At 41.9% G+C, this 144,179-nt stretch overlaps 3 protein-coding genes and 1 pseudogene across 3 annotated transcripts; 3 read left to right on the top strand and 1 right to left on the bottom strand.

Annotated features, from left to right (window-relative positions):
- Positions 1–35,796: 35,796 nt before the first annotated feature.
- On the bottom strand, positions 35,797–91,742 carry LOC115790798 (ATP-binding cassette sub-family G member 4-like). Its single transcript, XM_030744745.1, has 14 exons — positions 91,487–91,742; positions 59,720–59,837; positions 59,404–59,536; positions 59,176–59,226; positions 58,126–58,271; positions 56,862–56,985; positions 56,428–56,542; positions 56,177–56,316; positions 45,171–45,269; positions 44,869–45,037; positions 44,658–44,758; positions 40,013–40,171; positions 39,806–39,924; positions 35,797–36,591 (listed from the first exon to the last, which is right to left on the bottom strand). The coding sequence occupies exons 1-14, from the start codon at positions 91,740–91,742 to the stop codon at positions 36,366–36,368; spliced, it is 1,956 nt and encodes a 651-aa protein (XP_030600605.1). The 3' UTR covers positions 35,797–36,365.
- A 28,549-nt stretch (positions 91,743–120,291) lies between these two features.
- LOC115790038 (uncharacterized protein K02A2.6-like) lies at positions 120,292–124,364 on the top strand (annotated as a pseudogene).
- Positions 124,365–126,532: 2,168 nt separating this feature from the next.
- LOC115789983 (transcobalamin-1-like) lies at positions 126,533–128,808 on the top strand. The gene is made up of 4 exons (XM_030743604.1): positions 126,533–126,622; positions 126,720–126,861; positions 128,459–128,595; positions 128,699–128,808. Exons 1-4 carry the CDS (start codon positions 126,553–126,555, stop codon positions 128,758–128,760), a joined length of 411 nt encoding a protein of 136 aa, XP_030599464.1. The 5' UTR covers positions 126,533–126,552; the 3' UTR covers positions 128,761–128,808.
- A 3,825-nt stretch (positions 128,809–132,633) lies between these two features.
- Positions 132,634–133,600, top strand: LOC115790040 (uncharacterized). The gene is made up of 2 exons (XM_030743685.1): positions 132,634–132,668; positions 132,775–133,600. The coding sequence occupies exon 2, from the start codon at positions 132,815–132,817 to the stop codon at positions 133,598–133,600; it is 786 nt and encodes a 261-aa protein (XP_030599545.1). The 5' UTR covers positions 132,634–132,668; positions 132,775–132,814.
- Positions 133,601–144,179: the final 10,579 nt, after the last annotated feature.

The raw sequence follows: 144,179 nt of genomic DNA on the forward strand, positions 1-144,179 counted from the left end.
TAATTTTACCAGTAGGTGTAGTAGAGTTATAGAAAACCAACAGACCCAAACATTCATGAGATGCATGCTCCTGAGTCTGTGTAACTGAATAATTAATTGAAAGGGGTGTGTTCAAAAAAATAGCAGTATAGAGTCCAATCAGTGAGGTCATTCAATTCTGTGAAAAACAGGTGTCAATCAGGTGCCCTTATTTATGGATGAGGCCAACACATGTTGTACATGCATTTCTCATTGAAAACCTGAGAAAAATGGGCCGTTCCAGACATTGTTTAAAAGAAACAGCGTTCTTTGATTAAAATGTATGAGGCTAATCTGCCAACAAGAAGCCCCCATAAAGTCCCACTGTTAAAAAAAAAAAAAAAGGCACGTGCTGAAGAGGTGGCAGTTTGCCAAACTGCCACCTCTTCAGCACGTGCCTTTTTTTTTTTTAACAGGAAATGCCCTTGAAATGGGTGTTTCAACAAGACAAGACCCCAAACACACCAGTAAGCGAGCAGCATCTTGGTTCCAGACCAACAAAATTAAAGTTATGGAGTGGTCAGCCCAATCCCCGGACCTTAATCCAATAGAAAACTTGTGGAATGACATAAAAATGCTGTTTCTGATGCAAAACCAAGAAATGCAGAGGAATTGTGGAAAGTTGTCAAATCATCCTGGGCTGGAATACCTGTACACAAGTGCCAGAAGTTGGTCGACTCCATGCAACACAGATGTGAAGGAGTTCTCAGAAACAGTGATTATGGTGCTAAATATTAGTTCAGTGATTAACAGGAATGCTAATTCCTAAAGATTTTTCAGTTCATAAAGGGAAAATTTGAGTTTATAAAAAAAAAATGCTGACACTGCTATTTTTTTGAACAGCCCAAAAATAATTTTTCTTAATTTCCTGTAAAGTAATTGGAACACACTTGTGACATCACCAAAAAACGCTTAGGTTGTTGTAAAGAGACAGTATCCTTTTTTTTTTTTTTTTTTTTTTTTTTTTTTTTTTTTTTAGCCTGTCATGTCTGGCATCTTTCACAATCGGAATGATGATCCGAATGCACTGATGTACCAAACATATTTGCTTTGACAAGAACAGCTCTATATGTTTCCTATAGGCTCTTCTTGTTAATGTTTGCAATTTTATTTTTATTTATTTATCTTTTTATTTAGTTATTCATGCCAAGTCTGACAGGCAACAAGGAAGGGGCAAGAACAAGAGGTGGGGGGGAGAAAAGGGGGGGGGGGAGAAAGGAAGAAAGGAGATAGAAAAAAAATAAAAAAAATAAATAAAAAAAATAAAAGGGGTTGATATACTCACACACACACACACACACACACACACATCCATACACACACCCATATGCACCTACATATACACACACACACAAACACACACACACAAGTTTATTGTTTGTAGTAATGTGTGTGTATGCGCCTTTGTCATGCAATGTATTCGATAATGAGGGCGAGAAACTGCAACCATGCCCCCCGCGATCCAGAGGTAGATAGGGAAGGACCCAGGGGACCCAGGCCATCCACAGCACAGGAGCTCAGAAGACTTGGGGCCACACATCCCGATGGCAACCGCGTACACTCCCCAGAAGAGGAAGGAGGGAGGCTACAGACGGAACCCCCACAATCCAGGGGCTAGAGTCCAGAGAGCCAGAGACGACGGGCAGCCCACCCCCCCCGGCAGGCCGGCACCCCCCAGCACGAGCCAGGCATGCGGCCCCCGAGGCCCCAAGCGCCCGAGAGCAGCCCGACACCCGGCAGAGCCCCCCCACGCGCCAAAGAGGCCCAAGCCACCCCCAGGTCACGGCCGCCAAGGGAGCAGGCCAAAAACCATGCCGAGACATCCGGCCACACATCCCGGGGCCCACGGGCACCCACACCCCAGGGGCGGCAGTGACGACCAGTGGGGAGCAGCGTGGAGCGGTAGGGAGGGGTAACTCCCACCCTCCGTGTCCCACCGGTGCCAAGGCTTGGCAAGCCACCAACCCAGGCCCAGCTGTCCACACACACACACTCTCACAAGCACGCACGTACACACACACACACACGTACCAGTCATTCCCTCATGTACACACACGCACATACACACGCACGCACATTCGCATGCACCAGTCACACACTCATGCATACGCACATGTAACATACATGGACACCTAATGTGGGAGAGCGGGTACCAGCACCAAGCCAGCGGCAACCCAGGGAAGCAGCCAACCCAGCCCCGAACAATGAGCCAGTCCCCATCCCAGGCGGGGTGCATGGAACCGGGGTGTGAGAAGGCCCGCCCGCCCCCTCCTCCCACTCAGCGTGTTGGGGGGGTGATGTGAATGTATGTACTGAGAAGAATGTGTATGGCTGTGTGAAAACTACAGTGCTTTAAAATTGGAGGGACAGATGTAATATGAGCACTGAATAACAGCGCCCATCCACACCGTCCCCCCAAGGCCCTCAATGTCTAAAATGTAAATAAAATTGAGGTGCAGGCAGCAGTGAACAGACAAGTGGGGCCACCTCAGCAGTGCCACCCACTAACCACTGTGTGACACACCTGCCCCCCAAGGCCCTATATGTACTATGATGTGTTGTGAGCTGTATAATGCAATTAAAAAAGGAGGAGTGGGACATCACGCAGCACAGCGAGCAGAGCCGAGGTGATGGCCCTACTCACTGCAGCACGAGCCCCCCACCCCCGAGAACCTATGTGTGCATAATGTGATGTTAAACTGAGTGGGAGGAGGGGAGGGGCCAGGATAAATATGACCGGGAGGCAGAGGACTACCCCCCGGAGGAAGAGAGCCAGCTAGCTACTGGCTCACTAGGCACCCCAGTTCCCTACACCCTCCCGCAGCCCAGGGAAGGCAGGTCCAGGGCCTGAAGTGACCGCACCCCCAGGACGCCACCGTACTCCAGGCCGGCACCCACTGCCCCCACTGCAAACAGGACACAACACACACCCCACATGCATACAAAGGACAACAAATATCGCACACACACACACACGCACGTACGCACACATACACACGCACGTACACACACGCACACACACACAGACACACACCCCCACATACATACTCACACATACACACACACGCACACAGTGGTCCTGAGTCAGAACCAACCGGCCCCGTGTGGGGCAACTGCTGCTCCCTCACCTGAGCGCCCCACCACCCCATGGGGGAGGGCACCCAGAATCCCGGAATGCCAGCCAGACACCCCGACACAGCCAACCCACCCCACACGGCGGCGCGCCCAAGGGGGCACAGACCCCTCCAGCGCAGGGAGGGGCCCAGCCAGGAAACGGGCAACCCCGGGCACCAGGGCCCCGACCCCCGCACCCCGGCCCCCACAGAGGAAGCCGGCCACCCGGACGGGGCCAGCACCGCCACCACGGGACCCCGAGCCCCACACCCCACGACCATAAGAGCACCATCCAAGTCCCCACCACCAACAACCAGGGCCCGGACACAGAAACCACAAAACGGTAGCCACCGCCTCCAGGCCAGAGCCATCAGACACCCAAGCCCCCCCGGCCCACCCCCAGCCACCTACCGGGTGCGCCATGAAACTAGACCACAGCTCGTCACCCCCATCATGCGATGGAGCTGATCAGTGGGGACCAGAGAGATTCAAATTTTGCCAGTTGATTTTTAGAGGTGGCAGACATTCTTTCCAGACTAATGTGGTCTAAAAGTAGATTCTTATAGTGAGTAACGCATAAATCATTTTTTGATTTCCAATTCATGAGGATAGTTTTCTTAGCGATGCATAAGGTAGTGAGAACTATGTGTGATATATTTGTTTCCATGTTTAATTCACTTAAATCACCTAGAATGCACAGTTTTGGTGATGTTGGGATATCGCAATTAAAACATGTGGATAATTCCTCACATATCCTCTGCCAGAACCTCTGAACAGGTGTACAAGACCAAACTGCATGCATATAGTTTTCAGTATGGTTGCCTGAACAGTGGGTGCATATATTTGTGTCTCTGAGGCCCATTTGGAACATCCTGTGTCCTGTATAATGTATTCTATGGAGAGTTTTGTATTGTATAAGTTGTAAATTCGGACTTTTAGTCATTTTGAAAGTGTTTAAACATATCTGTGTCCAGAAGTTTTCCTCTGGGTTAATGGAAAGATCTCGCTCCCATTTTGTAGTTGGGAGGGATATTGAATCATTAATTTTTAATAATAACTTATATATTTTTGATAGTAATTTAGGGGTATAAAGATTTAGAAATTCTGTTACCAGTAGAGAGAGACAGTATCCTGCCAGAACAATTTTCGTGAACAGGTGATGCCATGAATGAAGCACATTTTACAGAATAGTTTACAGTTCTTACCTTAAAGAAGCGCCTGTCTGTGGGCAGGCCAGGTACTGTCCAGATGGCCAGAACTGTGGAACACGTGGAAGAGGTACTCTGGCCAGGCTAAAATCCATCACAGCTCTCCCCTGGAACTTCTCTGGTGAAAAACGGGCACACTTTCCACACAGTAAACCGGGGACGCGGCACTCTGGCCTGGCTGAAATTCATCACAGCCGTCCCCTGGAGCTCCTGCAATGAACAGGGGCGCACTCTCCACACAGTAACGTGGGGAAGAGGAACCCTGCCTCAGCGAAAATTTGTTACAGCTGAGGCAGGAGCTGGAGCTTCTCCAGTGAAAAAAAGGGAAAATTCTCCACACAGTAACCCGGGGACAAGGCACACTGGCCTGTGTAATATGCTCCACAGCCCTCCCCTGGAGCTCCTCCAGTGAAATGGAAACTCTCCACACAGTAACTCTTGGAGGAGGAAATCTGGCCTTTGTTATATTCACCACAGCACTCATGGAGCTCCTCCAATGAGCAGGGATGCACACTCCACACAGTAACCCAGAGAAGAGGCACTCTAGCCTGGGTAACATTCACCAAATCACTCCCGTTGAGCTCCTCCAATGAACAGGAGCACACTCTCCACACAGAAACACAGGGAAGAGGCACTCTGGCCTAGCTAAAATTCATTTATCCCTCCTCTAGAGCTCCTCGGGGGAAAAAGGGGCACATTCTACACACAGTACCTTAGGGAAGAGGCATTCTGGCCTGGGCAATATTCACCACAGCACTCCCCTGGAGCACCTCCAGGGAGGCAGGGGCACATTCTCCACACAGTAACATGAGGAAGCAGCACTCTGGCCTAGCTAAAATTCATCGCAGCCCTTCACTGGAGCTCCTCCGGTGAAAAAGGGGCATATTCTCCACATAGTAACACATGGAAAAGGCACCCAGGCTTGGTCTCTGGAGCTTGAAAAAGGCGACTGGACTTCTTTTTGTTTCTTGAAGACGTTTCACCTCTCATCCGAAAGGCTTCTTCAGTTCTCAACCAAATGGTGGAGAGACCCAGGTATTTAAACCCCTGTGGGCATATGTGTCAGGCTTGTCAGAGAAGAATTTTCTCCAAGCATGACATCTCAGTATACTTCAAACCAAGTCACACCCTAAGACAAAAACTGGTTCATCCCAAGGACAAACCCGCCAAACACAAGATCAGCGATGTAGTGTATGCTGTTCAGTGCAGTGAAGAGTGCTCGGACCTCTACATTGGTGAAACCAAACAGCCTCTTTACAAACGAATGGCACAACATAGAAGAGCCACCTCGACAGGACAAGATTCAGCAGTACATCTGCATCTGAAGGAAAAAGGGCACTCTTTTGAGGATGCCAATGTTCACATTTTGGACAGGGAAAACAGATGGTTTGAAAGAGGAGTGAAAGAAGCCATCTATGTCCACTGTGAACAACCATCATTGAACAGAGGAGGTGGATTACGTCACCAACTTTCCCCCGCTTACAGTGCTGTCCTGAGCTCCCTTCCCAGACGTCTCAACCCCCATTCACACCTTTGTTCCAGTGACCTCAATAGGCCACAGGAAACAATGGAGCGGAGTCCTAAATTGGTTTCAACTGAAACCACTGATTAAATATGACCCACGCCCCCCTTCACACCTGGGCACATGTGTTCACGCACATGATCAATAGAGGGTCATAACCACCTCCAGGGGACTACGCCCACAGGGGTTTAAATACCTGGGTCTCTCCACCATTTGGTTGAGAACTGAAGAAGCCTTTCGGATGAGAGGTGAAACGTCTTCAAGAAACAAAAAGAAGTCCAGTCGCCTTTTTCAAGCTCCAGAGACTACTATGACCTGGATGACTGAGAATCTACACAGAGGTAATGACACGCGGTTTTCTTGTTTAAAATGATAGGAGATTGAAGGAGAATCATGGGGAAACATGATTGGAAGCAGTTTGAATGGAGTTTGTGGAGTTATTCATGAAATGACAAAAGTGTGCTTCTCTCAGCGAGAAAAGCTCAAAACTGAAATAACAGGTACAGCGCTTGGAAAACGGTAATGACACAGGGTTTTCTTGTTTAAAATGATAGGAGATTGAAGGAGAATCATGGGGAAACATGATTGGAAGCAGTTTGAATGGAGTTTGTGGAGTTATTCATGAAATGACAAAAATTGTGTTTCTCTCAGCGAGAAAAGCTCAAAACTGAAATAACAGGTACAGCGCTTGGAAAATGGTAATGACACGCGGTTTTCTTGTTTAAAATGACAGGAGACTGAAGGAGAATCATGGGGAAACATGATTGGAAGCAGTTTGAATGGAGTTTGTGAAGTTATTCATGAAATGATGAAAGTGTGCTTCTCTCAGCGAGAAAAGCTCAAAACTGAAATAACAGGCACAGCGCTTGGAAAACGGTAATGACACGCGGTTTTCTTGTTTAAAATGATAGGAGACTGAAGGAGAATCATGGGGAAACATGATTGGAAGCAGTTTGAATGGAGTTTGTGGAGTTATTCATGAAATGACAAAAGTGTGTTTCTCTTAGCGAGACAAGCTCAAAACTCACATAAACAGCTCCTGCGGTTGCAAAATGGTAATGACAAGCGGTTTTCTTGTTTAAAATGACAGGAGACTGAAGGAGAATCATGGGGAAACATGATTGGAAGCAGTTTGAATGGAGTTTGTGGAGTTATTCATGAAATGACAAAAGTGTGTTTCTCTCAGCGAGAAAAGCTCAAAACTCACATAAACAGGTCCTGCGGTTGCAAAATGGTAATGACAAGCGGTTTTCTTGTTTAAAATGACAGGAGACTGAAGGAGAATCATGGGGAAACATGATTGGAAGCAGTTTGAATGGAGTTTGTGAAGTTATTCATTAAAATGACAAAAGCGTGCTTCTCTCAGCGAGAAAAGCTCAAAACTGAAATAACAGGTACAGCGCTTGGAAAACGGTAATGACACGGGGTTTTCTTGTTTAAAATGATAGGAGATTGAAGGAGAATCATGGGGAAACATGATTGGAAGCAGTTTGAAAGGAGTTTGTGAAGTTATTCATGAAATGATGAAAGTGTGCTTCTCTCTGCGAGAAAAGCTCAAAACTGAAATAAAAGGCACAGCTCTTGGAAAACGGTAATGACACGGGGCATTCTTGGTTAAAATGATAGGAGATTGAAGGAGAATCATGGGGAAACATGATTAGAAGCAGTTTGAATGGAGTTTGTGAAGTTATTCATGAAATGACAAAAGTGTGTTTCTCTCAGCGAGAAAAGCTCAAAAATGAAATAACAGGTACAGCGCTTGGAAAACGGTAATGACACGGGGTTTTCTTGTTTAAAATGATAGGAGATTGAAGGAGAATCATGGGGAACATGATTGGAAGCAGTTTGAATGGAGTTTGTGGAGTTATTCATGAAATGACAAAGTGTGTTTCTCGTAGCGAGACAAGCTCAAAACTCACATAAACAGCTACTGCGGTTGCAAAATGGTAATGACAAGCGGTTTTCTTGTTTAAAATGACAGGAGACTGAAGGAGAATCATGGGGAAACATGATTGGAAGCAGTTTGAATGGAGTTTGTGGAGTTATTCATGAAATGACAAAAGTGTGTTTCTCTTAGCGAGACAAGCTCAAAACTCACATAAAAAGCTCCTGCGGTTGCAAAATGGTAATGACAAGCGGTTTTCTTGTTTGAAATGACAGGAGACTGAAGGAGAATCATGGGGAAACATGATTGGAAGCAGTTTGAATGGAGTTTGTGAAGTTATTCATTAAAATGACAAAAGCGTGCTTCTCTCAGCGAGAAAAGCTCAAAACTGAAATAACAGGTACAGCGCTTGGAAAACGGTAATGACACGGGGTTTTCTTGTTTAAAATGATAGGAGATTGAAGGAGAATCATGGGGAAACATGATTGGAAGCAGTTTGAATGGAGTTTGTGAAGTTATTCATGAAATGATGAAAGTGTGCTTCTCTCTGCGAGAAAAGCTCAAAACTGAAATAACAGGCACAGCTCTTGGAAAACGGTAATGACACGGGGCATTCTTGTTTAAAATGATAGGAGATTGAAGGAGAATCATGGGGAAACATGATTGGAAGCAGTTTGAATGGAGTTTGTGGAGTTATTCATGAAATGACAAAAGTGTGTTTCTCTCAGCGAGAAAAGCTCAAAACTGAAATAACAGGTACAGCGCTTGGAAAACGGTAATGACACGGGGTTTTCTTGTTTAAAATGATAGGAGATTGAAGGAGAATCATGGTGAAACATGACTGGAAGCAGTTTGAATGGAGTTTGTGGAGTTATTCATGAAAATGATGAAAGTGTGCTTCTCTCAGCGAGAAAAGCTCAAAACTGAAATAAAAGGCACAGCTCTTGGAAAACGGTAATGACACGGGGCATTCTTGTTTAAAATGATAGGAGATTGAAGGAGAATCATGGGGAAACATGATTGGAAGCAGTTTGAATGGAGTTTGTGAAGTTATTCATGAAATGATGAAAGTGTGCTTCTCTCAGCGAGAAAAGCTCAAAACTGAAATAACAGGCACAGCGCTTGGAAAACGGTAATGACACGCGGTTTTCTTGTTTAAAATGATAGGAGATTGAAGGAGAATCATGGGGAAACATGATTGGAAGCAGTTTGAATGGAGTTTGTGAAGTTATTCATTAAAATGACAAAAGCGTGCATCTCTTAGCGAGAAAAGCTCAAAACTGAAATAACAGGCACAGCGCTTGGAAAACGGTTAATGACACGGGGTTTTCTTGTTTAAATTGATAGGAGATTGAAGGAGAATCATGGGGAAACATGATTGGAAGCAGTTTGAATGGAGTTTGTGGAGTTATTCATGAAATGACAAAAGTGTGTTTCTCTCAGCGAGAAAAGCTCAAAACTGAAATAACAGGTACAGCGCTTGGAAAACGGTAATGACACGGGGTTTTCTTGTTTAAAATGATAGGAGATTGAAGGAGAATCATAGGGAAACATGATTGGAAGCAGTTTGAATGGAGTTTGTGGAGTTATTCATGAAATGACAAAAGTGTGTTTCTCTCAGCGAGAAAAGCTCAAAACTGAAATAACAGGTACAGCGCTTGGAAAATGGTAATGACACGCGGTTTCTTGTTTAAAATGACAGGAGACTGAAGGAGAATCATGGGGAAACATGATTGGAAGCAGTTTGAATGGAGTTTGTGGAGTTATTCATGAAATGACAAAAACGTGCTTCTCTCAGCGAGAAAAGCTCAAAACTGAAATAACAGGTACAGCGTTTTGAAAACGGTAATGACACGCGGTTTTCTTGTTTAAAATGATAGGAGATTGAAGGAGAATCATGGTGAAAAATGACTGGAAGCAGTTTGAATGGAGTTTGTGAAGTTATTCATGAAATGACAAAAGTGTGCTTCTCTCAGCGAGAAAAGCTCAAAAATCACAAACACAGCTACTGCGCTTGGAGAATGGTAATGACACGCAGTTTTCTTGTTTAAAATGATAGGAGATTGAAGGAGAATCATGGGGAAACATGATTGGAAGCAGTTTGAATGGAGTTTGTGAAGTTATTCATGAAATGACAAAAGTGTGCTTCTCTCAGCGAGAAAAGCTCAAAAATCACAAACACAGCTACTGCGCTTGGAGAATGGTAATGACAAGCGGTTTTCTTGTTTAAAATGATAGGAGATTGAAGGAGAATCATGGCGAAACATGATTGGAAGCAGTTTGAATGGAGTTTGTGAAGTTATTCATGAAATGATGAAAGTGTGCTTCTCTCAGCGAGAAAAGCTCAAAACTGAAATTAAAGCCGCAAGCGGCGATGAGCGGGCCCTCGCACCCGGCGCGCGTCGACCCCTGGCGCGCTCCAGCCAAGCCGCGCGTCGACCCGTGGCACGCTCCAGCCGAACCGCGCTCGGAGGTTCTCGCAGACGAGAGAGTAGCTGGCTCACCCGGCTGCTGACGGCTCAGCAGGCTAGCCGTACTTCGCGTCGATCGTCTCCCGCTCCCACTAGGTGGCGTCGGTGAGTGCCCACTAATTAATATGTCACAATGCTCTATGTAATGCCTGCAGCCATCAATGAAACTGTAATGACCATAGGATGATGAGTATCAGTGTCCTACTGATTTCCTGTTGCCACTAGGTGGCGTTATGAGTGTGAAACAAAGCTGATAGAGGGGTGTGTCCAGTCTCCCTTACCCTCCCATTAAGCCTGTGAAGTTTGAGGCACATCGGACAATGTATGTCAGAGATGTAACAATTTGGTGCACTGTGGTATATGAGTAAAATCCCACATTTAGAGGGTTGCTACGGCAACAGCGTTCAATATTCTACAAAACCATGAATATCTTTTGATGGGCTACTTGTGTAGATGATCTGGAGCCATTTTGGTGTGACTGGATGAAAAGCTGTAGTAGAAGATGATTCAAATAGCAGGCCTGAAAAATGTGAGAAATGCTGCAAAAATGAAACCTTAATTAGAACATGTCAGGCTTCCTGTTGGATTTCGGCTATCGGTCCAAGAGACTTTTTTGTACGTCTTAGGATGTTACTTCAGCATGCACGATTTCAGGTACACAGACCAAGCACTGCCCTGGGGCTGATGTTTAGAACCTATCTGGGCCTGAAATGGAAAAAAAGTCCAAATTCAGAGGGTTGCTACGGCAACACCGTTCAATATTCTACAAAATCATGAATATCTTTTGATGGGCTACTTGTGTGGATGATCTGGAGCCATTTTGGTCTCACTGGGTCAAATGCCCTAGGAGGAGTTGAGGCAAAAAGGCCTGGAAAAGGCGAAAAATGCTGCAAAAATGACACTTTAAAGTGAACGTGGCTGACTTCCTGTTGTGTTTCGGCTATCGGTCCAAGAGACTTTTTTGTAGATGTTAGCATTTTACATCAGCAGGCACATTTTCAGGTACATAGAGAAAGCACAGCCCAGGGGCTGATGTTTAGAATCTCTGTGAATTTGAAATTGAAAAAAGTCCAAATTCAGAGGGTTGCCATGGCAACACCGTTCAATATTCTACAAAACCCTGAATAACTTTTGATGGGCTACTTGTGTAGATGATCTGGAGCCAATTTGGTGTCACTGGGTGAAATGCCCTAGGACAAGTTCGTTCAAATAGCAGGCGTGGAAATCGCAAAAATTGACACCTTCAATTGAAGATGGCCGACTTCCTGTAGGGTTTGGGGTATGGGTCCAAGAGACTTTTTTGTACGTCTTAGTATGTTACACGAGCATGTACATTTTCATACATGTAGAGAAAACGTAGCTCCGGGGCTACTCAAAAAACTTGCTATTTTAAGATATTCCGAGCTGCCACTAGGCGGCGCTCTAACGTTTATGGACTTTATGCATATGAGTGTGTTCAGGGCAGCATGCTTATCACACCACTGAAGTTTGAGCCAGATTGGGCAAGTTGGCTTTGAGTTACAGCCATTTTTGTGTTCATGGCGAATCATCGAACTTTGCCGTCCCATAAGGGTCACGCCCTTTTGTCAAAAACTCACAGTTTTGAAAACACAGTAAGTCCAACTTCTTAAGGCTTTCCAGGTGAAATTTGAGATGGTTCTGCTAAACCACCTTGGAGCTGGACCTCCAAGTGTAAAATATGACATTTCCTGTTCCCACTAGGTGGCGCTGCGACTGATATTAAATATTGTCATATGTATGTGTTCAGGGGGGCACCCTCATCCTACTGGAGAAGTTTGATGCACATTGGATCATGTAGGTATGAATGAGAGGCAATCAAATTTTCATGGCGAATGATCAAAGGTCAAAGGGGCATAAGGACCCCTCCCCCTTGGCAAAAACTCACCATTTTCGAGATTTAGATTCCCCTGGGGGTGTAGGTTAGACAAACCAAATATGAAGATGATAACGTCTAAAACCTCTGAGTTATTAGAGAAAGTGTGAGGGCTGCAAATCGCCAAATTTGCATAATTAATTCAAAATGGCGGACTTCCTGTTGGGTTTAGGGCATGGCTCCAAGAGGATTTTTTGTGCGCGTGGACATGATATACATGTGTATGAAGTTTCATTCATGTACGTGAAACACAGCGGTGGGGCTCCAGTTTAGGGGGCGCTAGCGAGCCATTTGGGCGCGCCCTTGCCCGAGCCCATTAAAATACTTAAATTTTCACCGGGTGTGATGCATGTGCAAAGTTTCATGAGTTTTTGAATATGATAAAGCCCCCAAAAAGCCAATTCATTTGCCTGAATAATAATAAAAATAATAATAATAAAAATAATTAAAGCCGCAAGCGGCGATGAGCGGGCCCTCGCACCCGGCGCGCGTCGACCCCTGGCGCGCTCCAGCCAAGCCGCGCGTCGACCCGTGGCACGCTCCAGCCGAACCGCGCTCGGAGGTTCTCGCAGACGAGAGAGTAGCTGGCTCACCCGGCTGCTGACAGCTCAGCAGGCTAGCCGTACTTCGCGTCGATCTTCTCCCGCTTCCACTAGGTGGCGTCGGTGAGTGCCCACTAATTAATATGTCACAATGCTCTATGTAATGCCTGCAGCCATCAATGAAACTGTAATGACCATAGGATGATGAGTATCAGTGTCCTACTGATTTCCTGTTGCCACTAGGTGGCGTTATGAGTGTGAAACAAAGCTGATAGAGGGGTGTGTCCAGTCTCCCTTACCCTCCCATTAAGCCTGTGAAGTTTGAGGCACATCGGACAATGTATGTCAGAGATGTAACAATTTGGTGCACTGTGGTATATGAGTAAAATCCCACATTTAGAGGGTTGCTACGGCAACAGCGTTCAATATTCTACAAAACCATGAATATCTTTTGATGGGCTACTTGTGTAGATGATCTGGAGCCATTTTGGTGTGACTGGATGAAAAGCTGTAGTAGAAGATGATTCAAATAGCAGGCCTGAAAAATGTGAGAAATGCTGCAAAAATGACACCTTAATTAGAACATGTCAGGCTTCCTGTTGGATTTCGGCTATCGGTCCAAGAGACTTTTTTGTACGTCTTAGGATGTTACTTCAGCATGCACGATTTCAGGTACACAGACCAAGCACTGCCCTGGGGCTGATGTTTAGAACCTATCTGGGCCTGAAATGGAAAAAAAGTCCAAATTCAGAGGGTTGCTACGGCAACACCGTTCAATATTCTACAAAACCATGAATATCTTTTGATGGGCTACTTGTGTGGATGATCTGGAGCCATTTTGGTCTCACTGGGTCAAATGCTCTAGGAGGAGTTGAGGCAAAAAGGCCTGGAAAAGGCGAAAAATGCTGCAAAAATGACACTTTAAAGTGAACGTGGCTGACTTCCTGTTGTGTTTCGGCTATCGGTCCAAGAGACTTTTTTGTAGATGTTAGCATTTTACATCAGCAGGCACATTTTCAGGTACATAGAGAAAGCACAGCCCAGGGGCTGATGTTTAGAATCTCTGTGAATTTGAAATTGAAAAAAGTCCAAATTCAGAGGGTTGCCATGGCAACACCGTTCAATATTCTACAAAACCCTGAATAACTTTTGATGGGCTACTTGTGTAGATGATCTGGAGCCAATTTGGTGTCACTGGGTGAAATGCCCTAGGACAAGTTCGTTCAAATAGCAGGCGTGGAAATCGCAAAAATTGACACCTTCAATTGAAGAAGGCCGACTTCCTGTAGGGTTTGGGGTATGGGTCCAAGAGACTTTTTTGTACGTCTTAGTATGTTACATGAGCATGTACATTTTCATACATGTAGATAAAACGTAGCTCCGGGGCTACTCAAAAAACTTGCTATTTTAAGATATTCCGAGCTGCCACTAGGCGGCGCTCTAACGTTTATGGACTTTATGCATATGAGTGTGTTCAGGGCAGCATGCTTATCACACCACTGAAGTTTGAGCCAGATTGGGCAAGTTGGCTTTGAGTTACAGCCATTTTTGTGTTCATGGCGAATCATCGAACTTTGCCGTCCCATAAGGGTCACGCCCTTTTGCCAAAAACTCACAGTTTTGAAAACACAGTAAGTCCAACTTCTTAAGGCTTTCCAGGTGAAATTTGAGATGGTTCTGCTAAACCACCTTGGAGCTGGACCTCCAAGTGTAAAATATGACATTTCCTGTTCCCACTAGGTGGCGCTGCGACTGATATTAAATATTGTCATATGTATGTGTTCAGGGGGGCACCCTCATCCTACTGGAGAAGTTTGATGCACATTGGATCATGTAGGTATGAATGAGAGGCAATCCAAATTTCATGGCGAATGATCAAAGTTCAAAGGGGCATAAGGACCCCTCCCCCTTGGCAAAAACTCACCATTTTCGAGATTTAGATTCCCCTGGGGGTGTAGGTTAGACAAACCAAATATGAAGATGATAACGTCTAAAACCTCTGAGTTATTAGAAAAAGTGTGAGGGCTGCAAATCGCCAAATTTGCATAATTAATTCAAAATGGCGGACTTCCTGTTGGGTTTAGGGCATGGCTCCAAGAGGATTTTTTGTGCGCCTGGACATGATATACATGTGTATGAAGTTTCATTCATGTACGTGAAACACAGCGGTGGGGCTCCAGTTTAGGGGGCGCTAGCGAGCCATTTGGGCGCGCCCTTGCCCGAGCCCATTAAAATACTTAAATTTTCACCAGGTGTGACGCATGTGCAAAGTTTCATGAGTTTTTGAATATGATAAAGCCCCCAAAAAGCCAATTCATTTGCCTGAATAATAATAAAAATAAAAAAAATAATAATAAAAATAATAAACGAAGCAATTACAATAGGGCCTTCGCACAGTTCGTGCTCGGGCCCTAATAAAAATAATAAACGAAGCAATTACAATAGGGCCTTCGCACAGTTCGTGCTCGGGCCCTAATAACAGGCACAGCGCTTGGAGAATGGTAATGACACGGGGCATTCTTGTTTAAAATGATAGGAGATTGAAGGAGAATCATGGGGAAACATGATTGGAAGCAGTTTGAATGGAGTCTGTGAAGTTATTCATGAAATGACAAAAGTGTGCTTCTCTCAGCGAGAAAAGCTCAAAAATCACAAACACAGCTACTGCGCTTGGAGAATGGTAATGACACGCAGTTTTCTTGTTTAAAATGATAGGAGATTGAAGGAGAATCATGGGGAAACATGATTGGAAGCAGTTTGAATGGAGTTTGTGAAGTTATTCATGAAATGATGAAAGTGTGCTTCTCTCAGCGAGAAAAGCTCAAAACTGAAATAACAGGCACAGCGCTTGGAAAACGGTAATGACAAGCGGTTTTCTTGTTTAAAATGATAGGAGATTGAAGGAGAATCATGGGGAAACATGATTGGAAGCAGTTTGAATGGAGTTGGTGAAGTTATTCATGAAATGATGAAAGTGTGCTTCTCTCAGCGAGAAAAGCTCAAAACTGAAATAACAGGCACAGCGCTTGGAAAACTGTAATTACACGCGGTTTTCTTGTTTAAAATGATAGGAGATTGAAGGAGAATCATGGGGAAACATGATTGGGAGCAGTTTGAATGGAGTTTGTGAAGTTATTCATGAAATGACAAAAGTGTGCTTCTCTCAGCGAGAAAAGCTCAAAAATCACAAACACAGCTACTGCGCTTGGAGAATGGTAATGACACGCGGTTTTCTTGTTTAAAATGATAGGAGATTGAAGGAGAATCATGGCGAAACATGATTGGAAGCAGTTTGAATGGAGTCTGTGAAGTTATTCATGAAATGAAAGTGTGCTTCTCTCAGCGAGAAAAGCTCAAAAATCACAAACACAGCTACTGCGCCTGGAGAATGGTAATGACACGCGGTTTTCTTGTTTAAAATGGTAGGAGATTGAAGGAGAATCATGGGGAAACATGATTGGAAGCAGTTTGAATGGAATATGTGAAGTTATTCATGAAATTATGAAAGTGTGCTTCTCTCAGCGAGAAAAGCTCAAAACTGAAATAACAGGCACAGCGCTTGGAAAATGGTAATGACACGGGGCTTTCTTGTTTAAAATGATAGGAGATTGAAGGAGAATCATGGGGAAACATGATTGGAAGCAGTGTGAATGGAGTTTGTGAAGTTATTCATGAAATGATGAAAGTGTGCTTCTCTCAGCGAGAAAAGCTCAAAACTGAAATAAAAGGTACAGCGCTTGGAGAATGGTAATGACACGCGGTTTCTTGTTTAAAATGATAGGAGATTGAAGGAGAATCATGGGGAAACATGATTGGAAGCAGTTTGAATGGAGTCTGTGAAGTTATTCATGAAATGATGAAAGTGTGCTTCTCTCAGCGAGAAAAGCTCAAAACTGAAATAACAGGCACAGCGCTTGGAAAACGGTAATGACACGCGGTTTTCTTGTTTAAAATGATAGGAGATTGAAGGAGAATCATGGGGAAACATGATTGGAAGCAGTTTGAATGGAGTTGGTGAAGTTATTTATGAAATGATGAAAGTGTGCTTCTCTCAGCGAGAAAAGCTCAAAAATGACAAACACAGCTACTGCGCTTGGAGAATAATAATGACGCGGTTTTCTTGTATAAAATGATAGGAGATTGAAGGAGAATAATGGGGAAACATGATTGGAAGCAGTTTGAATGGAGTTTGTGAAGTTATTCATGAAATGATGAAAGTGTGCTTCTCTCAGCGAGAAAAGCTCAAAACTGAAATAACAGGCACAGCGCTTGGAAAACGGTAATGACACGCGGTTTTCTTGTTTAAAATGATAGAAAATTGAAGGAGAATCATGGGGAAACATGACTGGAAGCAGTTTGAATGAAGTTTGTGAAGTTATTCATGAAATGATGAAAGTGTGCTTCTCTCTGCGAGAAAAGCTCAAAAATCACATAAACAGCTACTGCGCTTGGAGAATGGTAATGACACGCGGTTTTCTTGTTTAACATGACAGGAGACTGAAGGAGAATCATGGGGAAACATGATTGGAAGCAGTTTGAATGGAGTTTGTGGAGTTATTCATGAAATGACAAAAGTGTGTTTCTCTCAGCGAGAAAAGCTCAAAACTGAAATAACATGTACAGCGCTTGGAGAATGGTAATGATAAGCGGTTTTCTTGTTTAAAATGATAGGCGATTGAAGGAGAATCATGGGGAAACATGATTGGAAGCAGTTTGAATGGAGTTTGTGGAGTTATTCATGAAATGACAAAAGTGTGTTTCTCTCAGCGAGAAAAGCTCAAAACTGAAATAAACAGCTACTGCGGTTGCAAAATGGTAATGACAAGCGGTTTTCTTGTTTAAAATGACAGGAGACTGAAGGAGAATCATGGGGAAACATGATTGTTAGCAGTTTGAATGGAGTTTGTGGAGTTATTCATGAAATGACAAAAGTGTGTTTCTCTCAGCGAGAAAAGCACAAAACTCACATAAACAGCTACTGCGGTTGCAAAACGGTAATGACACGGGGTTTTCTTGTTTAAAATGATAGGAGATTGAAGGAGAATCATGGGGAAACATGATTAGAAGCAGTTTGAATGGAGTTTGTGAAGTTATTCATGAAATGACAAAAGCGTGCTTCTCTCAGCGAGAAAAGCTCAAAACTGAAATAACAGGTACAGCGCTTGGAAAATGGTAATGACACGCGGTTTTCTTGTTTAAAATGACAGGAGACTGAAGGAGAATCATGGGGAAACCTCATTGGAAGCAGTTTGAATGGAGTTTGTGAAGTTATTCATGAAATGATGAAAGTGTGCTTCTCTCTGCGAGAAAAGCTCAAAACTGAAATAAAAGGCACAGCTCTTGGAAAACGGTAATGACACGGGGCATTCTTGTTTAAAATGATAGGAGATTGAAGGAGAATCATGGGGAAACATGATTGGAAACAGTTTGAATGGAGTCTGTGAAGTTATTCATGAAATGACAAAAGTGTGCTTCTCTCAGCGAGAAAAGCTCAAAAATCACAAACACAGCTACTGCGCTTGGAAAATGGTAATGACACGCAGTTTTCTTGTTTAAAATGATAGGAGATTGAAGGAGAATCATGGGGAAACATGATTGGAAGCAGTTTGAATGGAGTTTGTGAAGTTATTCCTGAAATGATGAAAGTGTGCTTCTCTCAGCGAGAAAAGCTCAAAACTGAAATAACAGGCACAGCGCTTGGAAAACGGTAATGACAAGCGGTTTTCTTGTTTAAAATGATAGGAGATTGAAGGAGAATCATGGGGAAACATGATTGGAAGCAGTTTGAATGGAGTTGGTGAAGTTATTCATGAAATGATGAAAGTGTGCTTCTCTCAGCGAGAAAAGCTCAAAACTGAAATAACAGGCACAGCGCTTGGAAAACTGTAATTACACGCGGTTTTCTTGTTTAAAATGATAGGAGATTGAAGGAGAATCATGGGGAAACATGATTGGGAGCAGTTTGAATGGAGTTTGTGAAGTTATTCATGAAATGATGAAAGTGTGCTTCTCTCAGCGAGAAAAGCTCAAAAATCACAAACACAGCTACTGCGCTTGGAGAATGGTAATGACACGCGGTTTTCTTGTTTAAAATGATAGGAGATTGAAGGAGAATCATGGGGAAACATGATTGGAAGCAGTTTGAATGGAGTTTGTGAAGTTATTCATGAAATGATGAAAGTGTGCTTCTCTCAGCGAGAAAAGCTCAAAACTGAAATAACAGGCACAGCGCTTGGAAAACGGTAATGACACAGGGCATTCTTGTTTAAAATGATAGGAGATTGAAGGAGAATCATGGGGAAACATGATTGGAAGCAGTTTGAATGGAGTTTGTGAAGTTATTCATGAAATGACAAAAGTGTGCTTCTCTCAGCGAGAAAAGCTCAAAACTGAAATAACAGGCACAGCGCTTGGAAAACTGTAATGACACGCGGTTTTCTTGTTTAAAATGATAGGAGATTGAAGGAGAATCATGGGGAAACATGATTGGAAGCAGTTTGAATGGAGTTTGTGAAGTTATTCATGAAATGATGAAAGTGTGCTTTTCTCAGCGAGAAAAGCTCAAAACTGAAATAACAGGCACAGCGCTTGGAAAACGGTAATGACACGGGGCTTTCTTGTTTAAAATGATAGGAGATTGAAGAAGAATCATGGGGAAACATGATTGGAAGCAGTTTGAATGGAGTTTGTGAGGTTATTCATGAAATGATGAAAGTGTGCTTCTCTCAGCGAGAAAAGCTCAAAAATCACAAACACAGCTACTGCGCTTGGAGAATGGTAATGACACGCAGTTTTCTTGTTTAAAATGATAGGAGATTGAAGGAGAATCATGGGGAAACATGATTGGAAGCAGTTTGAATGGAGTTTGTGAAGTTATTCATGAAATGACAAAAGTGTGCTTCTCTCAGCGAGAAAAGCTCAAAAATCACAAACACAGCTACTGCGCTTGGAGAATGGTAATGACACGCAGTTTTCTTGTTTAAAATGATAGGAGATTGAAGGAGAATCATGGCGAAACATGATTGGAAGCAGTTTGAATGGAGTCTGTGAAGTTATTCATGAAATGATGAAAGTGTGCTTCTCTCAGCGAGAAAAGCTCAAAAATCACAAACACAGCTACTGCGCTTGAAGAATGGTAATGACACGCGGTTTTCTTGTTTAAAATGGTAGGAGATTGAAGGAGAATCATGGGGAAACATGATTGGAAGCAGTTTGAATGGAGTTTGTGAAGTTATTCATGAAATGATGAAAGTGTGCTTCTCTCAGCGAGAAAAGCTCAAAACTGAAATAACAGGCACAGCGCTTGGAAAATGGTAATGACACGGGGCTTTCTTGTTTAAAATGATAGGAGATTGAAGGAGAATCATGGGGAAACATGATTGGAAGCAGTGTGAATGGAGTTTGTGAAGTTATTCATGAAATGATGAAAGTGTGCTTCTCTCAGCGAGAAAAGCTCAAAACTGAAATAACAGGTACAGCGCTTGGAGAATGGTAATGACACGCGGTTTCTTGTTTAAAATGATAGGAGATTGAAGGAGAATCATGGGGAAACATGATTGGAAGCAGTTTGAATGGAGTCTGTGAAGTTATTCATGAAATGATGAAAGTGTGCTTCTCTCAGCGAGAAAAGCTCAAAACTGAAATAACAGGCACAGCGCTTGGAAAACGGTAATGACACGCGGTTTTCTTGTTTAAAATGATAGGAGATTGAAGGAGAATCATGGGGAAACATGATTGGAAGCAGTTTGAATGGAGTTGGTGAAGTTATTTATGAAATGATGAAAGTGTGCTTCTCTCAGCGAGAAAAGCTCAAAAATGACAAACACAGCTACTGCGCTTGGAGAATAATAATGACGCGGTTTTCTTGTATAAAATGATAGGAGATTGAAGGAGAATCATGGGGAAACATGATTGGAAGCAGTTTGAATGGAGTTTGTGAAGTTATTCATGAAATGATGAAAGTGTGCTTCTCTCAGCGAGAAAAGCTCAAAACTGAAATAACAGGCACAGCGCTTGGAAAACGGTAATGACACGCGGTTTTCTTGTTTAACATGATAGAAAATTGAAGGAGAATCATGGGGAAACATGACTGGAAGCAGTTTGAATGAAGTTTGTGAAGTTATTCATGAAATGATGAAAGTGTGCTTCTCTCAGCGAGAAAAGCTCAAAAATCACATAAACAGCTACTGCGCTTGGACAATGGTAATGACACGCGGTTTTCTTGTTTAACATGACAGGAGACTGAAGGAGAATCATGGGGAAACATGATTGGAAGCAGTTTGAATGGAGTTTGTGGAGTTATTCATGAAATGATTAAAGTGTGTTTCTCTCAGCGAGAAAAGCTCAAAACTGAAATAACAGGTACAGCGCTTGGAGAATGGTAATGATAAGCGGTTTTCTTGTTTAAAATGATAGGCGATTGAAGGAGAATCATGGGGAAACATGATTGGAAGCAGTTTGAATGGAGTTTGTGGAGTTATTCATGAAATGACAAAAGTGTGTTTCTCTCAGCGAGAAAAGCTCAAAACTGAAATAAACAGCTCCTGCGGTTGGAAAATGGTAATGACAAGCGGTTTTCTTGTTTAAAATGACAGGAGACTGAAGGAGAATCATGGGGAAACATGATTGTAAGCAGTTTGAATGGAGTTTGTGGAGTTATTCATGAAATGACAAAAGTGTGTTTCTCTCAGCGAGAAAAGCACAAAACTCACATAAACAGCTACTGCGGTTGCAAAACGGTAATGACACGGGGTTTTCTTGTTTAAAATGATAGGAGATTGAAGGAGAATCATGGGGAAACATGATTGGAAGCAGTTTGAATGGAGTTTGTGAAGTTATTCATGAAATGACAAAAGCGTGCTTCTCTCAGCGAGAAAAGCTCAAAACTGAAATAACAGGTACAGCGCTTGGAAAATGGTAATGACACGCGGTTTTCTTGTTTAAAATGACAGGAGACTGAAGGAGAATCATGGGGAAACCTGATTGGAAGCAGTTTGAATGGAGTTTGTGAAGTTATTCATGAAATGATGAAAGTGTGCTTCTCTCTGCGAGAAAAGCTCAAAACTGAAATAAAAGGCACAGCTCTTGGAAAACGGTAATGACACGGGGCATTCTTGTTTAAAATGATAGGAGATTGAAGGAGAATCATGGGGAAACATGATTGGAAGCAGTTTGAATGGAGTTTGTGAAGTTATTCATGAAATGATGAAAGTGTGCTTTTCTCAGCGAGAAAAGCTCAAAACTGAAATAACAGGTACAGCGCTTGGAGAATGGTAATGACACGCGGTTTCTTGTTTAAAATGATAGGAGATTGAAGGAGAATCATGGGGAAACATGATTGGAAGCAGTTTGAATGGAGTTTGTGAAGTTATTCATGAAATGATGAAAGTGTGCTTCTCTCAGCGAGAAAAGCTCAAAAATCACAAACACAGCTACTGCGCTTGGAGAATGGTAATGACACGCAGTTTTCTTGTTTAAAATGATAGGAGATTGAAGGAGAATCATGGCGAAACATGATTGGAAGCAGTTTGAATGGAGTTTGTGAAGTTATTCATGAAATGACAAAAGCGTGCTTCTCTCAGCGAGAAAAGCTCAAAACTGAAATAACAGGCACAGCGCTTGGAAAATGGTAATGACAAGCGGTTTTCTTGTTTAAAATGACAGGAGACTGAAGGAGAATCATGGGGAAACATGATTGGAAGCAGTTTGAATGGAGTTTGTGGAGTTATTCATGAAATGACAAAAGTGTGCTTCTCTCAGCGAGAAAAGCTCAAAACTGAAATAACAGGCACAGCGCTTGGAAAATGGTAATGACATGGGGCATTCTTGTTTAAAATGATAGGAGATTGAAGGAGAATCATGGGGAAACATGATTGGAAGCAGTTTGAATGGAGTCTGTGAAGTTATTCATGAAATGATGAAAGTGTGCTTCTCTCAGCGAGAAAAGCTCAAAAATCACAAACACAGCTACTGCGCTTGGAGAATGGTAATGACACACGGTTTTCTTGTTTAAAATGATAGGAGATTGAAGGAGAATCATGGGGAAACATGATTGGAAGCAGTTTGAATGGAGTTTGTGAAGTTATTCATGAAATGACAAAAGTGTGCTTCTCTCAGCGAGAAAAGCTCAAAACTGAAATAACAGGTACAGCGCTTGGAGAATGGTAATGACACGCGGTTTCTTGTTTAAAATGATAGGAGATTGGAGGAGAATCATGGGGAAACATGATTGGAAGCAGTTTGAATGGAGTTTGTGGAGTTATTCATGAAATGACAGAAGTGTGTTTCTCTCAGCGAGAAAAGCTCAAAACTCACACAAACAGCTACTGCGGTTGCAAAATGGTAATGACAAGCGTTTTTCTTGTTTAAAATGACAGGAGACTGAAGGAGAATCATGGGGAAACATGATTGGAAGCAGTTTGAATGGAGTTTGTGAAGTTATTCATTAAATGACAAAAGCATGCTTCTCTCAGCGAGAAAAGCTCAAAACTGAAATAACAGGTACAGCGCTTGGAAAACGGTAATGACACGCGGTTTTCTTGTTTAAAATGATAGGAGATTGAAGGAGAATCATGGGGAAACATGATTGGAAGCAGTTTGAATGGAGTTTGTGAAGTTATTCATGAAATGATGAAAGTGTGCTTCTCTCAGCGAGAAAAGCTCAAAAATCACATAAACAGCTACTGCGCTTGGAGAATGGTAATGACACGGGGCATTCTTGTTTAAAATGATAGGAGATTGAAGGAGAATCATGGGGAAACATGATTGGAAGCAGTTTGAATGGAGTTTGTGGAGTTATTCATGAAATGACAAAAGCGTGCTTCTCTCAGCGAGAAAAGCTCAAAACTGAAATAACAGGTACAGCGCTTGGAAAACGGTAATGACACGGGGTTTTCTTGATTAAAATGATAGGAGATTGAAGGAGAATCATGGGGAAACATGATTGGAAGCAGTTTGAATGGAGTTTGTGGAGTTATTCATGAAATGACAAAAGTGTGTTTCTCTCAGCGAGAAAAGCTCAAAACTGAAATAACAGGCACAGCGCTTGGAAAATGGTAATGACATGGGGCATTCTTGTTTAAAATGATAGGAGATTGAAGGAGAATCATGGGGAAACATGATTGGAAGCAGTTTGAATGGAGTCTGTGAAGTTATTCATGAAATGATGAAAGTGTGCTTCTCTCAGCGAGAAAAGCTCAAAAATCACAAACACAGCTACTGCGCTTGGAGAATGGTAATGACACGCGGTTTTCTTGTTTAAAATGATAGGAGATTGAAGGAGAATCATGGGGAAACATGATTGGAAGCAGTTTGAATGGAGTTTGTGAAGTTATTCATGAAATGATGAAAGTGTGCTTCTCTCAGCGAGAAAAGCTAAAAATCACATAAACAGCTACTGCGCTTGGAGAATGGTAATGACACGGGGCATTCTTGTTTAAACAATTCTGGCAATTGTTAAAATTGGATTTTTATATGAAGAGGGGGGGGGGGGTGTCCTTTGTTTCCTCAAATTTGTATACTTGGAACTCTTTGACATAATGCTGTTTTTTGCTGTGTAAAACTATCTTTAAATTGAGAGTTAATGTTTCTAATTAATATTAAATTGTATCTTTGTAAGAGTGCATAAATTATGGAGTTGAATTTTAAAGCTATAGTACGCAATGATACAAGTGTCAAAGATCAACTCAATAAAGCTAGAATTCACTGTTTTGGTGATGAATAGACTCTCTTTTCCATGGTACATTGTATTTATTTAGTTTATTTTTATTCTCTGTCAGTCTGGGAAGAGTCAGATTAAATCGTTAAAAGAGTTAATTTATACTCTCAAAGTGTAAGAATTTTACACAATTCTGGTGTTATTTATTTAACTCCAATGACAAGCGTTAATTCAACACTGGGAATTTGGACCCAAATGATCACCGAGTTTGGTGTAAACTTTACTCTTAAAGTGTTAAATATACACTTCACAATTTGCTGTGTACAATACCACATAGTTGGTAGTTCAGAAGACCCCTATGTTTGTAAGAGCAAGGGAACAGTTTACCCACCTCCGGCAGAACTTCGACAGCATTCCGAGGGAGGCATAGGACATTGAGTCCGAATGGACCATGTTCTGAATCTCCATTGTTGAGGCTGCTGCTCAGAGCTGTGGCTGCAAGGTGGTTGGTGCCTGTCGTGGTGGTAACCCCCGAACCAGATGGTGGTCACCGGAGGTGAAGGGAGCCATCAAGCTGAAGAAAGAGTCCTATCAGGCTTGGTTAGTCTGTGGGACTTAAGAGGCAGCTGACAGGTATCGGTAGGCCAAGTGGACTGCAGCTCGAGCAGTGACCGAAGCAAAAACTCGGGTATGGGAGGAGTTCGGTGAGGCTATGGAAAAAGACTTTTGGACGGCATCGAAGCGATTCTGGCAAAACGGATCCAGGAGGAACAATGCGGTTTTCATCCTGGTCGTGGAACGCTGGACCAGCTCTTTATCCTCTCAAGGATATTCGAGTGTGCGTGGGAGTTTGCCCAACCAGTCTACATGTGCTTTGTGGACTTGGAGAAAGCATTCAACTGCATCCCTCTGCGTATCCTGTGGGAGGTCCTATGGGAGTATGGGGTGTCTGGCCCGTTGTTGCAGGCCATTCAGTCTCTGTACAACCGCAGTGAGAGCTTGGGTCCGTATAGCCGATAATAAGTCAGATTCGTTTCCTTTGGGTGTTGGACTCTGTCAGGGCTGCCCTTTGTCACTGATTCTGTTCTTAATTTTTATGGACAGAATTTGAAGAAGAAGGCTTCTTCCTTGGTGGCCTCAGAGTCTCATCTCTGCGCTTTACAGATGATGCGGTTCTGTTGCTTCATCAGGGGGTGGCCTCCAGCTCACAGTGGAACAGTTTGCAGCTGAGTGTGAAGCGGCCGGCATGAGAATCAGCACCTCTAAGTCTGAGACCATGGTCCTCAGCCGGAAAAGGGTGGAGTGCCCTCTCCAGCTCAGGAACGAGTTCTTACCCCATGTGGAGGAGTTCAAGTATCTCGGGGTCTTGTTCACGAGTGATGGGAGAAGGGAGCGGGAGATCGACAGACGGATCGGGGCTGCTTCTGCAGTGATGCGGACGCTGCCCCGGTCTGTCGTGGTGAAGAGGGAGCTTAGTGTAAAAGTGAAGCTCTTGATTTACCGGTCGATCTATGTTCCTACCCTCACCTACGGTCACGAGCTTTGGGTAGTGACTGAAAGAATAAGATCACGAATACAAGCGGCAGAAATGAGTTTCCTTTGAAGGGTGGCTGGCCTCTCCCTTAGAGATAAGGTGAGGAGTGCGGCCATCTGGGAGGGGCTCAGAGTGGAGCCGCTGCTCCTTCACACCGAAAGGAGCCAGTTGAGGTGGCTCGGGCATCTGATTAGGATGCCTCCTGGCCGCCTCTAGGGTCTTCCGGGCATGTCCCAACAGGAGGAGGCCCCGTGGTAGACCCAGGACATGCGGCCCCGGATAAGCGGAAGAGAATGGATGGATGGATGGATGGACCACATAGTTGGGTGTGTTGCTTTGCAACAATCTTGGCTTACCTCTTAAGTTCTGCTGTTGGTTGAAAACATCGGTATTATTCAGAAAGACAGATGTGTGGACCTCGAAATCCTGCCCAGTTTTACAATAATACTGCCTAAGGGAAGCATGTATAATATAAATAAAACTGGTCCACATAACCCTGTGGAACCCCATAATTAAACTTTGTGTGTGAAGAAGACTCCCCATATACATGAACAAATTGGAGTCTATTAGATAAATATGATTCAAACCACTGCTGTGCAGTACCTTTAATACCTATAGTATGCTCTGATCTCTGTAATAAAATGTTATGGTCAACAGTATCAAAAGCTACACTGAGGTCCAACAGGACAAGAACAGAGATCAGTCTACTGTTAAAGGCTGTAAGAAGATCATTTGTAACCTTCACTAATGCTGTTTCTGTACTGTGATGAATTCTGAAACCTGACTGAAACTCTTCAAATAAACCGTTCCTCTGCAGATGATCAGTTAGCTGTTTTACAACCACTCTTTATAGGAAGGTTTAAAGGAAGGTTGGAGATTGGCCTATAATTAGCTAAGACAGCTGGGTCAAGTGATGGCTTTTTAAGTAGCGGTTTAATTACAGCTGCCTTGAAGGCCTGTGGTACGTAGCCAACTAATAGAGAGAGATTCATCATTTTTAAGATTGAAGCATCAATAATTGGAAAGACTTCTTTGAACAGTCTAGTAGGAATGGGATCTAATAAACATGTTGCGGGTTTGGAGGAAGTAACTATTGAAGTTAACTCTAAAAGATCAATTGGAGCAAAAGAGTCCAAATCCCAGCAGTGCTGAAAGCAGCCGAACATGAAGATAAATCTTTGAGATGGTTATGAATAATTTTTTCTCTAATGTCTAAAATTTTATTTGTAAATAAATTCATGAAGTCACTACTAGTTAAAGTGAAAGGAATACAGAGCTCTGACTCTTTGTCAGCCTGGCTACAGTACTGAAAAGAAACCTGGGGTTATTCTTATTTTCTTCAATAAATGATGAATAGTAAGATGTCCTAGCTTTACGGAGGGCTTTTTTTTAATAGAGCAACCAACTTGTGCAACCAAATGAGCATCTTCTAACTTAGTGAGACGCCATTCCCTCTCCAGCATGGGTTATCTGCTTTAAGCTGTGTATTCATGAATTATACCATGGAGTCAGGCACTTCTGATTTGAAGCTTTCCTTTTCAGAGAAGCTACAGTATCCAAAGTTGTACGCAGTGAGGATGTAAAACTATTAACCAGATAATCTACCTCACTGGGAGCAGAGTTTAGGTAGCTGCTCTGCACTGTGTTGGCACATGGCACTGAAGAGCATAATAATGAATGAATTATATCCTTTAACTTAGTTACAGAACTTTCAGAAAGACTTCTACTGTAATAAAACTTACAGTATTCCCGACTGCTTTCGGGGAATACAGTTAATCTTCAGTTTCTATGCCATATGTCAGGACAAGATCCAGAGTATGATTAAAGTGGTGGGTGGGTTCCTTTACATTACATTTATTAATGTAAATGTAATGTAATTGAATCTTGGATGGCTCTAAACTTTCTGAATTTTAATGAAAAAAAAGTCAGAGGTGATTGATTTTGGCCCTGGTACCACTGGTAGATTTCCTCCCGTGGACCTGGGTCCATTATCACAATATGTAAAGCCGTCTGTCACAAATTTGGGTTTTATGATGGATGAGAGTTTTAAGTTCCAGGGCCAGATCAGTGCAGTGGTGAGATCTAGTTTCTTTCATTTGAGGTAACTGGTGAAGATAAAAAATATTTTATCAAAAAAACAATTTGAAGTAGTGATCCATGCCTTTATCACAACTAGGGCTGGATTACTGTAACGCTTTGTATGTTGGTGTTACGTAGTCCTCCCTATCTCATCTGAGATGCTGATGCACAGCTCTTGACGGGATCACGGAAGCGGGAGCATATAACTCCTGTTTTATCCTCACTGCACTGGCTGCCCGTCCATTTTCGAGTCCATTTTAAAATTATTTTATTGTTTTTAAGTCATTACTTGGCCTTGCCCCACCTTATCTCTCTGAGTTGCTGCACATACTCCTTCCTGTTCACTCAGATCAACTGACCAACTGCCCCTTGATGTGCCAAGGACACAGCAGAGGTTCAGAGGCAACAGAGCCTTTGCTGTGACAGCTACTAAACTCTGGAATTCATTGCCATTAGGCATTAAACAGGCCTTGTCATTGGCCAATTTTAAATCTGCTCTTAAGACCTATCTTTTTCATTTGGCCTTTGACTAGTATAAGTTTTGTTTTGATTTTATTTATTTATTTATTTAGGATAAACTGTGTTTTATTGTTATTTATTTTATTTTATCTATGTAATTTTTTTAAATTTACCTTTTTAAATTCTATCTTCTCTTGTCCTGATGCATTTTATGTACAGCACTTTGGTCAGTGGTTACTGTTTTTAAAATGCTTTATAAATAAACTTGGCTTGGCTACATTTACATCTTAGTAATCCGTTATTTCCTCTTTTCCTTTGCCAGTCTTTGTCTCTTGTGTTCTGTGTTTAGTTTACTTCCTGATCTTGTCCTGTTTGAATCTGCTCTTAAGACCTATTTTTTTCATTTGGCCTTCGACTAGTATGAGTTTTTTTTTTTATTCCAGCTGTGTCTCCACTGTTCCCGATCCTCACGTTATCCTGTTTCTGTATTTAAGTCCTCAGTTTGTCAGTTCTTTGTTGCATCCTTGTCATCCTTGCCAGCATTCCCTGCTGTTTGCTCATTGTATTTGAGTTTCTAGTAAGTTTTGTGTCTTTGTGCAACATGTGGATTGTAAAGAATAAGATTTCCATACCAGATTGGTTGAGACCCAGATTAACAATAACTGACTCGGGAGCTGTTGGGTTACAGGATGCTGGAGGAAAGTGTGCTACTGTTGGCTGAAGACAAAGGAAGAAGAGTGAGGGAAGGCATGTTAAGAGGCAGCAAGAGAGAATTCAGTTCAGTTCAGCTGAATTCAATTCACTTTTATTTATACAGCACCAATTCACAACAGTTGTCTCAAGGCACTTAAAGAAGGAAAGGTAGGAGTGTGGATGTGAGTGGTAAAGAGAGAGAGCTGGCTGATATGATGGAGAGAAGGAACGTAATATATTGTGTGTGAAGGAAACCAGGTGGAAGCAAGGACAGGAGCATTGGAGGTGGATTCAAGCTGTTCTAGCATGGTGTAGCGAGGATGCCAAATGAAGTAGCAGTAATCTTGAAGGAAGAGCATGTGAACAGTGTTGTGGAAGTGAAGAGAGGGTCAGGATCATGGATATGAAGCTGGAAATTAAATGGATAATGTTGAATGTTTTCAGTACCCCACAGGGTGGATGTCAGAAGAGAAAGAGGAATTCGAGATAAGTTGGATGAAGTGGTGGTGGTGGGGGATTGGTGATTGGAGCAGAATTCAATGGACACTGTTGGAATATTCATAGTAAATGCCACCTATATATCTTATGTACGTTTACTTCCCTTATAATGTTCCGTGTCATCATGAACTTTGTGTTCTGACTGTACACTGAATTACACTGATGAAGACTAAACAATGATATAAATGGAGACTTCGAGGTCACCCTGTTGTTGAAATTCTCTGTTTTCCACATTCTGTTTTGTAAATGATGTAATCAAGACTGATATGCTGTGACTATATGACAACTGTAACTTGAATTAGAAAGTGCCAGTATTTCATGCCATCTCACACGAGTATGGTATGCAGTTCTGACCCGGATTAATCTGTAAACTGTTTGGAAATGGCTTTATTAATTTTAATATTTGGACTCTTTATTCCGTTGTGTATGTCATTCCTGTTCGATGAAACGAACACGCAGAAACATAAAGGCTTAAACAGCAAACACACACACACTTATTATTTAAATTCCTTCAACACATAGGTGAAAGGAACAGAGGTGATGAGGAGGTTTTGGGTAGTTGTGTTAAGGAGAGAAATGTAGTAGGATAGATTTGCATAAAAAAGATAGGCTGTGGTGAACACATACTTTAAGAAGAGGGAGAAATACAGGGTGACTATAAGACTGGAGGAAAGTGCATACAAGTGGACTACATCTTATGCAGAAGGTGTCATCTAAAAGAGACAAGAAATTGCAAGGTGGTGTCAAAGGAGAATCTACAGCAGATAGTCATCTGTAGGGTGGCTTTGGAAACAAGAAGAGGAAGCCAGTGAAGCCAGAGGCAAGGATTAAATGGTGGAAGTTGAAGAATGTTGCTCTTTCCCCAGGAAGGGCTACCAGATGACTGGGAAAATACAACTGTTGTGCTGTGGGAAATTGCTAGGAAGGTGTTCAATGTATTTCCTGGACAGTGGAAAGAAGTCAAGGTAAATTGGGGGTGGAATGAGGTGCTGGAAAATATTCAAAGGAAGAGGTTGGCAAAGAAAAAGTGGGATATTCAGGAAGATGAAAAGGTTGACAGGAATATTGGGAGGCTAGGCATACAGCTGGATGTCAGGCTGGACACTATAGAAAGAGAAAATGACTTTTACTGATTGGTTAAACAGAGAGATCAAGTTGTAAAGGATGTGCAACAGGTTAGGGTGGCTAAGCATAGACGGAAATATAGTAATAAGTTAAGAGAGTGTATCGAAAACATAGGTGTACTTAGTAGATTATTAAGGAGGAAGTGAGGGTAGCTATGAGGAGGATGAAGACTGGAAAGGTGATTGGTCCAGATCACATGGAGGTATAGAGATGTCCAGGAGAGAGGGCAGTGGAGTTTTTGACATGATTGTTTGAGTCAGTCTTGGAGAGTGAGAGGCTACCTGAGGAATGGAGAAGAAGTGTATTGGTACAGATTTGATTTGATGAGCCATACCATAAAGTTCTGGGAAAGAGTTGTTGAAGCCAGGTTAAGAATAGAGGTGATGATCAGCGAGCAGTAGTATGGTTTCATGCCAAGGAAGCGCATCACAGATTCAATGTTTGCTTTGACAGTGTTGATCGAGAAGTATAGAGGTCAGAGACAGGTGGAAAAGAACCTAGATAACTGGAGGTATGCTCTGGAGAGAAGAGGAATGAAAGTCAATAGAACCAAGACAGAATACACTTATGTGAATGAAAGGGAGACAGGCGTAACAGTGAAGCTGCAAGGAGTAGATGTAGTGAACGTAAATACCAGAGCAATGGACAGTGCACAAGAAAGTTGAAGAAGAGTGCAGACAAAATAGAGTGGATGGACAGAAGGATAGCAGCAAGAGTGAGAGGGAAGGCTTAAAAGATGGGAGTGAGACCTGCTATGACATATAGTTTGGAGACAGTGGCACAGAGAAAAAGACAGAAGGCTGAGCTGGATGTGGCAGAGTTGAATACGTTAAGATTTTCATTGTGAGAAGGGACAAGATTAGAAATGAGTCAGAGAGACAACTCAGGTTGAGCAGTTTGGAGAGGTTTGGACATGTGCAGAGGCGGGACAATGGATTTATTGGACAAAGGATGTTGAATATGGAGCTACCAGGCAGGAGGAAAAGAGGATGACCTTATGACCTCAACACAAATCCCAAAACTCAAGCTAATTTCCCAAACTCCCAGACTTTCCTGTCAAAATCAAACAATCACTGCAAAAAAAGCAGTTACCTGTGTGCAAAATCAAACACTGTGGGCAAATCATACACAGCAAGTAATAAATCTATTCACAAAGACCATCTGTTAAACACTACATCAAATAATTTAAGGCACAGTAGCCAGGGCATGTAGTCAAAAGAAAATGTTTATTCCAAGTGTGTACAGGGAAACACTGCCATAGTTGGAGTGACATAACAGTACTGAATGTAGACAAAAAAAGAAATAAAAATTAAAAAAAAAGACATGAAAAGCACAACACTGTAGGACAGGCAACAGGGGAAAACCTTTGTGCTGAATCCAGCCTTCACAGGACTCTACACAACATCGTCACATTAGTGTTCCGTTGCCTCCCTGGCAGTCAAACACCTTTCACCTCCACATAGAGAAAAGCCCCTCTACTGGATTGAGGATGGGACTGTAAGGTGGCTGGAACACATTCATGTAGCGCTGGTTGTTTGTGAACCACTCATGTATCTGGACATCACGGTGACAGTTCACTTTGTCCCAAACTATGACATATACAGGAGGCACTGCTTGCTGATCCAGTTTTTCACGCGTAGTCATGTGATCCTGTAGACTACCCAGGAATGTGAGGAGATGTCCGGCCCCAGGTTAGCATGACGGTGGAGGACCCCCCCCAGTTACCAATGGCTGCACAGAGGGTGACATTGCCACTCCACTGGTCAGGGACTTCCACATGTTGTATGAAAACGGTGCTCCTGTCACTTGCATGTGGTCATTGTTCAATTATGGGGAAAGGGAAGTGCACTTACAAATATATTGTCATCCTGTGGATGGGCACATGGTGTACAATGGTTGCCTGTATCTTATCAGTGATGACTGGTCATGGTCGTCCTCGTCCTCTTCCTCCTTGTCCGCCACCTCTCACATGAGCTCTTCCTCCTCTGCCTCTCTGTACGTGTCTGTCCATTGTAGATGCACATGTGCCACTTGCACACTAAACTGACCTTTATCCTGCCCAGTTTGTCTGGTCACATCATTGGACGCGTGTTCAATTGTGAGTTACTGTGCGTAACAGCTGACAGAGGTGTTGGAGTTGTGTTTGCATTCTGCTGCCAGTGTTTACAGTTTTGCAACAATGTGTTCAGAGACTGTGACTGTGTTTAAGGTTCAGCAGCACAGGTGTGAAGTGTGTTTAATGACTGGAAATGTGTTTGCTTTTGCAAAAAAGATTGATTGAGTTGCAGCGGATGTGTCTAGTTCCTGAATTGTGTTTGCGGTAAGAGTGTGTGATTTGAGAAGTTTGTTTTGGCCTATGTGAATTTGGTTTAGAGAATGGGGTTTAGCATTTCAGAAATACTGTAACAGCTGTAAAATATCTCTAAATTGCACTCACAGCAGTGCAAACTGTAAGGTGTAAAGGAAAGGAAAAATAGAATAAAAAAGTGAACTATAAAATGGTGTCTCCAGATACATAAAGTCGTGAAAAACTAAGTACACCCCATGCTTTAGTAGCTTGTAAAACCATCTTTAGCAGCACTAAACTGAATGAATTGTTTTCTGTATGACTTTATCAGTCTCTCATATCACTGTAGATGAGTATTGCCCCCCTTTTCTTTGAAGCATGCTTTGCTTCATTGAGGCTTGTGGACATTTACTAATGTCCCACCACAGTATTTCAGTCAGATTGAGGTCTGCACTTTAACTGGGCCGTTGCACTACCACGATTATTTTATTTTCAGCCATTTTTCCATATGTGTTGCTGTACATTATAACCAAACATCTCCACTTTAGTCTTGTCCTTTCAAAGCTCATTGTTCCCCATGTCTTGTGGTTTCAGATGCAGCTTTGCCAACCTAAGCTGTACTGCCATGTTCTTTTTAGAGAGAAGAGGGTTCCTCCTGTCAATCTGTCCAAACAAACCATACTTATTGGGGTGGCTGTAGCTCAGTAGGTAGAGCAGGTCACCTACTGATCGGAAGGTCAGCGGTTCGAATCCTGGCTACTCCGGGCTACATGCCAATGTATCCTTGGGCAAGATACTTAACCCTAAGTTGCTCTCTGAGCGTTCTGTCGGAGTATGAATGCGTGTGAATGCTAGTTAATTAAAAAAGCACTTAGCTTAATTAATGATGGAAGTGCTTGTATGAATGGGAGTGCATGGGTGAATGCAAACAGGTTGTATAAGCGCTTTGAGTGCTCTGATTGAGTAGAAAAGCGCTATATAAGAACTAGTCCATTTACCATTTATTCAGTTTTATTCTGATTGTACTGTCATGAACTCCAATATTTAACATGCTAACTGAGGCCTGTAATTGTAGCTCTTGTTTTTGCTTTTTGTTTTGTTTTGTGCAATTTCCCTGAGCATTGTACTGTCTTGTCTTGGGGTGAATTGGGAGATTTGGCAACTATCTTGAATCTATCTTGGGCAGATTGGTGATTCCACTTGAAATGATCCTGTAGTTTATCTTGGGTAAACATTTCCTTGTGTTAATTAAGAATTTTTTTTCTTAATGTGGAATGATGGATCTCACATTGTTTGGAAATGGCTATATATCCCTTCTCAGATTGATGAGCAGCAGCAGATGACCAGTTAATCGAGAGCATTTGAATAGCAGCACCTTGCTGCTACTTAACCTTTTAATTCCTTTAGAAACAGAAAGAGTGTACATAGTTTTTCATACACTGCTTCTGTATTTCACCTTAGTGTTTGTTATATAAATACAGTGTGTAATATACCACGTCACTATTTATATTAAGTTGTATTTATATAATTTTAAACCTGCTAAGGCCATGATTTTTTTTTTAGGTCTTGACATGTTAAACCTTTTTCACATGACTGTAGCTTAAATTAGATGTGTCTTTGCATTATATTCACACAGTTTGTGAATAAAGCTCGCTGATATTAGCTTATATTGGCTCACACTCTCCTCCAGGTGTCTTTTTGGCTTCAAAAAAAGTGACATAGTGGCAGCCATTGTTGAAGCTTCAAAATGCAGAATCTTAAACCAGTGGGTGATATCACAGTGGCTATGTCCATCCACTGTCTTATAGCTTGGAATTTTGGTTGGATATTTCTACTTTTTTACTGTTGCATGTCCTTGCTTGTCCTTGGTACTTTTGCCTGCCACGTTTTGTATTTAGGATAACCTTTAGAACTCAAGTACAAACTGTAATAGTCATGAATGAAAGACTAGGTAAGAGTAATCTTTACAGGAAATATTTCTGGAATTTTTATGTTTTATTAATTACCCAATGCAACTGTCAGATCAGTATTGGAAGTTTACATATCTGTAGACAACTCATGGTTTAGGCTGTAAGAATATGTTTCAGCATGGAATGGATTAATAAACATACAAGTAGTCATAACACGCACACACACATGCACACACACACATGCACACACACACACACACACACACACACACACACACACACACACACACACACACACACACACACACACACACACACACACACACACACACACAAAGCAAAACCAAATAGCACAGTGTTAAAAAAAAAAAAAGACCATACTTGCAGTTACATTAGCTGTGTTTGGTTGCTCAGTGCTCAGTATGCTTGTAATGTGCAGTCCCAATGTCTACTCTTTTTTTTTTTTTCAAAACATGTAATTCAAATGTGAGATAGCACCAAACATGTCTGCGTGAGTGTGTTGTGTCCTTGTGGCATTACTGGATGTAGAGTGGACACAGAATAATGACAATACAGTAACTATGTAGCTTAAATACAATAATTGATACAATACATAGAATACTAAATATAATAAAGCATAGTGGAATGTGATTAAGGCTTAAATTTGTGATCTAAAACAGATTTAAATAGATTAAACATTTGATTATAATGTGGAAGTACAAAAAAAATCATATTTCTTTAGGCAATCATAGCAAAGCTTAATTTACAACTATCAATATTATAAAAGAGCTTTGACAGTGAATAGATTTTTCTATACAAGAAGTCAATGTTTTTAATCTAAATTCACTCTTTGTTATTCTTTCAGTGATATAAAGAGCCCACGATTGTTGTTGAAAGCTGGTCATTCATTTTCACTCTTTCAATGCACATTACAGAACACTTACTGTCCAGTGCAACTTTATATTTTTGGCTTTTTGTGTTTGCATTTCTTAGGGGGGGGGGGCAGTTTCCTGGACCAGGGACTTTACTCTGACAGAGTGGCAAAGCAGTATAGGATAAAAACAAAACAAACAAACAAAAAAAACAAATCAAAACAAAACAAAACAAACAAAAAAAAGTAAATTCTGCTAATGAGTCCCACCTGTTTTATTCTAAAACTTTGTTATAAAACATACAGTACATCTATAGCTGAATGTGGCTCAGTCCTCATCACTGCTGATGAGGCTTTGTGCACACTCATTAGTTCTTGATGAGGTAAAACAGCTGTTTGGTGGTTTAAAGGATGACTCGTCACTGCCCTGCACTGTCACCAGCTGGCAGGAGAACACAAACAGAATTTGTTCTGTCCATTTAGCAGCAACATGTAAAATGAAATAAAACAAATTCCCACATGATGTGATATGTTCTCTCTGCACAGGAAAGAGTCCAGGAATGACAGGAATGTGTTTTGGGAGATGACGTGAGGGGAATCTATCGCTCTGACTTGACCTTGTACCGGAGGACGAGGTAAGTGGCCAGTCGTAGGATGATGAAGAAACTTCCCAGGACAATAAAATCTACATAGAGCTTTGCATCTTCCACGTCTAGCAGCTGCAGAACTTCTTCAGGCTGTTGGAACTTACACACCTGCCCTGGACACTCCAGCTCTGAACGGTTCATCCCATAGATAGACAGGAGGACCCCTTCAAAGCCGTACCTGTGAGAAAGACAAAGTCCATAGAAAAAAAGGAGTCACAATACCTCAGGTGATCTAAATGTGATATAAATGTGTGGAAGGGACAAACCCAATGAATTTTGTGTTGCCAATTCAATGCTGTGCAAAGTGTAAAGATCCCAGAGAAGGACAGTGGCAGTTTGTGCTTTCACTCTGGTCTGCACCAGGAAGATTTGTGGTGGAAACGGTTTAAGATGATATGAGAGTGGTTTTCTGAACTATTTCTTTTTGTCCATATGTTGCCAGTGAACAAAATGAGTTATACACACCTGTCTTAAGTTAACATGAATGAATCAAAGCAACTAACTTAGCAAAACATTTCACATTTTTATTAAAAAACACAAAATATGACTGAATCTTCCAAGTTTTGGTGGCTGCTAATGAAATGAAACATGAATCATTTATTAATCAAAAAATTTCATCCATTTTGTAGGTGTATACCTTAACCCAATTATAGTGCCTTGAGGCTACTGTTTGTTGTGATTTGGTGCTATATAAATAAAATAAAATTGAATTGAATTGAATTGAATTGAACTGAATTGAATTCATGAGGTTTTGGACAATGACACTTTATTTTTTGATAAAGTCAGCATTTCAATTACATCGTAATTGCTTGATTTAATATCCATGTAGGGATATTTTTTTTTACCACTTTCATTTACTATCTATACTTCCCTTACTGCCATCAGAGGCCCATTTAATATTTTGTACTGTATGCTGGGTGGGTCTTTCCCACTGGTAACAACCTTACACATTGCATCATATGCTGGACGTGGCTTTCCCCGCCCATAGCAGTGGGGCATCTATCATTCCATACTATTCCACTGCCAGGGGACTCATTCATTATCTCAATATCTCAATACTTTACTTTCCCCATGGCTAATTACTGGCCTGTTACTAGGGGCCTCTGATGAGTCAGTGCTATTTTCATCTATTATCATTACATATATGGGAATATATATACTCTTGTTGTTCACCTATGTTATTTGTATTGTCACTATTTTTACATTTATTATTTATACTGAGACTATTTTATATTCTGTATGGTCTTCATACCAGTGCATGGAGTTATTATTCTTATGTTTTAGATACCATACACCACTTTTATGGCTTGTGCAAAGTAAGAGAGAGCCCCTTACACACACCGATGTATAGAGTGCTTTATGTTTTCTGGGTCACTGGGGGTGAGGGTAAGACCTGTTATGATATGTTGTATTTCAGCAGGGGTGGGGTGGCTGTAGCTCAGTAGGTAGAGCAAGTCACATAATGATTGGAAGGTCAGTGGTTCGATTCCTGGCTACTCCAGGCTGCATGCCAATGTATCCCTGGGCGAGACCCCAAGTTGCTCTCCGACGCAACCGTTGGAGTATGACTTAGGGGTGGGATTCGATTAAAAAAATTAATCTAATTAATTAGGAGCTTTGTAATTGATTAATCTCATTTAAATATTTAACATGATAAATATTAATTTAAGTTTGGTTGATGAATGAATCAATATACATAAGCTTAAACTTCAAAATTTTGTTTATTTTCCCACCAGTCTACTACACAGACCAACGAAGGGTGGAAATGCTCCTGTGATAAGCAAACTCCTGAAATTAAAGTTAAGCATCATAATTGGATAGTTTTATTCAACATTAATGTCTCACTTAATATAGTTGGAAATTAATAATTTGCTCAGCTGTATTCCTTGATGTTGTTATGCTTGTTTTAACAGCTTATTTTGAATTAAAGACTTAAAATTAAACCACAAAAAGGACAAAAAGTTCGTTCTCCATTTAACCAGCTGCTTTTACACACCTGAGGGCAGGTGACGCTGATATGAAGGCTAGCCGCTCACTTCCGGCCTTTGCGGTCTTTGTGGGCTGCGAAGGACGTGGGCCGGGTCCTTCGAACGATGCGGCCGCTGAATTTTGGACATCGTGCATCGATATAATCTGTATGCCTGGAACTCGTGCACTGAGAAACGTTCCGGGGCAAAGTGCGATTAAAATGCGTTAAAATTTTTAATTCGTTAATTTCCCCCTAATTAATTAATCGAAATTAACGCGTTAAAGTCCCACCCCTAGTATAAATGTTAGGTAATTAAAAGCACTTAGCTTAATTAATCATGGAAGTGCTTGTATGAATGGGTGTGCATGGGTAAATGTAAAACATGTTGTATAAGCGCTTTGAGTGCTCTGACTGAGTAGAAAAGCGCTATATAAAAACTAGTCCATTTACCATTTATCCGACAGGTGTGCTCCTAAATTGGAGTTCCGTAGGCCCCCACCCTCGTGCTCTTCTGGCTACGAGGGGAGAGAGATAAGACTTGGCCGAGTGGAGTAGTACTAACGATGTTATCCTAGCAGATGTTTGAGTAGAAATGTTCATCTTTTGTGACATCTGTCTGAACTGTCACAAACCATGAGATACCCCTATGATCTGTGGCTTTGAGCACGTGACTTAGGAGTGGGCGAAGCCTGGCTGAATAGATGATCAGGTGAGGATTAGGTTTCAAAGGGGTGACGATTCATGCAAAATAATTACGGACAGAGTGGGTTGGAGAAGAGTAATATGACTGTGATGTTGGGTACGGCCGGGGGCTCCTTTTTTGTTTTACTTCTTTCTTTTGCCTGTCCTATACTAACTGCTCAAGGCCACACTCCTAGGAGGCGCTTATTGCTGTCTTGCTCTGTATAACCCTGTGTGAAAAATAAATCCTTGAAACGAAACCTGCTCATCTCCAGTGGTTTTGTTGCAAATTGTGGTTTAATTTGGTCAGTTCTGAGTTGGAGCTAGGCCTTCCTGGGTTAAGGGAAAGGCCCAAAGGGGAAACCTGACCACAACCGACATCCACTGTGATGGTATAAAGCAGGGATCCTCAAATCCAGGCCTCGAGGTCCAGTGTCCTGCAGGTTTTAGATGTGTCCCGCAGGTTTTAGATGTGTCCCTGATCCAACACACATGATTCAAATGGCTGAATTACCTCCTTAGTATGCAGTCAAGTTCTCCAGAGTCCTGCTAAGGACTTCTATATTTGACTCAGATGTGTTGGATCAGGGACACATCTAAAACCTGCAGGACACCGGACCTCGAGGCCTGGATTTGCGGATCCCTGGTATATAGAGAGAAAAGCAATGTGTCATTCATCAAAAACTTCCGGATCTGACTGAATTTACAGTTGTGCCATGATGTTTCCCATAGAGCCACTCACCGTACATAGGAAACATAGGAGCTCCATTGCAGATACTTGGGGATTGTGTCAAAATTCACAAAGAATCCAGAGAACAGCAACACTGGGATAGCAGTAACAGGTCCTACAAATGTGGCTACCTGTTGGAAGATGCAGAGGACATAATTTGTCTTATATATGTTACATCATCCAGGAAAGCTTTTATTAAACAGTGTAAACATGCAGTACCTGTAGTGATGTGGAGGCAGCACCAACCAGTAGGCCAAGAGACTGTGCCACCAGGGCAGTGCAGGTGGACAGGGCTATGAATAGTAGGTAGCGGCTTGCCTCAGGAGGTTGCTCTGTCATCCAGTACACTATGCTGCAGTACATGATGGGGCAGATCACCTAAAATAATTATTAACTCTTGTTCAGTCAAGCAACAGCACTACCCAAACACATATGTTGGTGTAAACTGTGCTGAAGCTAAAATCCCATCCAAACACAGAGGCCTGATCTTCTATCCTAGCTGATCACAATAACTGAAGTACCAATCTTCCTGGGGTTTTTTACTGTGAATGCTGCAAAGCATTCACAGTATTGTTCTTGTACTCCAAAAACCTTCGGTCGCTAAAAACTCAAGCAGCGTTTGGGCTACAGACACCGTTCTGGTATCAAAACGTTCAGCCTGTTCTTGAGATTTATGCTATTATTTTTCTTTTTTGTAACCTTTATACTTTTTAAGATAATGAAGTTTTTATAATCTTCATTTTTGCCATTCAAAATGAATGGGGAAGTTTCAAATCCTTTTCAAATCCTTTCAGGCTTTAAAAGCTAATAACTTCAGCATACTTTCAGCTAGAAAAACCATTTAAGCTTTAAAATGAAGCCAAGCCTTTCAGCTATTCAGCTATTACTTGGTGTTTCAAAATCTTTACGGTATAAGCACAGTGAGCGTTTAAGTTTAAGGTGTTTTTTCAGCCGTTTCAGAGTTTATAATGGTTGTGTATTGCGTTTGCTAGAGTGGGAGCCTGATTAGTAGAGTGGGAGACTTCAAAACTTTCAGGTGGAAAATGTATTTTTAAACTGCCACTGTGTTCACACTCTTTGCGCTACAGCCATCATTTTATGCTCGAAAAGTAGAGCTGCTTCTCTACTTTCAAACAATGTGTCTCTAAACCCTGTCAAATGTACACTTTTTAAACTGTAAGCATTCAAACAGAGGGAGTACCTTCCAACTCCTTCATTAACCTCCATAGTAATTTCAGAGAGGTGATTTTCTCCAAAGCAGAAATGAGCACCTTTTTTAAACTGCTCCCACGGCCACACTTTTGAGCCCATGAAAATAAAACTTACACCACTGTTTAGAGCAGGTCCTTGTGACGCTCACAGTTCAAAAAATTATTTTGATAGGAGCTACGGTTTTTGATTTAGAAGCAGTTATTTGACAGGTGCGCCGAGGCAAATTTGACAGCGTGCATGCATCTCAGCAGGTAAGCAGTGCACCTGGCAGGTGTTTTCAATTGGCGCATTTACAAGCATTCAGCTTGGCAGAGCTCTCCAATATGTATGCATGCAAACCTCACTGCTTGTGTGATGCTACTGTTGGCTCAGAAGCAAACAGAGCAGTTTCAAGTCCCACTTTACTCCAAACTTCAAAAATTTTCCATTGAGCATTCATTCACCAGCTTAAACTCTTTCAGCCAGATTTAAGCTCTTTGGAGCATTTCCTGGCATTTCAGCTAGAGACACCATTTAGGCTTTAAAATGAAGCCAAGCCTTTCAGCTATTCAGCTGTTCAGCTATCCAGCTGTTCAGCAGTTCAGATATTCAGCAGTTCAGCTGTCCAGCAGTCCAGCTGTTCAGCTGTGCTTTGAAATAGAATAACTTCAGCATACATTCAGCTAGAGACACCATTTAAGCTTTAAAATAAAGCCAAGCCTTTCAGCTATCCAGCTGTTCAGCAGTTCAGCTATTCAGCAGTTCAGCTGTTGAAGCTCATTCAGCAAATAAAGTTTCAGCTCTTTGAAGCATTTCTTAGCATTTCAGCTGCAATCTTTCAGCTTGCAGCATTCACAGTGCATTTTCTTCTTCTTCTGTTTTTGTTTTTTGTGAATGGCATTTTTTTTGGAGCAACATGAAACATTTAACCTTTTCTTTAATAAATTCTTGTTCTTCAACATTGTAGGATTGGCCCTGGATGAGACAAAACATTATTTTACACTGTAATCACTTTGTAACAGAACATTTGGAGTAAGACATGAGCTGTTTAATTTGCACTTATAGTTGCTATTCACACAGTCACCATAATCTGCTTGACAAATTAAAAGTTAAAAGTCATATTTTCAGGCCATTCCAAACACTTAAATTTAACTTTATTTCAACCAGGTGCCAATAAACAATTCTCTCCCTAAAAGACCTCTTAATGGTACACAACCGGAGAGGTTAACATTGCGTTAAAAAGTGAAAGTTTAGCAGAAATCTATGTCAGGTCTAGCTGTTGTTCCACAAATGTGTGACTTTTATACATATGACTGACTTTTTATTTGTGATCAGATATCTACAAAATATTCACTCTAGCTACACAAATTAATAAACAGTCTTGTGAAAAACTAAGTACAGCCTTGATCAGAAGTGCTGGCAGTTTTCTGGAGGGATGAGACCAAAGTGGAAATGTTTGGCCATTGTGCACAGCAACACATTTGGTGAAATCCAAACACAGCATATTAGCACAAACATGTCATAGCAACTCCTCCAGTGGAGGAGTTCAAGTATCTCGGAGTCTTGTTCACGAGTGATGGGAGAAGGGAGCAGGAGATCGACAGATGGATCGGGGCTGCTTCTGCAGTGATGTGGACGCTGCACCGGTCTGTCGTGGTGAAGAGGGAGCTTAGTGTAAAAGTGAAGCTCTTGATTTACCGGTCGATCTATGTTCCTACCCTCACCTATGGTCACGAGCTTTGGGTAGTGACCGAAAGAATAAGATCGCGAATACAAGCGGCAGAAATTATTTTCCTTCAAAGGGTGGCTGGCCTCTCCCTTAGAGTAAGGTGAGGAGTGCGGCCATCCGAGAGAGGCTCAGAGTAGCGCCGCTGCTCCTCCACATCGAAAGGAGCCAGTTGAGGTGGCTCGGGCATCTGATTAGGATGCCTCCTGGCTGCCTCTTGGGTGAGGTGTTCCGGGCATGTCCCACCGGGAGGAGGCCCCGTGGTAGACCCAGGACACGCTGGAGAGATTATATCTCTCGGCTGGCCTGGGAATGCCTTGGGGTCCCCCCGGATGAGCTGGAGGAGGTGGCTGGGGAGAGGGAAGCCTGGGCTTCTCTGCTTAGGCTACTGCCCCCGCGACCCGGCCCCGGATAAGCGGAAGAGAATGGATGGATGGATGGATGGATGGATGGATGGATGGATGTCATAGCAACTGTCAAAACAGTGGTAGGTGATGGTTTAGGATTTTTTTTTAAGCAACAGGACCTGGACAATTTGTAGTCATTGAGTCAATCTCTGAATACCAAAACAGATGTGGGGCCATCTGCCCGAGACTGGATCAGTGATCCCAAGCACACCAGCAACTCCACAACAGAATGGCTGAAAAAGAAAATAAGCAAGGTATTTCAATGGCCCAGTCAAAGTCCTGTGCTCAACCTGATTGATATGTTGTGGGTTTACTTTGCTTTTCACAGGACTGTGATAGAGTCCTGTTTTGTTTTTGTTTGTTTTTTTTCTTGTTAGAGTATCTGGCAAATTTTAAATATTAAAAAATGTGTATATTCATATTTATAGATACATGAAATGATGTTGATACTGAGGCTAACTTAAATCAATTCAATTTTATTTAAATAGTACAAATGACAACAACGGTCACCTTAAAGTGTAGATTATACAGTCAAAACTTACTTTTCATACATGCTAATGGGGCATGGAAATAAAGTGGTTAGCAGTGCTGCCTCATAGCAAAAGGGTTCTGGATTGGAAGCTGTTGTTTGTCTGAGAAAATTGCAGAGGTGAAAGACTGTCCCTTTATTTTGCAAATAAATTTAGACACCTTTTTCTAGATTTCTTTTCAACAGTCAACAGCTAGAATTGGTTGTGGAGGAGAGGTCACCAGAGTGGTTCAGGGAGCAGTACTAGAGGACTGACTGGCACACATGCTGGGGCCAGACGATACACACACTGGGACTTCACAGCTGAAGCAGGGCTGAAGTGAGTTTTCTTCATTTGTTTTTTGCAGTTTACTGTGTTACACCCTGCTGTGCACGTTCCAGTGGAACATGCAATTTTTAGTTTATACAGTGTGTGTCTGTGGAGTGGCAAATAAAAGTTCATTGACTGTTAAATCTGGTCCCTGTCTGTGTCCATGCTGAACCCACATATAGTGACGAGCTCTGCTGCCAAATTCCAAAGTTGTATTTTCAAAATCTTTTCAATTATTTTTGTGCTGGGTGGGTTAATGAATGGAACAGATATTAAGTTTGTGCTGATTGGCAATGATCTTTGGAATCATCAATGATCAAAGGGGTAAAAAAAAAATAGCTTGTCAATCTAGGTGATATTTAACTTGTTTCCACTTTAATGCATATTAATGTATACACATTAGAGCTAAAAAAAAAAATCGGCCTTGCTACATGCTTGAATCTCCACATATAATGGACACTTGTGATATGGCCTGGCTGTGTGCCTTCTTTGAAATGAATGTGAGTGTGGGGAGAGGCTGCACTGATCTACCATTGTCAGAATATGAGAGACAACAATATTGTTGATAGACTAATCCAAAAAGTGCCATCATCTACGTAACATTGGAGTACAGTGCTGTGCAGCTAAGTAGATGTATTTCACTGTTTGTCAGCATTCAGGTCATTAGTGAATAAATTCCAACTGCAGCACTGCCAGCTCACCTGGAATGGGATATCAGCCATGGTCTTGGCTAGGTAGTAGGCTTTCAGGCTGTACCAGTAGTTCAGATGCTCCCTCAGGAACACAGACATCTCGAGAGGAACTGCCAGAAACCCAAAAAGTTTATATACATAAATCAATATAAAGCCATATATTATGAGATTTTTATAATAACAGGATGCAAGTCAGTAACCTCCTCTGGATTATACTCACAAGTCAACACAGTAGGCATGAGTGCTCCAAACATGAGGAAGAGCATAGAGAAGAACAGAAATCCAGTGTTGTTAAACACTTTGCTGGCATCATTGCCAATGTTGAGATAGAGCAAACCTATTAACACACCTATGCAGATGTGGGATATCAGTCTGAGGTGGGTCAACACCTGTGAACACAACGACAGCAGAAAAAGCAAACATCCAAGATTAAACTTGATTAAACTGCCTCCTCATTTTAGGCAAGAGCACGTCATACTGGTTCATGATGGCTGTAAGTTTTGACTAGATGTCGCCACCCACCTGGTCTCGACATACAGTTATGAAGGTTCTCTTGAAGAGGATGCAGAACTGTGTTAGTGTACTTGTGGCAAAAGTGTGGCTTTCTATGTGCCTGGCATCCTTGAAAAAATGGAAGAAATTATTATCATTGACTCAAAACAAAAGTATAGCACAACATTTTGCAGTCAAAGATAGATTAGCTGGAATTAACTGGGTAACAGATGCTTTTTCAGGGTTTCTGTTGTTGCCAGAATGTATGGATAATGGATATCTGGAAAACTTCCTATTTGTGCTATATACATTGTTTATGACTGTATCTAAATTGCCCCAAAAATAAAAAATTTTTTTCTGCCAGTCCTTATTTTTATACCATGTTGCTGGTCTCATTTTGGGTGATTTTCTGCTGCTTTGGTGCTGAGTTCAGGATGAAACACAATCATTGACTGGAGAGGTTAAAAAAAAGTTTGACCTTAATAAGGGTAAGGATGTTATGTATTTCTTGTCAACATGCAAATTTTTAAATTTTTATTATTAGGCCCGAGCCTCACGAAGTGATCGGCGAGGAGCCTATTGTATTCGCTCGCGCGAAAAACGAAGCGCGAAGCGCTCGACTTTGACAATGGACCCTCAAACAAGGTAGGTCAGGTCGAACGCTTCTCGAAAACGTATATATGGGGGTAAATGGAACAGGCAATAATTGAAATCGTTAGCATCATCAGCTAGCTTGCGCGACGAAAGTGGGTCAATGACGAGCGCGACGCGCTCGTCATTGACCATGGACCTCACGACAACGTTGGTCGTGTCGAGACGTTTCCGAAAACGTATATATGAAGGTGACTGGAATGGCGCATTATTGGAATCGTTGGCGTTCTCCATTATTATTAGGCCCGAGCCTCCCGAAGGGATCGGCGAGGAGCCTATTGTATTCGCTCGCGCGAAAAACGAAAAGGGGTCAAAGTCGAGCGCGAAGCGAAGCGCTCGACTTTGACAACGGACCCTCAAACAAGGTAGGTCAGGTCGAACGCAACGCGCTCGTCATTGACAATGGACCTCACGAAAACGTGGGTCGCGTCGAGACGTTTCCGAAAACGTATATATGAAGGTGACTGGGTTGGCGCATTATTGGAATCGTTAGAATTGTTCATTATTATTATTCTTATTCTTTCTGAGTAAACGATCGCTAATTTGACCCCCTGAACATATACGAAAAGTCACCAATTTTTCCATGCAAGCCAGGTCTGGTGAAACATTTTGTTTTTTTTTGGCGCCATTAAAAAACTCAAAATAGTGGCGAAACAGCGCCCCCTAGAATTTTGAAATTTTGCATTCCTATGGGAGGGCCGAAAAAACAGTTGCCCACAGAACCACCAAATTCTGGCCAGAAAAAGACCATATGAAGACTGACAAAAAATTACATTATGAAGTTGCCGCCTGACAAACAGGAAGTCGGCCATTGTGGATTGAACTTTGACCCTTGCCGAGTCACCATTTTTGCACACCTCGTATTTGAATCAACTTGTCCTAAGGCGTTTAACCAACCGACACCAAAATCACTCGGGATCACCTAGAGAAGTGGGGCATCAAAAGTTATTCGGGGTTTTATAGAATATTCAACGGTGTTACCATGGCAACCCCATAAATTTGGCCTTCGTTTTTGTCTCTCGCCGCAAATTTTTTTGTGCATTCGTTCGCACAATCTTTGGCCGATCAGCCTCAAAATTTAATAACTTGTTTACTGAACCAGCCTGAACCCACAATTAGGGAATCAAGTTTCTAGGTGCAATAGCGCCCCCTACAGAAGCAAACAAAAATTTGTATGGAGGTCCAGAATTTTCGTTTGTCTGAAACGCATGAAAATTTGTGTCAACATTCTTGACGTCATCCTGATCAAAAAAGCCAATCACACCCATGGTCTATTTTCTAACACGTTGCCATGGCGGAGCCCGAAATGCCCCATTTTATTCTAATGGGAAAAAGCGAAAAATCCCCCATACTAAAGTTTCTGCTTAGTTTGCCCGAAATACATGAAATTTGGTACACAGATTTCTGATGTCAGCCTGATCAAAAAAGTCAATCACACCTATGTCATATTTTGGACGCTGGTCCCATGACGATGCCAAAACTGCCCTATTTTATCCCTATGGGAAAAAATGTGAAATTTCTGCGATGGAAAAATGACCCTTGCTTTCTCAAAAATGCATACAAATGCCTGAAATTTGGTACACGCATTCTCCACATCTCCCTGAACATAAAACCTACAGGTCAAATTACTGTAATGTGTAAGGCGTTGCCATGGCGATGCCCAGAATATGGCATCTTTTTCCTTCAGTTAGCCAATTCATCCATTTCAAAATTTCACATGTAGCAGCCAAAAAAACGGCTAAAACTGGCACGGCTGGAAAAGCACGGTTCAAATCGGCACCAGCGCTTGGGCGGCGGCCGGCGAGGGCCTATTATCGCTGCTTGCAGCTTTAATTCTTATTCTTTCTGAGTAAACGATCGCTAATTTGACCCCCTGAACATATACGAAAAGTCACCAATTTTTCCATGCAAGCCAGGTCTGGTGAAACATTTTGGTTTTTTTTGGCGCCATTAAAAAACTCAAAAAAGTGGCGAAACAGTGCCCCCTAGAATTTTGAAATTTTGCATTCCTATGGGAGGGCCGAAAAAAAAGTTACCCACAGAACCACCAAATTCTGGCCAGAAAAAGACCGTCTGAAGACCAACTAAAAATTACATTATGAAGTTGCCGCCTGACAAACAGGAAGTCGGCCATTGTGGATTGAACTTTGACCTTTGCCGAGTCACCATTTTTGCACACCTCGTATTTGAATCAACTTGTCCTAAGGCGTTTAACCAACCGACACCAAAATCGCTCAGGATCACCTAGAGAAGTGGGGCATCAAAAGTTATTCGGGGTTTTATAGAATATTCAACGGTGTTGCCATGGCAACCCCATAAATTTGGCCTTTGTTTTTGTCTCTCGCCGCAAATTTCTTTGTGCATTCGTTCGCACAATCTTTGGCCGATCAGCCTCAAAATTTAATAACTTGTTTACTGAACCAGCCTGAACCCACAATTAGGGAATCAAGTTTCTAGGTGCAAAAGCGCCCCCTACAGAAGCAAACAAAAATTTGTATGGAGGTCCAGAATTTTAGTTTGTCTGAAATGCATGCAAATTTATGTCAACATTCCTGACATCATCCCGATCAAAAAAGCCAATCACACCCTTAGTCTATTTTCTACCACGTTGTCATGGCGAAGCCCGAAATGCCCCATTTTATCCCTATGGGGAAAAGCGAAATTTCTCCAATACAGAAGTTTCGCCTTAGTTTGCCCAAAATACATAAAATTTGATACACACATTCCTTATGTCAGCCTGATCAAAAAAGTCAATCACACCTATGTCATATTTTGGACGCTGTTCCCATGACGATGCCAAAACTGTCCCATTTTATCACTATGGGAAAAATTGTGAAATTTCTGCGATGGAAAAATGACCATATCTTTTTCAAAAATGCATACAAATGCCTGAAATTTGGTACACGCATTCTTCACATCTCCCTGAACATAAAACCTAGAGGTGAAAAAGATGTAATATGTAAGACGTTGCCATGGCAAAGTCCGGAAAATGGCATCTTTTTCCTTGAGTTAGCCAATTCATCCATTTCAAAATTTCACATGTAGCAGCCAAAAAAACGGCTAAAACTGGCACGGCCGGAAAAGCACGGTTCAAATCAGCACCAGCACTTGGGCGGCGGCCGGCGAGGGCCTATTATCGCTGCTTGCAGCTTTAATTGTGCTTGTTTTTGTGGACACAGCCTTCCATACTGTATTGTTTTTTTCTGTTTTGTGTGTTTATTTATTTATCTTTGGTTATTTGGTTTGGTTCTTCTCAAGTTGTTGTTATTGTTGTTGGAATAGCGTTGCTTCCCTGGGAACAATGACAACAACAACAACAACTTGAGAACTAGACTAGACATCACTTAACAAAACTGTCTCTACTAATTATAAGCCAATCTCCAACTATTTCTTTATTTCAAAAATTCTTGAAAGAGTAGTTGTAAAACAGCTAACTGATCATCTGCAGAGGAACGGTTTATTTGAAGAGTTTCAGTCAGGTTTCAGAATTCATCACAGTACAGAAACAGCATTAGTGAAGGTTACAAATGATCTTCTTACAGCCTCTGACAGTGGCCTCATCTCTGTTCTTGTCCTGCTAGACCTCAGTACAACGTTTAATACTGTTGACCTTAATATTTTATTACAGAGATTAGAGTATGCTATAGGTATTATAGCTATTCACACGATGCAAGCTTCCCCTAGGCAGCATTATTAGAAAGAATTCCATACATTGCTATGTAGTTGATATCCAGCAAGCCAGATGACACACATCAATTAGTTAAAATGCAGGAATTCCTTCAAGACATAATGGCCTGGATGACCTCTAATTTCCTGCTTTTAAATTCAGATCAAACTGAAGTTCTTGTGTTCTTGTGATCCCAGCTGACAAGGCAGTAAGGTGCAGGGTACACCCCGTTCAGGTCACCAGCCTGTTGCAGGGCTGACACAGACAAATATTCACACCTGTGGGCAATTTAGAGAGACCAATTAACCTAACCCCAGTAACTGCATGTCTTCAGATTGTGGGGGGGAAACCCATACAGACACAGGGAGAACATACATGAGTCCACACAGCAAGAGTCCCAGGCTAAGGTGGAATTGAACCCAGACTATCAGATAACTATTCTAACTGTGAGGCAGCAGTGCTAACCACCACACCACTATACTGCCCAGTAACACAAATATTTTTTACAGTGTTGAACTGTGTCTGTTTAAATTTGGTAAATAAACAAACATGATAAAACTCAGCCCTGCTGAACACTGGTACATTAATATTTACAAATAACATTTGTCCATGGAACAATAAAAAATTATACGAGAGAGCGTTGTGAACAAAAACCAAACAAAAACACCAAATGTCTTCTATTCCAAACAGCGAGAGGCCTGGGCCAAGCCAGAATTGAACCCAGACGTAGAAGGCATTTCACCTGTGAGGCAGAAGTGCTAACCATCATGCCACCATGCAGCTGCACATTCAGCCAGTCTGTTAAAACTGGTATAAACTAGATTTTTAGCAGGTGCAAAACTTGATGATATTAAGTTGTTTGAACTCAAACACATGATTACAATAAGATAGACCATCACAAAGTACAGTCTACTCAGCATTAACAAGTAATGTTCACATTCTAGGCAATTTTAAGTAATATGAACTCAATATTTTTAAGTGGAATCAAAATCTGTGTTTACAGTGTAGGATATGTCCTTCAGTACACATATTTAGCATATATATAGGACTACTTTTTTTTTACATTTGTGCAATATTTCTAAAATTAGAAACATCCTTTCTCAGAGTGATGCGGAAAAGCAAAATCATGCATTTATTACTTCTAGGCTGGACTATTGTAATGCTTTACTATCAGGAAGTCCTAAAAGCTTCCTGAAAAGCCTTCAGTTGATCTAAAATGCTGCAGCAAGAGTACTGACAGGGACTAGAAAGAGAGAGTGTATTTCTTCCATTTTGCTTTCTCTTTATTGGCTCCCTGTTAAATCCAGAATTTAATTTAAAATCCTCCTCAAACACAAGGCCTTGAGTAATCAGGCCCCATCTTATCTTAAAGACCTCATAGTACCGTATTACCCCAATAGAGCATTTTGCTCCCAGACTGCTGGCTTCCTCGTGGTTTCTAAGATACTTAAGAGTAGAATGGAAGGCAGAGTCCTGTCTTTTCCCTCTGTGTCTTTGTCACTTGCCTCATGTGTTTTTGTATTTAATTCTATTCCCAGTGTTGCGTCATGTCTGCATTCTTTGTCCCAGTGCCTACTTTTTTCCTGTTTTACTTTGTCAGTCTTTGTCTCTTGTGCTCTGTGTTTAGTTTTGCTTCTTGGTCTTGTCAGTTGTTGCTACCTGCAGCTGTGTTACCCACCTGTTACCTTTTCCCTCGTTAGTCCCAGTGTATATGTTTTTTTCCCTGGTCCCTTGTTGCGTCACACCCTCATGTTTAGTCTGTTTAAGTCACTGCATGCTATGACAGAGATAAGTGTCTTTACTCTCACACATGCTATCTTGGCTAGACCATGGTCTTAATCATACCTGTCAAGTCTCCCGTTTTGGCCGCAAAATTCCCATATTTTCCTTTCTGTCCCGCCATCATCCCATATTTTTATTTTCCCATATTTTTCCCGTATTTTCAGTTTTCAATTTTCAGTTTTTTTTAAAGCATTCCTGTGCCACTCCAAACTGAATTGTCACTAGGTTATCACTAGATTAGTGCCGACAGCAGGAACAACCCCATAAAAACAACTGGACCTCAGTTGGGCTCAGTGTTGCCAACTTAGCATTTTTTTTCCCCATAAAGCGACTAGCGACAGCAAAATTCTCCACTGTCACCATGTTTTGTGTACATAAAGCCTTCTTACTGCATCCCTTCATACACTTTGTAAGCGCTTTGAGTGCTCATATCTGAGTAGAAAAGCGCTATATAAGAACTAGTCCATTTACCATTTACCATTTACTTTAGCATCGCCCAGACCTCAATTCGACTCCATCCTCCAACCCCTGAACCTCACCTAAACACCGAGCCTGCCCACCTGCTCCCTCCGCTTCCATCCCCAGTCCTCGCTTCGGCCTTAATTCAATTCAAATCAATTCAATTTTATTTATATAGCGCCAAATCACAACAAACTGTCACCTCAAGGCGCTTTGTATTGTGGGTAAAGACCCTACAATAATACAGAGAAAACCCAACAGTCAAAACGACCCCCTATGAGCAGCACTTGGCGACAGTGGAAAGGAAAAACTCCCTTTTAACAGGAAGAAACCTCCTGCAGAACCAGGCTCAGGGAGGGGCAGTCATCTGCCGCGACCGGTTGGGCTGAGGGGAGAGAAAGACATGCTGTGGAAGAGAGCCAGAGATTAATATCAATTAATGATTAAATGCAGAGTGGAGTATAAACAAAGTAAATAAGGTGAATGAGAAGAAACAGTGCATTATGTGAACCCCCCAGCAGACTAGGCCTATAGCAGCATAACTAAGGGATGGTTCAGGGTTACCTGATCCAGCCCTAACTATAAGCTTTATCATAAAGGAAAGTTTTAAGCCTAATCAACGTTTGACACAGGCGACAGCGAGTTTTCTTATACAAGTTGGCAACAGTGGCCCAGATAAAGGAGGAGGGTTGCAGTCTCACCCCACAGTGTTTTCATTAAATTTTATATTCTAACATTAAACAATACGGGACAAAATTGATGTATGTAATATAGGTCTAGGCAAAGCTTTAAAGCTATTAAGTTATTTCATAAAGTTTATTTGTAGTTCTAAACATATTTATGGTGTTTTTTCTTCACTTTTTCTCTGTCCAAAGAGGATTTTCCTCTCTCCTGCAGCCTTGATTGCAACTACAGTGCATCCAAATAAACAGTTATGCAAATTAGGCGATGACATCATATAGTGACCTCTATTTTCAGCAGCAGAAAATTTCCCATATTTTTAAATACAAAAGTTGACAGGTACAGTCTTAATAAAGACCGTACCTGCTGCCAATATAAAAACCCTGGGATGGAATGTAGCCAACGGTACAGTGGCTTGCTAAGGTTACAATGAGTCTAGAGTTGTAGTTGCCCTTTCTACTTTCCCTCTGTCAGTTTGTCATTATTGATATAAATGGTGCCAGCATATGCTAGGCACACTGCTTCCTCCTGGCTCCTGCTGCAACTTTTGAAGTCTTTGCATGCTCTTGTAGGTCTTGTGTTTGTCACAGTCATGACCAAAAGTTTTGAGAATGACATAAATATTAATTTACACAAAGTTAGCTGCTTCAGTTTTTATGATGGCAAGTTACATATACTCTAAAATGTTATGAAGAGTGATCAGATAAATTGCAAATAATTATGAAGTCCCTCTTTCTCATGAAAATGAAGTACCCCCCCCCCCCCCCCACCAAAAAAAAAGAAAAAAAGATTTCCACTTCATTTCAGCACTGCCACAAAAAGTACCTACTGACATAATTTCAGCGATACTCTCATTAACACAGGTGACAGTGTTGACGGGGGTCAAGGCTAGAGATCACTCATGTCATGCTGATTGAGTTCGAATAGCAGATTGGATGCTTTAAAAGGAGGGTTGTTCTTGAAATCATTGTTCTTCTTCTTTTTTGGAATTGGTTACCCGCAAGGAAACATACAGTCTTCAAAGACAAAGTGATTCGGCTTTGGGACCGGGGCAACACCAGTGCAAACCTTGCTCAGGAATGGCAGGAATGGCAAGAGGCAGGTGTGAACACATCCTCTTGCACAGTGAAACAAAGAATCTTGAAGTTGCTTCTCAACCAAAGGAGTGAGCTTACTCACAATTTTGCCAAAGAACACAGCCATGAATAAAGAACAGTACCAAAACATCTTAAGAGAACAATTTCTTCCAACTGTCCAAGAACTGTTTGGTGAAGAACAATGCCTTTTCTGGCATGATGGAGCATACCATAAGGCAAAAGTGATAACTAAGTGCTTCAAGGAACAAAACACTGAAAATTTGGTTCATGGAAACTCCTCAGACCTTAATTGTAGTGAGAACTTGTGGGCAATCCTCAAGAGGCAGATTGATGAACAAAACCTAACAAATACTGACAATCTCCAAGCACTGATTATGCAAGAATGGGTTGCTATCAGTCAGAATTTGGCAGAAGTTGACTGACAGCATACCAAGGCTAATTGCAGAGGTCTTTAAAAGGAAGGACCAATACTGCAAATATTGACTCTCTGCATAAAATTGATGTACTGTAATTGTCAATAACAGCCTTGGAAACTTTCAAAATGCTTCTCATTATACTTCAGTATACCATAGAAACATTTGTCAAAAAAGATCTAAAAACAATGAAGCAGCAAACTTTGTAAAAATTGTTACTAAAAAATGTTAGATGAGTTCGAATCTCAGCGATCTAGACCTGAAGGTAAAGGTCAGAAGTCAAGTTCCACAAAAACTTTAAAATTTGCCATAACTTAAGAATAATGTAAACCAGGATGTCCAAATTCACACCATAGCTGCATCTACTAAAATCTGAGATGAATTCAAATATCAGTGACCTTGATGTTAATATAAAGGTCACAAGGTTAAATTTCACAAAAACTTTAACATTCCACAAAAACATTGCCAAAATTCACACCATAATGCTTAGCAGAAGCATCTATTTATGTGAATTTGAACATCCTAGGTGAGATCATTCTTCAATTATGGCCAATGATAATGTTTTTGTTCAAGTTTGCTGAGATTTGAATGAGCTTTTTTGAACTGAAAAATTTAGTAGATACACATATGATGTGAATTTGAACATCCTAGGTGAGATTGTTCTTCAGTTATGGCCAATGATAAAGTTTATGTGGAGCAGACACTGCTGTCTTTGGCTAGCTACATTGCCAAAGTTCATTGCAGCAGCTCAAAATGGTACTGAGTAGTTTGTATGATTTTGTCAGGCATGCTTACAAGCACATGGGGGGCTTGTAAGCATGTCTAACAAAATCGGAGCATGAGACAGCAATGAGACAGCGGATGTTGTCCTGGGGGATCTCCTCCCAGATCTGTCCCAGGCCATTACTGAGCTCCTGGATAGTCTGAGGCACAACCTGGCGGTGTTCGAAGGACCGAAATATAATGTCCCAACAGTGTTCTACTGGATTTAGGTCAGACGAGCGTGGGGGCCAATCAATAGCATCAATTGCTTGAACCTCCAGGAACTGCCTGCATACTCTTGCCACATAAGAATGGGCATCTTCATGTACCAGGAGACACCCAGGAACCACTGAACCAGTATAGGGTCTGACAATGGGTCAAAGGATTTCACCCTGATACATAATGACAGTCAGGGTGCTGTTGCCTAGCCTGTAGAGGTTTATGCATCCCTTCATGGATATGTCTCCCCACACCATCACTGACCCACCACCAAACCAGTCAGACTGAACAATGCTATAGGCAGTATAATATTTTCCACAGCTTCGCCACACTCTTTCACGTCTATCACATGTGCTCAGGGTAACCTGCTCTTATCATTGAAAAGCACAGAGCACCTGCCAATTCTGGTATTCTATGGCAAAAGCCAGTCAGGCTCCTTGGTGCTCCACTAGAGCGGAGGTCCCCGACCCTGGGACCATGGACAGGTACAATCCATGGGTCATTTGGTACTGGGCCGCACTGAAAGAATAAATAACTTACATTATTTCTGTTTTATTTATTATCTGAGTCTGAACAATGTTTTATCTTGAAAAATGGCCAGAGTCTCTCTCTCTTACATCTCTTCATGCATGTCAAGACGCTTGTCTCAGACACATGATATGTTACTGCTAAAATTAAACCCATAAGCTTCACTGGTTCCCATGCCTGTCTAACAAACTCGGTTGTATCTCTCAACCTCATGCACTAACTCAGTCTCCTTTCCCACCAAAAAGGCTGGGAAAGGAGCTTAGGTGGCACATGGTACCACACTGGAATTCACTGAGCTCGTGAGAGCAACCCATTTTTTCACAACTGTTTGTAGAAGCAGTCTGCATGCCTAGATGGTTGATTTTATACACTTGTGGCCATGAAAGTGATTACAGTGATTGGAACACCTGAATTCAGTGATTTGGAGTGCATGAATACTTTTGGCAATATAATGTATGACATGGTAATAAATCCATTAGAGGGTTACTTCAGCAACTTGAGCCTGGAAGTCTGCTAGCAACAAAATGTAACCTTTGAAGCAATGCATGACAAGTGAATCGCATATGTGGAGGCAACTATGGAACAGCAATTTGACTTGTGACACTTTCACCAAGTTCTGCTGCCAGGATTCTCACTATCACAATTCTACTTTGACAGCAATGCTTTAATGCAAACTTTAGCCACAACAATCCTTTCGTCCTTGCTGGACGCTGCTACTTTCAGTGTAAGTTTTTGGAACACACTTTTGGAACTCCAAAATCAGCATCTACTACATACCATGGGGTACATTGTTGCACAGATTGATGAGCCATTGCCATCACATTGATTCTTCTCTTCTAAAGCACACATTCCACCTTGGACTGCACCAAATAGCACTGGGTTCAGGTCTCCATATTCTCCTGATGCCACTTCAATGACTGAATCACATGCAAAAGCAGAGAGACGTCACAAGCATGAATTCACTGGAAATGCTTTTCTGTCATGCAGAGCACAGTGTAGGGAACACAGTAACTGTAAAGCAAACATACTGAAGTCTGCAGGGTTGTGGTAGGTAGGACAGTAGAGGCCGAGAGTCTTCAGATAGGGTATGAGGTAAGGGACTGTGCCTTTGTAGATGCATTGTCCCTGACTGAGGATGTAAAGCTGTGGAGGAACAACATTCAGTTTTTACAAGAAGAAAACTTGACAGAAGCTCACAGAACTGTAACTTTCTTTAAATGGCTGATGCATGTACTAAAAGATAAACGTAGCTATTGTGACATCACCCATTTGCTATCAAACACTTCTGGTTCCAATTACCAATGTAGTGGCAGCCAAAACATATACAGCGAGGCTTCAAAATGCAGAGTCTAGTAAGTCAGTGGGTGATGTCATGGTAGTTATGCCCATCTTTCATATACAGTCTATATTTCTGACCGTTGGGCTCCTTCCATTATTTCCTCATTTTTTGGTAGATGCACACCTTATCAAACATCTCAAACAGTTTGGCACTAGGCTGGTGAATGGTGCAGATGATGGTACGCCCGCCCTGTGCCAGAGAACGCATTAGGGACACCACCTGGTAGCATGACACACTGTCTAAGCCACTTTAAATAGAAAGACAAAATTAATGAACAGATGGAAAGGGAATTCAAGAGAAGGCAAACCACAATCATTCACTCTGTCAGGCAGACTTTTAGCTAAACATATTGGAGCTTGAGGACAATATTTTTCCATTAAGTGGAGTCTAACATATTTAAAATGTTGCAGAACACAGTACATTCAACTAGACAAGCCATTCACAAAGTCAAGAATGTTGCAGCCCACTTAACCGCCACGCCCCCTGCCCCCCCCCCCCCCCCCCCCCCCCCCCCCCCCCCCGGGCATCTGATAGTGCCGATCTGTGAAGTTTTCCTGGCCAGAAACCTGTGTTCATTCAAAATACAAGAGAAAGTGGCGGATTTCTTTCAAAATTTAAACCCCAAAACAGAAAACAAAAAAACAAAAAAAAAATCCCTGTTAAACAACACAGGCTGTTATGTAAAGTGCTAATTCCAATATGTGACCCACTTGCCACTGGAACACAAATTTCAATACAAGAGCAGAAAAATTTAGATCAAAGTAATGAATAATATCACAAACTAACCACCTCCTTCTACCAGTTTTAATTCCCCTTTTATATAAATAATTTACATAAATATGTAATTATTCATATTGTGGCTTTCCAAAGTGTGGGCCGTGGCCCCCTGCAGTACCTGATGGATGGCACCCACCAAGTTAACTGCTGAGACTGACTACATTGTTAGGTTAACTACGTCTAATATTTTGCTGAGTTACAGAGAATAGTTTTCTGCCTATACTGCAACAAAGAGATGATTTGTCAGAAATCTATGGTCCCCAAGCACCCAAATGTCTTTACTGGCCAGAGCACTATAATTAACTATATGTTCATTAGCCATAAGATTCATTCAAAATAGGAAGCCAGATGTGTGGTCTTGACCAGTTGACTGGCTTTGGGTTACCTAAAATTTCCACTTTTCCATCTCAAAGTATTCAAAATATTAATATTAAACTACACATTGATAATTAAACTTGCAGTACAACATTAGTGGAAAGTGGAAAAACATTTACTCCAGTCCTATCTGGGACTCACTGACTCTTTAGACCAGCAGTAAACTATCAACATTTGATTCAATGGATGCACATCTTGCATGAAATTGACAACACATCATTGCCTGTCTCTTCACCTGGTGGGCTCATCAAAGAACATCACTGGAGGATTGTTGACTAATTCGAGGGCAATGGCCAGACGCTTACACTGACCACCTGATAGTGAGCTGGTACGAGTGTGGGCACAGTCAAGGAGCCCTAAAGCGGTCAGAATCTCATTCACCTTGAGCAAAGAACAGGAAAGTGAAAGGTACATTGTTTATCAAACAGCAAATAAAAAAACAATTTTGCTTTATATTTGGATTTAAATGCCAGTTTGGGCAACAGGTAACCAAGAAAAAAACATGAAAATGCTAAGCAGGAATAAGATGTTACAAAATAGAATAAAATAAAAATATCCTGCTTGTGGATATTATGATTAAATCACAGATAATAACTGCAGATACAGTGGGTTGATTTTTTTTTCAATGAGAGTGAGTCACTTTTGCAGAGCTGATGGGAACTGCAGTGTTGGCGTTTCCTGAATACTATGGTTTTTATCATATTCTCTGATTTTTTTTATTTAAGGCATAATGTTAATTACAATATCTTCTATTAGCTTTGAAGAGATGCTAAAAATTTATTTCTTCATCAACCAGGTCACCACAATGCCCAATCTGTTAATTTTCCTTCCTTTTCTTAAGAAAATAAATGAGTACAGAAGTCTGCCACACAATCCACACATTTTTTTAAAATAACATGCTCTCCCAGTATTGCACAGTATTAATCGATTGTGCCTGCCTGGTTTTAATTACTTGTTTGGAACAAAAGCATGCACCAAAATGAGAATAAATTATGTATCATAAAAACACATTTATTCTCATAAGATAAAGTCTAAAACAACCACTGGTTTGAAATGCAATCTACAAAAAGCAATATCAGGTGAATGACATTCAAAAGAATCAAGTGCCTGGAACCAGGGCACATTTAATCCAAAACTGTTAGGTGTGTCAACTGAGTGAAGAGTGTCAACAGAAAGTGGGCAATTCTCCATATTAACTGTGACTGGCTGCAGTGTTTAAGGTCACAGTTTAGTATTACTTTTTTTCCCTGTGTATGTCAAATTGTTGTATAATTTGTTCTCTCACCAGTTGTTTCTTCACATCCATTGTTTCATCCAGCTTTAAGTTGGCTGAAACCTGCAGTAAAGAGAAAATATATTTCATAAACGGGTAATTATAAGCTACTGATCACCTGTGAAGTCTCAACTTATCAACTTAACAAAAAATAAACATTTTCAGATGCTATACTCACAGCAAAGTTTCAAAATAAAACTATGCTCAGAGGCTGAGTTTAAATTTTCAGAAACAGCTTACCATCATGGCCTCCCTGGCAGTGAGGTGTGGCAGCAGCATATCTTCCTGCATGATGTAGCAGGACATTTTCCTGAAGGTCCTCAGTTCCCTGGGTTTTCCATTTACCAGGATCTGACCCTTCATCCCTGCTTCCCTAAGCAGCATGAAGGACACATACCAAACATTTCAACTGGCTAGACAAATTCCTACACCCGTTATGCTGTACTGAGTAAAATACATTAGCTTTTGTTTGCATTACAAAGCCTTAATTTGTCTTATTTTAATGGTGAAGTAATTGATATCATTTTAACATAATTATAAGGGAGAATTTTCTTACCTGTACCCTGCTAGAATGTTCATTAAGGTGGACTTCCCTGCCCCTGAGGGCCCCATGATTCCAATAAGCTCCCTACTACAGAACCTTCCTGACAGGCACTTTAATAGGGCTTTGAAACCTGGAAATAAGTGACAGGGTTTTCATGGCAATAAACAACAACACTAGAATATTATTCCACAGGGACATACTTTATGCTAATAAAAATATTTATATTAACTGTAACAGATAGGCCTGAAAGGGTCACTTGGAAATTAAAAAAACGAGCCCATCCCTGATTTCTTTTTGGGCTTATGTTGATACCAAAACCAAATAAATCATTATGGCAGCAGCAAGACCCCAGTGACAAAAAGCATGACATAGATTAAGTCAGATACTGCATGAAATGTGGTGCTGGGGCAGAGGTGGCTTGCAAAGCGGTTTGTAGGTGCACAGGAACTGTGGCTAGAGTAACATGAATTCTGAGTCCTTTAAGAACTAGGCAAATGTCTTGAGCTAATACAACTAGGCAAGATATTGAATTTGAGGTTCAATACCCAAGTGACCTTCAAGTGATCATGACCTATGCTACCTCCAGAGCCACAGCACATTATACAGCACATCTCATCATGCTGGAACTTGTTCACATGGAACAATATGGATGCATACATCCATATTGTTCACAGTAAATTTGAATGGTAAACTCAGCAGGCAGATGGAATCAACACCTATAATACAAATAAGGGTGATACATAGATGCAGCACTGAAAGGTAAAGTGGTCAAATTCCCTCTGCACTTTGGGATGGTGTTTAAGCAGAAAACTACAGTGCAAACAAACAAGTAAGGCCCACTAGTGATGCAACGGGGACATGATCCCCTGCCAACTTCCCACTCCCAACTGTGTTCATTGGGGGTTAAATTTTCTGAGAGGTAGATACGTGCCGTTTCCACAACCCAATCTGGAGCCACAAACATACTGGTCCCTTATTTCAAAGCTGGTTCAGATTTGCACATCTAAGTTTAGGTGCATGTTATAATAAAAAAATCTGACATTCTTGTGCAAAAAAAGTAGTAAATATAGAAATCCAGCAAAATTTCCTCTGAGCAGATAGTAAAAAAACTGCCCCTTGCTTTTGACAGTGAATAGTTATATTACAGTACGCTGTACAGTATCAAATGTTGATACAGTCTAACATCATTAACACGGAGCACTCACTCTACATCAGTTTTCAACAAGACATTGTTTAGAACCTTTAAGGGGAGAAGTATCTTTGATATGCAGCAGAAATGCAGAAAACTACATCACAGAGCAAAATATACTGTTCAGTTGGGAGGAATGAGACACAGGTGCACACAATCCAGATAATGAAGAAGGAAGTAAAACTAGATATCAAACACAGGAGACAACTAACTGGCAAAGTAAAACAGGAAACAAGTAACATTAACTAAACTCAAACACAAAAGTAAACTTAACTTCAGGAAACTTTGGTTATTAGTGTAACCCTGGTTCTCTGAAAACCTTGCTTGGTATCTCATTTTGGCACCAGAATGACCACTATGTCTGTCTAAGCCAGACCAATCACTTCAAGGACATGGGATCTACTGACCCCTTTATAATAGCACCTGGCCCCACACCAGGCATTCTCAAAGTCGCAACTAGGACAGTACTGTGATACCTCACTCAGTTTTCAGAGAACTGGGGTTACATCAGTTTTCTGAAACTGAGAACTGATGTAACCCCCATCAGTACACCGACTGTTCTCTTTCAAACCTTGATTGGTATCTCTATGGGAGATTTAGTCCACTCCCTGATTGTATGCTCTGAAGCCTATGACTCCTTATCCCAGGCAGTTCAACAGCAAACCTACTCCAAAAGGCCACCATGCATTTAATAACCCACACTAAGTGTGCCACTAAGGGCACAGGTCACATCAAGGCAATAAAACCTAACAAATGTGTGTGGGGTTGCCCAACTAGCAACTGTGCAGATATCTCCCACAGAAAAAACCCTAATAAAGGCCCATAAGTGCAGGTGCACAGGAGGCTGCAGTCCCTGGCACTCATACCATCACAATAAACTCTATACCATCACAACAGACTGTACCACCCAGTGTGACAATTGCTACCAGGTCATAAATGGTAAATGGACTAGCTCTTACATAGCACTTTTCTACTCAGTCAGAGCACTCAAAGCGCTTACACAACATGTTTACATTTACCCATGCACTCACATTCATACAAGCACTTCCATGTTTATACTAAGCTAAGTGCTTTTAATTAACTGGCATTCACACACATTCATACTCCGACAGGATGGTCGGAGAGCAACTTGGGGTTAAGTATCTTGCCCAAGGATACATTGGCATGTAGCCTGGAGTAGCCAGGAATCGAACCGCTGACCTTCCGATCAGTAAGTGACCTGCTCTACCTACTGAGCTACAGTCATAAGCTGCCCTTTATGAGAGGAAGCCCAGGAGACAAAGAGCTGGTTGCTTTTCCTAAACCCCTTAGTCCTGTCTAGATAAATGCTTAATGCTTAGAGAGGACAACATGAATTAAGCTGCATCTGGCTACATCGACAAATGGCAGAGGGTGAAATGCTAATAGCTCCAGTGTGAGGAAGCTATAGGTATACTCCCTAACCATAGGCATGAAGCCAGGGTTAGGATGTCACTCACTATAGTTTGGGGGGAAACTCCAGACAGGAAGTATGGATAGATAAAAGATGCAATTCACTGGCTGTGAACGGGGGGGGAAACTGTTGGCCTTTACACAGCTTAGAGTGGAACTTGGAGAAACATTTTCCCCTCTCCGTTTCTTGGGAACAATAAATGAATCCCCAGAATGTCTCCGCAGACCCTGCCAGATGCCTAGTACTCAGGTGGGCAGGAAGTAGGACCCTTGAGTCTACATTACACACTCCAGCCACGAAGCCTGAACTGGCATGGTGTGACTTTGCGAGGAAAGCAGAGATCAAAAGTCTCACTCTGCTTCTTCCTCAGGTCGCTAGACTGCTGCATAGTATTCACTGCCTCCCCCAAAAAGCCTTAGCCTGTGACAGTTCATATGGGGAATCCATAATGACATGCTTATCCTGGTCTGCCAGACTGGAAAGACTGAAACAAAGTGATCTTTTCCCTGTCACGGCCAGGTCCATGGCATGGTCACAGCCCTGCACTGCACCCCTAGACATCCAGAGATTAAGATCTGTAACAATACATATCTCCTGCCAAACCATAAGACTGGGAGTACCCTTATCCAGTAGATAGTCCATGTCCTGACATTTTTATGGACTGAGCTGCCGACTTATAAACCTTTTGGTACATAGAGGCTGTGAAAAGTTATGTTTTACCTGAGAGGGTCGGCCTCAACATGAGTGTGGAACGTCAATTTGGGTGGAAATAAAATGCCACTGACTGCTCTGCCAGTGGCCTCACCACTGGCAATCTCCTGGCCAGAATAACCTTGATGGGTAGTCTGTCGCAAAAGAGTTAATCCTAGCCGTGGCAGTGGGGATAAACTATTTTCCAAGATGGCGCCATGTAAGCAGCCTGTTACCGCAGCCCCTAGTTTATTTCCTAATCTTCTGTATTTTTCTTTCCAACTCTCTGCACCGTGTTTATATTGGTTTATATCAAACCTATTATGGACCTGCAAAGTTTCGTTTGAGAACACAGCGACTAGAACACTGTAATAGAGTAGACGCCTTTTTGTGTGCTCCGTGTTTTCTCCTTAAACTTCACTATTAATTTAACACACTTGCTCTTTTGTTGCATTTGTTCCTGCAATTCAAGTTAGCAGGTATCTTTCTGTTTTTCTTTCTTTCTTTCTTTCTTTTTCCACAATGGGGAAGAAGGATGGCGTACAGAAGGAGACAACTCAATCGAGCTCCGGTGCTAGCAATGAAGCTATACTAGCTGCTGTTACAGCTCAGGGGACACAAGTCGCCAAACTTTTTGAACTCATCGATGACTTGAAAAAGTCAATCAAGGGACGTCTTGACACCATTGAATCTTTTTTCGCCACCATGCAGAAAGAACAGTGGGAGATCAAGAGCCGAGTCAATGTTATTGATGAATCCATGTCGTCCACTGATAGCTGCATCTCGGCCCTCGAGGCTACCTGCGGTCAGCTCCGGGAAGAAAACGCCCTATTGAAAGTTAAATTAAATGACCTGGAAGGACGGTCTTGCGGGTATTAAAGAGGGGTAGGAGCAGGGTCGTCCTACTGACTTCATCACAAGGCTAATACCGGAGGTACTTGGGAAGGAAAACTTTGCCAAGCCTGTTTAGATTGACCGTGCCCACTGCAGCCTGAGGTCAAAACAGCCTGATGAGCAGCCGTGTGCTATCATCGCAAGGATCCACAGTGCCAGGGACTTGGCTAACATTTTATGTCTCAGCCGCCTGCACTCACCCCTGATGTATAACGGAGCCCGTGTGTCCATCTTCCCCGACTACACAACTGAAGTTGTGTCACAGCGGATGGCTTATAAAAACGTGAGAAAGAAGCTAACTGAAGCCGGCACTAAATGCTCGCTACACTATCCAGCCAAGCTACGGGTTGTACACAACAACGCTGTTAAGACTTTTCTCTCACTGGCAGAGGCTCCATCTCTGTTACTACAAGCATCTTAGTCTAGGCTGTTTTGCTTCATTTCCTTGGGCAGCAGCAAATTTTATTGACGCTATAATGCCTGGCTCAGATTCTGTGCCTTTTTCTTATTGACTTAATTGACCAGGTGTTCTACTGTTTCTGTTTTTGTATTTTGGAGATTCACAAAGGTTTTTCTTACAGCAGCCTGTGAGGACATTCACACCACCGTCTCCCAGTCACAGACAGTACAGTAGTCCCTGATTATTATCTCTGGGGATTTCAGCCATGCCTCACCTTCTTCCACTCTTCCTAACTTCACCCAGTATGTTGACTGTCACACAAGGGACAATAAAACTCTAGACCTGCTGTTTGCCAAAACAAAGGGAGCTTACAGCTCATCACCCCCTCACCCCCCCCCCCCCCCCCCCCCCGTGTTTGGCCAACCTGGTCATTCTCCACCTGACCTACACCCCCATTGTGAAGAAACCCCCCCACCAAGAAGATTAAAAAGGCTGCGGTTGGAGGACTGTAGTGAGGCTCAAATACTACTTTTCCACTGCCAAGGTGCTGGTGCTCGTGCCAGTGCAGGTGTTGGTATCAATGAACTGGCGAAATGCTTAAGAATGAGCCTGTGTTTCCACCATGCTTTGTGAACTGATACGTATGAGTGTGGGCGGTCCTCGTCTGGACACAGAAGCTGAAGAGCACAAACATGGGAGAACACGTTTCCCTTTCTTGTGCTGTGAACACATTTTAAGGTACAAACAAAACTACTGCGGCATCTGTGTGCAGCACAGAGGTAAACACAAGACAAGTATGCACTTTGCATTCTTTTATCTGTGATATGAACTGATACAAAGCAGCAAGTTCAGCTTTAGGGCCCTACCTAATTCACAGCTGTGAAAATTGCTTTTCTCATGTAATACCCACCATACAGTAAAATAGCGGTAGAAAACTTTACAATGAGATGGCAGAGTCATGCCCTTCTGCAGCTTTCGTCACACATTCTTGGTTTGAGACCAGCTAGCTTGTGGGGCCCGAGTTGAACCGGTTTTAATAAAATCTTTGGCACTTCAAGGACAATGGAGGAGTCAGCTCAGGAAGACAAAGGGGTCAATATCAGTATAAAGTACCTTTTGGTGTTGAAGAGGAGTGAGTTTTATGGAGCTACAAAATATAATCATGTTATACATTTGTTCTTATTTCTTATATTATAATCATATCGTGCATTTGCTTTTTATTCTCACATTTTATTTAGTTGAGAAAACTTTGCCTTAGAGTATAACATAAATAGAGTTAGATGCTTAATAAAACAAAAGTATTATGTTTAGATTAGGCAGGCACAGCGTGTTTTGGTGGTATGTGTGTATCAATCACAGATGTTTGAGGTTTCGGCAATTATTGTTAACATGTTTCAAAATAATGAAAATTTTAGGTATTATTATAAATGTGGATACACTGACATATACATCAGTACAAGAGCAATGAATTTCATTAATTTTATACCATTTTCTTTGGTTGGATGTATCTGTTTTGCTATGTCCCACACACTGGTCTGCTCCTTTCAAACAGTGTAATAAGGTATTAAATGGCACAAAATGAAAATACTTTTTAAATGTTCTTATTACTCTTACCAATTTCTTGGGTAAAACAAACCATTTGATTTTTTTGTCTCCATTTTTATTATTTTATTTAACATTTTGTGCACGTCCCTAAAACTATTGTCCACCATGTCATCATGGAGTAATTGCCCCTTTAAGAGACCAACTAATGAAATCAGTAATGAAGGAATATTCATGATATATGCCACATATATATCTTCTGTACATTTACTTCCCTGAGAAATTTGTCTGGAAAATAACTTAACTGATTAAAAATACAGAAGCTTATAATGTTTCGTGGCATCATGAACTTTGTGTTTGGACTGTACACTGAATCACACTGATGAAGACTAAACAATGATAGAAATGGAGACTTCGAGGTCACGCTGTTGTTGAATTTCTCTGTTTTCCACATTCTGTTTTGTAAATGATGTAATCAAGACTGATATGCTGTGACTATATGAAACTGTAAGTTGAATTAGAATGTGCCAGTACTTCATGCCATCTCACGGCATGCGGTCTGGTCCAGATATCTGAACTGGCTTTATTAAATTTAATAATTGGACTCCTTATTCCTGTTTGTGTCATTCCTGTTCGATGAAACGAACACGCAGAAACCTAAAGGCTTAAACAGCAACAGTACACATACACACACACACACACACACACACACACACACACACACACACACACACACACACACACACACACACACACACACACACACACACACACACACACACACACTTATTATTTAAATTCCTTCAGTAACATCAACACCTTGAATCTGTCTTTCTTCAGTGGAGGTTGAAATAGCTGCGGCAACTACAGTGAGCAGCTACACTTATATTTCCTAATTTTTATGTAATTATGTTGGCAGTTAGGTGTGGTCAACCTTAACACGTCCACCCTGTCAGAGGAAAAGCTGATTAATAGAAAAAGTTTCCAGAAAGTTTAAATATATTTTGAAAACAGCATGTGGTCTCCTTCAATAACCAGTAACTTTGGTAGCTGATGGTCTACCATGTGCTTCTTAGATACTAAATTAATCCAAAAATGTCCACCCTGTCATTGTCCACCCTGTCGCCAAACCCCACATAACAGGGTGGACTCTGTATTGTATAGTTGGGATTTTCTTTTAGTTTTTTACATATTTTGATGAGATGGTGATAATTTAAGAGTTCTTTGAACTTTTTTTTTTCTCAAATAAGGCTCATACTGCTAAAAAGGGTCAATCATTGGTGAGTTTTATATTGTCTTTTTAAAGCAATGAGGCCAGGTGTGGAGCAGAGACAGCACGGCAATATTGGGAACACCATGATGCTGCCCCAGACAGAGGAAGAGATAAAGACAGAAACACTGGAAAGAAGAAGGGTATCCCTGAGCTCAGTGAGACAGAGAATGGGGAAAATGTGAAAAAAAAAAAGAGAGAGAGAGCTGAGTATCCTGCTGCCTTAACTTGCTGTCGGAGAAATGCATCAGTACAATTGAGATTTTTTTTTTTTAAAGTAACATCCTCGTTACTACAAGATTACACCCATCCATCCATTCTCTTCCACTTATCCTGTTCAGGGTCACTGGGGGGCTGGAGCCTATCCCAGCTGACATAGGGCGAGAGGCAGGGTACACCCTGTACAGGTCGCCAGCCTGTTGCAGGGCTAACACAGAGAGACAGACAACCATTCACACCTACGGGCAATTTAGAGTGACTAATTAACCTAACCCCAATAAGTGAATGTCTTTGGACTATGGGAGGAAACCCACGCAGGCACAGGGAGAGCATGAAAACTCCACACAGAGAGGCCCGGGCCAAAGTGGAATCAAACCTGGACCTTCTAGATGTCATTCTAACTGTTAGGCAGCAGTGCTAACCACCATGCCACCGTGCTGCCCTCTGAAAGATTATGTTAGTCAAATGGCAACTGGACACAAGCAAACAGTCACACAAGACAAAAATGCAGGAGAGTTTGCGTATGATACAATGAAGAACATAGGAAGTGACTCCCAGAGAAGCAATATGTCATACACTTCCCTTTGCCACCTTAGATACTATTATAGATCTTAATTGTGATGCAAAAAGCTTATGAATGTTCATATTTATATTTTGTAATGTTCACTTTTGTTGAGAAAGCTCTTAATAAATCTACTCACGTCAGCAGTTAACACATTTTTGTCCACCCTGTCATCTCACCGTCCACCCTGTCATCGCACCGTCCACCCTGTAGTTTTTCAGTTTTTTTGAAAATAATCAAGGTATTGTCCCAAGTTAGTAAAAGATTTTTTCACGTTTTCTTAATAAACTAATCACTGCCAAATAATATTGTTTGAAAAACTGATCAGATCGTGGTTTTTAGAGATTTTATTTAAAAAGGAAAACACAGCTATCACAGATTCTTTGAAGACACAAGCAATTTGCAATTATTTCACTATTTTCAAAAGCTTTATTTTACCAAATAAATACTATTATTGAGCAAGGGACAAACTAGCTATCTGAAAATGTGCATTTTATAATCACATTGGTATGAAAATGTATTTATTTTCATTTGACTTTGTCCATGACAGGGTGGACATATTTTACAATGTGCTCATTCTTTATCTGCTTGCAGTAAATTCATAAAAAGTGTGGGCGCTTGACCAACATTCATTTACAACAGCCTAAAATCAACTTCATGCAATGGATATGAAATTAGTTGGGAAATTGAAACTTTTTTTCGGACGATTTACAAAGTCCCAAAAGCACTTTTTGGTGATATTGACCCAAAGATCAGGAAGACAGCGGTCCAGATGGAATCAGCACCAGACTGCTCAGGGACTGTGCAGACCAGCTCTGTCAGGTGGTCCTGCATATCTTCAACTTGAGTCTGAACCTGGGGAGGATTCCTGAACTGTGGAAGACTTCCCGTGTAGTTGCAGTGCCAAAGACTGCACACCCCAGGGAGTCCAACCACTAAAGACTTGTGACTCTTACTTCTCATCTGATGAAGACCTTGGAGAGGCTCATCCTGTATCTCCTTTGCCCACTGGTGAGCCCAGTGCTGGACCCCCTGCAGTTTGCCGACCAGCCTGGCATTAGGGTGGATGACACTGTCATCTTCCTGCTGCACAGATCCCTCTCTCACCTAGAGCAGGCAGGGAACACTGTGAGGGTCATGTTCTTTGACTTATCCAGTGCTTTCTACACCATCCAGCCTGCACTGCTGAGAGGGAAGCTGGAGGGAACTGGGGTGGACCATCGACTACCTCACCAACAGACCAAAGTATGTGAGGTGCCATGACTGTGTATCTGATGTGGTAGTCTGCACCACAGGGGCACCACAGGGCATAGTACTCTCACCCTTTCTGTTTAGTCTGTACACTTCAGAATTTGGGCACAACTCAGAGTCAGACCACAGCCACCTACAGCAGTTCTCAGTTGATACAGCCATCATTGGATGCGTATCAGATGTGAACAACAAGGAATCAGTGATTTTGTCAGCTGGTGGAGACCAATGCCTTGCATCAAAAGGGACAGGAGCAGGAATGACAAACTGGCGTGGAGGTCGAGCTTTGTGTTGGGATGTCCCCTGGAGTCTGTGATGTTGGTGGGTGAGAGGAGGATGTTAGCAAAGCTAACATCCATTATGGACAACTCCTACCACCCTTTGTGTGAGACCGTGGGTGTGCTGAGCAGCTCCTTCAGTCAGAGACTGAAACATCTTCACTGCAGGAAAGAACTCTTTCGCAGGTCATTCATCCCAACAGACTGTACAACACATCATGATGTCATGAATCACTTGGACACTTTACCTCCACTGCCATCACTTATGTACACAGTATACCTTTACATACCTATACATTTTATTTATTTACACTCCCACCCATAATGCATACTGTGTATATGCTGTGTACAAATTTTACAGGCTACAAATGTATATAATGTTTTTGATATCTGTATATAGTGTTCTGATGTATATGTCTGTATATATGTGTATATAGTGTTTTTCTATTTTATTTTATTTCATCCTTCTTCTTCTCTGTACTTGAGCTGCTGTAATGTGCAAATTTCCCCGTCATAGGATCATTAAAGTTTTATCTTATCTTATCTCTTAACTGCTTGGCAGGTGCCTGGCAAGCAGGCAATACTTTCTAGTCATACAGATCCCTCTCCTTCCCCTTGTAATCCTGCACTGCCTAGCTGCTGCATGCTAGGTCTACATCTCATGTAGATCGGCTTCACAGGCAGATGGAGATGGCTGAATTTCCCCATCAATGGTACTGCCAGGCCACGATACCTGGGCAGGAGGGAGAATAGCATCCTTCTCATCCTCATCATTATCATCTCTGAGGATATCCATGTTAACATCCTCCTCATCATGTTCTCTGCACTCCTATTCAGAGTCAAGCTGGTTGAAGAGAGGACGAAACGCCGCCTCTGGGTCCTCGACCATGTTCCCCCAGCAAGCTGCAGCTGAGCTGGATTTGTCACTGGATTTTGCCGCAGTGTCAGAAAGACAAGGATCGGATTTTGAGGCCGCTGACACTTGCAGATGCAGCTCAAGGATTCTGCCAGGCATTACAAACACAAAAACACAAGCTTCTTGATGTGCTAGTTTTCTAACACATATGCAACAACCGCTACTAGAAGAATATATTCTTGTGACAAAAATACCTAATTACAGCATAATAATATTTAATCCTGAAACCAGAGTAACCCATGTTCAGCTACATGATCATTGAGAGCTGCGTCAGTGGACAGTTAATTGGATAATCCTGGTCCAGGACTGCTGAAGAGCTCTTGTGAACTTCATGGTGAAGAAAGTAAGAATGCCTTGTGTGAGGCCAGGGACTATTACAAAGGGGGTAGGGGGAAGTTACTGGTCTGTCTTTGACAGATGTGGTGGTAGCGGAGCTTCCATAATTGGTCATGCCAACACTGCAACAACTGGGTATCTAAGTCTAAAAATCTTATATTAAGCCAAAAAACAGTATTTTTGATCTTGTTTTGAGAATGATATGGTTGTGACATTCTTGAAATAAGACAAAAATATCTTTTCATTCTAAAGACAAGATATGTTGTCTCATGTCAAGAACTCTTACCAAGTGTAATTATCTTATGCGCTGAATTTCACTTGAATAAAAGCAGACTTTAAGTTCTGGACCGCGACTAATGTCATGCCTCAATTATAGCATGTTAAATGTTAAAGGTTCATGACAGTACAACTTGAAATAGACCGAACAAGTATGACTTGGGTTTAATATTGGGATTATTATTTTATCACAGGGGAGAAAGCAAGAATAGGTGTGGGGCAAGGGGTAATTATAAAAGGGTAAGGGAACCTGTGTCATTGAAGTGTTTTTGTATTTGTTTTTCTTTTTTGTCTTTTTTTTGAGTTTTTTCAGGCACTGATTTTTCTGACTCACACCAAAACAAAAAGTATGATTTGTACATTATTTATTAACTGTTTGCCCTTATTAGACATGATTGGACATTATTGCCACTGGTCATGGTCATGTGACCTATCACAGGTGACTTAAGATGGTGCTGCCCTGTTTTGCCTGATGAAGAGCAGGCATGCTTAAAAAGTCATACAGTATTAGATACAAAAAATAAGAAATTCAGACTTCTGCAGTGTGCGAACTTTTAATTATTTTGTGTAGTTTTTGATGTGATCCTGGGCCATTGGTACAGTGCGTCACAGTGTGCAGCTTTGGTGAGTTGTGTTTTGAGTTATGAATTAAGGTTTTAGGTTATCCTGGTTTTCAGTTATATTTGTCTGTGTTATTTCCCTTGTCCTCCTGTTCTGTCATTGTTCTTATGTCTGTTTTGTTCTTATGTCTATGTCCCTTGTCTCATTTCTTGATTTCAATTTAATTAAATTCAATTCAATTCAATTCAATTAAATTCAATTCAATTCTATTCAATTCAAATCAATTCAATTTTGTCTATATAGTACCAAATCACAACAAAGACTCAGTCAAAACGGCCCCCTATGAGCAAGTATTTGGCAACAGAGATAAATAATTATTAGGGGTAGGACTTTAACGCGTTAATTTCGATTAATTAATTACGGGGAAATTAATGAATTAAAAATTTTAACGCCCTGAATTGTGTGGAGTAATTTTTTGTTTCTCCATTGAGTTATTCAGGTTTTGTCACCTCAGTTTGTGTTAAATTTTAAATATTTGCTGCCTGCAAGCTTAACAGGTGCCTCTGACATAATGTCTCACAAAATCTCTGGTCTGTTTTTCTCTGTTTGCTATGCAGTGCATTCATTCTATACAAGGAGGGTGCATGTTTCACATTTGACAGGGGAGATGTGGAAATAACAGTTTTGCAATGCATACAAAAATTATTAATAAGTGGTTTAAATCTGCATTGGATTTTGTAATTTTGTAGGAAAGAGTTTTCTGACTATATTGTAGATAATATGTGGATGGAACTATTATGGACGAAACTGTTAGTAATGGTGGTTTATCAATCATGCTGCAGAGACATCTATCGTTATGGTTTTATATATATATATATATTAGGGGTGGGACTTTAATTTTGATTAATTAATTACGGGGAAATTAAGGAATTAAAAATTTTAACGCATTTTAATCGCACTTTGCACCAGAACGTTTCTCAGTGCATGAGTTCCAGGCATACAGATTATATCGACGCACGATGTCAAAAATTGAGCGGCCGCATCGTTCGAAGGACCCGGCCCACGTCCTTCGTAGCCCACGAAGACCGCAAAGGCCAGAAGTGAGCGGCTAGCCTTCATATCAGCGTCACCTGTCCTCACCTCTGCGTAGCTCATGTCGCCTAGCAACTGTGAGTGTGAAGCACAGCTGTGTAAAAGCAGCTGGTTAAACGGAGAACGAACTTTTTCCCCTTTTTGTGGTTTAATTTTAAGTCTTTAATTCAAAATAAGCTGTTAAAACAATATGTCTGTGTAGATTCTCAGTTATCCAGGTCATAGTAGTCTCTGGAGCTTGAAAAAGGCGACTGGACTTCTTTTTGTTTCTTGAAGACGTTTCACCTCTCATCCGAAAGGCTTCTTCAGTTCTCAACCAAATGGTGGAGAGACCCAGGTATTTAAACCCCTGTGGGCGTAGTCCCCTGGAGGTGGTTATGACCCTCTATTGATCATGTGCTTGAACACATGTGCCCAGGTGTGAAGGGGGCGTGGGTCATATTTAATCAGTGGTTTCAGTTGAAACCAACTTAGGACTCCGCTCCATTGTTTCCTGTGGCCTATTGAGGTCACTGGAACAAAGGTGTGAATGGGGGTTGAGACGTCTGGGAAGGGAGCTCAGGACAGCACTGTAAGCGGGGGAAAGTTGGTGACGTAATCCACCTCCTCTGTTCAATGATGGTTGTTCACAGTGGACATAGATGGCTTCTTTCACTCCTCTTTCAAACCATCTGTTTTCCCTGTCCAAAATGTGGACATTGGCATCCTCAAAAGAGTGCCCTTTTTCCTTCAGATGCAGATGTACTGCTGAATCTTGTCCTGTCGAAGTGGCTCTTCTATGTTGTGCCATTCGTTTGTGAAGAGGCTGTTTGGTTTCACCAATGTAGAGGTCCGAGCACTCTTCACTACACTGAACAGCATACACTACATCGCTGATCTTGTGTTTGGCGGGTTTGTCCTTGGGATGAACCAGTTTTTGTCTTAGGGTGTGACTTGGTTTGAAGTATACTGAGATGTCATGCTTGGAGAAAATTCTTCTGAGTTTCTCTGACAAGCCTGACACATATGGGATGACAATGTTGTTCCTCTTGTCCTTCCCATTCTCTGTAGTTTGTGTTTGGCCTTCATTCCTGTGCATCTTAGCTGATTTGATGAAGGCCCAGTTGGGGTAACCGCATGTTTTGAGGGCTTTCTTAATGTGTGTGTGTTCCTTATGCTTCCCTTCTGCCTTAGAGGGAACACTTTCCGCACGGTGTTGTAGGGTCCTGATCACCCCAAGTTTGTGTTCCAGAGGGTGGTGGGAGTCAAAGAGGAGATACTGGTCTGTGTGTGTGGGCTTCCGGTAAACTTCAATGTTGAGGCTTCCATCTTCCTCGATAAGCACCGCACAGTCCAGGAATGGTAACTTGTTATCTCTGGTGTCCTCCCTGGTAAAACGTATGTATTTATCCACTGAGTTAATGTGACGAGTGAAGGCTTCTACTTCTTGGGTTTTGATTTTGACCCAGGTGTCATCTACATATCTGTACCAGTGGCTAGGTGCCGTCCCTTTGAAAGAACCAAGAGCTTTACTTTCCACTTCCTCCATGTAAAGGTTGGCTACAATGGGAGACACTGGGGAGCCCATGGCACATCCATGCTTCTGTCTGTAGAATCCATCATTGTATTTAAAATATGTTGTGGTAAGGCAGAGATCTAAAAGTGCACAAATCTGATCTGGGGTGAAGCTGGTTCTGTTCAGTAAGGAATCGTCTTCCTGTAGTCGTGGACGTGGATTACGTCACCAACTTTCCCCCGCTTACAGTGCTGTCCTGAGCTCCCTTCCCAGACGTCTCAACCCCCATTCACACCTTTGTTCCAGTGACCTCAATAGGCCACAGGAAACAATGGAGCGGAGTCCTAAGTTGGTTTCAACTGAAACCACTGATTAAATATGACCCACGCCCCCTTCACACCTGGGCACATGTGTTCCAGCACATGATCAATAGAGGGTCATAACCACCTCCAGGGGACTACGCCCACAGGGGTTTAAATACCTGGGTCTCTCCACCATTTGGTTGAGAACTGAAGAAGCCTTTCGGATGAGAGGTGAAACGTCTTCAAGAAACAAAAAGAAGTCCAGTCGCCTTTTTCAAGCTCCAGAGACCCTGTTAAAACAATCATAACACATTTCAGCATCAAGGAATACAGCTGAGCTAATGATTAATTTTCAACTATATTAAGTGAGACATTAATGTTGAATAAAACTATCCAGTTATGATGCTTAACTTTAATTTCAGGAGTTTGCTTATCACAGGAGCACTTCTGCCCTTCGTTGGTCTGTGTAGTAGACTGGTGGGAAAATAAACAAAAGTTTGAAGTTTAAGCTTATGTATATTGATTCATTCATCAACCAGACTTAAATTAATATTTATCATGTTAAATATTTAAATGGGATTAAAATGTGATTAATTAATTACAAAGCTCCTAATTAATTAGATTAATTTTTTTAATCGAGTCCCACCCCTAATATATATATATATATATACATATATATATATATATTAGGGGTGTGTGTGTATATATATATATATATATATATATATATATATATATATATATATATATATATATATATATACACACACACACATATATAGTTGTTTTATTGATTTGAATAACTTTAGTACTAATTATTGGAAGACAAAATTTGTTTTGTAAGCTCATTGACCCTTGACCTACATGACCTACATACAGAGGTGAATTCAATTCAATTATGAGAAAAGGTTAAGGTGGCCTATTGCAAGTGTTTCTCCTCTTTGCATCTTCTCTGAAGAGTGGCAAAATGGGAGCCTCAAAACAACTCTTAAATGACCTGAAGACAAAGATTGTTCAACATCATGGTTTAGGGGAAGAGTACAAACAGCTCTCTCAGAGATTTCAGCTGTCAGTTTCCACTGTGAGGAACATAGTGAGGAAATGGAAGACCACAGGCACAGTTCTAGTTAAGTCCAAGAAAAGTCTCAGATAGGCAGAAGCGAAGGATGGTGAGAACAGTCATAGTCAACCCACAGTGCAGCTCCAAAGACCTACAACATCATCTTGTGTCACCATGTATCGTTCAGCTATTCAGCACACTTTGCACAAGGAGAGGCTGTATGGGAGAGTAATGCAAAAGAAGCCTTTTTTGTGCACACGCCACGAACAGAGTCGTTGAGGTTTGCTAAAGCACATTTGGACAAGCCAGCTTCATTTTGGAATAAGGTGCTGTGGACTGATGAAACTAAAACTGAGTTATTTGGACATAACAAGAATCCAGACTATATATGGAATTGGTTTCTTCATAATAGCCAAGTCATTTTTATTTTTGTACTGATACTCTGGTATGCAATACTCTTGGTCTCTCAGTTGTTTTACAAGTTACATGACATGCAGCAGGGATCTACCCAGAAAAAGAAAACCAGGTCTGGCAGTATCAGACGACAGGTAGCAAGCCCGGTTGCTAATTCTGGTAATAGGAAACAGTTCTGATAGCAAACTCTTGAAATTCTCAGCCCAACTCGATAGTACCTCAGCCCGACGCAGTGCCAGGCAATCAACCCTTGCTAGAACCCTGTGCAGTAATAGCAACAGTATAGGACTGATACAGGTACATCTCCTCACTATTTTGGCTGGCACTAACTCACACATGGCATGTGAGCAACAGATTCTGACTGTGCTTTGTCTAAAGTCCACATGTTATTAATGACAATGGTCTTATGTAGTTTTACAGATTTCCTTTAAGCTGTCCATATTTTGCAGTCTACAATAATATAAATTTTGTGAAAATTATTACACTACATATTACATTAAGAAGTGTATTATGGAAATCACCAACTCGCCTACATTGTAATAATTAACCCTCCCTTTATTTGCTCTATGCACTGCAGCTGACGAAATTGAAAAAAATTACTTTTTCTAGTAGTATTTCTCTCTCCTACGTTTCTTCATGACATATTCAGAATCACTAATAGACTAAACCAGTAACAGACTCAGTTACCAAGACCTCCAGCAGTGAAGTTGTGCTTCCAGTTATTGCAACCCTGGACTCTATTGATCTTTCTTGTTCTTGTCTGGATCATTTACCCACCAGACAGAGGAGGCAAAGCTGATTATTTCTGACACACTGTTCTCCCCGGGATTCATCCTGTCCATGGATTTCACGCCAAGGATCAATGAATACTATGCAGCAGTCAGAGAGTAATATTGTGTGCACTTTAGTCAATATGAATTTAAAAAGTTATGCAAGTTATGGGGATATCATTTGAAAAAATAAATAAATAAATAAATAACAAATGGGATATTCTTCTGGCTGAATTTCTGCCAGGAATAACTCCTTGAAGAAGAGTCTAAACTGGCAATGGCTTGATGACATTTTTACCATTTGTCCATGAAATTTTCCTTCAGCTGCAAGCTGAGAATTTTCTTGCATGCATCACCTTTCTCTAATTCCTCCACAACACTGAAGCAGATTTTGAAGCTGAGTTTTAAATCCTCTGCATTTCTTGATTCACTAATTGTCCTCCATCCATCCTTCTCTCTATCTCATTTTCTATATTCATCAGCTTCTCAAAGTACTCCTTCCATCTTTGCAATACACTCTCTTTACTTGTTAGCACATTTCCATCTCTATCCTTAATCACCCTAACCTGCTGCATATACTTTTCAGCTGAGGCCCAAAAAATAAAGAAAAACACAGGGAGTCAGAAACAAAACAAAAGGCGGCAGCTCAAGGCTGGGAAAACAGTCTAAGGGAAAATGCAGGGGACAAGGTCGAGCAAGGCAGTTCAGGAAGCTGGCCAGGTGGCCATGGGTGGAGACAGAGCAACTTTGGGAGCTGACTGGCAGGCCAGCAGCGGAGATGAGACAGTAGTGGGAGCCAGCAGGGTGGCCAGCAGTGGAGGCAAGAAATTTGGGGGGCAGGCCAGGTGCCCAGCAGTTGAGACTGAGACATTCTGGGTGCCTGCAGCATTGCCAGTGGCTAAGATAGAGATACTTTGGGGGTTGATACCAGCAGAGGCAGCGAGACACCTCCAGTGACTTGGCTGGAGGCCAGTGGAGGCAACAGGACATCTCTGTTTTCCCTGAAAGCCCCCTCCTGTCTGATCATTTCTTAGTAACATTTACATTTACTTTAATGGATTACACAGCAGTGGGGAATACGTTTTATTACAGTAGAAGTCTTTCTGAAAGTGCTGTAACTAAGTTTAAGGATATAATTCATTCATTATTATGCGCTTCAGTGCCAACACAATGCGGAGCAGCTACCTAAACTCTGCTCCCAGTGAAGTTGATTATCTCGTCAATAGGTTTAAATCCTCACTGCGTACAACTTTGGATACTGTGGCTCCTCTGACAAGGAAAGCTTCAAATCAGAAGGGCCTGACTCCGTGGTATAATTCACAAACGCACAACTGAAAGCAGATAACCCATAAGCTGGAGAAGGAATGGTGTCTCATTAAATTAGAAGATGCTCATTTAGCCTAGAAAAAGAGTTTGTTGCTCTATAATAAAAAAGCCCTCCATAAAGCTAGGACATCTTACTACTCATCATTAATTGAAGAAAATAAGAATAACCACAGGTTTAGTGACTTTGGTGCAGTGGGTAGGTGCTCGCCTTGCAGCCGGAGGGTTGCCAGTTCGAGCCCCTGTCTCCCGGCGCTGCGTTGTGTCCTTGGGCGAGACACTTAAACCACATGGCCTAACGGTAGCGCCGGTCTCTGGCTGCATGACTGCAGATGCTTGTCTCTGGATGAATGATCTGGAACAATCATTTTGTTGTGTGCACAATGACAATGAGTTGAATCTAACATCTAGGTTTCTTTTTAGCACTGTAGCCAGGCTGACAAAGAGTCAGAACTCTGTAGAGCCAAATATTCCTTTCACTTTTAGTAGTGACTTCATGGATTTATTTACAAAGAAAATTTTAGACATTAGAGAAAAAATTATTCATAAGCATCTCAAAGATTTATCTTCATGTTCGGCTGCTTTCAGCACTGCTGGGATTTGGACTCTTTTGCTCCAATTGATCTTTCGGAGTTAACTTCAATAGTTACTTCCTCCAAACCAGCAACATGTTTATTAGATCCCATTCCTACTAGACTGTTCAAAGAAGTCTTTCCAATTATTGATGATTCTATCTTAAAAATGATCAATCTGTCTTTAATAGTTGGCTATGTACCACAGGCCTTCAAGGTGGCTGTAATTAAACTGCTACTTAAAAAGCCATCACTTAACCCAGCTGTCTTAGCTAATTATAAACCAATCTCCAACATTCCTTTTCTCTCCAAAATCATTGAGTAGTTGTAAAACAGTTAACTGATCATCTGCAGAGGAACAGTTTATTTGAAGAGTTTCAGTCAGGTTTCAGAATTCATCACAGTACAGAAACAGCATTAGTGAAGGTTACAAATGATCTTCTTAGAGCCTCTGACAGTGGACTCATCTCTGTTCTTGTCCTGTTGGACCTCAGTGCAGCTTTTGATACCGTTGACCATAACATTTTATTACAGAGATTAGAGCTTGCTATAGGTATTAAAGGTACTGCACTGCAGTGGTTTTAATCATATTTATCTAATAGACTCCAATTTGTTCATGTAAATGGGGAGTCTTCTTCACACACAAAGTTTAATTATGGAGTTCCACAGGGTTCTGTGCTAGGACCAATTCTATTTACATTATACATGCTTCCCTTAGGCAGTATTATTAGAAAGCATTGCATCAATTTTCATTTTTATGCAGAGGATACTCAGCTTTACCTATCAATGAAGCCAGATGATGCACATCAATTAGTTAAACTGCAGGAATGTCTTAAAGACATAAAGGCCTGGATGACCTCTAATTTCCTGCTTCTAAATTCAGATAAAACTGAAATTCTTGTACTCGGCCCCACAAATCTTAGAAACATGGTGTCAAACCAGATACTTACCCTGGATGGCATTACTTTGGCCTCCAGTAACACTGTGAGAAATCTTGGAGTCATTTTTGACCAGGATATGTCCTTCAATGCACATATTAAACAAATATGTAGGACTGCTTTTTTGCATTTGCACAATATTTCTAAAATATGAAACATCCTTTCTCAGACGATGCTGAAAAGCTAATTCATGCATTTATTACTTCTAGGCTGGACTATTGTAATTCATTATTATCAGGCTGTCCTAAAAGCTCCCTGAAAAGCCTTCAGCTGATCCAAAATGCTGCAGCTAGAGTACTGACAGGGACTAGAAAGAGAGCATATTTCTCCCATATTGGCTTCTCTTTATTGGCTCCCTGTTAAATCTAGAATAGAATTTAAAATCCTTCTCCTCACATACAAGGTCTTGAATAATCAGCCCCCATCTTATCTCAAAGACCTTATAGTCCCATATCACCCAAATAGAGCACTTCGCTCTCAGACTGCTGGCTTACTTGTGGTTCCTAGGATACTTAAGAGTAGAATGGGAGGCAGAGCTTTCAGCTTTCAGGCCCCTCTTCTGTGGAACCAGCTCCCAGCTTGGATTCGGGAGACAGACACCCTCTCTATTTTTAAGATTAGGCTTAAAACTTTCCTTTTTGATCAAGCTTATAGTTAGGGCTGGATCAGGTGACCCTGAACAACCCCTTAGTTATGCTGCTATAGGCCTAGGCTGCTTGGGGGTTCCCATAATGCACTGTTTCTTTTCATTCACCTTATTTACTTTGTTTATACTACACTCTGCATTTAATCATTAATTGTTATTAATCTCTGGTTCTCTTTCACAACATGTCTTTTTTTCTCTCCCCTCAGCCCCAACCGGTCGCAGCAGATGACTGCCCCTCCCTGAGCCTGGTTCTGCTGGAGGTTTCTTCCTGTTAAAAGGGAGTTTTTCCTTCCCACTGTTGTCAAGTGCTTGTTCATAGGGGGTCGTTTTGACTGTTGGGTTTTCTCTGTATATTGTAGGGACTTTATCCACAATACAAAGCACCTTGAGGCGACTGTTTGTTGTGAATTGGCGCTATAGAAATAAAATTTGAATTGAATTGTTTTCCTTTCATACCTCTCCATTTTCACATAAAATAGAAGAAAAAATCTTTAAATTCATTAAATAGGTGGGTGCATTCAGGATTCATTATTTTTGCACTTTCAACGCAGACACAGGATTAAAGAATGCACTACTGCAGCTAGAGATTTATCTTTAAATTCATCATTTTACTTAACTTTACTTTGGAGTAATAAAAAGAAAAATGCAGTCTTGAAACTGAGCACAAGCATTCTAAATGATAACAAATGTAAGGAACTCATAGGAAGGAAATTAAGATCACATGGATAGGAATAATACCAGGAATCTGTCACCCAGTGTCCTGTGAGATGCTGCAAAATCAGGGATCTGGGGCAAACTGATAGACTACATGTCTCATAAGAAATAAGTATGACATACAAATTTGTTTGACATACAATACAAACTCATACTGTAGCTTTGGAGAGAGAACACTGACCTAGAAATTTATTTGAAAAAATTAATAAAATTAGAAAGGGAATAAAACACTCTACTTTGAGCTCCTCTCAAATGGCTCGACTCCTCACCCCATCTCTAAGGGAGAGGCCAGCCATCTTTCGGAGGAAACTCATTTCTGTTGCTTGCATTCACGATCTCATTCTTTCGGTCACTACCCAAAGCTCATGACCATTGATGAGGGTAGGGACATAGATTGACTGGTAAATTGACAGCTTCTCTGTCACACTCAGGTCCCTCATTACCATGACAGAATGGTGCAACATCCACATCATTGCAGACACAGCCCCAACCTGTCTGTCAATCTCCTGCTCCCTTCTTGTGAACAAGACCCAGAGATACTTAAACTCCTCCACCTGGGCAACTGCTCGTCCCTGAGCCAGAGTGGGCACTCCACCCTTTTCAGGCTGAGGACCATGGCCTCAGACTTAATGGTGCTAATTCTCATGCCAGCCACTTCACACCGTGGTTACACTGTGAGCTGGAGGAGTAAAAGAGAGATGATATTCTGAGGACACCAAAGCAGAAGACTTCTGCCACTTGGCCACACCTAGAAATTCTGTCCAGAAAAACTATGAACAGAATCTGTGAGAAAGGGCAGCCCTGGTGCAGTCTACAACACCAACACCCACAGAAAACAACTCCAACTTATTGCCAGCAATACAGACCCAGCTCTTGCTGCAGTTGTACAGGGACTGAATGGCTTGCAACAACGGGCCAGAAAGCACCCCCCCACATGATACACAAGAGATATGGTCAAAAGTCTTCACCAAGTCCACAAAACACACGAAGACTGGATAGGCAAAGTCCCACTCACACTCAAATATACAGCCATGATGTTGTGGACATTGGCTACTGGCACAAGATATCTGTATCAAGTGATTTTCACCATACTCCCAACATCCCACATGACATAGCGAGACCGCTGGGCATTCCATGGCTTGTTGTTTGGTCTGGAAGGTGCTGCAGACAGCAGAGGGAGAGGAACCAGAAGCAGGGCTGCAGGTCTGGCCTTATGCTGAAACTAAAGAGCCAACCATATAGGCCCCCTCTGCCAAGCTTGTATCTCTCCAATGCAAGATACACGGTACATGGTACTGCTGTGGTAATGATTATCACCAAGACCTGGCTTCACCCGAAGATCCCTGATGCTAGCACGTCAATGTCAATGTCAATGTCAATTTTATTTATATAGCACATTTAAAAACAACAGAGTTGTTAAGTGCTTTACAGTTGAGCTTGCAGCTAGCAGGCCACACTCTGCCTCGCTGGGATTGGATGGAGAATTCTGGTAAGAGCAGGGGAGGGGGTCTCTGTATTTAAGTGTCTCCAGTCTCATTATACATTCCATATAATGACAAAGAAAAGCATTCTATTCTATTCTATTCTATTCCTCAGTTGAAGTCACCCGCACTACAGACCGTGTGAGTAGTGCATCGCTTTCCCCTCCTGAGTCATCTGATGGTTTGTCAGAATCACTTCAGGGCCATCCTTGAAATGATTGGAGAGATACAAGCTTTTGATTCGGCCACCACCTGAGTTGGGTTCCAGTTGGCCTGCTGGTACCGGCTGCCTCCGAAGTCCCACAGGCTAACCAAGTCGATTGGACTGCTTCTTCAGCTTGATGGCTTCCTTCGCCTCTGGTGACCACCGTCTGGTTTGGTGATTACCACCACAACAGGCACCACCCACCTTGCAGGAAATGCAGAAGATGGTCCATTCAGACTCAGTGTCCTCAGCTTCCCTCAGAATGCTGTTGAAGTTCTGGCAGAGGTGGGAGTTCAAGATCTTGCAGACTGAGGCATCTGCCAGGTGGTCCCAGCTCACCCTCACAATACATTTAGGGGCGCTGGGTCTGTCCAGCATCCTCCCCCTCCACCTGATCCAGTTGACAGCTCAGCTCCTTTCTTCACCCAAGTGTCCAGAACACGTAGATCCGATGATATGATTACAAAATCGATCATTGACCTATGACCTAGGATGTCCTGGTGCCATGTGCACTTATGAACATCCTTATGTTCAAACATGGTGTTTGTTAGGGACAAACTGTGGGTTGCACAGAAGTCCAATAACAAAACACCATTTGGGTTCAGATCAGGCAGGCCGTAGCTCCCAGTCATGCCCCTCCAAGTCTCACTGTCCATTGCTCATGTCAGCATCTCCCACTAGAACAATGGAGTTACTGGATGGAGCACCCTCAAGCACACTGCAAAGCGACACCAAGAAGGGTGGGTACTCTGAACTGTCATTTGGTGCATAAGTGCACACAACAGCCAGGACCTGATCCCCAGCCCGAAGGCAGTGAAAACTCCAACATACATGCAGCGAGGTAAGGGGATGCAAGAATACCCACCCCAGTTTGCCCTCTCTCAACTATGGCAACTCCAGACTGGAACAGAGCCCAGCCCCTCTCCAGGAGACTGGTTCCAGAACCCAGGCCATGTGTTGAGGTGAGTCCAACTATATCTAGCCAGTATCTCTTAACCTCACGCACTAGTCTGAAGGAAGAAAGAGGACAAAAAAAAAAAAAAAAATGTAGTTCATACAGACCATACATTTCAGTACTAAACAGTAAAAGTTATATGCATCAATATTGGAGAAAAGTCTGTTAAATAGTGACTGAACTTGTGGACCAAGACCAATTTTAAATGTGGCATGCAGACCGAGGATAATGTACTTTGTGATTATGTGTAATTGATCATGTGAAAAATGAAAACAGAAATTAGTTTAGATGCTGAAAAGGCTTTTGACTCAGTCCAGTGGGAGAACCTACACTTAGAGATTTTATTTTGAAGAAGCCTGTATTGAATGGATCAAACTCTGTATAATTAGAATTAAAAAGAATGGGAACCTCTCTCAGACAATAATGCTGATATCCTGTGTTTGTTTTTCACTAAATGGGGAACTGTGCATTGGCCAGACATGCCCACTTTCTGTCCAAAGGGCATAATTCCATTTTTTTTTTCTGATTTGATCAGATGCAACTTTGCAAGACTAAGCCATGCTGCCGAGTTCTTTTTGGAGAAAAGAAGCTTTTTGTTGATAACCCATCTAAACAAAACCAGGAGAAAATCCATGCACGTGCTCACCACCATGTGGGAACAGTGCAGAGCTGAAAAAACTGTAGAACCGAGACAAGGGGAAGCAAAACTTAACACTGAGTACAGGGGAGACAAGACTGTCACAACAAAACAGGAACTAACTAAACATGGTATATGCAGATTGACACAGAGGAAACCTAAAACAGAGACAAAACCAAAAAAACATAGTCCAAAAACCGAGACAAGGGGAAGCAAAACTAAACACTGAGTACAGGGGAGACAAGACTGTCACAACAAATCAGGAACTAACTAAACATGGTATACGCAGATTGACACAGAGGAAACCTAAAACAGTGACAAAACCAAAAAAACATAGTCCAAAAACAAAACAAGGAAGGAAACACAAAGTGGCAGCAGAGGGGGTCTACTGGGAAACCCACCAGGAAGGCAGCACAGTTCAGGGGGTCTGCCGGGAAACCCACAACAGAAAACAGACAGTTTGGGGGGCAATGCAAGAGCCAGCAGCCAGCAGCGGTGACATGGCGAGGCAGGGGGCCTTCCATCAACCCAGTGGCAGCGAGACGAGACAGGAGGCTCGGACTGAGCCAGACCCTCGGGTTCCAGACATGGCTCTGGACCCTCGGGCTGAACAGGAGCAAGTCCCCGGATGTGCAAGCTGGGGCTGCAGTGCAGGGTACACAGCTGTCTCCTTGGTAAACCGGGGATGCTCTGGGAATTGCTTGGGTCATTCTGGTGGTGGTGAGGATGATTGTGGCAGAGGCTGCTTTGAGGCTGCTGCAGCTAACGGGGACTAGGGTTGCTTGGAGGCTGCTGCAGCTGACGGGGACTGTGGCTGCTTGGAGGCTGCTGCGGCTGATGGGAACTGGGGCTGCTTGGACGCTGCACCTGAAGACAACTGGGGCTGCGGCTCAGACCGAGTTGGTTGGAGCTGCTGAGCAGAGCGCACAGGTGGCATGGAAGATTCTGCTACTGCAGGCGACTCCGAGGGCTCTGACTGAAACCTGGAAGCTACTGCAGCTGGCAAAGTCTGTGGCTGAAGCTTGGGAGCTGCTGCAGTTGGCGACGTGGACTCTGGCTGTGGCTTGGGGGCTGCTGCTGCTGGCGATGTGGAAACAGAATGGGTGTGGGATTGAGCCTGTTTGTGGCCACTCCCACTTGTGGAGCAGGTAGGGGTGCAGGATGCCTAGCAGGAGCATGGCTCACAGTCTCTTCACTGGCCGATTTATTAGCAACAGTCACAGGCTTAACAATGCCAGCAGTCTCTAGAAGCACAGTCTTCACCTGCCATTTCAATAGTGACAGTCATTTGATGGGTCTCAGATGGAGGAACAAGTGCAAGAGAATGAATAATGTCTTTAACAAAGTGCTTAATTAAGATGGGAAAAGAGTCCAGAAACTGGGAATTGCCTGACACAAAGTCTATGTAGCCTGTGTTCTATGGGTTTCCTTTGCCCCTCACAGGGATATTTAAGCCACAGATCACACAGTTTAAAAAACAGAATTATGAAGGTCTGAACAAAATTCACCAGAAGAAAAAAAAACCGGACACGAAACATCTTTATCCCTGGCAGGCATTGAAACTAAGATAAAATAATTCCCCAGAGAACTCAGTCCTTGGATTTAACGTCTCTTTTAGAGGTGGTTTAAAGAAAAAGTCTATTTCACTTACTTCTCCGATGGCCCGGTGCCAACTGGAGTGGAAAGGCAGAAGTGAGTGGAGCCTGCACAGCATTTACAGTGTCACCAGGCTGGGGCTATGCAGAGCTCTTAATGGCGGCAGACAGGGGCTGCCGTTTTTGCTGCTGAGAGCCACGCTCCCTTACAGCAGAAGTGGGGTGTAACAACAGTGGTGATGACATCGTGGACATGTTTGTTTGTCTGCGGTGTGGGTGGTAGGTGCTGGCCTTGGGCATGGTGGTGCCCTGGGGGCGTGGTCACTTCAGGCCCTGGACCTGCCTTCCCTGCCCTGCGGTTGGGTGTAAGAAACTAGAGTGTTTAGTGAGCCAGTAGTTAGCTGGCTCTCTTCCTCCGGGGGTAGTCTTCTACTTCCTGGTCATATGTATCCTGACCCTTCCCCTCCTCCTACTCAATCAAACAACACATAAAACACAAATAGGATCCTTGGGGGGGGGTGCTGCGGGTGCCCTTAGCGGCTGTGGCCTGGGGGTGGCTCGGGCCTCTTTTGCGTGGCGGGGGGAGCTCTGCTGGGTGTTGGGCGATTCCTGGGCACCTGGGGCCTTGGGGCTGCATTCTCGGCTCGTGCTGGGGTTGCCGGCCTGCTGGGGGGTGGGCTGCTCATTACCTCTGGCTCTCTGGGCTCTTGCCCATTGACCGTGGGGCGCACAGTTGCCATTGGGATGCGAGTCTTCTGAGCTCCTGGTGGGCTGTGGATGACCCGGGTCCCCTGGGTCTTTCCCTACCTGCCTCTGGATCCCGAGGGGGGTGGTTGCGGCTTCTTGCCCTCATTATAGAGTATGTTCCATGACAGAGGAATACATATACATTACTACAAACTACAGTGAGAGTGTGTGTGTGTGTGTGTGTGTGTATGTATGTATGTATGTACGTGTGAATGTGTATGTATGTGTAGCTTTTATCTTGTATTTTTTTTTTTTTGTCTCCCTCGCCCCTTTTTTCTTTTTTCTCTATCTCTTTTTCTTTCCCTGCCTGTCAGATCTGGCAAGAATAAATAAAATAAAAATACAATTAACAAGAATAGCCTATATAAAACTTATAGAGCACTTCTTGTAAAAGCAAATATGTTTGGTACAATAGTGCCTTCGGATTATCATTCGAAGTGCAAAAACTGCCAGACATGACAGGTTAAAAAAAAAAAAAAAGCTCTCTGTGGCATTAAACCACACGGCTCTGGAGAAAACTCTCTCCACTGCTGCCAGGAGCTCTTCTTCCTCAGTCGCTGTGGTGACTGCAGACGAGATGACGGGCTAGCAGGTGAGAGGCAGGTGAGTGAGCGGCTGTGGCCAGGGGAAGCTCACCTACTCTGAATACCAGAGATGAGCAGCATCACCAGGGAACATTCCACCAGGCAGGTCCCCCCAAAAAACCAAGTGACTGCCGGTATACATCTGTGTCCACGAGGTCCATTGTGGTCAGGTCGTTCTGTCATGTACTGCTGTGGCAGGCAAGGCAGAGGACACCAAATGCAGGACACGAGATGCAAAAAGCTTTACTTAAAATGTTAGCTTTATTAGAGAGCTGGTAGGCGCCAGCAGCACAAACTTTAACTCCAAAATAAAACTAAACATAATCTGACTTGGCTTAACTTGACTTGACATGAAACATAAAGTGCACAGCAAGAAATGAGGACTTAAACACAATGACCTGACAAGCAACTAACAAAAACACAGACAATATATACACACTTGGTAATGAGGAGACCAGGGTTTCGTTCGTTAACAAAAACGAACGAAATAACAAAAACTGAAATAAATAAAAACTAAAATTAAAAGGAAAAAACGATAACTAACTAAAACTGTATTGTGAGTTTAAAAAACTAACTAATTGAAGGAATTTAAATAATAAGTGTGTGCTGCTGCTTAAGCCTTTAGGTTTCTGCGTGTTCGTTTTATCGAACAGGAATGACACCAAACAACGGAATAAGGAGTCCAATTATTAAATTTAATAAAACCATTTCAAACAGTTTACAGATTAATCTTGTTCAGAATTGGCAGAGCTTTCTAATGTAGCCAGTCAGTGCAGCTTCACACAAGTCTGACACCGCTCTCTATCTTAGTTCAACTTTTATACACATACTTAGACACAGTTGCACAGTTATTGAAATAGACACAAAACATCAGACCAAAACACACATTCTTTTCCAGTAAATCATCGGCATGTGATTTTCTTGTTTCTCTGCTATGCAGTCTTATTTCTGTCTGCTGTGCAGTGTTATTTCAACACCTTCACTTTGTTATGAAGATTAATTCTGCAATATGCTACTTGACGCTATACTTCTATTTAAATTGTTATATTTATAGTTTGTCTAGTGTGCAGCTTATTTACACTCCTCCGTTAACTAAAACTGTATTGTGAGTTTAAAAAACTAAAACTAACTAAAATTATAGATAAAATGACCTTCCTTTTCTTGTTTTTTTATTTAAAAGCCTTATGGATTGATCATTTTTCCGCTCTCCAAGTTCAAGCTGGGGTGCGCGCGCTCACGGTGCTGGTCCGAAAAGTAATGACAGCGGTCTGCCAAGAAAGTGGCAGAGTCCCATATGGAGTTTCTTTGAGTCCAATAATACAGATGGAAGAGCGTCTTGTTGTGAATGATGAAAAATGTAACGAACATGTCTCAGTGAGGAAAAAACACCAACATCAAAGTCCACCTGAGAAGCGCACACAAGGCAGCTACGCACACAAGGCAGCAGGCAACCGCTCTGAACCGACAGAATCTGTCGTTCACCTCCGGAGAAATGTGACTACTCCTCGCTGCCACACAGCTGCAACGTTGTGATGAATCTGTTCCGTCCTTGTGCATTTCCTGCCACTTTATCAGTGAGAGAAAAACAATCAGGAACAATCAATACAAGGACTCACAAATGTCAGCAAATTCCTGGAGGGAGCTGCTAGAACTGTCGGAATGGACGCGAGGGAATTAAGAAAGTGAAAAAACAGGGACAAATATGCTTACAGTCAGAAAATTGAGCACAAAGAGCGAGGACCAAAAGAAGTCCCAGCCGGCACCGCATATAAAACACCAGCACACGACCATAAGGTAATGAACACACACAATCCAGCTACACAAGCAGAAATGCAACATGAGGTCGGCCACATATCGAGCATCTAACCAAGCTATCTCCAAAACAGAAGCTGTTGTTAATCTGCTGCACTGACGCTGAACATTATTGGGAATTCATTGTAGAATTTATTGAGTTTGGGAGTTCATGTTTTTCTTTGTTTCTCCCTTTTGATGTTAATGTGTGTCCTTACTATTACACAGGGGTGGCTGTAGCTCAGTAGGTAGAGCAGGTCACCTACTGATCGGAAGGTCAGCGGTTCGAATCCTGGCTACTCCGGGCTACATGCCAATGTATCCTTGGGCAAGATACTTAACCCCAAGTTGCTCTCCGACCGTTCTGTCGGAGTATGAATGTGAGTGAATGTTAGTTAATTAAAAGCACTTAGCTTCATAAAAATGGAAGTGCTTGTATGAATGGGAGTGCATGGGTGAATGCAAACAGGTTGTATAAGCGCTTTGAGTGCTCATACTGAGTAGAAAAGCGCTATATAAGAACTAGTCCATTTAGCATGTAGTGCTGCTGTCTTGTGAACAGTTGGTTGTTGAATATATTTCTTTTAACGGGGTCTTTGGTTGAGTCTTTATTACACAATAGTCACTCTTGTGCTTTGAATCTTGCACCTGACAAAGTATGAAAAACTAATACTGAAACTAATGAAACTAAACTAAAACTAAGCAATAAACCAAAAATAAAAACTAATAAAAATGAGCAAAACCACTCTGAAAACTAATTAAAACACTGAATCAAAGAAAAAAGTAAAAACTAACTAAAAATAAACAATAATGTAAAATCCAAAACTATTATAACCCTGGAGGGGACTGACAACAGGTGGGATCACAGCTGAACACAATTTCAGAAACAAGACATGTGGAAGCAAAGCTAAACACTAAGTACAGGGGAGACAAGACTGCCACAATAAAACAGGAACTAAACATTGTATACGCAGATTGACACAAAGGAAACCTAAACATGAGCAAAACAGAAACCTAAACACAACACACAGGGAAACACCGGGAAATCAAACTAAACGACCATAACATTTTATTTCAGAGATTAGAGCATACCATAGGTATTAAAGGTACGACACTGCAGTGGTTTAAATCATATTTATCTAATAGACTCCAATTTGTTCATATAAATTGGGAGTCTTCTTCAGACACTAAGCTTAATTATGGAGTTCCACGGGTTTCTGTGCTAGGACTAATTTTATTTACATTATACATGCTTCCCTTAGGCTTTTTAGAAAGCAGTGCATAAGTTTTCATTGTTATGCAGATGATACTCAGCTTTACCTATCAATGAAGCCAGATCACACACATCAATTAGTTAAACTGCAGACATTAAGACATTAAGGCCTGCATGACCTCTAAATTCCTGCCTCTAAATTTAGATAAAACTGAAGTTGGAGCCATCTACATATTATCTACAATATATTCAGAAAACTCTTTCCTACAAAATTGCAAAATCCAATGCAGATTTAAACCACTTATTAATAATTTTTGTTAGCATTGCAAAACTGTTATTTCCACATCTCCACTGTCAAATGTGAAACATGCACCCTCCTTGTATAGAATGAATGCACTGCATAGCAAACAGAGAAAAACAGGCCAGAGATTTTGTGAGACATTATGTCAGAGGCACCTGTTAAGCTTGCAGGCAGCAAATATTTAAAATTTAACACACACTGAGGTGACAAAACCTGAATAACTCAATGGAGAAACAAAAAATTACTCCACACAAGTCAGGGGGTTCAGTGAATGCAGTGTTTAGCCTTTACTTGATCTGGACACCGAGATACATTGAAGTTTATCCAAATTATTTTCCTATGTAGTTCTGTTTTTGTCACCCATTAATTCAATTTACTCTTAATTTTTTATTCTTGTTGCTGGTAACCAGCTAACACCAGGCCTTCCAGTTTAGTGGTTCCCTCTGGCAGACTGGTCAAGTTGCTGTTGTGGAGGTCAGTATCATTAAGCTGTCTCAAATCTTTGCTGCAATTTGATTTGCAGCTCATGATGGCAGTCCTTGTTTTTTTAGATCCTTTGTTAGCTAGAGGGCCACACTCTAACCAAGACTTGTTGTAGGTGGAGAGCTGGCACCACTACAGCAAGCTCTCTGAGGTGGCAGAGAAGAACCAGTACTACATTCTCCAGCTACAGTCAAAGATGGTGGCATATGCAGTTCTAGTCAATTGTGTGGACACAGTGTTCAAACTTTAACTGTTACTGTACACAGGATGATGAACTGCTGATTATTGCTCTGCTATATATTCTCACAAGTGTTATTAATTATGTCTCCCACTTGGAAACTTGGATGATCTCCCTGGTCTCAACTTTTGAGTATTTTGCTAGATTGCGCTCTCCAGTGAACACTGAATCTGGGAATATTTCTGGGAAAAGGATGTTTATTCTGCCTGTGGAGTTCACACATTCCTACACCTACACCTACTTTCACTTGTCTTGATTTTGATTAGTCTTTTCACAGTATCTTCACTCAGTTAGAATTTGGATCACATAGAAATGTCTGAGATAACAAAACTGTATATATATATATATATATATATATATATATATATATATATATATATATATATATATGATGGGCAGAAATATGTTACCTCTCCTCCTCCAGAATGGTCCCTCTCGAATGGTGTAGGAGACGTTGATGAACTCCAGGTCAACAGCTGAGCGTTTGGGTAGGTGGGTGAATCGCTGTGCCTCAGTGATCTGGTTCTCAACCTTCTTCAGGTTGGTCAGCATAGCTACCTCCTGTTGCAGTTGAGGCTGAGTGACAGGCTGGCTGTCACCATTACCTACAGCCACCTCCTCCATAGGGATGCTAACAGAATCGGGTTCCAGTGCCTTATTATCCATATCAGCTCCCTGACTATGGGAGGAGGAGTAAGGAAAGTAAAAAAGAGGACATAAGAAAAAAGAGGGAGGTGAGTCATGCCTCATTATTTGCTGAAATTACTAATTTTAGGTTTTTGTGGACTGTTTAGAGGTCATTTAATGAAAGGTAATGGTCATCACTGAAACAACAAAGCAGCAGGGAAGCTGAGCCAGTGATCAGCTCTGCTCTACCAAAAACAGAACACAGGTGGTATTTTTGCCCCTTTTAAGGCACTGCTTGTTTGTACACTGACTGTACAGATTATTTAACTTACAATGTCTCCAAAAACCTCCTACTAGGAATCATGGCACAACATAAGACAGCAGCATCCTAGACCTTTATAGTTTGGTTTCTCAGTTTGCCCTTCCACAATAATGTAAATTATGAGGCCAGTAACCAGATAAAAATAGGTTGTCCAATTCATCATATTTATTGGTGCTTAGTTTCAGACACCGAAGCATACCTGGTTATGTTTAGTCAAAAAACAAAACAAAACAAAACAAGAAACAACTACTTTGTGAAGTTAAGGCATAGAAAACTACCTGGTTAGGCTTAGGCCTTAAAAACTACCCCGTTAGGTTTAGGCATTAAAATCTACCCAGATAGTTTTAGGGACTAATATCTACTTAGTTATATTGGGGCATAGAAATTTACCAGCCTAAGTGTATGAAAAGATTGCGGTTTGTGTCAAAATGCACGCAAAATACTTTGCAATAGTAAACCTGCATGTTAAAATAATGATAAGGTGGGAGTGACAGCCGCTAATGCCATCACCCACTGAAAGCCAGACAAGCCAGTAGTTTCAACAAAATGTCATTATTTGTCCTGCTCTTTATATTTTTTTTAAATTCATAGATCCATTAGACAGAAGGGCCTTCCTCTTCCTCCTCACATTCTTCTTCACCACAAAAGGGAAAATAAGAAGAAAAGACAACATAAAGAAGAAGAGTAACATTTTTGTAGAGGTTTTGTAGTTTTCTCACAGTCATCTTTAAAGTTCTAGCTGATGGTTGAACAGCATTTTTAAAAGAAAAAAAAAATATGTTAGACATCATTTTAAGATCAGATGGTCCTTGACCTGGCATTTGCTGGCATGTATTTTTTTCTATGAAGGAAAGGAAGAACAGTCCAATCATATTTTTATATGTGATATAAGAGGGCAATTGGAACATACATGATGCACACCGATATAATGCATAATAAAAATGTAAAAAGGCAAGGTTGAGCAACTACATAATTAGGCCTATGCGCATAAATGTACAGTGTATTTACAGTGTAGGATGGGGAAATTTTTTTTTTACTGCTAAAATACCTGGAAATTATGCACCACTTAAAATTACTTAGGGTATAATTTGTGCCTTCTTTCCTGTGAAATACCAGAAGTTACACATTACTTAAAATTCCGTACAAGATAATTATTTCTTCTTTCCTGTAAAAAAAAATGTGAATTATTACCCCCATATTCTTTGCTGTCAGGCAGTGTTTTCAGCTCCTTAACACAGTGTGTTGTCCAACCCATGCTGAAAAAAACAAACCCAGAGGAATCGTGATTACCTATGAACTATAGGGTCATTTAAAAACTTCCTTTTATAATCAAAATATTTTTAAAAGGTTACTGGGACACAATTATGGACAGTTTTGGAGAAGTACAATAGTCTTGATAATGTTCAATCTGGTTTCAGAAAGTTACATTCCTTTGAAACGGATCTCTTTAAAGTCTTAAATGACCTTTAGATGGGTGCAGATATGGGTGACAGTTCAGTCCTTGTTTGGTTGGACTTCAGCTTAGCTGTCAATAATGTTAACCATTATAATGTTAACCATGACCTGGTGACCTCTGGCAGGTGCTACAGGTGCATCAAAGCCAGAACAAACAGACTTAAGAACAATTTCTTCGCCAGAGCAATCACCACCCTGAACTCACCCACTCTAACTGTGCAATATTATATTATTCATACTGAACAATATCTATCACTCCTATATTGTGTAATATCCAATATTCATTCACTAGTAAAATCGTCATTCACCAAGTGCAATACTCATCTTCATTATTATACAGTGGTATGCAAAGGTTTTGGCACCCCTGATAAATTTCATGATTTTCCTTTAGAAATCAATGGTTGTTCAGATCAGCAGTTTCAGTTAAATATATCATATAGCAGACAAACACAGTGATATTTAAGAAGTGAAATGAAGTTTGTAGGATTTACAGAAAGTGTGCAATAATTATTTAAACAAAATTAGGCAGGTGCATAAGTTTGTACACCCCAACAGAAAAATTACATCAATATTTAGTAGATCTTCCTTTTGCAGAAATAACAGCCTCTAAATGCATCCAATAGCTTCCAACGAGAGTCTGGATTCTGGCTGATGGTATTTTGGACCATTCTTCTTTCCAAAACATCTCCAGTTCAGTCAGGTTTGATGGTTTCGGAGCATGGACAGCCCGCTTTAAATCACACCACAGATTTTCAATAATATTCAGGTCTGGGGACTGAGATGGCCGTTCCAGAACGTTGTACTTGTTCCTCTGCACGAATGGCTTAGTAGATTTAGAGCAGTGTTTAGGGTCGTTGTCTTGTTGAAGTATCCAGCCCCGGTGCAACTTCAATTTTGTCACTGATTCTTGAACAATGTTCTCAAGAATCTGCTGATTTTGACTGGAATCCATGCGACCCTCAACTTTAACAAGATTCACAGTACCTGCACTGGCCACACAGCCCCACAGCATGATGGAACCATCACCAAATTTTACTGTGGGTAGCAAGTGTTTGTCTTGGAATGCTGTGTTCTTTTTCTACCATGCATACCGCCCCTTGTTATGTCCAAATAATTCAATTTTAGTTTCATCAGTCCACGGCACCTTATTCCAAAATGAAGCTGGCTTTAAATGTGCTTTAGCAAACCTCAACGACTCTGTTCGTGGCGTGTGCACAGAAAAGGCTTCTTCTGCCTTACTCTCCCATACAGCCTCTCCTTGTGCAAAGTGCGCTGAATAGTTGAAAGATGCACAGTGACACCATCTGCAGCAGGATGATGTTGTAGGTCTTTGGAGCTGCTCTGTGGGTTGACTATGACTGTTCTCACCATCCTTCGCTTCTGCCTATCTGAGGTTTTTCTTGGCCTGCCACTTCGGGCCTTAACTAGAACTGTGCCTGTGCTCTTCCATTTCCTCACTATGTTCCTCACAGTGGAAACTGACCGCTGAAATCTCTGAGGTAGCTTTTTGTATCCTTCCCCTAAACCATGATGTTGAACAATCTTTGTCTTCAGGTCATTTGAGAGTTGTTTTGAGGCTCCTATTTTGCTACTCTTCAAAGAAGATGCAAAGAGGAGAAACACTTGCAATTGGCCACCTTAACCCTTTCTCATATTTGAATTCACCTGTGTATGTAGGTCAAGGTTCAATGAGGTTACAAAACAAATTTTGTGTTCCAATAATTAGTACTAATGGTATTCAAATCAATAAAACAACAAGGGTGCAAAATACTCTGTGTGATAGACCCCAGCCTCTATCAATCTTGTGGTCAGAGCTTGTTCTTGTGCTGCCATGATTAGTGCCTCTGTGCTGTCAGTCCAGCTCTGTCTAGCCATTGGTAGGATTTTTCTGTATCAGCCACTTCTTCTATCTGCCAGTGGTACATGCCGTGTAGAGGCCTGTCCTTCCATGATGGTTCCTGTTCTTGCTCCTCTTCTTTCTCTGGTTTCTGCTCCAGCCTGCAGTTTGCAAGGGAACCACAGTGTGAAGTGGCTGTCATGTCAGTTTAAATACCTTGGGGTCTTGTTCATGAGTGATGGGAGAATGGAGTGGGAGATTGACAGTTAGATTGGGGCTGCATCTGCAGTGACGCGGACGCTGCACTGGTCTGTCATGGTAAAGAGGGAACTGAGCGTGAAAGTGAAGCTGTCGATTTAATGGTCAGTCTACGTCCCCACCCTCACCATGAGCTTTGGGTGGCGACTGAAAGAATGAGATTGTGAATACAAGTACACAGAAATGAGCTTCCTCCGAAATGTGGCTGGCCTCTCCCTCAAAGATAGGGTGAAGAGTGCAGCCATTCGGGAGGGGCTCAAAGCAAAGCCACTGCTCCTCCACATTGAAAGGGCCCAGATGAGGTGGTTCAGGGATCTGATTAGGATGCTTCTTGGGTGAGGTGTTCCAGGCATGTCCTACTCGGAAGAGGCCCCCGGGGCAGATCCAGGACACGCTGGAGAGATTATATCTCTCGTCTGGCCTGGGAACGCTTTTGGTGTCCCCCAGATGATGTAGAGGTGGCTGGGGAGAGGGAGGTCTGGACTTCTCTCCTTAGGTTGCTGCCCCCGTGACCCTGCCCCAGATAAGCAGAAGAAAATGGATGGATGGATAGTGCCCAAAAGTTTGGACACACTTTTGACTGGAACTGTTTTTTTGTTGTTGTTTTTTTGTTTTGTTTTTTTTTTGGCTGCATTGAGTTGTATAAGGTTTTCTCTGTATTATTGTAGGGTCTTTACCCACAATACAAAGCGCCTTGAGGCGACGTGGGCTTCATAGATAATTGGCAAAGTTTCTGGGGAAAACCTGGTCTTGTTAGGAGAGACGGCATCCATCCCACTTTGGATGGAGCAGCTCTCATTTCTAGAAATCTGGCCAAATTTATTAACCCTCCTAAAAACTGACTACCCAGGGTTGAGACCAGGAAGCAGAGTTGCAGTCTTACACGCCTCTCTGCAGCTTCTCTCCTCCTGCCATCCCCCCAAAACCCCATCCCCATAGAGTCGGTGCCTGCTCCCAGACCACCAAAAACCAAAGCTAAAATCAGCAAAAAACTATTTAAGCATAAAAATTCAAAAACAATAAATAATACAGCTTCATCAACTGCACCAAAGAATAAAACAATTAAATGTGGATTGTTAACCATTAGGTCTCTCTCTTCCAAGTCCCTATTAGTAAATGATTTAATAATTGATCAATGTATTGATTTATTCTGCCTTACAGAAACCTGGTTACAGCAGGATGAATATGTTAGTTTAAATGAATCAACACCCCCGAGTCGCAGTAACTGTCAGAATGCTCGAAGCACAGGTCGAGGAGGAGGATTAGCTGCAATCTTCAATTCCAGCTTATTAATTAATCAGAGACCCAGACAAAGTTTTCATTCTTTTGAAAGCCTGACGCTTAGTCTTGTCCATCCTAATTGGGAAAATCAAAAACCTGTTTTATTTGTTATTATCTATCGTCCACCTGGTCCCTACTCAGAGTTTCTGTCTGATTTCTCAGACTTTTTATCTGATTTAGTGCTCAGTTCAGATAAAATTATTATAGTGGGTGATTTTAACATCCATGTAGATGCTGAGAATGACAGCCTCAACACTGCATTTAATCTATTGTTAGATTCAATTGGCTTCTCTCAAAATGTAAAGGAGCCCACCCACCACTTTAATCATACTCTGGATCTTGTCCTGACATATGGCATAGAAACTGAAGACTTAACAGTATTCCCTGAAAGCCCCCTCCTGTCTGATCATTTCTTAGTAACATTTACATTTACTTTAATGGATTACACAGCAGTGGGGAATAAGTTTAATTACAGTAGAAGTCTTTCTGAAAGTGCTGTAACTAAGTTTAAGGATCTAATTCCTTCATTGTTATGCTCTTCAGTGCCATGTGCCAACACAGTGCAGAGCAGCTACCTAAACTCTGCTCCCAGTGAGGTTGATTATCTCGTCAATAGTTTTACATCCTCACTGCGTATAACTTTGGATACTGTGGCTCCTCTGAAAAGGAAAGCTTCAAATCAGAAGTGCCTGACTCCGTGGTATAATTCACAAACGCACAGCTTAAAGCAGATAACCCGAAAGCGGGAGCGGGAATGGCGTCTCACTAAATTAGAAGATGCTCATTTAGCCTGGAAAAAGAGTTTGTTGCTCTATAAAAAAGCCCTCCGTAAAGCTAGGACATCTTACTATTCATCATTAATTGAAGAAAATAAGAACAACCCCAGGTTTCTTTTCAGCACTGTAGCCAGGCTGACAAAGAGTCAGAGCTCTGTAGAGCCGAGTATTCCTTTCACTTTAACTAGTAGTGACTTCATGGATTTCTTTACAAATAAAATTTTAGACATTCGAGAAAAAATTATTCATAACCATCTGAAAGATTATTCTTCATGTTCGGCTGCTTTCAGCACTGCTGGTATTTGTTTAGACTCTTTTGCTCCAGTTGATCTTTCAGAGTTAACTTCAATAGTTACTTCCTCCAAACCAGCAACATGTTTATTAGATCCCATTCCTACTAGACTGTTCAAAGAAGTCTTTCCAATTATTGATGCTTCAATCTTAAAAATGATCAATCAGTCTTTATTAGTTGGCTATGTACCACAGACCTTCAAGGTGGCTGTAATTAAACCTCTGCTTAAAAAGCCATCACTTGACCCAGCTGTCTTAGCTAATTATAGGCCAATCTCCAACCTTCCTTTTCTCTCAAAGATTCTTGAAAGAGTAGTTGTAAAACAGCTAACTGATCATCTGCAGAGGAACGGTTTATTTGAAGAGTTTCAGTCAGGTTTCAGAATTCATCACAGTACAGAAACAGCATTAGTGAAGGTTACAAATGATCTTCTTAGAGCCTCTGACAGTGGACTCATCTCTGTTCTTGTCCTGTTGGACCTCAGTGCAGCTTTTGATACTGTTGACCATAACATTTTATTACAGAGATTAGAGCTTGCTATAGGTATTAAAGGTACTGCACTGCAGTGGTTTGAATCATATTTATCTCATAGACTCCAATTTGTTCATGTAAATGGGGAGTCTTCTTCAGACAGTAAGGTTAATTATGGAGTTCCACAGGGTTCTGTGCTAGGACCAATTTTATTTACATTATACATGCTTCCCTTAGGCAGTATTATTAGAAAGCACTGCATCAATTTTCATTGTTATGCAGATGATACTCAGCTTTACCTATCAATGAAGCCAGATGACACACATCAATTAGTTAAACTGCAGGAATGTCTTAAAGATATTAAGGCCTGGATGACCTCTAATTTCCTGCTTCTAAATTCAGATAAAACTGAAATTCTTGTTCTCGGCCCCACAAATCTTAGAAACATGGTGTCAAACCAGATACTTACTCTGGATGGCATTACTTTGGCCTCCAGTAACACTGTGAGAAATCTTGGAGTCATTTTTGACCAGGATATGTCCTTCAATGCACATATTAAACAAATATGTAGGACCGCTTTTTTGCATTTGCGCAATATTTCTAAAATTAGAAACATCCTTTCTCAGAGTGATGCTGAAAAGCTAATTCATGCATTTATTACTTCTAGGCTGGATTATTGTAATTCATTATTATCAGGCTGTCCTAAAAGCTTTCTGAAAAGCCTTCAGCTGATCCAAAATGCTGCAGCTAGAGTACTGACAGGGACTAGAAAGAGAGAGCATATTTCTCCCATATTGGCTTCTCTTCATTGGCTCCCTGTTAAATCTAGAATAGAATTTAAAATTCTTCTCCTCACATACAAGGTCTTGAATAATCAGGCACCATCTTATCTCAAAGACCTCATAGTACCATATCACCCCAACAGAGCACTTCGCTCTCAGACTGCTGGCTTACTTGTGGTTCCTAGGATACTTAAGAGTAGAATGGGAGGCAGAGCCTTCAGCTTTCAGGCGCCTCTTCTGTGGAACCAGCTTCCAGCTTGGATTCGGGAGACAGACACCCTCTCTATTTTTAAGATTAGGCTTAAAACTTTCCTTTATGATAAAGCTTATAGTTAGGGCTGGATCAGGTGACCCTGAACCATCCCTTAGTTATGCTGCTATAGGCCTAGTCTGCTGGGGGGTTCACATAATGCACTGTTTCTCATTCACCTTATTTACTTTGTTTATACTCCACTCTGCATTTAATCATTAATTGATATTAATCTCTGGCTCTCTTCCAGAGCATGTCTTTCTCTCCCCTCAGCCCAACCGGTCGCGGCAGATGACTGCCCCTCCCTGAGCCTGGTTCTGCTGGAGGTTTCTTCCTGTTAAAAGGGAGTTTTTCCTTTCCACTGTCGCCAAGTGCTTGCTCATAGGGGGTCGTTTTGACTGTTGGGTTTTCTCTGTATTATTGTAGGGTCTTTACCCACAATACAAAGTGCCTTGAGGCGACAGTTTGTTGTGATTTGGCGCTATATAAATAAAATTGAATTGAATTGAATTGAATTGAATTGAGTTTGTTGTGATTTGGCGCTATATAAATAAAATTGAATTGAATTGAATTGAATTGAATTTTTCTACTAGCACTGATTATATCAATGCTTATATCCTAAAACATTGTACCTATTGGTTGACCATATCAGATTTGTATTGCTCAAATTGAATTCCAAATCATTTATATAGCGCCATATATTGTGAAGACTACAATAATTACAGAGAGAACAGCAAAATGAAAAAAAAAACAAAACTCTATGAGCAAACACTTGATGACAGCGGGAAGGAAAAACTCCCTTTTTTAGCCTGCATTATATGTTTAATGTCTTTGTGGTTTTCTGATATTCTAGTTTTATCTTCTTTTGTAAAATCACTCTCTCTGATGGCAGCAGACCTGTCTGATTGGCCAGATGCTGCCAAAACCAGCTTTTTCATGTGAACACATTTGTAACTAGTTTGGGAAACATGGCTTGAGTTATCCAGTTGATAAACACCTTTGTGTGACCACTTGGCCTGATTTCAGATGATAGCAAAAATGGAGCCAGAGAAAGAAAATATATTCTGGGTATGCTGAACTTCATAGTTGGGGGTGGCTGTATTTCAGGTGGTAGAGTAGATCATCTACTAATTGGAAGGTTGGTGGTTTGGTCCCTGGCTGCTCCAGTCTGCAAGACAGTATCCTTGGGCAAAATACTGAACCCTGATTTGCTCTCCAATGCACTCATTGGAGTGAGACTGTGTGTGAATGCTTGATAGAAACCACTTAGACATACAAAAAAGTGCTTATATGAATGAGGCGTGTTGTTTAAAGTATTTTGAGTGATCAAGTAGAGTAGAAAAGTGCTAAATAAGATTCAGTTAACCAGTTTTAATGTGTAGTTTGAAGTTTCTTTCCAGTTTTGAGTTTAATTATCTAGCGGCAACAGGGAACATCCACACTTTATCAAAAGGGTATTCCAGTAAGGCTACACTTCTACATAAGATGTGGACACTTAAATTTTTTACACTGAATTTTTGATGCACACAAGAAAAGCTCTCTGACAGAAGGTAAACATATCCCATGTGCAATAAGCTTCCTCTCACAGTTCAGATGGGCTGGAACTGACCAGGGTGATGAGTCCCAGGACAAATGTTGCTTGTGTTGCTGTTTTATCCCTAAAATCTCCAAATGAACTAGAAGCATAGTTGGTTTTCTGTGAGTTTTGACTGTTCTTTGAGGACAGATTGAGATCCTGGTCTAAAAGACTGTTCACACTTTTTGTACCCTAATCTAATTTAGATTTCATTTCACAAAAAATTCAACCATAGCATCACCTCTAACAAGGTCTAAGATTCAGTGAACACTTCATCATTTTGGAAGCTATCTGCTGCATTACCAGAAGTTAAGTGAAATTACAATAGTAAGATTTAGACTACTTATATCTTACAAATGTATTCTGAGAAACAGAAGACACCAACCAATAGCTTGGTATAAGTGCTGGAATCAGTGAGAAACAGTAGGCCTGGATTACTTCTATGATGAGTCGCCCACTTTAATGAATACTGCTTCATATTTCCAACTGATCCCACCTTTGTTCATTTTTGTATAGGCTAAACGAATGTAATGCATCACCATTCTAAAGCACGTCGGTAAATCAGTAGGCAACTGTTGATTTAACCATTCAAAAGATTGAAATATAGTGCTGCCTCTTACTGTATTCCGTTCACTAGGTCTAGTTAGCAAACAACATTTCAGTGCATCTTTTGTGATAGATAGCTCTTATGGTTCTTCAGTAAGATGTAGAAGTATTGCAGCTATGCTATCAAGCATGACTTGAGCAGATGCAAGTTATTAATTTAATCACTAACAATATAAGTAGTTTAGAAATGTGGCGAACAGATTCGCTGGTTCATTAGTCTAGATTCAGTGGGAAATTATATACATTTCCTGAGAAAAGACAGCTTAGGGATGACCACTGTCTCACAAAATCCACTTCTACTATTCATGCAGGACTTTAAGCAGCAGAAATATGCGATCTCCTGATGTTACTAATGGACACTGAAATTGAGATATGTCTAATCCACTTTGTTCTGAACACACCACTGTAAAAATGGTTCCCAAGTTTGAGGTGGTACAGTAATTTGTCCTTTTTGAGACAGGAGCCTCATTTAATCACTCATGGGGTTCTTAATCCCCTTGGGGATTAAAATCAACTTTCTTTTATTTCCTTGATCTGCAGGAGACAGCTGTAGTTACTGCCTTGGGAAAAAATCTGCAGACTCAGATACACTACCAAGCACAAGCCAAGATAATGTATGGGAATTGACTGCTCCTCCACTTGCTCTCCAAATCACACCTCAATGCACACAAATTTTACTGAGAGGGAGATGGGAGAAGCCAGTGATCTTGCTGTCAAAGGGTCCTAATAAGAAAAGGCTGAGAAATAGTGAGACATTATGTATGCCAGAATGTCACGAGTCAACTTGGATGGCACTGTACTGTTCTGGAGAGAGGAAAGGTCCACAGAGGGAAGAGAGGATAAGGAAAGAACTCTGTGACCTGCGATCACAGTGCTTTAGATTATCTACTGTACTGCTGCTACACTTTGTACTGACTCTAAGACTTACAGTTGGATGAAAGGCTTATTAGTATCAAATCAAGTGATCAGGGCCACACAGCTAAATGGAGACATCAAAGTGAAGATGCCAGTATGCCATTTACCTGGTTTGACTCAGATGAACTAAAAAAAAAAACCTACAGATTTTGAATACCATTTTGTCACATAAGCGAAAAAATGTCAAAGTGTTTCATAGATACAAGAAGAAACCGACATCAATGTGGAATTTTATTATATTTGGTGACTTTTAGCAATGACAAGAAAAACAAGAAAAGTGTGCTTGGCCATAGACATACATACATAGATGCCACATTGAGCATCAAATCGTACGTCAACGTTGCAGCCATACTGGATGAGGCAAGAGGTGCATCACTCTGGTGCTGCGCGGAGTTGATCAAACCATTTTATAGTCAAAACTGTATCACATGGGCTTACCCACAGGTAAGAGTGAACAATTATTTTTATTGTCTTTGGCTACTACAGCATTTTGGAAACAGAATTTGCAGATGTTGCAGATAATACTATGTAGTGCTGCGGAGAAACCAGCCTCCAAACAGTGAAGTCAATCATACTTAACTACATTGCCCCAAACCAGGGGTGTCCAAACTTTTTGGACAGAGGGCCACACATGGAAAAATATACAAAAGGCCGGGCCGCTTAGTTCAGGACAAATTTTATATATCACAAGTTATTAAACCAAACACATGTGAATAATCATTGACATTGCCTGGATCACAGTTTTTTATTAATGATTTTTCAATTTTTCATTTATTCTGCTGCTTTACAGGTCTTTACACTGTTGGCAGCCTCACATTGCTTCTTACTCGGGATCATGATTCCCTCTTCACACCCCTGTATATAAGGGGGAAAGAGGAAGGGTATATGTGAGCTTGTTATGCAAATATGTATTTGGGCTTGTTAACAGATTTATGTTTGTTGCCTTAATCTGCGTATAAAGTTGTGGTACAAGCTGGTCTTTACCTTGCAGGGTCTTGTTAAGTGAGTTAAGATGATCAGTAAGATCAACTAAAAATGCTAGGTCGGCCAACCATAAAGGGTCACTCAGCTCATGAAACGGGCGGTCCTTTTCTTTCAAAAACTGGTCAATTTCCGACCTCAGGGCATAAAACCGCTGCAGCACGGAGCCGCGACTTAGCCAGCGCACATCACAATGGTACAGCAGGTCTCCGTATTCAGCATCGATGTCTGATAGGAACGCTTGAAATTCTCTGTGGTACAGCCATCGTGCTCGAATTACGTTTACCGTTTTCACAACAGTGTTCATCACATCACCGAGCTGGACTGTCTTGGAGCAGAGGGCTTATTGGTGAATGATACAATGCCTTTTCACAGCCTCACCTCCACTCTCTTTAACCTTGGCGCACACCATAGAGGCCATTCCTTTGCGCTCTCCGGTCATAGCTGGGGCTCCATCCGTTGTAACTCCACACAACTTGTCCCATTTAAGTCCCATGTTGTCAACTGCATCTGATACCGCTTCAAAAATGTCCTTACTCGTTGTTGTGCCCTTTAGACTTCTAAGATCAAGCAGCTCCTCCGTGATGCAAAAATTATCATCAACTCCCCGCATCTGTGCTCTCATCACATGCTATTGAGCATGTGATGTGAGTCAGCAGACAAGTCTTCTATTTGCCGCACAACTGTGTTTCTGGACATGCTCACGCTGCTGAATTCCTGCAGTTTTTCCAGGCACATTATTCCTGCAACTTTAGTGAGGCACTGTTTTATGAAGTCTCCATCTGAGAAAGGTTTTCCGTGTTGTGCAATGAGTTGAGCTATCTCGTAGCTAGCCACTGTGGCATTTTCTTGTGCCTTATTAGCACGGAAAAAAATACTGTTGCTGAGCTAACAGGCTGGCTGCCATTTCTCGTTCGGCACCAGTGTAGGATGCATAGGTCTGATGTTTGGTTTCATAGTGTCTTCGTAAATTATACTCTTTCATCACTGCCACAGTCTCAGTACAAATCAAGCAGACACACTTCCCTTTCACTTCTATAAAAAAAGTATTCATCTGCCCACCATGTCTGAAATCTTCTGCATTCACGCGCTACCTTACCTTTCTTCATAGAAGCCATTTTTTGTCTGCCCTGACATTTTTCTTCACTTATCTTGTTTTGTTGAGAAACTGCCTTGTTCAAGGTAGTAGCTCCACCTAGTAAAAAATTGCAGTGCAGTCAAGCAGAAATTTGACGCTTGGGCCATATTCTATTATACTTATTTTAATTTGCTGCGGGCCAATTAAAAATGGACAGCGGGCCGCAGTTGGCCCGCGGGCCGTAGTTTGGACACCCCTGCCCCAAACTAACTAGTCTGATACAAATAAAGACTGATTGATCTTCCACACCTTCTATCTATTTTTGTATTTGTGTTTCGTGTCCACCTTGTTTTTGTGTAATAATAATAATATTTAATTTATAATTCACTTCACAAAAGTTGGAAATAGCTCTTTTTTTGTTGTACCTTTTTAACCATTTATTTTATACAATAAAACATGGATCTAAAATTTTAGTTTTACTGCTAACAGAAAATGAAGTAGATCAGTGTATATTGCAGTTTATTTTAATTTGTTGACCTTGTTCATTTTTTGTCTTAAAAATTCCCATTAATAATATTTAAATTGACAACAAATATCAGTAGCTGTGAACACTCATAAAAACATGAGCAAAAGCACATGCTGGTTTGATGCCTGTACCCTAACATATGTGGATCTGCCACATCCAATATGGCAGACACACTGACGTATTACAGCAATGGGCCAACCCGCTCCATGCAGTGTCTATGTATGTATGACTATGTGCTGAGCACAACAGACCCCACCCCTAGCAGATGTTTTAGATCAGGGGTCTCAAACTCGCGGTCCTCGGGCCGCATCCGGCCATGTCTCCTACTTCCGGTCCGCGATTTGATGTCAAAAATATGACAATTTGGCCCTTTAAGTTACTTTTTTGACATAAGGATTTCTTTTTGTCAAAGTATCCAGCTTTTCCTCTGCTGTCCCTGGATTAGTGGTTTTTTTCTTGCTAAATCAAGTTGTTGGCCACCACATCTATATTATAATCCTCATGTCATTGCCAATGAAATACTCGGGATAGTTGTTTTGCCTAGCCCTACTTTTATAACACTGTTCAGTATGCCCTTTTTCATATTAGTTCAATTATTGTCCAATATTCTTATAATGGTCCTTCTTACTAGTTTTTATTATATTAATTAACTAATTTATATATCTTTTATATCTAATTCCAGCATCTTCATTTTTCTGTCTTATGTAATCTCTGTATAGTGCACTTTCCTTTTTTACGGGCATTTTACCAACCTTTTGTTATCTATTGGGGTGGCTGTAGCTCAGGAGGTAGCTTTACATTCATCCCAAAGATGTTCTACCAGGTTGAGGTCAGGACTCTGTGCAAGCCAGTCAAGTTCTTCCACACCAAACTCGCTCATCCATGTTTTTATGAACCTTGCTTTTTGCACATGAGCACAGTAATACTGGAACAAAGTTGGGAGAATGAAATTGTCCAAAATGTCTTAGTATGCTGGAGCAATAAGGGTTCCTTTTACTGGAACTAAGGGGCCGATTCCAACTCCTGAAACAACTCCACACGATAACTCCCCTCTACCAAACTTCACACTTGGCACAATGCAGCCAGACAAGTACCATTCTCCAGGCAACCACCAAACCCAGACCCATCCTTTGGAGAAGTGTGATTTGTCTCCTGTCTGATCATTTCTTAGTAACATTTACATTTACTTTAATGGATTACACAGCAGTGGGGAATAAGTTTTATTACAGTAGAAGTCTTTCTGAAAGTGCTGTAACTAAGTTTAAGGATCTAATTCCTTCATTGTTATGCTCTTCAGTGCCATGTGCCAACACAGTACAGAGCAGCTACCTAAACTCTGCTCCCAGTGAGGTGCCTGACTCCGTGGTATAATTCACAAATGCACAGCTTAACCCCTTAACTGGCAGCAAAAAAATCACCTGACAAAAACTACATAACACCCTCTGGTTATTATTGGCTCTGAACAACCCATTTCATAGCCTATTAACTGGCTGCGTCTGGTCCGCCGGCCGAATGAAGTGCATTTATATGGCAGGCTAGACCCGCCCATTTTGACTGACACCTCATTCGGCCAATCATGTTAAGAAATGGGTTTCCCAGAGCCAATAATACTCAGAGGGCGTCACGTAGCTTTGTCAGGTGATTTGGTGCAGCCAGTTACATGATTGGCCGAATGACGTGTCAATAAAAATGGGAGGGTCTAGCCTGCCATATAAAAGGGACTACAAACGGCCCGTCACCGGGCCCTTGCCAGTTAAGGGGCTACAGCAGATAACCCGAAAGCTGGAGAGGGAATGGCGTCTCACTAAATTAGAAGATGCTCATTTAGCCTGGAAAAAGAGTTTGTTGCTCTATAAAAAAGCCCTCCGTAAAGCTAGGACATCTTGAGTTGAGTTGAGACTGCTGGTGGCTACAAACAGGACCGTGAAGGACTGCTGCGTTTTGCTCTTCACTGAGACCTGGCTTCATTCATCCATTCCTGATGCAGCCATCGAGCTAGCCGGCAGGACAACGCACCGGCATGACAGAATGCGGACCTCCGGTAAGAGCAGAGGAGGGGGTGTGTGCTTGTATGTAAAAAACAGCTGGTGTACAGACAGTATGACTGTGAACAGCCACTGCTCTCCGGACCTGGAGTACATGACTGTTAAATGCAGGCCCATCTATCTGCCCCGTGAGTTTACAGCTGTTTTGATCACTGTTGTTTATCTTCCCCCTGATGCTAATGCTAACTCGGCTGTTAGTCTCTTACATGACACGGTTTGCAGTCAACAGAGCAGATATCCTGAGGCTGTACACATCATTGCAGGAGACTTTAACCATGTCGATTTAAAGACTGTTCTACCCAAGTTCCATCAGCATGTTAAATGCCCTACAAGAGGGAACAGCACACTGGATAAAGTCTACTCTAACATCAAGCTGGGTTTCAGGGCTGTGCCACTGCCACATCTGGGCCAGTCAGACCATCTGTCCCTGCTTATGATTCCAGCATACACCCCCCTCAGCAAAACTGCTCTTTCTACATCTAAGACTGTTCAGACCTGGCCTGAAGGTGCCTCTCAACAGCTGCAGGACTGCTTTGAAACAACTGACTGGGACGTATTCAAGCACCAGGACCTGGAGCAGTATACCTCGGCTGTTCTGGACTACATCAAGTTCTGCACCGACACTGTAACTGTGGACAAGAATATCTGGGTTTTTCCAAATAGAAAGCCATGGATGAATGGAAAGGTGCAGAGCTTACTCAGAGAAAGGAACATCGCCTTCAGAGCTGGTGATGGGGCGCTTTACAGCGCTGCCAGAGCCAACCTGAAGAGGGGCATCAGGGAGGCCAAGGCTGTGTATAAGAGGAGGATTGAGGACTGTTTCCAGAGCCACGACTTCAGGCAGGTGTGGCAAGGGGTTCGGCATATTTTGAACTACAAACCCAGCCTGTTAGTTGATCAGCGTAACATCAATCTGGCAGAGGAGCTGAACAGCTTCTTTGCACGCTTTGAGGTACAGCAATCAGAGACAGCCATCCAACATCCCTCAGCAGGCAGCAGCAGCATCCTCAGGCTGCAAGAGCAAGAGGTGAGGCGTATGCTGGAAACTGTGAACCCCAGGAAAGCTGTGGGGCCCGATGGTGTCTCTGGACGGATACTGAAGGTCTGTGCGGCTCAGCTGGCTGGTATTTTTACCAGCATTTTTAACCAGTCCCTGAGCCAGGCTGCTGTCCCTTCCTGCCTGAAGTCCTCCATTATCGTCCCCATCCCCAAGAAGAACACTATCAGAGGGTTGAATGACTACAGGCCAGTAGCACTAACACCAATTGTTATGAAGTGCTTTGAAAAGCTTGTCCGGGCTCACGTCATCTCCAGTCTCTCTCCCAGACTAGACCCCCACCAGTTTGCCTACAGAGCCAACCGGTCCACAGAGGACGCCATTGCCACGGCCCTCCACTCTGCCTTCTCTCACCTGGAGCAGGGGGGGAACTACGCTCGGCTGCTCTTTGTGGACTTCAGCTCGGCGTTTAACACCATCCTTCCTGGCAGACTGGTGACTAAACTGTCAGATCTGGGGATACCACGCTCCACCTGTCTTTGGATCAAGGACTTCCTGACAGACCGTTCCCAGAGGGTAAGAGTAGGTCCCCACCTCTCTTCAGCCATCAGCCTCAGCACCGGCTCTCCACAGGGCTGTGTGCTGAGTCCCCTACTCTTCACCCTCTACACACATGACTGCACCTCCATACATGCCAGTAACTGCATCATTAAGTTTGCGGATGACACCACTGTGGTGGGGCTCATATCAGGCGGGGATGAGTCAGCATACCGGGACGAGGTGCAGCGGCTGTCAAGGTGGTGCAGTGAGAATAACTTGATCCTGAACACCACTAAGACAAAGGAGATGGTAGTAGACTTTAGGAGGACAACACATGTCATTCAACCTCTGTTCATCGAGGGGGATGAAGTGGAGCTGGTTTCAGATTTTAGGTTCCTGGGAGTACATCTGCAGGATGATTTGACCTGGAGTATCAATACGACCAGCATTGTCAGGAAGGCCCAACAGAGACTGCATTTCCTGAGGGTTCTTAGGAGCAACTATCTGACCCAGAATCTGCTGGTGTCCTTCTACCGTTGCTGTGTAGAGAGCATCCTGACCTACTGTCTGTGCGTGTGGTTCAACAGCTGCACAGCAGCAGACAGGAAAACACTCCAGCGAATCATCAACACGGCTCAAAAGATCATAGGCTGTCCCCTGCCCTCCCTCCAGGAACTGTTCAATGCCCGCTGCCAGAGGAGGGCACAGAACATCCTCCAGGACCCCTCACACCCTGGACACTCCTTGTTTCAGCTACTGCCATCAGGCAGACGTTTCAGGACAATGAAGGCCAGAACAAACAGACTGAGGAACAGCTTTTATGCCAGGGCTATCATTGAACTGAACTCTGTGTGGTTTGGACAGTGATGTGGGGTGGTAGTGCTGACTGTGTGCGTGCGTTGGTGTGTGTATTGGGGCTAGATTCGTCTTAATTTACTATTGTGCACTGTATTTTAGTAATCATTTTTATCACTCATATTTTTATTATTTTATTATTTATTGTCTGAGGCACCTAGAAAGGAATGCATTTTAAATTTCGTTGTGCAACTTCTGTGTACAATGACAATAAAGATTCTGATTGATTGATCTGATTGAATATCAAGGAATTGCAGCGGTTTCTAGGGATGGCTGGCTGGTACCATTGGTTTGTGCCCAGGTTTTCCCAGATCACGGAACCACTAAACGCCCTTAAACGCAAAGGAGCTAGGTTCAGTTGGACTCCCCAGTGTCAGGCTGCTTTTGAAACTCTAAAGCAACACCTAGTTTCGCCACCCATTCTAGGTCATCCAGATTTCAGCCTCCCATTCGTTGTATATATGGATGCCAGCGACGTAGGATTGGGTGCCGTTCTGGCTCAACAGACGAGACTTGGGACGGAACAAGTCCTAGCTTTTGCCAGCCGCACCTTAAACCCGGCAGGAAGGAACTACTCCACCACTGAGCAGGAGTGTTTGGCTGTGGTATGGGCTCTGGAAAAATGGCGGTATTACCTAGAGGGGAGGCATTTTACAGTTGTGACAGATCATTCTTCCCTCGTCTGGGTATTTAAAACTCAAAAGCCCAGTACAAGGCTGATCCGGTGGGCTCTCCGACTCCAAGAGTTCTTTTTCACCGTAGAATACCGAAAGGGCCGATATAATACAGTGCCAGATGCCCTGTCTAGAGCCCCAGTAGAACCTTTTCAGTCTCTCACCTTCGCTGTTGTACTGCGCTCAGGGAAGGATACCTACGAGCCCCTCCAGATCACAGATGAAGATATTTGGAAGGGACAACGAGAGGACCCAGAAATACAATGCCTCTATGACAGAATCATGGAGACCGGAGACATCATTGTGGATACCACAACCAAATTCACTGTTGTGGAAGACAAGGGCTACAGAGTATCGCAACTACCGCATAAAACCGTCTATCAGATTTACGTTCCAACCTCTCTCCGCCAGCAGTTACTCCACTACTGTCATGACCATCCCTTATCTGGCCACCTTGAAAGATACAAATCCTACAAATGGCTACAAGCTCTTGCGTATTGGCCAAAAATGAGTTTGGATATGAAGAATCATGTACAACGCTGTAGGGTGTGTCAGCTTTACAAACCAGAGACCCGGAAACCACCTGGGAAACTCCAACAAACCCTGGTAAGCAGGGTTTGGGAAATGTTAGGAGTGGATCTTATGGGACCTTTTCCTCGTAGCACACTTGGGAACGTGTATTTGATTGTGTTCGTGGATTACTATACCCGCTGGATAGAAATGTTCCCTCTTCGCAAAGTGACCGCAGAAATCATATCCCACATCTTCACTAAAGAAATACTGACTCGCTGGGAATGCCATCCTACATTCTTTCGGACCAGGGCCCACAGTTCGTATCCTCCGTATTTGAAGAGACTTGCAAACGTTGGAATGTGCAGCCGAAAAGAACTTCTCCCTACCATCCCCAAACTAACCTGACAGAAAGGATAAATCGCAATATTAAAACCATGGTTGCTTCGTATGTTGGTGAGAAACACAAAACCTGGGATAAATACTTACCAGAGTTCCGGTTTGCCCTCAACACTGCCATACATGAATCCACAGGCGTTACCCATGCGGAGCGCAACCTGGGACGACCTTTAAGAGGACCCCTTGACAGCGAGCTCTGTCCACACCTATGTGATCCAGACTCACCTGCATATCCTACAGCCAGACAGGTAACCGAGCTGCAGCATTTGGCAACCTATAACATGGAGAAAGCCAGGAAAAAAAAAAAGCAGCATTATGATAAAAAACGGAGGGAAGCAAACTTTGCCATACATGACAGGGTTTGGTTTCGAACTCATCCCAGTTCCCGAGCAGACCTGTCTTATTCAGCCAAACTTGCCCCACGATGGAAAGGTCCGTATAGGATCACCCGGAGGATAGGACCTCTGAACTATGAGATCGTTTTGGAGGACTCCGGTGAGGACCTGCGCATCGTCAATGTGGCCCAGTTGAAGCAGTGTTACCCAACTGCGAGTGAGGTGGACAGAGAACAACGGAAGAGAGTCCTGGAGATCTTTGAGGAAGAAAGTGATGAGGAGGACTTCCTAGGATTCTCAGACTCTCAGCTTGGGACTTGATTAAGCCTCCATAGGTTCCGGCTTTTTTCAGGGGGGAAGGAGTGTAACAGCCGGATGGCTGTCCCTTAAATTATGGCCACCCGTGTTGTTGTTTTTTTACTCACCCACACACCCTCTGGATGCTGACCAATGGGATGACACAGATTTGGCGCTGTAGCGTCCACGCCGCCCATACTCCTTTACTTATGGGCCAGGGCTCAGTGTAGATGGGAGAGAGCATGGAAGACGGATGTGAGTTATCCGCGACCTCGGCCAAACACACGGCAAAGTTAGCCTTCGCAAAGTGGCCCCGCGAGTAGCTTAGCCTCGCGACTGGACCTTATCGGCAAGGAACAGCCAGGATCATTTGACGGGAACGACCCGGGACCGGACATTCTCCTACGTGCCTCGGTGTCGTAAGTCTCCAGCTGGTCAGACGCACTGGATTTCTTTTGTTTTTGAACTGTTGACAGCAGCAGCTGGTATACGCTGCCTGTAGGAAGTCGGGAGTGGGCTTCCTTGTCTGGTTATGGATGTTGTCGGAAAACCCGGAGTGGGATCTTTCTTTGCCTTTTGTTGCATCTGTTTTGAACTGAACTGAACTAAGGGATAACCCGGAGTGGATTTGGTTTGTTTTCCTCTTTCTTTTTGCTTATGAACTAGAACTGAGTAAAACCCGGAGTGGACTTCTTTTGTTTGGTTTTCTGTTGAAACAAACTGAGAGACATTGGGGAGAACGGGTGTATTTTGTTTTGGTTTTGTTCTTGTGAATGAATGACCTGGAGGACTCTGCTGAGCTGTGGGGCATGTGGGAACTGTTGAACTGTGTTACCTGTGTTGAATGATTGTGTGTTTTTTCCTGTATTTAATATACTCATTGTGTGCATAAGTACCTTTAAATGTGTTTTGTTTTATTCGGTGCTAGAGGGTGTTAAGTCGCTGTGCTTTGCATCCTTTGTGAGGGTTAAAGAAAAACGAAAATCTAACGTGTCAGGAGAGATACCTGGCTGGCACCCCTAGACAACTGAAAACCTTCACAGTATCATATCACTGTTTGTTGATGCCCAAAGTTTGCAACAAGATGTTTTTAAAATAAAAGTTTGTAAGGCAGTACTGGTGAGATACAGCCGGGATTTTATACACAAATCTGCGCGCTGTCTCCTGTCAAAGTATTGATCAGACACTCGATGGGTCGTATAGTTATGATCCATGCTACAAAGACCAAAACATAATGTATTTATATATTTTTGTGTTTCAAGCGTGTGTTACAGATGGGTCATTGAGATTAAAAGTCCACACAACACTGCTCATAAACCCTAAAGGTGTTAAAGCATCTTTGTACTTCAGCACTGCGGTCATCAACATTATTCTTAAAGATAATTACCCGTCTATTCATATGCTGGTTGATCCATAAAGACTTTATATGTTCATATATCACACCAAACATTTCACAAACTCCATGTTGGATATGCAGGACTAGTGGACGTGTAGACACACAAAGTATTTTGTTTATCTCCACAGTTTGTATATCACTCCTATTGTGGTTTTAGTTTAAAGCAGCTGTATAAGAGAGAGAAAAGCATCAGCTATATTCTAACAGCACACTGGAAAGAAAGCTCAAAGTTTTACTCAAACCAGCGCTGCACATCTCACATCTACTATGAAATGGGTGAATAACAGATAGGATTAGTTACCAGGCTTTGTTTTATGAGTAAAATCATTTGTACTGAATTATATTACTTAAAACTATTAGGTGAAATTAATACCATCACACAAGGTTGTTATGTTTATGTATCCAAAAAATCAAAACATTCAGCGCTCTGAAAGCATTATTGCAGCAGGTTCCTTTATACACATTTTACAAGCTTTGTCCCAATAAAGTTCACAGATTAAACAAAATGGACTCTAAGCAATGCAAAATCCCACAGACTGGAGAAGGAGATAACTCAGAAAACCTCATCCACACAGATCAACAACTACACCCACATCCACAAATCCTACCAACACCAACAGTAGTCCACCTGGTGTAACATCCCCCCCTATCACACACCCACCAGACCAACAACACCACTTGTCCCCCATCAGGTCAGTACTACCCCCCACATCATCCCATACCACCAGTCCTGCGCTTGATTTAAACCTACAACCTGATGTTTAATTTTGTAGCGGCTAAACTATGTTTTTAACACAGTATAACCACAAGGGTTTTATTTTTTTCATGAATGGATCTATACCAACTATTCATCAGTACAGACTAATGAAAGGCCTATGAATTTACAGCTGTTTTAATTCCTTTCACGCCAACCATCATGCGCTATGAGTGAGTAAATTAGCCACATATTTTCAGAGCCTACACCAGTTGTATGTGGAATCTGAAACTAAGTTAAATACAAAACATAATGCAGTTGCACGCGGGTTGCAGGCTTCATACTTACTTCATACCTGATAGAGGAATGCCAGGCTCATGTAGTTGAAGAAACAATTTTAAAACATTTATTTAACAAGATACATTCACACGTATTTTGTTGCAATCAAACGGGTCTCGTGCACTTAGTTTGTAACCACAAATTTATTCTGTAGTGAACATCATGAATTTAGTTAGTTTGGACATTTGTAGCTGGGAAAAAAGATCAGTAAGCACAAAAGTCCTTTTCTTTTTGGAACACAAAAGTATAGCTTTTAACCTGTACACAAACGGTGTATCACTCCAGCTTTATGACTTACATCACACACCCTGATGACACCTGATGGATCTGATATGTAGAGTGGCAAACCAAGCAGAGCAGCAGCCTGTATCCTTTCATTTGTGTCCTTCAAGATATGAGACATGCAGTGAGATGAAAATATTTTAACAAACATAAATAGTGCCTAATTTTCCAGCCAGTTCTAGACAGTTCTACTTACATCTAGAAAGATTTAAAAATAAACCAACCGACGCCCCGAAAAAAGGCTTGGGATCAATGCGAGTCACGTGAATGCCACTTCGTTAAAATAACATCACAGTCAACTCGACTATAAAATGTTATCTTCACCTGTTCGCTGATCTGCTCCACTCTCGGGTTAAAAAAAAGGGACCCAGCTAATCGCTGGCACTGTGACACAGAGCCTTTTCTGGGCGCTAACTTACCTGCAAACAGCACCGGTACCATTCAAAACTAACCAAACGCAACGAATGTGCTTCTGAGATAGTGAATCCTATAAAACTCATAGAGCCGACTGTATTTCCTCATAATAAAAAGTTTTATAAGTGCACCGGAGTACAGTTTAGCTAGGCTCCCCTCCACTAACTGTACTCGGCATTAACAAGCCGTTGTTTCAATGTACTGTGTTTAAACATGTTACAAAGACGGAAAATAATTTTTTATAACATATTTACACATTTGATTGCATTTAAAAAATATCTGATAAGTGCAAGTTACCTTATTTCACTCGATCCTCATCCAGAAAAAATCCCGCTGAAAATCCACCAGCTCTCATCCAGATCTTGCTGACAAAAAATAATCATCTGCGACTTCGCTTTCCACGTCCTCAATTTGCTCAGGTGGTGTTCATCTTCCCCTGTCATTAGGCAAATGCAACTGGGTGGAGCACCTACTCAAACTTGACTAAAATGTTATATCATAATTAGTCCCTTATCAGAGCAAAACCTAAATTTCTGGCACTATTTGTACCGCGCATTAATATCACCACCATGCCAGTGGTCCTCGTCATTTTTTAAGAGTTACCATTTTAAAACTCAGATTGTTAAGTTATGTTGACACACTTAAATTTACATTTCATTGTACTGGCTTACAACCATAAGTTGCAATGCCAATAACTCACGAAATTAAGTTGAAATTTTATAACTCATTATATTAAATGGAATTAAATTATAGAAACAAGTTATGATAACTAATTGAGGGTATTGCTTTTTACAGTGTACTTTTACTCAACTCCTCCATGTCCTCGCCACATTAGCCCATCACCTCCTTTCTGAATAGTGTCTTGCAGATGATCTCTTTTTATCCATAATTTTATTTACAGGCGACAAATCAAATAGATACTGTCCCTAATCTTTACAAATCTTACACTTTAAAATTGTACCCACTTCCTTTGCTATACACCACTAGAATTTTGATATTTTTGGACAGTCCCAGAACAAGTGCATATAGTTGATTTACACTTGAGGCACAGTGATGATCAGTTTGGGTCCATTTTATTCAGAACATAAAGAGTCCTCTGCTTCCTGTGAAGTACTGCATTTCTTTATGCTTATTACAAAGGAGGAGGGAGTGAGTTGTTTAAATGCATTCTTTCCACTATTACTCATAATATTCTCTATTAACATCCCTTTCCCAACTCTTGACAAGCTTTTCAAGATTATTTTCATTATATTCCTGTATATGATTGTAACAATGTCTGATTAACCCTTTTTTAGACTTGTAGTCAATCAAAAACTTTTCCATTGAGCCACATTTTGTGTTGTTTTGCGTTATGAATGAATATAATGTCTAATTTGTAGGTATTCAAAAAATCTTTCTGTGAAAGCTTATATTTATCTTGTACTTGTGAATCAGGCATAACCACAGGATCAGCAAGTAAATCCTCTATCACTCTTATGCCTGGTGCAAATCATCTTTGAAACACACCACTTTTAAGGCCAGGGATAAAATCCTCATTGTTTGTGATTGGTGTCAAAAGGGAAATTTTGAAGTTTTTACCTTATCCCTTCAAATTTCCACCAATGGATTATCTCCTGACTTAACAAGTTTCTTGTTATTCAGTTCCGTGATTCCAATGATTCTTCCCCTCCCTTTAAATAACTATGGATCCATTCATAAATGAGTCGACTATGACAAGCCCAGTTGTAATGTGTAAGACCACTTTGTCTTTAGGTACTTGTGCCCACCACTTCTTCCTTGGCTATGGAGGCTCCAAGAGAAATCTGATTCTCAACTGGTAAAGATGGCAGATCCAATTTCTCCAGAAAATCATATCATAGCTTGTGAGACCAATATAGACGATGTGTATATATATATATATATATATATATATATATATATATATATATATATATATATATATATATTTTATAAAAGTTAGCCATTATAGATACAAGCTTTTTGTTCTCATAGTAACTTCAATCCCTTTCACATTTAAGAGATGAAATAGGTTGAGCCTCATGTCTACCTGCCACTATGTGAGCTAAAAGCCACCCTGGTTTATCATCCATTTCAAATAGCCTATGAATGCTAAAAAGTTGCCAGCTTCTTGGAAGTATACTGGGTGGGAAAACAACTATGCTAACATCTGCACGATCTGATAGTACCCGGGTCCCAATCTCATTGTACATCCTGTATAATGACAATAAAGGCATTCTATTCTATTCTATTCTATGTCACAAAAATATAATCAATATAAGAGAAACTTTGATGTGAATTTGAGTAAAATGTATGATCCCGTTCTTTTGGATGTAGGGTTCGCCATACATCAAATAATTGCAAATCTCAATTTCCTTTATGGCCTCTCTCATCTTATTGGAAGTATTCTTAGTCGATGGATTTTGGTCTGCTCCAGGATACAATTAAAGTCACCTGCCATGACACTAAAAGTTGTAGTAATAGTAGAGACCTCAGCCAAAAGTTTTGACTAGATCACATACTATCAATATATCTTCACCATATAATAATCTTGTAATGAGCATATACCTACCCTCCGCATCCTTAATGCATTTCTTTAGGGTAAACGGTGTGTTCTTATTAATATTGCTACTCCCTTTTTGCTAGATGAGAATGATGAGTAGTAGACTTGTCCCACCCATTTTAAGCTTTCCATGCTGTATGTCGGTAAGGTGGGTTTCTTGTAAAAAGGCTACATTAACCTTCTCTTTCTTTAACCAGGTTAGTATCTTCTTGTGTTTGATAGTGTTGTTTATTCCCTTGACATTTAGGGAGATATATTTAATTGCAACCACTGTGATGATGCTGTATTATAATAAAAATACATTCTATATAAACTATGATTAGCTCAATAAAACAAAATAAATCCAAACATAAAAAAACAAAAAAAAAACAAACAATGCTCAAACCAAAACAATCTGCCAACATGCAAATTTGGGTAGTGGTAACAAATACTCATATTTCAACAGTCTCAACAAAATTCCAAACCCAAACAAGAACAAAAAAACTCCACAGGCAACATTCCAAAAGGCCCATCAGGACTGGGAGGAAACAACACCTGCTTTGAGTGCACACTACTCCGAGTTCCCCACGATGTTCTACAGATATCTCAACTTGGCACTCATACACTCCTGAACTCCCGTGCCAAGGGGCTGGGATCAGTGCCCACGCACCAACAAGGGAAGGCTAATTCTAAACCAAAGCCTGTCCCCACATGTTTTGAACCAATAGGGATGTGATTAGCAGTAAAATAAAATGTTAGGTTAGATTAAAGTATGCAGTCTTCTCGGTAAGGTTGGTTGCAGCTAACTGCTTGCAGACTGCGATTTTCTGAGCCAGGAGGATGCATGTAGATGATATTTTTCTGATTCTTCAATATATAAAAATCTTTGAGTGAGAACTAAAGTGTTTATAACTCATTCCTTCACAAGTAAAATACCCGCACTAACAACCAATCCTGCCAGTCCAGAAAGCTGTAGGAAAACGATGGCCCATGGTGCAGGATTTTAGGCCGGTGAATGATGCAACCATACCACATGCTTGCACAGTTCCAGATCCCTACCTAGCCCTTCAAAACTTTGGCCTGGAACACAAGTTCTTCAGTGTCATCGACCTGGGAAATGCTTTTTTCTGTCTGCCACTTTCCCGTGAGGCCAAAAAGTACTTTGCCTTCACGTACAGAGGTCAGCGGTTGACTTATAGCAGGCTGCCTCAAGGCTACTGGGATGGTCCAGGACTATTCAATCACATGCTGAAGGCCATATTGGAACCATTGAGGCTACCTGAAGGGGTTGTCCTGATCCAGTATGTGGATGACCTACTCCTTCCTGCAACATCAGCCAAGGATTGTCTCATGGCTATATTTTTACTACTGCAAATGTTGGCACAGGGTGGATTCAAGGTCAACCAAGAAAAGGTGCAAGTCTGCCTGTAGGCTGGTGGTGTTCTTAGGTCAGGAGATCTCTCAGAAAGGCTACATTCTTACTGGTTCTCAACGTTCAGCCATTCTCTCACACACTAAGCCCCTGACAGTACAGGAGATGCTGGCATTCTTGGGCCTCACCAGATACAGCCGTAACCACGTACCTGGATGTGTGGAACTCATACAACACTTGAGGGATGTTGTGGCTGCAGCAGGCAATCGAAACCTGACTGCTAAGCTCACACGGACACCCGAAGCTGAGGAAGCTTTTATGCAGGCTAAACAGGCCCTGGCTCAGGTGGCTAAATTGGCAAACCCAGACTACACGGTCCCATTCCAGCTGAATGTTGCTGGAGATACTACATCCTAAATCTAATACCTTTAGCGGTCAACTTTTGGCACACTGGATTAAACTTCCTTCATTGTTGAAAAATATTTTGTGGGATATCTTGTCTGATGGTTATGATAGATCCTTCACACATTAGCTTTTGTTTCTTGCTGTACACCAATACTCTCATCTTATCCATGGGGTAGTGCAGTTTCATAATAACCGCCCTGGGCACACCTGGTCTTGGCTGGCCGAGACTTCTGTGGCACTGATCCAACCTAATTCTGCCCTTTTTAGTTTCCATGTTTAGGAGTTTGGAGAGCCATGTGTAGTTGTAACTATAGTTAGAACATTGCACCTGTTTACCCGCCCTTACTTACCGTGAACCGCTGGTCAACATCGAGTGTATCACCACTGAGGCAGCTGATCAAAGGAACTTTGAATTACCATAATTACGTGACTGTTTATCCTATTGGAAAAATTCTAATGGTTTCAGAACACTTAGAAATTGCACTTCACAGCCCATGTAGGGTTATTATTGTAATTGTTGCTAGAAGTTGGCAAACGGCAGCACCCTTGAAGTATGATCTGTCATCTGCGACAGGTTCAATATGTAAGGGTTAAACAGCGTCTGAAGTCATTGCTTGTGTGACTGTATGTCAAAGTGGGTGTTTGGACATGTGTAAAAATGCGTTCTGCTATTCTTCTAAACTTGTTGTGGTATCGTAGATGTTTAATTGTTCTTACATATTTGCTTTCTGCACGAGTATTTGTTATTTGATATTGTCAGCAATATGTGTTAATGCTGCAGTAAGATTGAGCCCAGTAGGGGGCAGACTGAGACTATTATAAGCATTGTTGTAACTGTGTTCTTGAGTAAAACAAGCGTGCCTAAAAAGAAGATGTCTGCTGCTCGTACAGTGTTATGTGTGCATGTTGGTCTGCTGGGTCATTAAAGTGCGATCAAGCTGAATATGAATGATTATTTCCTGAAGATGTTACATCTTTTTGGCAACGAGTATTACTCAGAAGAGAAGTAAAACAAAAAGAGTGACGGGAGCCTGCGACAGGTTTGGCTAAAAGACAGAGGGAGAGAGAGCGGGGATACGAAGAGGAAACATGGCTACAATCGGTACGTTGGCACCGTACGATCCCAAAAGCCAAACGTGGGATGAGTACAGTGAAATACTGGAGCAGTTTTTTGCAGCTAATGGGATTACTAACGCAGACAGGCAAAAGGCAATATTAATAAGTGTCGTTGGAGCATCGACCTACAGCCTGATGCGTAACCTTCTCAGCCCAGCCAAGCCAAAGGACAAAACTTTCCAAGAGCTTGTAACTCTGATGAAAAACCACTTTGAACCAAAGCCGAGTGAAATTGTGCAAAGGTACAAATTTGATTCCCGCAACCGCAAGCCCAGTGAAACTGTCATGGAGTACATGGCCGAGCTGCGTCGCTTAGCGCAAGATTGTAACTATGGCAACACGTTGCAACAGAGGCTGAGAGACCGGATCGTCTGCAGAATTAATGACGACAGAATTCAGAGGCGTCTCCTGTCAGAAACAGACCTCACGTTTGACAAGGCTCTGTCAATCGCTGTGTCACTGGAGACCGCAAATAAAAATGCCCAGGACCTACGGACCTCAGGTGCGACAGCAAAATGTTTCAGCATCACCCGAGGGTCGCAGGAGGCTCGTACATTTAAAGGAGAAAGCAGAGAGTGTTATCGATGCAAAGGAACCAATGACACAGCAGCCAACTGTAAGTACAAACAAGAAAAATGTTATGTTTGTGGCAAAGTAGGCCACATAACAAGAGCATGTAGGAACAAAGCTAAACAGAACCAGAAGAAGTATGGACTAAAAACTGAAAAGACAGACAAAAAGCAGAGTTCACACTACCATTCTCACAAAGTTCATGAGATAGGTGATGGAAGTAAAAGTGAGAGCTCAGAAGAGGACTCATTCACACTTAACTGTATCAAGTGTATCCAAGAGCATCAGAGTAAACTGTACAGATTAGGGCACCGGAGTGCAGTGCACCTGAGAAAAGTAGACCCCTACACTGTGGATATGGAACTTAATGATAAAGTTTTAACCTTTGAAATTGATACTGGATGCTGCCTAACAGTTACAAATGAAGAGACTTGGAAATGCTGCAAACTCCCCAGCCTGAGGCCTGCCAAAATCAAGCTGGAATCATACACAGGGGATCCTGTGAAGGTGATTGGTGTAACAGCTGTCAGAGTCAGGTACAAGCAGCAGAAGAAAACACTGCCCCTTGTGGTGGTCGAAGGGGACGGCCCCAGCTTGCTAGGACGAGGCTGGCTAGAGGAAATACACCTGGACTGAAGAGAAATCAAAAACAAACACAAAGCTAAGAAGGTGCACCAGGTAAAGACAACAGAAAATAACACACTACAGCAAGTGTTAAGCAAACATGAGGATGTGTTCAAAGAGGAGTTGGGCACCCTGAAAGGCACAAAAGTGACCATTCATGTAAAACGGGGTGCTACCCCACGATTTTTCCGTCCACGATCAGTTCCGTTTGCCATGCGAGCAAAAGTAGATGAGGAAATAGACCGACTGCTAAAAGAAAACATAATCTCACCTGTGAAATATGCTGAATGGGCGGCACCTGTTGTGCCGATTCTGAAGCCTATAGGGACAGTAAGGTTGTGTGGAGACTACAAGCTTACTGTAAACACAGTAGCTTCTCTGGAACAGTATCCAATACCCAGAGTGGAGGACCTGTTTGCTGCACTTTCTGGAGGAAAGCAGTTCTCAAAACTGGATATGAGCCACGCTTACCAGCAAATACTCCTGCATGACGAGTCCAAAAAGAATGTGACAGTGAACACACACCGGGGGCTGTTCACATATAACAGACTGCCTTTTGGAGTGGCTTCTGCTCCAGCCATTTTCCAGAGGACCATGGAAGGCCTTTTGAAAGGGATACCCCTAGTGGCTGTGTATTTAGATGACATTTTGGTGAGCGGGGTGAATGAGGCAGATCATCTAAAGAACCTAGATGGGGTGTTGGTCAGGTTGGAAGAGGCAGGCTTACGATTGAAAAGAAGTAAGTGTGTCTTCATGCAAAATGACGTGGAGTACTTGGGGCACAAAGTGGATGCACAGGGGCTGCACCCTGTAGAAAAGAAAGTTAAAGCCATCATGGACGCTCCTACTCCTACAAGTGTCACAGAACTCAAAGCATACTTAGGTTTGCTAAACTATTACAACAAGTTCCTTCCCAATCTGGCAACACTGCTGGCCCCCCTGCATGAACTCTTAAGGAAGGACATGCGTTGGACATGGCAAAAGAAGCAAGAAGAAGCTTTTCAGAAATCAAAGGCTCTGTTGAACTCAGCAGATGTGTTGGTTCATTACTCAGCAGACCAAGAGTTAATTCTCTCTTGTGACGCATCTCCATACGGTGTGGGCGCCGTTTTGTCACACAAGATGAATGACGGCAGTGAAAGACCCCTGGGGTTCATGTCACGCACACTCTCTCCAGCTGAAAAGTGATATTCTCAGCTTGACAAAGAAGGTTTGGCTGTAATGTTTGGCATCCAGAAATTCCACAAATATTTGTATGGTCGAGTCTTCACTATTTATACAGACCATAAGCCCCTGATTTCTCTTTTCAACATGAAGAAGCCTATACCTCAGATGGGCTCACCAAGAGTGCAAAGATGGGCTGTGACATTGAGCGCCTATGAGTATCACATTGTGTACAAACCTGGAAAACACCATGCAAATGCAGATGCGCTTAGCAGATTACCTGTACCAGACACGGCCCCTGAAAAAGAGATGACAGAACAAGTCTTAATGATGGATGTATTAGATGACACACTTGTGGACACCACACAGCTCAAATGCTGGACAGCTAAGGATATCATCTTGTCCCAAGTTCATGAGTATACCTTAAAGGGCTGGCCGGAACAGATTGATTCTCGCTTCAAACCATATCAACAAAGAAAAATGGAACTGAGTGTGAGGGATGGGCGGTGCTCTGGGAAGCTAGAGTAATTATCCCCACCAAAGGCAGAGACAAAATACTGAAACTTCTGCACCAGACTCACACAGGCATGTCAAAGATGAAGGGCCTGGCAAGGTCATATATATGGTGGCCGGGGATGGATGAGAGTATTGAAAGAGAGGTACAGTCATGTGACGAGTGTCAAAAACACCACAAATCACCACCCACTGCACCATTACACCCCTGGGAATGGCCAGAATCACCGTGGTCAAGGATTCATGTGGATTATGCAGGGCCATTCTTAGGTGAAATGTTTCTCCTCATTGTGGATGCTCATTCTAAATGGATGGACATTTACCCAGTGAAATCGCCTACATCACAGGCTACCATCGAGAAACTGAGACAGAGTTTCAGTGTGTTTGGTCTGCCGAAAATGTTGGTATCAGACAATGGAACATGTTTCACAAGTGCTGAATTTGCGACATTCATGAAGCGAAATGGAATTGATCATGTGAGATCAGCACCTTTTCATCCATCTTCTAATGGCCTGGCAGAGAGGGCAGTCCAGACCTTCAAGGAGGGGATGAAGAAAGTAAAAGGTGACACACTGCAAACAAGACTGTCAAGATTTCTGTTCAGTTATCGCATTACGCCGCATGCAACAACAGGCTTGTCACCAGCGGAGTTGATGATGTCTCGGAGACTCAGATCAGCTTTTGACCTGCTCATGCCTGATGTAAAAACCAAAGTGCAGCAAAAACAACTGAAACAGAACGAGAGTCATGACACAAAGAAGAAACTGAGAAGTTTTGCACCAGGAGACAAGGTGTTCATCAGAAACTACTCCTATGGTCCAAAGTGGATCCCAGCTGTTATCTTGAGCTCATCAGGTCCTGTGTCATACACTGTCACCATTGGAAATGGTCAAACCCTGAAACGACATGTGGATCAGGTGAGATCCAGATTAAAAGACATTGTCCCAAGTGAACTAGACACAGAGGGGGAGCCGGGACCTGACACAGACTCGGGCTCCCACAACTGCTTACCCACCATAATGGACACAACTTCACAAGCCTTGTCATGTGAGCCTCAGGAGCTGCCACCTGCTCCAAACATCCAGGCTCAGCCTGATGCACCAGCTGCGCCTGAGGTGCGACGTTCTCAGCAAGAGAGACATTCACCTGTGCATCTCAAAGACTTTGTTAGATAGAGACTTTTTTCTTGGAGAAGTTATGTGCTCTAAGTTCACAGATGTTTCTTTGTAGTAAAAAAAAAAAAAAAGAAAAAATATATATAATATTGTTCTATGTTGGTGTATATTATACTGCCACTGTTTAACGTTTCAGACAAGTACAAGCTGTCAACTTGAAGGGGAGGAGATGTGGTATCGTAGATGTTTAATTGTTCTTACATATTTGCTTTCTGCACGAGTATTTGTTATTTGATGTTGTCCGCAACATGTGTTAATGCTGCAGTAAGATTGAGCCCAGTAGGGGGCAGACTGAGACTATTATAAGCATTGTTGTAACTGTGTTCTTGAGTAGAACAAGCGTGCCTAAAAAGAAGATGTCTGCCGCTCGTACAGTGTTATGTGTGCATGTTGGTCTGCTGGGTCATTAAAGTGCGATCAAGCTGAATATGAATGATTATTTCCTGAAGATGTTACACTTGTATTCTTCTTTTTAGCCTTAGCCATATTTCCTAAAGAAGCTTTGCCTTTTGGCAACATTTCTTAATGATTTGCCTATTTGAGTGGTTACAAATGTGGTGGCAAAAAATAAGTTGAGCTCTGAAACCAAACTGATTTTTTGATGATTTATTGAAAGTAAGAATATAACCTTTGCAAAGGGGTCAATACAGCACGAACAGCCTTTGCACCAGCATTGAACAAAGCACAGAATAACACCCATTCCTTTATACTATTGTGTTGATACAATCTTGTTCCACTAGCCATGGGGAGTTCAGGTTCCCCCCACCATGTAGCACCTGCATGATAACAAAATGCGCTATGGCCTTGGACACAACAAAAGGTACAGGTACGGCACCCTTATTGAACTTTCCTGGCAAGCTTAGCTTGAAGATTTTTTATCTTCTTTTTCTGCCTTTGTGGCAAACTTGAGTGGTGCAGCTTAATGAAAACATAAAAAGAGGATAAAAAGTCCTCAAAGAACCAAAAGGCGGCTGGTCTGCCACAGATGAGTTTTCTAAAACACAATTGATTCCTGAGTACAGTTCTGAAGTGTAAAGTACCATTAATAAGGTAAGCACTGTGTGGAATAAATGATTAAATTTGGTACTCTGTTTAGCATGCTACTCTTTGTTACTTAACCCCTTAACTGGCAAGGGCCCGGTGACGGGCCGTTTGTAGTCCCTTTTATATGGCAGGCTAGACCCTCCCATTTTTATTGACACGTCATTCGGCCAATCATGTAACTGGCTGCACCAAATCACCTGACAAAGCTACGTGACGCCCTCTGAGTATTATTGGCTCTGGGAAACCCATTTCTTAACATGATTGGCCGAATGAGGTGTCAGTCAAAATGGGCGGGTCTAGCCTGCCATATAAATGCACTTCATTCGGCCGGCGGACCAGACGCAGCCGATTAATAGGCTATGAAATGGGTTGTTCAGAGCCAATAATAACCAGAGGGTGTTATGTAGTTGTTTCAGGTGATTTTTTTGCTGCCAGTTAAGGGGTTAAATTAAAATTGGATTTTTTTAAAAACTATTTAATCTTGCACAATATATACTAGAATACATAAGTATTTATTTGATGAAAACCTCTTTTTGTCCTATCACCAATCAATAAATCAGATTAACAGATTTTTTATTTTTTATTTTTAAGGACCATCAAATCAGACACAATGATTGCAGCCCTTTTTTCATGGGAGTATTACATTAATACTTGGGCTGTAGGTGTGTTGTCTGTGTGTGTTGTGAGTTTGTTATTGTTTTAGGTACCAACTGGGACAACTACAGAACAGTAGTTAAACTTATCTGTTTTCTTGGACTTAAAAAAGGCATTAAGAATAATTATTTAAAACTGGAAAACTGCAACTTGTCAATTTTACACTTTGACTTTTATTTCATGCTGACAACACAAGCTTTAAAAAAAAACAAATACAGGAGGTCATGGGAGAGCAAACTGATGTTGGCACATGGTGCAGCATGTTGGCACGTCATTGTTCATTGTAGAGTTACAAAGTTATCAGTTCAAACATGATTTCTTAACACGACCTCAAGGTGACATTAGAGTTGGTTCAACAAATAACTTTTAGCTTTATCAAACCATGATCAACAAAGTCTGTATGTAAACAGTGATGACTGGAATAAAAGACTGAGATTGTGCAGGTACTTTGCGCAGTATCATCAGTGAAGTTGACCACCTAACAGCCACGATGACAATGATGCCTGCACTGCTCACTACAGCCGTGTTACTCACACTGCTTTCTTGGACTTTGACAGAAAGTAAGCTTCACAACATAGAGTTAAATTTTATTTTAAATGACTGTCCTAATTACGACATTAATGTCTGTTTTTAATCTTTTGTCAATGTATCATTCAGACAGTGAACTGCTTCCCATTGATATAGTCGTGAAGAACAGCTTACAAAACAAAGTTCCACTGACCTACACAACTCAAGTGGCTTACAGAGGGATCCTGCTGGGTGCAATGAAGAGACTTATGGACTCCGATGCAGGCTTTAAGTGAGATTATAACATCAATTGTCACCTCAATGTTGTAATTTACATGCTGAGATTTGTTACATTCTTTTACATATTTATCAACTTATTGATACTTTGTAGAACTTATTCAACCCAAAGAATTGTTATTTTCAAAACTGCACATCACTAGTCTAACTTTCTCAGAACAAATCCTCAAACACAAGAGAAACTGTGAAATGTACCCTTCAAAGGATTTCTGTGTAGTAAATTGTAAAATTTATTTAATTTAATGTAGTCATTGAACAGATATTGAAAAAGTTTGCAAAGAGAAGGATATTTTGAAAGACATGTCCTCTCCAGTGAGTAACTATGTTTAGCATTGATGTATGAAATTTGGTACACAAATCTAACAAACTACTAATATTAATGCATTAGACTTATATAGCACTTTTCAAGGTACTCAAAGACGCTTTACAATTTCATGCACTATTCATTCACACCTTAATCATACTTGGTGGTGGTAAGTTACTAATGTAGCCACAGCTGCCCTGGGGCAGTCTGACAGAAGTGTGGCTGCCAATTCGCGCCTATGGCCCCTCCACAACCACCAAACACCAACCACACAACCACATTCACACTAAGACGTGCAAAAAGCATCATGGAACTATGCCTTAAGCCCAATAGGAAACCCGGTATTTAGAATTAAATATGCAGTTTTGGCATTGTTTTTGACATTTATATTTGTGCTTTAATGAATTTCTAGAGATCTAAATTACTAATCTCTCCAGTTTTGTTGACAGGCTTGCCCGTGGCACCGTACCCTTGGCAGTTGTTTAACTTCTCACATTGTGTCAGTCTATTGTTATCAGCTGTGACATCATGACATTCATTTCAAGACATTATTCCTTTCCAGCAAAAATTGGTCCCACAGTACAACGCTTGAGGAAAGGTGTGCCTGATGATTTGGCTACCATTTAATTAACAGTCACTTACTTCTCTTTAATAGCAGCAACCTGTCCTCCAAATAATTTCATTTTATGCTTAAAAATATGTGGCTTCAAAAGGCTAACCTATACACCAGTTAAGTGTCGTCCATATATTCTGTACATTCTGTGCTGTTGGTAATCCATCTCTAAGTAATTAAGATGAGTTTGAACTACTTTGACAGACACTTTAAATCACATTCGATTAAACCGTAGTGGCTGTACTAATTATTTAGATGGTATAATTGCAGAGGCATAAAATCAGCACTGAGAAGATATCTGGGTGATGGATAGGACAGGGGGACACAGGAGGATGCTGTTTTTTTTTCGTTGCAAACTGATGGTCACTGCTTAGACTTTATGGCTATTTATGGCCTTAAGTGTCTGTTTATATTTTTAAAGACTATAAGGCCCCATGTAGACATTACATATACAGCACATAACACAAAAGTAAGCTCTTTCCCACACCCTAACCAAGTTCAGATAACATTTTAAGAGCAAATGCAAACACAGTTTGTAAACAGTTGCCACTTAATGGGGAACGTCATGAAGAAGCTTACATACTCAGCCTGACTGCTGTTGATGATAAATTCCTAGATCTAAGAGGATATTCTTTTTTTCCTTTTCCATCTCTCTGTTTTTTCTTAAAATCATAGATTCACTTACTCTGAGAATCTAAACTACGGCCCTTATCTGGAGAGTGTAAATGGTGTGGCTGGAAACAATGAAGACCATACCTACTGGGAGCTGTTGGCCAAAAACTCAAATGGTGAATTTGAAAGAACCGATGTTGGTAAGCTCATTATTAAACGTTTCTGGGCATTTCTTGTATAAATCTAGCTCAAATGATTTATTAATACATCTATCTAATATTTCTAATACTGATTTGTTTGCAGGTATTGGTTGTTACATTCCCAGTCCATATCAGCAAATTATCCTGAACTTTACAAAGTGGTAAATTTTCATCAGTCAGTATGCAACAAAATGGCATGACAGACAATTCTGGAACTGACTGATTAAATTTTGATTTTATAGATTGGTAGCATGCTTTTGTTTGTTGCTTAGTGACAATAAATATGAATAAAACCTCATTACAAGTGTTGGTGTTGTTCTGCAAGAGGCATATCGTATTACAGATATGGTAGCATCTGGCATTTTTGCAATTTGAACGTATCATTGTCGCTTATAATTTAGCACAAGTGAACAGATGGGGAAAAGGCAATAATGTGAAAAATTAAATAAAAGTTTTTAAAAAATAGATACTAGCAGAAACAATAGACAAAATATGCTTTCTGGTTGATTTAGGTACATTATTTTTGTAAAAAAAAAAAAGAAAAGAAAATCATTAAGTGTGGTTATTGACCTAAACAAGTAAAAAATATTTGAAGCTTTTTTCTTGTTGGGGTAGTTAAAGGATTAATCATAACTGGGTGTCTGCTGAGATACAGGTAAAGGATAATTTTAAAGGATTATTCCAGTGGTTTTGCACTTTATTTTTAAAGTAAATAACCACTATCCCACTGGTGCCAGTCTTTTCCCTTACAGCCACCTATATAATTTTTTTTAGCTTTGTCCCTGTGTACTGTTTTTTCTTCTTTACACTGTTCAGAGGAGGAACTGGCAGCCAGGTTCCACATCTTTCTTCCATTAAGACTCTGTCCTCAGGTTTAATAATGTAGGAAGTGTGAAACTGGAAAAAAACAAAAAAAAACACAATTACTATTGTAAAGTACAATCGTTAAATTACATATTCTATATAGACTGTATCCTCAACAGGATAAATTAAATCAACATTATGCAGCACTTTCATTGCAAGAGTAAGCATGACTAAACTCTGAACATGTGGTTCACTTGTTTATCAAAGATTAGATTAGATTAGATTAAAAGACTTTATTTTTCATTATATGTAAACATAGCGAAATTTGCGTACCAGAACACCCATCCAAGAAGACAAACAAACAAACATGGGGAGATAGATGAACTGTGGCCATGCTGCCCCCTTCTGGAGGCGCTGCCATTAAAAAGATGGAAACAATAGCGAAAACATATAAGGATAAATGAGGAAAAAAATCTTCTCATACTTTGTGTACATACACATACACGGTATAAGTTTACAAAAACCTCTGCAATAGTGCAGGAAGCACATGGCATAAAGCATGGGAGCACTAGGGTGTGGAGGACAGGGATGAAGGGTGCCAGCGGAGGCGAGGGTGGGTGGGGGGTGGGGGGTGGTCGGGCTACTGTGAGCTGACTCAAACTCCCCTCCTCAGCTAACAGTTCTGATAAGAGGTGGAATGTTCATCAACAATTAGGTCAAGGGAGATCAATTCAACACAGATCAGAAGACAGGACAGCGGGGGTGTAGAGCATCTGTTTACAAAACATCCAGGAAAAAAACTGAGATAAGCAGCAGTCCAAGGCCGCCAGGGAGCCAAATTTCTGATTCTACAACTTGTTTTTCATACAGGCTGTACTGAATAATTTGTTGACAGCCTTTAGTCTTTCTGGCACTTCTCAGTGGCAAAAAAAAGAAAAAAATCCAATTATCCAAATCCCCTTGGTTCATTCCTTCGCTGTGCAGAAACAGATACATACTTCTCCAAGATCTTACCCCTCCGAATCAGCTCCAGATATACAGCGTTTGAGTTGAATCTGTACCTTCCTGTATTCCCATCAAAGCAGCCTTACCAAGGCCCTACAGCTGCCTAGACTTCCCAAATTGTAACAAGCCAGGTATCTCCAGGACCAATTTGGAGAAATCCTAGTGTCAATAAGCCAAATGTGCATGTCCTCCATTGACAGTACGGCCAGGCACGTTATCTTCCACCCACCCAGGAATCCATAATGTAGCCAGCCGGGAATGTCAACTGGATAGGAAGTTGACATTCTTTTCCCCCAATCTTCTCATGGTGAAAAATTTGATCAAAAAAATGGTGTTGAGAGACCAGCTGACCAGATCCATAATTATAAATTTAAGTTCAGAAGTTGTGTGAAGAGACGCTCTAAGCAGCAAAGCAGGGTAAAAAAGGAAGGGTTGGGGAGAGAAGAAAAGTGCGTCTGTTCTTTTTTTTTACATCTAATTTTGTATTGCGCAGTTTTCACTATATTGTGGGATTTTCCAGTACGCAGGTATTTATATAACTCCCCATAACTATCTTCATCACTTGGATGAAGAGACCAGTTACGCCTACACCTTTAGCGGAAATAGAAGTTATGGCCAAGGGCGAAGAAACTGCACCACCTGATGAAACACACTCAGAAGTGGTGCCCTCAGAAGCGCTGTAATGCTTTTCTTGGCTGTGCACCACTGTACATTTGTCTCATCGCCATCAGTACTGCATAGCTACATAAGTCATCATCTTCCATCATTCAAGTTGTAGTAAGAGAGTGGGAAAGGTTTATAGGAGTGTGGGAAGGGTTTATAAATCCTTAAAATATACATAAACAACAAAATAAATCTAACACTGCTACTTTGTGGATTTTCACTTATCGCGGGGGTCTCTGGAACATAACCCCCACGATAGATGAGGGATCACTGTATAGGGATTAAGTATTAACCAAGGGTGATATGGTGGCTAGCACATGAGAGATGGATGTCACCCATTGCTTAGTAAAGCCTCCAGCTGAAAATTTTTGCCACTGCCATCCCAGTGTTTTGAAACAGGACGCAACAAGTGAAGAGTTAATCTGCCTGAGAAACTGAGACACAGCTTGCTTAGAGGGTAGCCACTGCCAATCACAAGGTAGGTACTCCCTGAAAAGTATACTATGCTATTTGATTTTAATTTACAAAATGAACATGTTCAAACTTGAAATTAGCATCTGAGACCATAAACTTTTTAGGGAGGTGTTTACTGAATAATCAGGTCCCATCTTATCTTTAAGACCTCATAGTACCATATCACCTTTATAGAGTACTTTGCTCTCAGACTGCTGGCTTACTTGTGGTTACATCACTCTGCACTTAATCATTAATCTCTGTCTTTCATGGCATGTCTTTTATCCAATTTCCATCCCCTCACCCCCACCCAGTAGTGGCAGATGGCTGCCCCTCCCTGAGCCTGGTTCTGCAGAAGCTTTCTTCCTGTTAAAAGAGAGTTTCTCTTTCCTAAGTGCTTGCTCATACAGGGTCGTCTGATTAATGGGGTTTTCTCTGTATTATTGTAGGGTCTATACCTTAAACTATAAAGCAACTTGAGGCAACTGTTGTTGTAATTTGACCCTATATAAATATTGAACCCTATATAGGTTGAATTGAGTAAATCAAGGGAACCAAGGGCTGTTTTCATGAGTAAGTAGAATTGAATGAAGCATAAATGTATAAGACTCATATAAATTTATTTTTTGTATTCTGCTGCAGTTGGGCCCATAAGTATTTGGACAATGACAAAATTTTTGTCATGTTGTCTTTTTATACCAATTAAATTAAACAATCAAGATGTGACTGATGTGCATACTTTCAGCCTTAATTCAAAACATTCTGGTTTAAAATAACAGATAAACAAGTTAATGGTCAGCCAACTTCCTCTTTACAGAGGGGCATGAGTGAATTCTGAATCTTGCACAGAAACACAATGTACTTATACCCTTTTACACCCCCTGTTCTCCCCTCCTTAACCCAACCATAGTGAAGAGGAGATTCTCCCCCAGTTACATGTCCCTACATAAGGAGAGACTAACCAAAAGGACAATAAAACTAACAAATGTGACCCCCATTAACACAGGAGATCCTGAGAGAGGAAGGGTGTGTGTAGGTTACAGATAAGGGAATGGAGGTCACGTCTGTGAGATGCGTCACTGCTGAGATCACGCGAGAGCTGTGCGTAAGTAATATGGCGGTATAGTAAACAAACCGGTGCAACTCAGGTAAATCAAACCAATATATTTATACCAAAATAGAATTATTCCTAATACTAACATCTGCCTATTAATTCTTTCAATATAACAAACTGGACGAGGAAACATTGTACAGCCTGGAGAGCTACGTCGACGAGTGCTTTGACAACTTCGTGATGGGCAAACCACAAAAAAATCCTGCTACCACGGCCACACCAACTCCTAAACGCACTCGTTCCGAGTGCTCAACAAGCACATCCACATTATCCCCAGAGAAAAGCTTCACTGATGTCCTGGACTCCATCGACAAGAAGCTAACTAGCCTAGATGCCCGACTTGCCTTGGTGGAGGTTTTACACAAGGAATTCCAACAGCTGAGGGTGTCGTTGGAGTTTAGCCAAGAGCAGGTGAAGGCGCTTGCTGTCGAGAACCAAACGCTGAGGGACACCGTGAAACAACTCACCGATGGGATGACACAGCTGACCGGGGAAAACAAGAAAATGAGGGAGACCATTCTGGACATCCAGGCTCGGAGCATGCGGGACAACCTCGTCTTCTCCGGGATCCCAGAGCAAGCAGAGGAGGATGCCGAAGCCTCGGTTCGCGAATTCCTCCAGCATCAGCTGAAACTCCCGAGTGAAGCGGTAAAAAATATAACTTTCCATCGTGTTCACCGGCTCGGAGGTAAGAAGCCCGATAACAAACGGCCTCGGCCAATTGTAGCTAAATTTGAACATTACAAGCAAAAAGAGCAGGTCAGGAGTCGGGGCAGAGAGCTGCGTGGAACACACTACAGTGTTAATGAACAATTTCCAAAAGAGATTCTCGATCGGAGGCGTGTATTATTTCCAATAAGGAAGAAATACATCACTGAGGGCGTCAGAGCTACGGTAGCTGTAGATAAGCTTTATGTTAACGGTCAGCTGTACAGGGACCGGGAGGTTACCCCATGGCTTTATTAGGAGCAACTTCATGTTAATTTAAAGCATGTAATTGATTAGATAAGAGATAAACTTAAACCGCGGCCGGTCTACAGGTCTCTATATAACAATTAATGCACAGCTCTTTGTTTTGTTATCATGTTGTTTTTTTTTCTTTTTTTATGCTTGGCTCTTTGGTGTTTGCACTGTTTCATTTCTCTCTCACTTTACACTCCTTTTTCTTCTTCTTTTTTTGCACCCAACATGTTTGCCACACGGACATACAGCACACACACTGCCATACAGGATACACAGTCATGCAGGACACGTACACATGCGCACACAAGGTCATGGAGGACACATGCGAGGACGCGCGCACACATCTTTAGTAAACACACAACACTTCACCTGTTAATCTAAACATGAGCACACTCAAGTTTGTCTCATGGAATGTACGCGGAGTTGGTTCAAGGGAAAAGAGAGTGAAAATTATTAATCGGTTAAATGATTTACAGGCTGACGTTGTGTTTCTACAGGAGACACATGTGTCCAGAACATCTGCGCACACACTCTCCTCTCCACAGTTCCCTCACATGTACTCAGCCTGCTACAACTCCAAACAAAGAGGTGTAGCCATATTGATTAACAAAAAGATAAACTGCATCATTAGAAATACTACATCAGACCCAGAAGGTAGATTTATAATACTCAATTTAACTATTCAAAATATAGATTTATGCATTGCTAGTATATATGGGCCAAATGTTGATGACCCCTCCTTCTTTCATACCTTCTTCACTTTGCTGTCCGATCACTCTGACACCACACTTATAATAGGAGGAGACTTCAACCTGGTACTTAATGCAGATATTGACAGGCTCAGTACAGCAGTGAGTCAGAGGAACTGGCAGTCTGCAGACATTCTTAAACAGTACATGAAGGATTTTGGTCTTTGCGATGCTTGGCGTTCACATCACCCCACTCTGAAAGATTATAGTTTCTTCTCACCAGTACACAAGTCTCACTCCCGCTTAGATTACTTTTTAGTTAGCAGCTCCATGATGATGGATATCACAGACACTCAGATTCACCCTATCACTATCAGTGATCATGCACCGGTGTCTATGTCTCTGACACAGAAAAGAGTCACACCACCAACCAGGAACTGGAGATTTAATACATCATTACTTAAAGAACAAGATTTCATTAATTATTTCAAAAAGGAGTGGTCAGCATATTTAGAAAATAATGATCAACCTGGAATATCACCATGTGTTCTTTGGGAAGCAGGAAAAGCAGTAATGAGGGGCAAAATAATATCTTACTGCTCGCATAAGAAAAATAAAGAAAAAGCACTTGTGTTAGAATTAGAACAGAAAATTAAATCTTTAGAAACTGCCTATGCCGCTTCACCACAAGAACATATAATTAACAACATGAGGAAACTAAAACTGGAGTTAAATGAAATAATTGATAAAAGGACACAATTCATGTTGCAGAGGCTGCGTTTAGAAAACTTCGAACATGGAAATAAATCTGGAAAATTTTTGGCTAACCAGTTAAAACTAAATAAAGAAAAAACAGCCATTTATTCTATTAAAGACTCAACTGGTAATATTACCCACGACCCACAACAAATAAATAACTCTTTTAGAGACTTCTATGAAGCCTTATACTCATCGCAGATTAATCCATCTGATGCTGAAATTGAAGAATATCTTAATAACATTAATCTACCTAAACTAAATGATGAACAGGCCGCGACTCTTGATTCGCCTCTTTCATCATCTGAATTTTACGAAGCAATACAGCATCTCCCAAATAATAAAGCCCCAGGCCCAGATGGTTTTCCAGCAGAGTTTTATAAAGAATTTTGGTCTGTGCTAAGACCCTCTTTTCTCAGAATGGTGGCTCAGATTCAGAGCAATCATGCGGTCTCTCCAAACATGAACTCTGCTAACATTAGTCTACTTCTTAAACCAGGCAAAGACCCCACACTCCCATCCAGCTACAGGCCAATCTCTCTGATTAATGTAGACCTTAAAATAATTTGCAAAGTCCTTGCCAGAAGGTTAGAAAAAATCACTCCATCTATTATACATCCAGACCAAACAGGTTTTATCAAGGGTCGGCACTCTGCCAATAATACACGCAGACTGATAAATATAATAGATTACTGTTCTATTAATAAATTAGAAACCACAGTTGTCTCTTTAGATGCAGAGAAGGCATTTGATAGGGTAAATTGGAAATTTCTGTTAGCAGTTCTACACAAATTTGGATTTGGTTCATCCTTCAAAAACTGGATCAGAACATTATACAGCTCTCCAAATGCACGTGTTAGAACAAATGATCTTATTTCCCAAAGCTTCAGTCTGCAGAGAGGCACCAGACAGGGCTGCCCACTTTCTCCTTCACTCTTTGTCATTTTCATTGAACCACTAGCAGCAACAATCCGACAAAATGTAGATATTAAAGGAATTCAAACAGAAAACACAGACCATAAGATAAGCCTTTATGCTGATGATGTATTACTTTTCCTTGAGAACTCACAAACTTCTCTTCTAAAAACAATCACACTTATAGATAAGTTCTCATCTATATCAGACTACTCCATCAATTGGAGTAAATCAAACGTTTTACCTCTAAATTGTAATTTTCAGAACACCACGACCACCTCACTACAATCTGGCAATATTAAATATTTAGGTGTTAATTTTTCCCCCAGGCTGTCAGACCTGGTACGGTTGAATCATATTCCTCTATTAAAAACAGTAGAGGATGATCTCACACGTTGGAACTCTCTACCTATATCTATCATGGGGAGAGTTGCCACAGTAAAAATGATGATTTTGCCTAAAATCAATTATTTGTTTTCACTGATCCCTAATAAACCTTCTGTTGCCTGGTTTAAATCTCTAGACTCAAACATTTCAAAATTTTTGTGGAAAAATAAAACCTCAAGAATAAGTTTAAAAACTTTACAAAAGCTAAAATGCAGTGGTGGTCTAGAACTCCCAAACTTTTATCACTATTTCTTAGCCAATAGATTACAGTATATTTCAAGATGGATCAAATCAAGCCCTTTAGACAGCCCATGGCTGGATTTAGAACAAACACTCTGTGGAAAAGTGAAAATCTCTGACTTACCTTTCATTAGCGTCAGTATTAAACATCATAGCGGTTTTAAAAGTCTTAACATAAACACCTCTCTGACAGCCTGGTGGGAATTCTTAAAGATAACAAAGTCTTCACTTATCCCATGTGAACTGACACCCATTTGGAACAATCCAGATATATGTCAGAAAAAAACAGTACTGAACTTCTCAACATGGCAAGAGAAAGGAATAAAGAACTTAGAACATGTTATTCACGATGGGACCTTTATTTCATTTGAAGAACTTATTTCCAAATATGAAATTAGCAATAGCAAATTTCTCGAATACCAGCAGTTGAGGTCTATCATACAGGCAAGGTTTAATTTAAATAATTTAAAATTAGAAACCCCTGTACTGGTAACAGAATTTCTAAATCTTTATACCCCTAAATTACTATCAAAAATATATAAGTTATTATTAAAAATTAATGATTCAATATCCCTCCCAACTACAAAATGGGAGCGAGATCTTTCCATTAACCCAGAGGAAAACTTCTGGACACAGATATGTTTAAACACTTTCAAAATGACTAAAAGTCCGAATTTACAACTTATACAATACAAAACTCTCCATAGAATACATTATACAGGACACAGGATGTTCCAAATGGGCCTCAGAGACACAAATATATGCACCCACTTTTCAGGCAACCATACTGAAAACTATATGCATGCAGTTTGGTCTTGTACACCTGTTCAGAGGTTCTGGCAGAGGATATGTGAGGAATTATCCACATGTTTTAATTGCGATATCCCAACATCACCAAAACTGTGCATTCTAGGTGATTTAAGTGAATTAAACATGGAAACAAATATATCACACATAGTTCTTACTACCTTATGCATCGCTAAGAAAACTATCCTCATGAATTGGAAATCAAAAAATGATTTATGCGTTACTCACTATAAGAATCTACTTTTAGACCACATTAGTCTGGAAAGAATGTCTGCCACCTCTAAAAATCAACTGGCAAAATTTGAATCTCTCTGGTCCCCACTGATCAGCTCCATCGCATGATGGGGGTGACGAGCTGTGGTCTAGTTTCATGGCACACCCGGTAGGTGGCTGGGGGTGGGCCGGGGGGGGCCTGGGTGTATGATGGCTCTGGCCTGGAGGCGGTGGCTACCGTTTTGTGGTTTCTGTGTCCGGGCCCTGGTTGTTGGTGGTGGGGACTTGGATGGTGCTCTTATGGTCGTGGGGTGTGGGGCTCGGGGTCCCGTGGTGGCGGTGCTGGCCCCGTCCGGGTGGCCGGCTTCCTCTGTGGGGGCCGGGGTGCGGGGGTCGGGGCCCTGGTGCCCGGGGTTGCCCGTTTCCTGGCTGGGCCCCTCCCTGCGCTGGAGGGGTCTGTGCCCCCTTGGGCGCGCCGCCGTGTGGGGTGGGTTGGCTGTGTCGGGGTGTCTGGCTGGCATTCCGGGATTCTGGGTGCCCTCCCCCATGGGGTGGTGGGGCGCTCAGGTGAGGGAGCAGCAGTTGCCCCACACGGGGCCGGTTGGTTCTGACTCAGGACCACTGTGTGCGTGTGTGTGTATGTGTGAGTATGTATGTGGGGGTGTGTGTCTGTGTGTGTGTGCGTGTGTGTACGTGCGTGTGTATGTGTGCGTACGTGCGTGTGTGTGTGTGTGCGATATTTGTTGTCCTTTGTATGCATGTGGGGTGTGTGTTGTGTCCTGTTTGCAGTGGGGGCAGTGGGTGCCGGCCTGGAGTACGGTGGCGTCCTGGGGGTGCGGTCACCTCAGGCCCTGGACCTGCCTTCCCTGGGCTGCGGGGGGGTGTAGGGAACTGGGGTGCCTAGTGAGCCAGTAGCTAGCTGGCTCTCTTCCTCCGGGGGGTAGTCCTCTGCCTCCCGGTCATATTTATCCTGGCCCCTCCCCTCCTCCCACTCAGTTTAACATCACATTATGCACACATAGGTTCTCGGGGGTGGGGGGCTCGTGCTGCAGTGAGTAGGGCCATCACCTCGGCTCTGCTCGCTGTGCTGCGTGATGTCCCACTCCTCCTTTTTTAATTGCATTATACAGCTCACAACACATCATAGTACATATAGGGCCTTGGGGGGCAGGTGTGTCACACAGTGGTTAGTGGGTGGCACTGCTGAGGTGGCCCCACTTGTCTGTTCACTGCTGCCTGCACCTCAATTTTATTTACATTTTAGACATTGAGGGCCTTGGGGGGACAGTGTGGATGGGCGCTGTTATTCAGTGCTCATATTACATCTGTCCCTCCAATTTTAAAAGCACTGTAGTTTTCACACAGCCATACACATTCTTCTCAGTACATACATTCACATCACCCCCCCAACACGCTGAGTGGGAGGAGGGGGCGGGCGGGCCTTCTCACACCCCGGTTCCATGCACCCCGCCTGGGATGGGGACTGGCTCATTGTTCGGGGCTGAGTTGGCTGCTTCCCTGGGTTGCCGCTGGCTTGGTGCTGGTACCCGCTCTCCCACATTAGGTGTCCATGTATGTTACATGTGCGTATGCATGAGTGTGTGACTGGTGCATGCGAATGTGCGTGCGTGTGTATGTGCGTGTGTGTACATGAGGGAATGACTGGTACGTGTGTGTGTGTGTGTACGTGCGTGCTTGTGAGAGTGTGTGTGTGTGGACAGCTGGGCCTGGGTTGGTGGCTTGCCAAGCCTTGGCACCGGTGGGACACGGAGGGTGGGAGTTACCCCTCCCTACCGCTCCACGCTGCTCCCCACTGGTCGTCACTGCCGCCCCTGGGGTGTGGGTGCCCGTGGGTCCCGGGATGTGTGGTCGGATGTCTCGGCATGGTTTTTGGCCTGCTCCCTTGGCGGCCGTGACCTGGGGGTGGCTTGGGCCTCTTTGGCGCGTGGGGGGGCTCTGCCGGGTGTCGGGCTGCTCTCGGGCGCTTGGGGCCTCGGGGGCCGCATGCCTGGCTCGTGCTGGGGGTGCCGGCCTGCCGGGGGGGGTGGGCTGCCCGTCGTCTCTGGCTCTCTGGACTCTAGCCCCTGGATTGTGGGGGTTCCGTCTGTAGCCTCCCTCCTTCCTCTTCTGGGGAGTGTACGCGGTTGCCATCGGGATGTGTGGCCCCAAGTCTTCTGAGCTCCTGTGCTGTGGATGGCCTGGGTCCCCTGGGTCCTTCCCTATCTACCTCTGGATCGCGGGGGGCATGGTTGCAGTTTCTCGCCCTCATTATCGAATACATTGCATGACAAAGGCGCATACACACACATTACTACAAACAATAAACTTGTGTGTGTGTGTTTGTGTGTGTGTATATGTAGGTGCATATGGGTGTGTGTATGGATGTGTGTGTGTGTGTGTGTGTGTGTGAGTATATCAACCCCTTTATTTATTTATTTATTTATTTTTTTTTCTTCTATCTCCTTTCTTCCTTTTCTCCCCCCCCCCCCCCCCCCCCCCTTTTCTCCCCCCCACCTCCTGTTCTTGCCCCTTCCTTGTTGCCTGTCAGACTTGGCATGAATAACTAAATAAAAAGATAAATAAATAAAAATAAAATTGCAAACATTAACAAGAAGAGCCTATAGGAAACATATAGAGCTGTTCTTGTCAAAGCAAATATGTTTGGTACATCAGTGCATTCGGATCATCATTCCGATTGTGAAAGATGCCAGACATGACAGGCTAAAAAAAAAAAACAGATAAGGGAATGGTCATCTGGACAGTTTTTACAACCTACCGGTCACTTCATGGTCACACACTCCCTAGTTGAACAACATATAAGAGGTTAAAGTAAAATCACATGTATTCAAAAATGAATATTAAACAACGAAAAATGGGTTGTTTTTTAGTTGTCATTTTATACTCCATATCCATACAATGTAAAACATTATATTTCCTTTATTCCATTTGAAATCAAAACATAAATCTGCCAAGAATATGAAATGGATAAAGGGCCCATCTTTTTATTTTTCTCAAGCCAGACGTTTAACACCGTCATCAAGGAAACTCATGGAGTGTGTTTGATGCTTTACTTTGTTAGTTTATGGTTTTCGAGCTGTTAGGATAGCTTTAGAACCACATTCTGAGGCAATTGTAGACATGGCAAGAAGGAGACTGTCTTCTACAGCAATCCGTGTTGTTAATTTCCAATGTTATGGGGAAGAAAGGGGGTTCTTCCTGAGGACCATCGGGAGGTTTTGCATGGAAAATGGCGTAAGTGGACTCTCTGATGCACATCTGGAGGTGGAGGTGTGAAAAGTCTAAGAGACAAGCATTTGCGGTTCCAAAAAACAATGTTCTGTTCGACGTCACCCGAGGGTCCCTGCCAAGTCGCCCAAGGTGTCCCACCACCTTTGTCAGTGCTGGCCACCCCGGTCCCAGGCCGGCATCCCAAGTTATCTCCTCTCTGCTGTTGGTCGTCTGGCCAGCCACCAGAGTCCTTCAGTCACCACTTGCATAGGTTGTGTACAGAGGCCCCTCAAAGACCCAGTGCTGAAGTCTAATTAGCGAACATCTAACCAAGCTAGTTCTCTGACCAGCTTCAACAGAGAACCAGTATCATGTGATGGATAACATTAGTATGCAGCTGTATTTGAGCTTTGATTCCTTCAAAGAGTTTAGTTTGTTTTTGCCAAGTGTTAACTGTGTTCTGATGTTATACACCACATGCGAGGTATTGTTAATCTACTGTACTGATGCTAAAGTTTATTGGGAGTTTATTGTAGAGTTTGTTGGGTTTTGGAGTTTGTTTTTTCTTTATATTTTTCCCTGTTGATGTTCATGTGTGTACTTAATATTGCACACATTTAGCACGCAATGCTGCTGTCTAGTGAAAAGTTGTTTGTGGAATACAGTTTTTTAAATGGTATCATTTGTCATGTTTTTATTACAAAATAGTCTTTCACAGTGTCCAGTGCCCAACAGTGACAGGCTACTGCCTGACCACCGGACGCTCTCCCTTGATCTTCCTCCCCACACCTGGCTCCAGGGTGGGCCCCCACCCAGTTACACTATCCCAAGCAGGATAAACTGTTCCCTTTATGTATTTTCCATAGGGCTTGGTTGAATCACCCCTCATCTAGGACCAATTTGCCATGGGAGACCCTACCAGGGGGCAAAGCCCTGGACAGCATTGCTCCTGGGATCATTGGGGCACACAAACCCCTCCATGAAAGAAGATAAGGTGGCAATTCAAGGAGGAATCCAAATAAAATCAATAAGAGTGGTTATAGTGCCAAATACATTTGTATTTGGCACTATAACCACACTCATCAAGGTTTCCAGTCTCCTTATCCTCCTTGTCTGTCTCCTCTGACTCTGATTCCATCCAAAATTAATCCAGGCTATCTCTGGCACCTCCAGGCTGAGCCTGTGATTCATCTATGGGCTCCTCATTTGTTCTTCGCTTCTCTCCCTAAACAGCCACACAGTTTTGATGTTATCTGTCACAATGAGCAGTACCCTGTCTTCTCCCACATGCATCAGTGTGGCAAGAAATGGACTCCCTGTTTGTGGGTGCTCCATTCAGCCTCCAGGTGGATTATAAATGTAAGAAGCTATTAATCCTCTCTTGATCCAGCCATCTATACAGAGGGCCAGCTTCCTCTCATCCTTTATTATTTCTTTCAGCTTCTCCTTAGCCTTTTCCATGTCGCTCCAATAAGCTTATTATTCATTCTTGCAGCTCCAGGTGAGTTAAATTTGGGTTCGAGCAAAAAGCTGAACATTTTAAAGCAGTCAGGCACATAGTCATATGAAAATTACAGTCCCGATATACAAATTTATCAGTGCATCCTGCCACCTGTGTATTAACTAGCCAGCAGTTATTTTTTTCTGTGAAAAAGTACATTATGGTTGTCACCTTGCTATATGGCAACAATTCTGGTTCTCTGTCAGAGCCAGAGGAGCTACTCAGAGACTCTAGCTTGGCTTAATGAGTATCTACTCACTATCACTATTAGCCTTGTGCATGCTTCCCCTTGAGAAGTGTTCCTCACATTATGTCATCCACAACAAGATACTTGCTTCTGTCTCACTATTGTACTCAAAGAAATCCCATATGGGACTTTTCTCTCAACTTTTGCTGTCACCATTATTTTGCAGACTGGCAGGGTAAGCAGACACACACAGTGAGGTGTCGTATGGTGCTGCCAGTAAAACTGCTAAAGTGGAAAAAAATAATTTCATATCAAATCACAAGGATCTATAATTTTAGTATGTTTAAGTTAAATTAGTTAAACAAACATTATGGTTTCAGTTATTGTTTTTTCCTTTTAATTACCACTTTTATTTACTTCAGTTAATGAAATTTTTTTTTACTCTCAGTTTTATTTAGTTTTTTTTGTTAACAAAAATAACCTTGATACTTTGGTGAGTTGTTTAGGATGTGCTTATTTTTTTGTTTGGGAAGCAGTACTGTTTTGCAGCTGTTAGCTACTGTTACTGTTAAATACAGAAACGTTTCACAATTTAATTATGGAAAATTTCTATATTTTTACGTGATGTTAATTTCTGTTATTTTGCTGTATTTTTCTGGTGCCCCAGCTCACTCACCTTGTGGGCAGTCTTTTGTCCTCCTCCAAGTTTGGGTCCTCTGCCAGAGGCCTGGGAGTTTGAGGGTCTTTTGTAGTATCTTAGCTGTTCCTAGGACTGTGTTCTTCTGGACAGAGATCTCGGATCTCCCCCTGTAACCACCATTAACCCTTTAATGGGAAACAGCTGGAGGTCCTTCACCAACCACCTGCTCAGTAAGTGAAGAAAAGCAAACTTTGTAGCTGCTCCATCCACCCTGTTTGTTTCACGCAGGGAAAAACTGCAGTACGGAAGTTAAAATATGCAGATGAACTGTTAATGTAAAAAAGTATTCTTATCCAGTTACTCAGGTAATTGATGGTATAATTGATTGAATGCTCGATTACTAAATTAGGCGATAGTTGCAGCCCTAATGAAGTTTGCAACATACCATAAGCCAATGCATCACCTTCTCACATAGGAGCAACAGGATTCAGGTGATAGAGCGATTGTTGTAAGTAAGTAAAGTTTATTTATATAGTGCTTTTCACAGACAAAAAGTCACAAAGCACTGTACAGTAATTATAACACAATATCAAAAAACCCAGACAAAACACCATGTTAAAAACATTAACATTACAATATGAAAAGAAAAAGACTAAAAATAAAGTCAACAGAAAGCCTGGTTAAACATAAAGGTTTTCAACTGTTTTCTTAAGACTCCACAGAGTCAGCTAAATGGAGCTGGAGTGGTAAACAGTTCCAGAGCTTTGGTGCCACTGCCTGAAAAGCTCTGCCCCTCCCTGGTTCTTAGTCTTGTACGTGGGAAAACTAAAAGATTTTGATTTTGTTGTGTGTGTGTGTGCGTGTGTATACACACACACACACACACACACACACACACACACACACACACACACACACACACACACACAGCTCAAAAAAGAAAGAACACTGAATTAACATCCTAGATCTGAATGCATGAAATATTCTCATTGAATACTTTGTTCTGTACAAAGTTGAAT

This window comes from Archocentrus centrarchus, chromosome 13 (assembly GCF_007364275.1).
Source record: "Archocentrus centrarchus isolate MPI-CPG fArcCen1 chromosome 13, fArcCen1, whole genome shotgun sequence".
Lineage (NCBI taxonomy): Eukaryota > Metazoa > Chordata > Actinopteri > Cichliformes > Cichlidae > Archocentrus > Archocentrus centrarchus.

Coding starts and splice junctions, on each gene's coding strand:
- LOC115790798 (XM_030744745.1), bottom strand. CDS start 91,742: ATGGATAATAAGGCACTGGAACCCGATTCTGTTAGCATCCCTATGGAG. Junction 44,759..44,868: donor CATGCCTACTGTGTTGACTT/GTGAGTATAATC, acceptor GGTTTCTGGCAG/TTCCTCTCGAGATGTCTGTG. Junction 40,172..44,657: donor TGGCTGATATCCCATTCCAG/GTGAGCTGGCAG, acceptor TAATTATTTTAG/GTGATCTGCCCCATCATGTA.
- LOC115789983 (XM_030743604.1), top strand. CDS start 126,553: ATGACAATGATGCCTGCACTGCTCACTACAGCCGTGTTACTCACACTG. Junction 126,623..126,719: donor TTCTTGGACTTTGACAGAAA/GTAAGCTTCACA, acceptor TGTATCATTCAG/ACAGTGAACTGCTTCCCATT. Junction 126,862..128,458: donor GACTCCGATGCAGGCTTTAA/GTGAGATTATAA, acceptor TTAAAATCATAG/ATTCACTTACTCTGAGAATC.
- LOC115790040 (XM_030743685.1), top strand. CDS start 132,815: ATGGGCAAACCACAAAAAAATCCTGCTACCACGGCCACACCAACTCCT.